Raw genomic sequence first — 125,972 nt, 5'->3', positions numbered from 1 at the left:
AATCTGTCTCCTATGAGGATCTGTCCCCCTCAACGTATCTGCGCATGTGCCAGTTTCAGGCATTAGCAGCCGATTGGCGATCTCCGGCACATGCGCAGATACGTCGAGGGGGACAGATCCTCATAGGAGACAGATTTTCATGCTACACCGGTCTTCAGGGCGGACTGTGAGAGGAGCCTAGCTCCCCTCGCGTTCGTCACGCTGCCCCGCCTACACACATCCTGACAGCCATCCTGACAGTATCACGCTCCGCGGGCCGGATTAAAAGGTCCGCCGGGCCGTATACGGCCCGCGGGCCGTAGTTTGCCCATTGCTAGATTAGAACAATGATGCAGGTGTCTTAAAATGACAATTGCACTGTGTTGGCGGCCTTTTTTAAAATGGGGACAATAACTAGCGAGTAGGATGGGCCACTCCCATTTAAATGTTTTTAGATGCTTTAGCTGTTTTGGTTTTTAACAAGATTTGAATATTTCCTTTACAGTAACTGCACAGACATTTTGCTGTTCTCTTGTTTAGTCCATTTATTTCATTGGAGAGCCAAGTGCAGCCAGTCGTCTGTCATCTGCCTGGATTCTGTAATATACCCCCATTGGACCCAGTTTATAAAAACTGTAAGCCATCTAGGCAAATATTCTTTTTTCTTTCCCAAAACATTGTAAAAAGAAGCTATTTTTGGTTGCAGTAGTTGCCTCCATATTCATTTTCTATGGTCATCTCTGCTGTAAGATTGATTCCTGAGGACCAGTGCAAATGGTAGAACCTACCTTTTTCCACTTTTTTCTTTCTGCGGTCAGTGCTAGGAAGTGAACGGAGCCAATGGAATTGGTTACTTGTACATTTCAGGGCATCGATTGTCTTTTCAAAGTAAATAGGCTGCCTTACCCCAATGCAGCACACATCTCTGAATTGGACTATACTGGGTAGTCCCAAAAAAAAAAAGAGAAAATCACTTTACTACAATTTGCAGTGAGAACGTTGTCAGGTATGCTGCAGCCTGAGTTGTATTATCAGTTAGTATGTGAAGGGACAAAAGGAAATACAAAGACACATACAGTATGGGTATATCGTATCAGGAGATGTACAGTGCATCCAGAACGTATTCACAGCGCTTAACTTTTGCCACATTGTGTTATGTTACAGCCTTATTCCAAAATGGATTAAATTCATTTTTTTTCCTCAACATTCTACAAACAATACCCCATAATGACAACGTTAAAGAAGTTTGTTTTGAAATCTTTGCAATTTATTAAAATTAAAAAACGAAAAAAAAACACATGTACAGAAGTATTCACAGCATTTGCTCAATACTTTGTTGAAGCACCTTTACCACCAATTACAGCCTCAAGTCGTTTTGAGTATGATGCTACAAGCTTGGCACACTTATTTTTTGGCAATTTCTCCCATTCTTCTTTGCAGTACCTTTCCAGCTCCATGAGGTTGGATGGGGAGCGTCGGTGCACAGCCGTTTTCAGATCTCTCCAGAGGTGTTCGATTGGGTTCAAGCTCTAGCTGGGCCACTGCGCTCTGGCTGGGCTACTCCAGGACAGTCACAGAGTTGGCCCGTAGCCACTCCTTTGTTGGCTGTGTGCTTAGGGTTGTTGTCCTGTTGAAAGATGAACCGTCGCCCCAGTCTAAGGTCCAGAGCGCTCTGGAACAGGTTTTCATCAAGAATGTCTCTGTACATTGCTGCATTCATCTTTCCTTCGATCCTGACTAGTCTCCCAGTTCCTTCTGCTGAAAAACATCCACACAGCATGATGCTGCCACCACCATGCTTCACTGTAGGGATGGTATTGTCCAGGTGGTGGGCAGTGCCTGGTTTCCTCCAGACATGACGTTTGGCATTCAGGCCAAAGAGCTCAATCTTTGTTTCAGGTGCCTTTTGGCAAACTCCAGGAGGGCTGCCATTTGCCTTATACTGAGGAGTGGCTTCCGTCTGGCCACTCTACCATATAGGCCTGATTGGTGGAGTGCTGCAGAGATGGTTGTTCTTCTGGAAGGTTCTCCTCTCTCCACAGAGAAACGCTGGAGCTCTTTCAGAGTGACCATCGAGTGCTTGGTTACCTCCCTGGCTGAGGCTCTTCTCCCTCGATCGTTCATTTTGGTCGGGCAGCCTGCTCTAGGAAGATTCCTGGTGGTTCCAATCTTCCATTTACGGATGAAAGAGGCCACTGTGCTCATTGGGACCTTCAATGCTGCAAAAATGTTTCTGTACCCTTCCCCAGATTTGTGCCTTGATACAATCCTGTCTCGGAGGTCTACGGACTTCATGGCTTGGTTTGTGCTCTGACACACACTGTTAACTGTGGAACCTTATATAGACAGGTTTATGCCTTTCCTAATCATGTCAAATCAACTTAATTTCCCACAGGTGGACTCCAATCAAGTTGTGGAAACATCTCACGGTTGATCAGTGGGAACAGGATGCACCAGAGCTCAATTTTGAGTGTCATGGCAAAGGCTGTGAATACTTATGTACGTGTTTTTTTTCCATTTTTTTATTTTTAATAAATTGCAAAGATTTCAAAATGAACTTCTTTCACGTTGCCATTATGGGGTATTGTTTGTAGAATGTTGAGGAAAAAAATGAATTTAATCCATTTTGGAATAAGGCTGTAACATAATACAATGTGGTAAAAGTTAAGGGCTGTGAATACTTTCTGGATGCACTGCACACCTTAAGATCAATATGCATATTGTTCATTCCACAGTTAGTAGTAGAGTAGGTGTTCCTTTATCTCAGGAACTCTATTTTAAGGGTCCATGCGCACTGGCTTAAAAAACACCAGTGATCTTGGCATAAAAACACTAATTTGAGCTTCTTTTTTTTTTTTGTACTAGCATTTAGTGTGTTTTTTTCTTACCAGAAAACCACTCTCAAAAATGCAAAACAGAAGTGTTTTATTTTTCTACCTCTAAACACTGGACTTCAAATATGCCTCGAAAGGACCTAATGTGCATGAACAAATATAGTTGCTTCTACAGGCAAAATGCTAAACTTCTCTAGGAGCAGCGGTTTTTTTCTTTTAAGCAAGTGTGCATGGACCCTAAATCAATACTTTTTCTTGAGTGACACTTTTTTCTTCAAACGGGTCTTCACACACGCTTCTATCAGACTGCAATATGTAGGTTACTGTGTGACACAGACAACAAGCAACAAGCATCCACTTCAGGAGAACTTGAGGTTAATTCTTTTACATCTTGAAAGCTCTGTGAAAAGCCAAATCCAATATACAAAAAGCAGCTTATGTTTATGTAAGTTGTCTGGTCCAGCTCCTCCATGGGCAGTCTCTTCCAAGTGCAAAACTCAAATGTTGAAGATTCTCCTCACTGATGTAATACATGGTTATATTTTATGTGAGAAAAATAAGCCATTCCCAAAGTTGTGTAAAAGAAAAAAAAAAGCAAAATGGTAAGATTTTTCTATGTTCATTGCTTTTGCTTTATCTTCATTTTTTCATTATTGCAGTCACTGAGTAGCATAGTTATTGCATGTTAACCACATCTGTAAAGACAAACACTGATCTGTTGATTCGGACCACACAGTCTCACATAGTATGAGGCATCAACAATGCAGACCACACCAAAAATGGCGGCTCAAGTTGCTTTTGGCGCAATCTGTCTTCCTGATTGAATTTATTATGACATTTCGGAATTTCAGATCGTTGCATGCAGCTGAGGATGTGATTGTGTTATGGCAACTGGACATGTATGGAGACAGTAACTAGCAGGTGGGGTGGTCCACAGACATTTAATATTTTTTTAAGACCTTTTATGAGTTCTATTGTCACCACATATACTTTCATTTATTACATCAGCATTGTAATATCAATACAAACAAAAGTTGATTTGACAATCCACTATAAGCTTACTTGAAAAATCACCTTTCATGTTCTGAGTGCTGCCTGTCTGCTGGTCATCTCTTTCCACATCTTCCTGGATTCTCTGCAGGCTTTGCAGGACCTCCTTCTATGCTTTTGATTTGTAAAGACTTCATATCCCCTGGTACCTTGCTGCCTGTCTGACTTCACGTCCTGAGACTCTTCTCGTAAGCACCTCTGTAGTTTGGAAGGCAGGCTCTGTGAATTCTGTGACACAGCAGAGCCTAATCACAGGGCATAGTGAATACTTGTCACAGAATTCAAGGCAGTAAATGTATAGTGGTCTTAACATAGTAAGTTTACAAACTTTAAGATCATTCAGATTATTAGGAGTAGGTTAGAAATAATTGAAATAAATGTGGGAATGAATATATGATTTTACATTTTGACCATAGATACACTTTAACTGATGTTATTGCTTTCCACAAGATTTGTTTCTTTCCTTTACAATAAGTGCACCAAAATTTTGCATTGCAGTTCTCTTGGTAAGTACCTTTATTTCACGTGAGAACCTAGAGCAGCCATTCATCTTTCATTTGCCTGGATTCTATAAAGTCACATTGAACCTAATTTTGTAAAAAACAAAAAACGAAGGCAGCTAGGCTTCTCTTTCCTAAATGGTTATATTAAAAAGAATAGCTGGAATATGATTACAGCTGTTGCCTTCATATTCCTTTTCTTTAATCGACTCTACTGTGAGATTGAATCCTGAGGACTAGGGCAAATGGCAGAGCCTATCTGTTCCATCAGTCCACTTTCATTCTGTAGTCAGCACTAGAAAATAAACAGCACCAATCTGCTTGGGTATTGTGTACAACACTAACATTCGTGCAGTGGCCTGGTAGCCATGACATCTCACTTTGTTGATTTATTTCTATAGATTTTTGCTAGTACTATGACAAGTAGTTTAGTAGTTTCCTTCAAAAGCCCCTAAAAGCTCTCTTACTAGTGCAAATAAAGTGATTAACCTGCTTGCCTTGCATCTCTAAGGATCCATTGACCCAGCTTCATTTTATGGAGTATGTTTTAGGTACATTTTACATGTGTTACTATTCATTCCTATGGAACGTGCCTTTGGCTTGAAACTGCATAAGCTTGAATGCAGCTGAAGATTCATGGTCTAAAACTCTATCTTAGATACTATCTGCGCAGGGTTTGGCCTCTTTCACATGGGCGTTCCATATGTCCATTTTTAATTTGTCCGTTTACGGATGAAAAACAAACACCCATATATTTCTATAGACTAGCGGATGTAAATGGATGATCATTCGTTTACATCCGTTAATGTCCGTATCCGTTAACAACCATTTTTTTGAATGGAAGAAAACCCAATTTTTCTTCCATTAACCTCCTTGGCGGTATTCCCGAGTGTAGCTCGGGGTAACATTTCAGTACCACAAACGGTAACCCCGAGCTACACTCGGGAATACCATGTGGCACTGCTCCGGCATTTGTTCTTCACTTACCTTACCCTGCGCTCCCACGATGTGTCCCCTGCAGCGTCCCCGGCCATCTCCTCCGGCCGATGCCGGCATCCGGCTTCTGTGTCCTGTCCCTGTGACGTCGAGACGTACGGGCGCCGCTGGCGGCGGGAAATTTAAAAATTTTAAAAAATGTCTTTTTTTTTTTACATAGTAAAACATTGCTGTCTCAACCAATTTCACATACATCTTGTCCCTAATGCTTTGTCCTGCGCCCTGCCTGCATTTTGTTCTTTCTGCCTGGAAACTGAGAAATGTCCATGGCGTCCAAAAAGTGTCCCTTTAGGTCAAAAGCGGTTTAGATCAGCTAGGAGAACAGCGATAGTAAATCAGAACCACTTGCAGAAATGAGTGATAATGATTCGTGGGGAAATTCGTCATCAGACACTGAAAACGATTTTGCGACTTTGCTCAGCAATGTACTAACTTGGCGCTATATTTCAAATTTCACTGTTTTTGGTTTGATTATATTATTGAATTAAATGTATTATTATTATATTATTTTTTATGATTATTAAATTATAATTTATGATTACGTGTTTCAAATTTTATCCTACCCGGGATGTTTACTAGACTCTTGTTCGGACAGATTTCAGTGAGTTATTCCTACAAATTACAGCCTACAATAAAAAAATACATATTTCCATGCAAAAAAATGGTACCGCTCTCAGCACTAAAAATCGGAAAGAATCATACCGCCAAGGAGGTTAAAAAATAAAACCCAGAACGCACGAAAAATGGATGTAAACGGACAAAAAAATTATGTAAACTGGTCCTTTTAGTTTCTTTGAAAAAACGTGCCTGAACTGATGAAAAAAAAAACAGAATGCCTGTGTGAAAGGACCCTTTCTGTGTTTTCTACGACACCTGAAAAATACTAATAAGTTGATTGAATCTTCAACAAACAGACCATAGGACAGGCATAGCAAACTGGTATTTTTGGCTGCATTTGGCACTTTTGTGGCCCTCAGCGGTTTATGAATTTTCATTTGATGGTATTTAGGTATAAAGGAAGTAAATAAAGATAATTTTTTTCAAATATCTTTAGCTACAGGCTGCTCCTGACATTTTTACCTTGTTAACTGTGGATGTTAAAATCTTTTAACAGGAATTTGCACTTCAAGCAGATCATATTACTTCCATTGACCAGCACCTGTGTTTATAGCCAAGTTTTATTAGCTTTGACATCCAATAGATCAAATTGGCTCTTTGCCACTATGCTCTATTCTAATTCCTTTTGTTTGGGGTCAGGATAGTGTTCCATAGCTTCAGTCTTCAATCATATTCCTCTTGCTCAGGTTGTTTTTCTACAAAACTGTACATGTTTTAGATTTGTTTTGGTCTCCAGCCTCTCCATTAACCTGGTGATCTAGTAAAAAAAAAAAAAGACAAGATGAATGTTAAAAAGGGGGGATACACGCTGTGCTTGTTGATTTGTGAGAGAGATCTCTGTTCTTAGTGTTAGTATTTCTCTCAGCATTTTCTGAAATTTTGTACCAAGTAATCAAATATATACTGTATGGCCAAAAGTTGGTGAACACATGATCATCACACCTCTACTATTTTATAAAGTTGTGGCTGTAATACCCCCTATACTGTCATGTGACTATACCGGCTTCCACACTTTTAACAAGACTTCCACATATTTTGGAGTGTGCGCAAGAGAATATTTGCCTATTCAGCCAAAAAGAGCATTTTTGAGATTGGATTTTGATGTTGAATGAAAGCATCTGGCTCACAACCGGTGGTTCATTTCATTCTAAAGATGCTCAAAGTAGGGATGAGGTTGGTGCTCTGTGCCAGCCATACTAGTTCCTCAACACCAAACCCCTCAACTATGTATTTATGGATCTGGCTTTGTGCACAGGTTCACGGTCAAGGGGCTTCCGCAAACTTACCACAAGGGTGGAAGCACAAAATAGTCTAAAATGCCTTTAGATATTATAACATTAACAGTACTCTATGCAAAGTCACATACAGTCAGGTCCATAAATATTGGGACATCGACACAATTCTAACATTTTTGGCTCTATATACCACCACAATGGATTTGAAATGAAACGAACAAGATGTGCTTTAACTGCAGACTGTCAGCTTTAATTTGAGGGTATTTACATCCAAATCAGGTGAACGGTGTAGGAATTACAACAGTTTGCATATGTGCCTCCCACTTGTTAAGGGACCAAAAGTAATGGGACAGAATAATAATCATAAATCAAACTTTCACTTTTTAATACATGGTTGCAAATCCTTTGCAGTCAATTACAGCCTGAAGTCTGGAACGCATAGACATCACCAGACGCTGGGTTTCATCCCTGGTGATGCTCTGCCAGGCTTCTACTGCAACTGTCTTCAGTTCTTGGAGCACTTTCCCTTCAGTTTTGTCTTCAGCAAGTGAAATGCATGCTCAATTGGATTCAGGTCAGGTGATTGACTTGGCCATTGCATAACATTCCACTTCTTTCCCTTAAAAAACTCTTTGGTTGCTTTTGCAGTATGCTTTGGGTCATTGTCCATCTGCACTGTGAAGCGGCGTCCAATGAGTTCTGAAGCATTTGGCTGAATATGAGCAGATAATATTGCCCAAAACACTTCAGAATTCATCCTGCTGCTTTTGTCAGCAGTCACATCATCAATAAATACAAGAGAACCAGTTCCATTGGCAGCCATACATGCCCACGCCATGACACTACCACCACCATGCTTCACTGATGAGGTGGTATGCTTAGGATCATGAGCAGTTCCTTTCCATCTCCATACTCGTCTCTTCACATCACTCTGGTACAAGTTGATCTTGGTCTCATCTGTCCATAGGATGTTGTTCCAGAACTGTGAAGGCTTTTTTAGATGTCGTTTGGCAAACTCTAATCTGGCCTTCCTGTTTTTGAGGCTCACCAATGGTTTACATCTTGTGGTGAACCCTTTGTATTCACTCTGGTGAAGTCTTCTCTTGATTGTTGACTTTGACACACATACACCTACCTCCTGGAGAGTGTTCTTGATCTGGCCAACTGTTGTGAAGGGTGTTTTCTTCACCAGGGAAAGAATTCTCTGGTCATCCACCACAGTTTTCCGTGGTCTTCCGGGTCTTTTGGTGTTGCTGAGCTCACTGGTGCGTTCCTTCTTTTTAAGAATGTTCCAAACAGTTGTTTTGGACACGCCTAATGTTTTTTGCTATCTCTCTGATGGGTTTGTTTTGTTTTTTCAGCCTAATGATGGCTTGCTTCACTGATAGTGACAGCTCTTTGGACCTCATCTTGAGAGTTGACAGCAACAGATTCCAAATGCAAATAGCACACTTGAAATGAACTCTGGACCTTTTATCTGCTCACTGTAATTGGGATAATGAGGGAATAACACACACCTGGCCATGGAACAGCTGAGAAGCCAATTGTCCCATTACTTTTGGTCCCTTAACAAGTGAGAGGCACATATGCAAACTGTTGTAATTCCTACACCATTCACCTGATTTGGATGTAAATACCCTCAAATTAAAGCTGACAGTCTGCAATTAAAGCACATCTTGTTCGTTTTATTTCAAATCCATTGTGGTGGTGTATAGAGCCAAAAACGTTAGAATTGTGTCGATGTCCCAATATTTATGGACCTGACTGTATGTGTCTAACGTGCACTAGAAAAAAAGCATCTTAAGTCCATTGTTTTAATTAATTCTTCTAAGATGGCTGGAGTTTACAAAATGCTCAAAGGTGTGCAGGCATATTAGATAATTTAGGTCCTTGTGTACCAAAGGAGAAGTCCATTATTAGTGAACTTTTGCTGTAATGTAATAGAATTATTGAAATTAGGATAGCACAAATCTCTGAAAAGGAGGATACACCGAGAGTGAGATAATTTGTCATAGCACTTGGTGTCTAAAATTAAATGAACAGCAACAAAAATATATGTGATATTATGTAGACTGGTGTTTTTCTGTTTGGTTTCCATGCACCAAAACTCCATACCTTTCCACATCTTTATATTCATTAAATGAAAAAACCCACACAACATTCTTTTCCAATCTCTCGCTTTCTGTATATTTGGTAGGTACAAAGATTTGAAAGTTCTGTCTCTGGTGGCCTGACACTTCCACTGAGGCCTTTCTGGGAGGTAATATATCTAGTTTATGGACCATAACTGCCTTTTAATTCTATAGCAATCAGTGTTTAAGTGATACCTTTTACCTTGAGCAAGTCTTTCCTTTACTCTCTTCAAAAACTAAGGTCTCTGGAAGAATCTTCATATTCGATACTTCCTGAGGCCTGTCCCCTCTGAGTACTATGTTTCTTCCCTATACTCCTACTTCTACTTGCAGTGGCATAGGGGCAGGCAGATAAAACCACAGCAAGTGGTGGGGGATGAAGGCATCTGAAACACCTGAAAGCTTCAGATACGGAAGATTCTTGGAGAAAGAAGGGAGTGGCAGATGGCAAAGACGCTCCAGAAGGCCATAGCTTTTGAAGAGAGTGATATGCTTTGTAACATTCAAAGAGTGAGCCAATAGGGCATATCACTTACAATCCAAACTTTCTACCGTAATGGCTCACAAAACTTTTCCACTGGAAATCTTTCCTGAATAGAAGTATTGCAGGAGCCAAACAATTGGGTGAAGGTGCACAAGTCTATGGATAGCCTTCTAGGCCTCAGACCGCATCTGCTACCATCCAAGACAATACCTTTGTAAATTTATACAATAAAATTTACAGAAAGCTGAGTAATTGATCTCTGTTAGTAACCCATGATACTGTGTGGCACTGTTTATCATGGTTATGCTCTGCCAGAAACTGGTATATTGAGGTTAAAGTGACCTGGTCAGCTTGACTGTGCAACAAAAAAGACAGCTGGTGTGTTAAAAGAACATTATACACCTTTCAAAATAGCTTTTGCATAGATATATAGATCTTTACTCTTAACCAGTAACCTATTATGATGACTTTATTCTATTACACAGTTGCTTTAAAGCATTTTTAATGTCAGGTTCATTGATGAGATTGGATGAGAAGAGATAGCTCACAATCGTTCCAGTTCATCCCGAATATGCTCAGTAAGGCAGAGGTCAGGACTCGCTATAGTTCCTCAATGACAAACTCTCAAACTATGTCTTCATGGATCAGGCTTCATACGTAGGGGCACAGTCATGCTGGTTCAGAAAAGGGCCTTCCATAAACTTGCCACAAGGTTGGAAGTGCAAAACCATTACCTAATATATCTGTGATCATACCTGTTCTTTACAAATTTTTCAAGCATAATTATTTACAAGGAACTAAATACACAGCAAAAACCTTGGAACAGTTTTACTTGTTGACGGATTTGTGCTTATGCTTTCTCAGTTTTCTGATTCATTAACCCCTGCCAGGGCATGATGACCTTGCTTTATTTCATTGCAGCTAGAACATTAAAGTTTATTCACAGAGTGTCCCAGCCTATGATTGGACGTTCAGGAAGTAGCTGAAGATCGATGAGGTCTCTTTCGTCCAATAAGCAAGCTTTCTGTGTTATATTGACAGCATTGTACAATACAGATGCCATTTGGTTTACAGCACCCCCCCTTTAATGTACTCAGCCTCCCCCCACATTACCCACCTCAGTGTCAGGAATGGACTCAGCACTGGTGGTGGGACTCGCCTGCCGTGTGGGTTGCAGTACCAGAGCTGACCAGCGGGTGCTCTCAGCAATGGACTCAGCACTGGTGGTGGGACTCACCTGCCGTGTGGGCTGCAGTACCAGAGCTGACCAGCGGGTGCTCTTAGCAGCCAGAAGCTCACAATCAGCCAAACCTGGGGCTGATTACAGAAAGGTGTATATAAGGCATGACCAGGCCTGTGCTCTGGGCCTTGGTGTGATGTCAGTAATCTAGGAGTGACCAGAAAGGTGTGGACTGACACAGGGAAACGCAGGTCTCAGGTACAATATAATACAGTTTATTATTAGCCACCCAGAGATATATATATATATATATATATATATATATATATATATATATATATATATATATATATATATATATATAAACGCACAGTGAACAAACTAACCTTCCACTAATCTTAGGAGGTGCAGGAACACAGGCGTAGTCAGGGCTGGAGAGGTGGAATGGTCAGGCCGGCCGTAGGGTTCTGTAACGACTGCCTGGTGGTACCTCTAGCAGTCCTCAGGGCAGGATTCCCCAGGGCGCGGAGTCTAAGTCCCAGTCTGCCTTTTCACCAGAGCCCCTGATGGTGGGGATGGACTTGGCGCAGGACTGAGACCAGGTCGCGGCCCCTGAGTACACCTGCTAGTGGTAGAGGGATCCGCCAGAGGTATGTGCAGGTACGGCTGGATCCGTGCAGGATGGATGGATGGCAGAGTAGTTAGCGTGGTCAGACAAGCTGGGTCGGTAACGGTGGAGGCAGATCAGTACAGAGCAGCAGGCAAAGAGTAAACGGGTCACAAGCCAAGGTACAGCAACAGGAGGTCAAACAGCATAGGAGTAGGCAGAAGAATAGTCAGGGATGAGCCAGTAGCCAGAACAGGAGACGGTCAACAGAGATCAGGATCAAGCCGGGTCAGCAACGAAGCAGGAACACAGGATACAGGTACAGAGGCTCATGGGAAAACATACACCAAGGCCCAGAGCACAGGCCTGGTCATGCCTTATATACACCTTTCTGTAATCAGCCCCAGGTTTGGCTGATTGTGAGCTTCTGGCTGCTAAGAGCACCCGCTGGTCAGCTCTGGTACTGCAGCCCACACGGCAGGTGAGTCCCACCACCAGTGCTGAGTCCATTGCTGAGAGCACCCGCTGGTCAGCTCCGGTACTGCAGCCCACACGGCAGGCGAGTCCCACCACCAGTGCTGAGTCCATTCCTGACACTCAGGTTCCAACAACATTCCCCCACATTCAGTCCTCAGCTCCTTTTTACATCAGCCAACCTTCACAACAGTGTCCTCAGTCCTCAGCCCCTTTAACTTTGCCCCTCCCCCCCCCACCCCCCCCACTGTCCTACCTTACACGGACAAATTGGAAGGCAGGAGGCCCAGCAGGTCTGGATAGAGGGTGGAGCTGCAAAATAGTGATTGGTTGCTAAAACTACTCTTCATCCATGGAGCGGGTTTATATTTGGCCTTGCTTTCAGATGCTTCATTGTGCATGTGTGCACAATTTTATTCCTTTTGGGCATGCTTTGCTTGGTCTGCATCAGCAGATTCTGGCTCCTTTTATAGAAAATTGGCAGGTGGACTTTATCGGTCATCTGTGTATAGATTCAGGGAAATGGGCTCTGTCTAGAGGTGTAGCAAGCCCACTTGAGATTAATTCCACCTGATCCTATGCCTTACCTCATTTCCAGCTTCTAACTTACATGGATCAAGCTGGAGAGCGTTCCGGTGATTCTTATTCCATTCCATACTCAGACTCCTGGCACACTTTTCTTCTGTATTGCCCAGACTTTCTGTCCTATGGGCCAACGCACCATCCTGTTTCTCATTCGCTGACTTTAACGACAAAGCAGTTGAAGCCTATGTCTTAAGGGACACGGGCCTTTCTGATTTGGCCATCCCTACCCTTTGGAACGATAGCAAGGCAACAACTTGCAGGCTACCATTGCACCTGGAAAGCCCATTTTGCATGATGCAAGACCAGACAATTTTATTCTAGAAAGTACTTTGTGGGACACATCTTGTTCTGCAGTCTAGATTAGCATCTGGCCTTGAGCACCATCAAACGGCAAATTTCTGCTTTAGTCATTCTCTTTCAAAGACTGATGACCTCTCATTCCTCACATAAAGCATTCGCGAAGGTTGTCACTCCCCCCCGTACATTGCTCTGTGTCTGCATGGAAACCAACCTGGTTCTTTCAGGCCTTCAGAGGCTGTCCTTTGATCCTAATAGGGATATTCCCTTATTTGACTTTACTCACAAGGTAGCCTTTTTCACTGCTATCACCCCTGCATGGAGGGTCTTTGAGTTAGTAGCCTTAGCCTGTAAAGAGCCTTTTCAGGTGTTACACAAGGAGACGACTGTCCTAAGGCCTTTCTTCTCCCTTAGGTGGTTTCCTCCATACACCTCAACCAGGATACTAACCTTCCCACTTTGTTCTGTTTTGAAACATCCTAAGGACATGTCTCTCCCCTGTCTGAATATGGATATACAGTAAATTAACAGTTATCCCAATTTGGCTTCAAAAGTGGAAATACACTTTATGTCAAACTCTGGGCAAACAGCTAATGACACATTTGAAATACATATACATTTACAGTTTTATCTGCAATAGGAATTGTACTCTGTGTGGTCAGTAATGTTATTTACACACACTGCACAGCCTGACAGATGTTACACGCATTTCTTAGTTCAGCAAATCGGTTTCCTATGTCATTTTTCTGTCTTCTCTCTGCTTCCCTGTTGAACAGTGAGCCAGCAGTATTTCTGTCCAGTGATCAGGAAGTTTACTGAAGAGTCAGTCAAACTGGCCCAGGAAGCAATCATGCTAAACCAGGGAGAATCAGAGTGAACTGACTGACTACCAGCCAAGAAACGCTGACAAAATTACCTGTCATTTGTCAGGTTAAAAAGTAAACATATGCTGTGTGCATTTAGTTGTTGGCCCCCCCACCCCCAAAACATCTAAAGCAGCTGCTGTGCTGCTTGTTTTCACTTTCTTGAAGAGCCAAGATTGCTGAAGAATCTTGAAGCCGTAGCAAACTTCAATTTTTTTTAAAGGTTCTCCTGCAGTATTATGCCATAATGAGCTAGTATGCACTGCATAACAGGTACCACATGTTGTTATAAGCTTACCTGTAGGTACAAGTTTAAAATCGGATAAGAAGGAAATGATGCACCGTTACTCCAAAGCTATAAATCACATATTATAACCTAATATATACATAATATAAATAAATGTGAAGGCAATATATAAAGTGACACAACGTGCAAGGAACATAAATGTGACCTGATCCTCCTGGGATCTTCAGATGTCTAACTGTGACCTGATCCTCAACGGATCCAGACGTGAACAAAGTGAATACTAAACCACCACAATGATGGTAATAGCAAAAATATGTGAACCATTACTGAAAAGTATGGTACAAAAGTGAATAGATCCTGAGTGGGATCTGAAGTGAAGTAAATTTGGTCATATGCGAGCTCCTCTTCTCCCTCCCAGACTGGGACATTCTTTGGCCTTTGCTCGGGAGGACCTTCCAGAGTTTTTGTTTTTTAACACAATGGGGTTGATTCTGTCTGTGCACAGACAGGGGAAGCTCTGCTGATTTCTATCATCCAATCACGGGCAAGCAAAAATGCTGTTTTTTGTTTTCTTTCTATTCATGTGATTGGGTATTCTTTGCATAGAGAAGCTTTACCTCATTTACTAAGCTCTGGAGCAACTGCACTTGCAGTGCACTGTACATTTGCCTTTAGTAAATCAACCCCAATGTGTATCAGAATATTCTCAAAAGAGGTGTTTTCTTTATATTCCTTACACCTTGCATATAATGTTTTGTATTTTTACCTTCTCTGGTGACATTGTACACATATATCATATCTTATGCTACCATTTGCTGTATACTATTTTTGAAATTGAAAAATGCAATAAATCTCTTGAGAAAACACTTATGAGAGTGTCAAATGTCTGAGTCCCCTGCCACGTGTTGTGGTTTGTTCCTCTGACCCCTACTTTACTAGAGGATCCAGCATGCAAAATTGAAGGAAAGAATCATGGTAAATGGCGAGCAACGCAAGCAATCCAACACTCCCAGAATTGTCAAATTACTAATTTCACATTTGGAAAAATGTTATGCTTATTATGTCACAAGGACTTCCCATTGACATTTACTGAATAGGGTTGCTTTAGGGATATTTTATAAAACAATCCTGTCTTGTTTAATATTTTTCTTCTCCCTCCTGTTTCTGCTCCCTAGCAGACTCATCTCCTGCTTTCCTGTATTAATACATCAGGCCAAATTTATTTTTATTTGCAATATAAAAGTCATATTTGCCAACACTACCCTGATATATTGTTGTTTTTGCTGTATGAATAGTACAAGTCTTCTACAAAATTTCATTGACTTGGATGAATAATTGTTTAAAGGTGGATCCTTCTCTGTTCAGAAGGGTCAATAAAAATGTACAGCAGTCAAATTATAGTATAATGTCACAAGAAGGCTCTTTAGGAGGAAAGCAGCAGTTTGGTTAGTTACCCAGGTTTACAGCGAATCTTTTATATTTACAAGCATAACCAAAAAGGTTGAGTATCTAGCTGCTCTTCCCTAATAGATGCATATACAGAAAGACCCCCCAATGGGACTTTATTGCAGCAACTGAGACATTACACATATGCCCAAGGAGATATGTACATGCATTATATTTACAATCATGCCTCTTGAAATGAAGGAGGAATTTATAACTAATTGACTACCTTACTCACTGGATATATATGAGAGGGAAAAATCTGTAGCACACTGTACAGAAACACAACTCCAACAATGAAACTGCTTTGTTCTTTTGCTTGACCATAGGTTTATTGTAAAATAGGTTTGCGTTTGACTTGTTTGTGCATTGCGTTTTGGCACCTGCATATTTTATGTGTTTTGCCACGTTTTGATGTGTTGTGGGTTTTTTTTTTTCTCTTATTGCTAGGCAGATTTAAAATGCAAAACGTGGCATAAACGCAGCAAAAACTCACTACATGCTTTTCTGTAGCGTCTCCATTGAAGTCTATACTGTAGAATCAAAAACGCAACTTTTTGCACGAAAAAAAGTCCCTGACCCTTCCAAAAAATGCACCAGTTCAAAACACATAGGTAAGAACATGTCCCATAGGAAATCATGTTAAATGGACTGTAGTGCATTTCTGCAAAATGCTTAGGTGTGAACAGGGACTTCCCTTTTAGGCCTGTTTATTAACCCCTTGGCGCTGGTGCCTCCCAGCCCTTGAAGGAGTTTGTGATGCCAACATGTCCCATAGGAAATCATGTTAAATGGACTGTAGTGCATTTCTGCAAAACGCTTAGGTGTGAATAGGGACTTCCCTTTTAGGCTTGTTTATTAACCCCTTGGCGCTGGTGCCTCCCAGCCCTTGAAGGGGTTTGTGATGCCGAGAAGCAGGGTGGGGTTTAGGGTCATGTGACCACCGTGATTGGCTGTCACGGCAGCCACATGATCAGAAAATTCCCGATCGAGCTTTCCATGAGGTGCTGGTAAATGTGCCGGGTGCTCTCTTGGTACATTTGTTCACATTGGGTATTCAAAGATGTGGCCTCTCGACCATCAAGGGTCCGTCACTGAGAGGCCGCATATTTGCGTACCATTGGCGCAAAGGATAGTTAATCAGCTGGTCAGAGAGGTTGGTTAATGGCTGTTTTGCTTTCAGTGGTGAAGAGACCGGAATGCTGTCTGGAAGGCTTCATAAGTGGACTTTGACCTGCTGGGTGAGCTGGCCTGTAACTGAGATTTTCTATACTGTATGTGCTGTGGCTGGAACACTGATAGGAAGATTTACCGGCCATGTGTAAACTGAATCTGAAGACAAAGACTGACATTTTGTCTGTTTGCTGCTGCATAAAGCAGACTTTATGTTTAACGATCTGTCTCCCAGAAGCCTGTTTACCCCTTGGATCCCTACAAGAGATATACAGACATCAACAGGGGAGTCTTCATGTGTTTTGACAAAGTGCTTAATCATAAAGAGGTCTTTATGCAATAGATGCAAACAGTCCCAGATTTGCTAGGACGGTCCTGCATCTTGGACCTCAGTCCCAGTGATGCTGTATCCTGGGTGATGTTCCCAGAATCACAGTGTCACCCTTATTAGAGGTATTGCGCATGTGCAGTATCTGAATAAGGAATTCATCACAGTGACTGGGGGGCAGTGAATGGGTGGTCCCCACATACTTAGAGGCAGATTTTGGGCTGGGCATTTTAGTAAGGGGGAGGGGTCTGGATGGACCCGAGGCACACTGTGGGTGGAGCTAACTGTATACCAGGGATTTCACAAATATTAAAGTCAAAGAAGGAACCGCAGCACCACGTCCTTATATTTACGTACAGAGAAAAAGGAGAGACTATCACTCCTTCAAGTTTAGGACTTTATAGGTGCAAGGTCATCCAACACTACTCAGATTTCAAGAGAAGACCACTGAAGTTTTTTATTACATATATCAAATTAAAATACAAAATGAACTTGCTTAATAACAATATTGAAAGATATATATTCAGTAGGTCTCATAGATGATAGTTCCAAACACCATATTTATACTGTGTAATGAATCCCCACATTTTGCCCATTGGGCTACCTCGGGATATCATTTATACCAGGGATCGGGACTGAAATGTTGGTAAGTATATCCAAACTCGCTTGTTGATGTCTGTATAGCTGTGGATACTTTCTCTGCAATAAACCTATAATTAAACAACAGAACTAAGCAGTTTCAATATAGGAGTTATATGGAACATATTGGGAGCGGGCAAAGTCTATAAACTGCAGTTTCTTAAACTTTGGGGTATGCAGAGCCGGTTCGCTTTCAGAGCCAGACGTTTTTATTTGTACTCTGTAATGAAAGCTAGAAAATAGTTGTTTGACCATAAAATTGTCCTCAAAGCTCCAAATCATAAGGCTTTGAAAAAAATCCATCATTTGACAAACAAGTCAATATTAAATCTTTCCTTGGATGAAGGCTTTGGGAGTATATAAGCAACATCGTGCACATGAGGCATTTCTTGGACTCTTTCAGAGGTATGGCAGTGTTTTGCCACTGTTATCTGGCATCTAATCACTGTATGAAAACAAATGTAACAGCAGCACTCTGGACTTTGATTTGCTTTGATGAGGTGACCTTAGTTTATGCTGCCAGTTACCTAACTGATCAAATCTCACTATCTCTCGTAATGATGGAGCTCAGTTTCCTTTACACATAGCAATTACACAAACATCTATCAAACATAAACCAGATTGCTTATAATGTGGATCTGTTTTAGTTAATTGGCAAACTCACTTAAAATGTATATATATACCTGTATTCAATGCCTATAATACAAAGTTAGGGTAGTGTTAAAGAGAGGGCATCATAAGCTACTCAGCATGTTCAGCAAAATAACAGATCTGATTTATTCTTTGTACTGAGAATAAGCAGCATGTCCTTACCTTTCAATTACTACCCTTTAATTTGCCCAAGCAGGCAATCAGCAGGTCTTAACTCATAACATGGGTGACTGTACACCTCCTCTGTAACAGTTTTGCTTTTCTCAGCAATGTGAAACTTTATTCAATGGAGTATAAGGAATTCTGGATCACAGAAAACCTGATGGGATTGTAGCTTCACTGAGAAAAGGGAACCTGTTATTTTTCAAACATAGGGGCAAATACATATTTTCTTTAATTCACCATGCCACCTTTCACTTTCTTTTCCCCTCAGAGTGCCAATGGAACCCCTGCACATCCAATGCAAATACCAACTTTCCTAAAGTCGATATTTGCATAGGCTTTAGTTCACCCTCTTTTTCACAGTGCCTATTAGTCGTGATTGTTTAGACGCTGCCTTCTGGGAGTTGTGAGTGCACATGTGTACTCTTCTCATACCCAAATTTTGGATTTTGAAGGTACCCCAATGGCATGCTGCAGCAGGAGTAAGTTAAAGCATATCAGTGGTTTTAAAAGTCCATTCAGGGCAAAGTAAGAGATTTAGTTTAACCCCTACTCCCATCTCATTAACTCCCATAGCACATACAGTTGTGTTCAAAATAATAGCAGTCAGACATCACTAACCTGATCAATCACTGTTTTTGGTAGAAATGATATTTCTACATGGCAAATAATTTACTAGCAGGTGTAGTAGAGTAATAGAAATCCAACAGACGCAACAGTCATGACATGCATGCTGCTGAATCTGTGTAATTGAATCACTAATTGAAAGGGGCATGTTCAAAATAATAGCAGTGTGGAGTTCTATTAGTGAGGTCATTCATTCTTTGAAAAACAAATGGCAATTATTGCCCTTATTTAAGGAAGGAAGGCAGCAAATGTTGTGCATGCTGGTTACAGTGCATTTCTCTCTGAAATTCTGAGGAAAATGGGTCGTTCCAGACATTGTTCAGAAGAACAGAGTACCTTGCTTAACCCCTTCCCGCCGACGCCTCCCGGCCCTTTAACAGATTCAGACGCCGGGAGGCGGGGCGGTTGGGGCGTGGTTTAGGAATCATGTGACCACCGTGATGACGCGTCACGGCGGTCACATGATCGGGAAAGGTCCCGTTCGAAAGAGCGGACCGGGACCTTTCCGTGAGTACCACACGTGTGCTGGGAGCGTGCAGGGCGCGCGCTCTCAGCACATATGTATTTAGTTACATGGACGCAAATGTGCGGCCGCTCGGCGTCTAGGCCCAGGCGCCGGGAGGCCGCGCATTTGTGTGCGGCCGGCGCAAAGGGGTTAAAAAGTTGATTGGAGAGGGGAAAACATATACAGAAGTGCAGAAAATTTTAGCTGCTCAGCTAAAATGATCGCAAATGCTTTAAAATGGCAACCAAAACCTGAAAGACGTGGAAGAAAGCGAAAAACTAAAAATTCGAATGGATAGAAGAATAGCCAAAATGGCAAGGACTCAGCCCACAATAAGCTCCAGGAAGATCAGAGAAGGTCTAAAGTTACCTGTGAGTACTGTTACAATTAGAAGACGTCTATGTGAAGCCAAGCTATCTGCAAGAAGCCCCCGCAAAGTCCCACTGTTGACAAAAAGACGTGCTGAAGAGGTTACAATTTGCCAAAGAGCACATTGACTGGCCTAGAGAGAAATGGCGCAACATTTTGTGGACTGATGAAAGTAAGATTGTTCTTTTTGGGTCTAGTGGCCGGAGACAGTTTGTCAGACGACCCCCAAACACTGAATTCAAGCCACAGTACACTGTGAAGACAGTGAGGCATGGTTGTGCAAGCATCATGATATGGGGATGTTTCTCATACTACGGTGTTGGGTCTATTTATCGCACACCAGGGATCATGGATCAGTTTGAATACATCAGAATACTTGAAGAGGTCATGCTGCCTTATGCTGAAGAGGAAATGCCCTTGAAATGGGTGTTCCAAAAAGACAACAACCCCAAACACCAATAAACGTGCAACATCTTGGTTCCAGACCAACAAGATTGACTATATGGAGTGGCCAGTCCAATCCCCGGATCTTAATCCAATAGAAAACTTGTGGGGTGACATAAAAAATGCAGTTTCTGAGGCAAAACCAAGAAATAGAGAAGAACTGTGGAATGTAGTCCAATCATCCTGGGCTGGAATACCTGATCACAGGTGCCAGAAGTTGGTTGACTCCATGCAACACAGATGTACAGCAGTTCCCAGAAACAGTGCTTATACAACTAAATATTAATTAAGTGATTCAAAGGAAAGCAAAATCTTCAAACATTTTTCAGTTTATATAGTGAATGTTTGAGTTTGCAAAGAAGAATACAAACACTGCTATTTTTTTGAACAGTCTAATATTCACTTTTCTTCAATTTTTTTAGAGGAACAACACAAATTTGATATATTTTTCTTCATGTTTTGATTTGGAATAGAATGTGTAGTGTTCCCAATGCATTTGTGTGTATGGAAATAAAAGCTATTAGAAAAAGCTATTAGAAGGATTTTGAGCTTTATTCACTTTTTTAAACACACTGCTATTATTTTGAACACAACTGTACTTATCTTTATAACACACCTCCACCACTTTGTTTAGCAGGAGCCAAAGAAAATACCCAGTACTTCTGGGTATGGATGAGAATGTAGTTCAATCAGCACTGTCACACAGTTGTCCTCAACCGTGTCTATGAGCTACGACTCCTGCTACTCGTAGCCCAGACACAGCTTTACTTTCATTCATGAAAGCTAAACAAAGTGGCGAAGGAGCAAAGTAAAGTTAAACATTATATATACTGTACAATGCCTTGAAAAAGTATTCATACCCCTTGAAATGTTCCACATTTTGTCATGTTACAACCAAAAGCGTAGTGTGTGTGTGTGTTTATATCCTTCGCAGACCGAATTGGGGATTTTCCTTCTCTTGGGCAAGCAATAGTGTGTGTGTGTGTGTGTGTGTGTGTGTATGTGTGTGTATATATATATATATATATATATATATATACACACACAGTGACTTAAAAAGTATTCATGCACCTTGAAATTTTCCACATTTTGTCATGTTACAAACAAAAATGTAAATGTATTTTATTGGGATTATATGTGATAGCCAGACAGAAATTGGCGCATAATTGTGAAGTGGAGAGAAAATGATACATGGATTTCAAAATTTTTTACAAATAAATATATGAAAACTGTGGCATACATTTGTACTTAGCCCCCTTTGCTCTGATACCCCTAACTATAATCTAGTGGAACCAATTGCCTTCAGAAGTCACTTAATTAGTAGAGTCCACCTGTGTGTAATTTAATCTCAGTATAAATACAGATGTTCTGTGAAGCCCTCAGAGGTTTGTTAGAGAACATTAGTGAACAAACAGTATCATGAAGGCCAAGGAACATACCAGGCAGGTCAAGGAAAAAGTTGTGCAGCAGTTTAAAGAAGGGATAGGTTATAAAAAAATATCCCAAGCAGACAGGCGATGTCTCGCAATACACCCAGCAATCCGGGCTCCCATCCATTCCTGCACCACTGTTTGAACTGGGCACACATGGGGTTTCTGCAGCTGGAGGTGGCCAGGACACAGAGCAGGCTATTCAGTGGGCACAAGAGTACTCCCCTGGGGGTGGCAAACATTGGCCAGTTCAGACTGGAGGCTGTACTTTTTTGATGTTCCATCAAAATCAACAGTTGCAGTGAGTGTTTTTGTCACACTACCTGGCATGGCTGTATTCTGGAATCTCTGTATTTCTATCTGTATTTAATTCAAATTGAGCACTGTAGGAATGGATGTCTTCCAGAAAGCAGGGTGGGGGAGGCACAGCAATAAAGGGCACATGTGCACCACTGTCAGATCTAGAAGTACCTAGTAGAAGTTCTGCTGTGTTATCCTCTCCTGGAAGGCCAGGAGCCTCTAGGCAGTCTGAACTACTACGTTTGTCTGGCATTGTGGCTACTACTAGGGCATCCACTTCAGCATATGTAGCCAAAGACGATCTTGCTTCAGCCTTAGTAGGTTTAGAAGATATAATTGCAGGAATGATTGCATCAGTTTCTCAGGTGAATAAGAAGTGGGAGAGATCCCGTTCACCGGATCCACTGGTCCTTGAACAGGAATGGATGGAACTAGAGGATGAGGGGGCATTAGAGGACCTGGAAAAAGATCAGGCAGTAGTTTCTGTATCTGAAGGGTCTCAGCCTGAGGAGAAGAAGGCAGTTTCAGCTTCTCAGGCTCAAAGGTCATTAATTCAGGACCTTACTGATATGGTCCGTTCATGATTCAGGTTACCCCCCCATTGAGTCCTCTGAGGTTACGTACTCTTCCCTGGGTTCTTTAAGGCCTCAGCAGAGTATTCAGGCATTTCCAGTGCATTCTGTCTTGGAACAAATTATATATGCTGATTGGGATCACCCGGATAGGAGTTTCATCCCGCCAAAAAGATTTTCTCTCTTATGGAAGAGAAGTGTGTTAAGAAATGGGGCATGCCTGTAGATGATGCAGCTGTTTCATCCCTGAATAGGTCATTACATGTCGTGTATATAACTTCCAGGTTTTCAAGGATCCAGCAGATAAGAAGCTGGACTCTCTACTTAAGGCCTCCTTCTCTTTGGCAGGGTTGGCCACGCAGCCAGCAGCAGCAGCTATTGGTATCTTCCAGTGTCTTTCTGGACTGTTTAATCAGCTGCTGGAAGGGCCATCAGTGCAGGGAGTATGCTCGGCTGAGGATTTGGAGGATGTTGCACGTGCTTTATTTTTTGTGGATGCTCTTAAGGCTCTTTCACACGGGCGTTTAGTATGTCCGTTTTTCATAATGGAACACCCGTGTGAAAGGACCCTTAAGGATTTGATTCAGCAGATGTTTTGCATGGCCCTCTTATCAGTTGCACAGGGTTTTGTGGCTGAAGAATTGGTTGGCGGAATTGCCATGCAAGAAATTGTCAGGTTTTCCCTTTCATGAGGAGCGACTCTTTGGGGAGGATTTGGATAAATGTATCCAAACGATTTCAGAAGCAAAGAGTTATCTGTTGCCTTTTAAAAGGAAATCCAAGTGCACTTCTTTAAGGGATCAGGGGATTTGGCGGCTGGTCCCTCATCTACCAGACAGTCATTTTGTCGCGTGCAAGCCCCAGCCTCTAGGGGTAGGACACAAGGTCAGAACCCAAGGAGACCTTGGATGCAAAAATCAGCCAAGACATGTCCTGAGTCCGCCTCCTTATGAATTAGCGCCCTCAAACGTTCGGGTGGAGGGTAGGCTGTTGAATTTTGCAACTGCCTTTAAGACTCTTATCCAGGACAGGTGGGTCATTTCTATGATTTATCTGGGGTATATGACTAGAGTTTCAGGGGTTCCCTCCTCCCTGGTTCCTATAGTCAAATGTACTACGAATACAGAAAAAAGGGCTGTTGCAAGCACTCGATTACATGTTGTCTCAGGGGGTGATCACAGAAGTTCCAATGGACAGGAAGTTTCAAGGGTTTTATTCAAACCTATTCATAAGTCTAAAGTCAAATGGGGATCTAAGGCCCATTTTGGACCTTGAGACTCTAAATTGATTTTTAAAAGTTCATTCCTTTCATATGGAATCTGTCCGGTCAGTAATGGCCTTGTTGCAGGAAGGAGATATTTTAGTGTCCATAGATATCAAGGACGCATACCTGCATGTGCCAATATTCAATTCTCACCAAAAATGTCTGTGTTTTGCAGTAGGGGTTTGGCATTTCCAATTTATAGCTCTGCTGTTTGGGCTGGCCACAGCTCCTCAAGTGTTTACAAAGGTTCTGGTATTGGAGTTGCTCAGAACTCGAGGTGTATCAGTCATACATTATCTAGATCATCTGTTGCTCAGAGGTCAGGCGGTACCAGGTCTAGAGCAGGATATGGCTCTTATGGTTCAGTAGCCCTGGAGCCAGTACAGAGCCTGAAATAGTTGGGGATGATCCTAGACATGGTTCAGGCAAAGGTATTTCTGCCTCCAGGGAAATATTGCACCCTGAGAGACCAGGTCTGCAGTTTAAGCGCCAAGAGGTATCCTTCAATTTGCCTCTGTATGAGATTGCTGGGGAAGACAGTGTCCCCATTCAAGACTGTGCCCTATGCGCAATTCCACTCCAGACTGCTGCAAAAGAACATTCTGTCTGTTTGGAACAAAAAGATTCCAGCCCTGGATTTCCATATGTCTCTGTCTCCCGAGGTACTGCAGAGCCTGAGTTGGTGGTTGGTGGCTCAGAATTTGGAAAAAGGTATATCCTTTCGACCAGTGGTGTGAAAGGTGGTTACTACCGATGCCAGCCTCTCAGGATGGGGGGCTGCCCTGGAGAAGGCCATTGTTCAGAGAACATGGCATGCAAGAGAAAGGGTTCTATCCATCAATGCCCTAGGACTTTGGGCAGTGAGACTTGCTATGAGGTTTCGGACATTCAGACTTCGGGGCTGGCTAGTAAGGATTCAGTCCGACAATGCCACAGCAGTGGCATACATCAACCACCAGGAGCCGGAGGGCTCAAGAAGAGGTGAATTACATTCTGACTTGGGCAGAAAGTTATGTGCCAAGTTTGTCAGCGGTATTCATTGTGGGCATAGAAAATTGGCAGGCGGATTATCTCAGGGGAATGGACTCTGCACCCCAAGGTTTTCTCGGCAATCTGCCAGAGATGGGGTTGGCCAGATGTAGATCTCTTGGCATCCAGGTTTAACAACAAGGTTGACCTATTTGTGTCCAGAATGAGGAACTCTCATGCGGCAAGGGTGGATGCTATAGTGATTCCTTGGAGTCAGTTTTTCCTAATCTATGCTTTTCCTCCACTTCAGCTGTTGCCACGTCTCCTACGCAGGATTCGAAAGGAGTAGGTTCCAGTAATCCAGATCGCCTCAGCCTGGCCCAGGAGAGCCTGGTATGCAAACATAGTGAGACTGGCAGTGGATGGCCTTTGTCCCTGTCATTCAGGCCAAACCTGCTGTCTCAAGGTTCTATATTGCACCCAGCTTTACGGTCGCTAAACTTGACGGCATGGCTAGGATTCTGTCATTCCATTATGTTAAGCACTAGAAAGATGGTTTCTAGGAACATTTATTACAGAACTTGGTAAGCTTACATTGCCTGGTGTGAGGTCTCGAAATGGCATCCACAGAAATATGTGATTTTTAGGATCCTGTCGTTTCTGCAATCAGGTGTGAGAGGAAATTGGCTGTTGGTGCTATGAAAGACCAGGTTTCAGCGTTTGCTATTTTCTTCCTGAGGCCCATTGAATTTCACTCTCTAGTTCAAACTTTTTGCATTTGCATTGATAAGTAATGCGTTTAGCTCCGCCTGTTATGCTACCGTTTATGTCCATGGATTTTGAACTTGGTCTTAGAGGTTTTGCAGAGACCGCCATATGAGCCTACTAGGGAGATTCTATTAGTCCTGTTAACCCGAAACGTTTTGTTCCTAGTGGCAATCACTTCTGCAAGAAGGGTGTTGGAGCTGGCAGCTCTTTCTTGTAAAGAACCTTATCTGATTTTACATCAGGATAGGTTGGTATTGCGACCTTAACCATCTTTTTTACCAAAGGTAGTTTCTGTTTTCATCTCAATCAGGACATATTTTTTCCTAGGCCACAGTCGACAAGGGAGAGATCCTTGCATACCTTGGATGTGGTACGCACTATAAGGGTCTTCCTGAAGATGATGGTGCAGGTCAGGAAGTTGGATGCTCTTTTTGCACTGTCTGACGGCCCCAGGAATGGGCAGTCAAGGCGACTGTTTCACATTTGATCCACCAGTTGATCATTCAAGCCTATGGTTTGAAGTGTAAAGTCCCACCCTTTCGGGTAAGAGCACACTCTACCTGGAATGTGGGGACATCTTGGGCAATCTGCCATCAGGTGTCAGTTGCTAAGATTTGCAAGGCCGCTACATAGGCTTCGGTTCACACGTTCACAGGGTTCTACCAGGTGAATGTTAGTGCCGTAGAGGACTCTGCCTTTGGTTACAGTGTCTTGCAAATGTCTGAGTAGGTTTTTTGTCGGATTGTTGTTGGTGACTATCATGGTGTCACCCTCCCCTCAAAATGTCTTTATTGCTTTGGGACATCTCACATAATCATGAATAGCCTGCTCTGTGTCCTGTGATGTACGATAAAGAAAATCAGATTTTTTTTTCTACTTACTTTACTGTAAAATCCATTTCTTGGAGTACATCACGGGACACAGAGGTCCCCCCTCTTTCTGTAATTTCATTGCTTGCTGCAAAACTGAGGTACTTCCTGTATAGGTGGGGTTACATAGGGGAGGACTCTTCTCTGATTGGTTGGCCAGTGTCCATTCACCTATAGGTGGCATTAAACCCACATAGTCATGAATAGCCTGCTCTGTGTCCCGTGATGTACTCCAAGAAATGGGTTTTACAGGTAAATATGTAGAAAAAAATCCAATTTTTGGAGGTGTATGGCTCTTATCGGCCATGTGAATGCGGTCTTAATGTATTTAAAAGTTTCAATCATGTCCCCATTTCCTTTTTTTCCTTAAAGTGGAGGTAAAATCCCACTGGACAGTTGTACCTACAGGTAAGCTTATATTAAAGCTTACCTGTATCTCCTAAACATACACCGTTTCGGAGATATTCAGTGTCCCTGCATCCGATGACATCACTGGTGCATGCGCTGTGAAGGAACATCATACCCGTGCCGTTCTTTCTGACCTCTGTGCTGTGGCTGTGACTCCCGCGTGCATGTGCAGGAGTGACGTTCGCTCATTTTGCAATAATTTGAAATCTTTATCCACTGTAGTTCTGGCCAACACTGTATCTCCAAAACTGTACTCAGAGGATTCCTTTTCCCTAAGTGCATTATTTTGCATTTAGAAACACTGAACTGCAGTTTCCACTGCTTTGACCAATCATATCACATTTAAATAGAATAAATAGAAAAGGGCCTTGTACAGAACCTTATGGTACACCACAAATGACCTGTCTGCATTGCGAAAGTGCTACAATTACAACCACATTTTGAGATCAATCAAACGAATCCCCCAAAGGTTAGGTTCTAGCTTGTACTACTTTATTACCACCCTGGTCCAAAACATTTGTGATATAGTACCTTTCTTTCCTCCCACGTCATTTTCTTGTTGTTTGTTCAGTTCCTCCAAAGCTTTCATCTTTTCTTCGTAAACATCAGCTTGTGACTTCCATTGAACTCTGTTATTTGTAAGTCCGTCAAACATTGGCGTAATTTCTTTATGAAACCGTGAAAATTCCTAACAATAACATCATCATCATTATATATTGTGGTCAAAGCTAACACCAATAATGAAATAATACAAGCATATACAAAAATGCAGTAGTGCAAAGGGTTGGATTTTGGAACAGAAATATTTCCCCAGCATGAACTACATAAATAGATATATTATAAATCCAAAATAAATTCTGTAAATTGTTGTCCATCAACTTCACTATATAAACTTTTTAAAGGATTTGCGAAGATTTAAGACTCAAAAGATGGATTTCACCAGAGCATGACCACCAACAAGGCGTTCTGTGTAGAAGCCAGAGTGTGGTGGATGTCCAAGGGCCCAGCTACAACCTTCCTGCTCCTATAGTAAGCCAGGGGAATTGTTCACTTGGCCAAAGCTATGCACACACCAGTCATAGCACAAGAGAAGATGTACTTAAGATTGTTAAGTTGGCCATAGCTGATTCATCCTTTATCCACACATGTGAGGTGGATGGAGGAGTCTTCCCTGCTGGGACAGTGTTTTTGACAGCAGGACTCTCCTCTGTCAGAATACGCTTATCAGTAGCTGCAGCTAGCTTATTGAGAAACATTTTCCAAAAAGCTCTTCTGTTGAATAGTCACATCCACAAATGGATAGAATTTCGATTCATGTATGGCCAGCTTTAGTATCTATTGAGGTCATGCCAGTACAGACAATGGAAATAGGTCAACTTTTCTGTGTTGCAGTCCTTATCAATGTTAATTTGAGGAGATTAGATAGACAAAGCTGCTATCTTGCCTAGAGCTCAAATATCCCTTAAACTATAGATATAATGCACAAGTTCCCCTTACCCAGGGTCGTCTTACTACACAGGCATCCCTAGGCACTTTGCAAGGGCCCCAGGTGCATAGGAGGGCCCCTGCAGCCCCCCCCCCCCCACCAGGGGGAATTGCATGTGAACAGAGCAGGTGATCAGTGCACAGGTGGGGGAAATAAATGGCAATAATCTGTGTATCTCTCACTGCAGCAGCTTAAAGCCAGCATATCCTCCTCCCTCCTGCCAGCTTTCAGCTGCTGCAGGGTGAACCACAAAAGATCAGTTCCAGTTGTTTGCTCCACCCACCACACTGATCACCTCCGCCTGTCCCTTGCTGCCTAGGGGGATCTTTACAATGGAGAGTGGGGGAAGGGGCCGGTAAAATATGTAATTTACTGGCCCCTTCCTTTTAAAAATGAACACAGTGAATGATCAGTACTGATCACTCACTGTGTTCATTCATAGCTAAAGCATAGTAAACTGTATATGTTTATGAATGAACAGGAGCCTCTGTCTCCTGTTCATTCATCTGCAGTGCAGCAGAGGCTGCAGAAAGGAACTCAGTCCCTTTTTCTGTCTCAAAGTGAGACTTCAGCGGTCTGTTTAGACCCATGATATCTCACCAAAGAGCCCCAAAAACATAAAAAAATTTAAAAAATCATAAAAAAGCTTACATTAAAAACTAAAACTTCTAATCAAACTAAAAAGATATGCCCAATATGTAGCCTAATTTAGCCACACCCACTGTTCACCATCCCACTATCACCCTGGTAAGGGCCCCAGTGCATTTCTTAGCCCATGGGCCCATGATGATATTGAGGTGGCACTGCCATTACCCATACCTATACTAAAAACCAAGGGACATGCGGTATGAAAGTTTACATTTAGATGGCCAGTCTGTTCAAAGGTGATACTTTGGAGTCTGGTGAGTTGATTCATTCTTTGTCTTATAGCTACAAGTTAATTCTAATAGCTGTTATTGGTTTTGGTTCTGTTCTGTGTTTCTTGCATACTAATTCCTCCTGCTAAGTCAAGATTCTTCTCACGTGTTCCCCCTGCTGCGCTGTTGTACTTTTCTTACTGTAAATTATTTTAACAATTCAGCGAGTATAGTTGGCGTGCATTGCAAATGCTTACAGTGCCTTGAAAAAGTATTCATATCCCTTGAAATTTTCCACATTTTGTCATGTTACAACCAAAAATGTAAATGTATTTTATTGGGATTTTATGTGATAGACCAACACAAAGTGACACATAATTGTGAAGTGGAAGGAAAATGATAAATGGTTTTCAAAATTTTTTACAAATATCTGAAAATTGTATTCAGCCCCCCTGAGTCAATACTTTGTAGAATCACCTTTCACTGCAATTACAGCTGCAAGTCTTTTTGGGTATGTCTCTAGAGAATTAAATTTTTCCCATTCTTCTTTGCGAAATAGCTCAAGCTCTGTCAGATTGAATGGAGGGTGTCAGTGAACAGCAATTTTCAAGTCTTGCCACAGATTCTCAATTGGATTTAGGTCTGAACTTTGACTGGGCCATTCTATCACATGAATATGCTTTGATCTAAACCATTCCATTGTAGCTCTGGCTGTTTGTTTAGGGTCGTTGTCCTGCTGGAAAGTGAACCTCCGACCCAGTCTCAAGTCTTTAGCAGACTCAAACAGGTTTTCTTCTTAGATTGCCGTGTATTTGGCTCCATCCATCTTCCTATCAGCTCTGACCAGATTCCCTGTCCCTGCTGAAGAAAAGCATCGCCACAACATGATGCTGCCACAACCATGTTTCACGGTGGGGATGGTATGCTTCTCTGATTAATTCTCTCCTTGCCTGGCCTGTAAGTTTAGGTGGATGGCCATGTCTTGGTAGGTTTGCAGTTGTACCATACTCTTTCCATTTTTGGAAGTTGGATTGAACAGTATTCCGTGAGATGTTCAAAGCTAGGGATATTTTTTCATAACATAACCCTGCTTTAAACTTCTCCACAACTTTATCTCTGACCTGTCTAGTGTGTTCCTTGGCCTTCATGATGCTGTTTATTCACTAATGTTCTCTAACAAACCTCTTAGGGCTCCACAGGACAGCTGTATTTATACTGAGAATAGATTACACACAGGTGGACTCTATTTACTAATTAGATGACATCTGAAGGCAATTGGTTCCACTAGATTTTAGTTAGGGGTATCAGAGTAAAGGGAGCAGAATACAAATGCACGCCACACTTATAGATATTTATTTGTAAAAATCTTTGAAAAACATTTATCATTTTTCTTTTACTTCACAATTATGTGCCACTTTGTGTTGGTCTATCACATCAAATCCCAATAAAATACATTTATGTTAAAAGGTTATTTACTAAAACTGGAGGGTGCAAAATCTGGTGCAATTCTGCATAGAAACCAATCAGCTTCCAGGTTTATTTCCAAAGCCTAATTCAATGAGCTGAAGTTAAAAGTTGATTAGCTACCATGCACAGCCACACCAGATTCTGAGTGCTCCAGTTTTAGTAAATCTACCCCACTGAGTGCATAGGATACCTTAACACAAGGGTGGGCAACTGTGGCCCTCCAGCTGTTGGTGAACTACAAGTCCCATCATGCCTCTGCCTTTGGGAGTCATGCTTGTAACTGTCAGTTTTGCAATGCCTCATGGGACTTGTAGTTCTACAACAGCTGGAGGGCCACAGTTGCCCACCCCTGCCTTAACACAACACGTATAAAAACACTAAAAAAAAGCATGTCTGTGAATGTTTTGATGCATAAGAAGTGGGGTAATGGGCCTTAAGATGATTTTTTTGGATGAACTGACTCTTTAATGAACTTACACTTTTTATCCATCATGGAAAATTATTTAAATGTGTTAAGGGGACCATCAGGTTAGGGATAAAGTACAGGCCAAAAAAGCAGCAGACTAGGCACTTTACCACTGAGGTTAGTAGATTAATAGATTTGTTCTTCATCTTCAGCACTTTCTCCTTCTCATGGGTGCTAATTTTTTTTTACTTCCAATTCTTTCTTTGATCTTCTTGACCACAAGATTTCTAAATGTATTGTGTTACTAGTAATAAGTTTGCACTAAATTGTCGCATCAAATTTTTTTAACGTATTGTATTTTAAAGAACTCACCTTATACACAAATGTACATACAAAGTCAATAAAGCCAACTTGAAGTTTAGGGAGTTCTTCTGCTTTGTTCCTGTCCATCATTGGCTGAAAGAGAAAAATAAAAATATGTAGAGAGTACACCATCCTTATAGAGTGGGCTATTGTTGAAACCCATCAGGTTTTTATTACTGTGTCCCTGCTAAGGATATTTACCCTCTTGATTTGTCTAGATGAGCATAGTCACTAAATCATAAAGTAATCGGTAATTCAAAATGCTACAGTTGCCTCAAACAGGAGTGGAGGAGAAATCTTCCAGTGGGGACACCTCTTTATCACTAACTGCTCAGCCTCTATCTAGGAGGAGAGATTTGGAGATATTCCCTGTCACTTCCTGTTGTGTCTGTGGATCAGAAAGTGAAGGGAAATCTCTCCAGTTGGACACACATCTTAAAAAGATGTGGTTAAAGTTACCCAATGCATACAAAGAAGGCAATAAAAACCTGACAAGGGTTCCAATCTTTCTTCTCTCCTAAAACTGCATTTATTGAATTCCCATTGGAGAGCCTACCCCCATCTTGGTGATACCTGGGATTAACAGCCAAATGTAAAAGAAAAAATAGTTGCAAGCATGACTTGTTAGCTCCTTAAGTTGGCTGTTGAGCTGCCTATCTGATAGACCTCATATATAGCTCAATGGCCAACTGTAGGAATGCACATGGCAGTCTGACAACACTGCTGCTAATTGTCAGGCAGTGGCTTACAGTTTTTATCCTGCAACAGAAAGTGATGTTTCTGGCAGGATCACCAGGTTAGAAACTTTGAAACAGATAAAAAAAAATGCTTAAAGCCGTCCTTTTACCATTCATTGCCTCTGCCACAGGCAGCTGAAAGTGTGCCACTCTCACCTAGGCAGGAATTGAGGAAGTGGGAGGATGAAGAGGCTATATTACCCTATTTACAGATCATAAAAAAATGTACATTTTTTAGCAATTGTGTGATAGCAAGGAGGTAGGGAATGGCAAAAAGTACAATGAATAGTGAAAGGTCTGCTTTTGAAAAGTTGTATACAGTGAGGCCTGATGTTGAACATACTAATAAATAGATTTTGGGCTTACATACACTTCAATAATAAAAAAGGTGGTTTTAATGAAAAAGAGGCCAAATACTGAAATAGGAATATAAAAGACTTTATTGGACTGAAGCTGTTTAAAAAGTGGTATATGCGTGTTCTTCCCTTATGTCAGGTGTACTAGTAAGGGTAGGGGTAAAATTGCTGACCTAACCTCCTGGGCAACTTTATCTTAAAAAGTGAAAGTGAAAAATATCATCTGAGAGATTATGAATTATTGGCTGGAACCTCTCAACTATAATTTTGCTAATCTACACTGGATCTGAAACCCAACGTATCAATTTTTTTTTTTGTTCAATTTGATTTAATTGAATTTTAAATCATAGGTACAAACAAATGGCAAGTACGGAGTTTGGTAAGTAATAAAAATCTGTTCTTCCTTTCCTTCTTCCCATGCCAACAGTTGTTCTAGGTCCCTTATAGAGTCCACCTCATAAGCCCATTCCCTAAGGGAAGGTATAGTAGTTGATTTCCAGTGGCGGGGAATGACTGCCCTCTTTTCGTGGATCTAAAAGGTCCAGGGAGCATGGACAGGAAGGCTATCCTGGGGTAAGCTTAAGTAGAGGTCACCATCAATTTACAGTATAAGTCGAATATTTATTGCCAGAATCTTTTTATGGAGGGGAAATCCTTGAAAAACAACCCCATACCATAATCCCCCCTCCATCAAACTTTACACTTGTCACAATGCAGTCAGGCAAGTACCGTTCTCCTGGCAACCGCCAAAACCAGACACGTCTATCAGATTGCCTGACAGAGAAGTGTGATTGGTCTCTCCAGAGAACATGTCTCCACTGCTCTAGAGTCCAGTGGCGGTGTGCTTTAGGCCACTGCATCCAACGCTTTGCATTGCACTTGGTGATGTAAGGCTTGGATGCAGCTGCTCAGCTATGGAAACCCATTCCATGACGTTTTCTACGCTCTGTTGTGCTAATTTGAAGGCCACAAGAAGTTTGGATGTATTTAGGTATTCACTCTGCAGACAGTTGATGACGTCTGTGCACTGTGCGTTTCAGCATGCACTAACCCCGCTCTATCATTTTACGTGGCCTACCACTTCTCGGCTGAGTTGCTGTTATTCCCAGTTGTCTTCCACTTTTGTTATAATACCACTAACAGTTGACCATGGAATATTTAGTATTAAGGAAATTTCAAGGATGGACTTATTGCATAAGTGGCAACCTATCACGGTACCACGCTTGAATTCACTGAGCTCCTGAAAGTGACTCATTCTTTCACAAGTGACCCCTTCTTTCACAAATGTTTGTAGAAGCAGTCTGCATGCCTAGGTGCTTGATTTTTATACAACTGTGGCCATGGAGATGATTGGAATGCCTGAATCGAATGATTTGAAGGGGTGTCCCAATACTTTTGGCAATATGGTGTATATATTTAGACAAGCTAAGGGTAGAGACCGTGTGGTCCCACAGATGAATTGTGTTTTGGGTGAGATCACTGAAGATAGCTTGTATCAATTTTTTATTCCTGACATGCAAAGCTCGTTCCATCCAGAACTCATATTACACATGTAGGATCCCTGCCTTAAACAGTAGTGTCCCTAGCCTAAGTTCAGTTATCCTGGGCTGTTGTCAGCCTTAGCTCTAATTGACAGTGCTGCTTTCTTCAAGTCTTCCCTAAACTTAATGTTATTGTTTGGTTCTGTGTTTTCAAAATGTATATCTTCCTGACCAACCACTGGAAGGTTTATTGCCATTGGCTCATGCTGAAGAAGCATATAAATATTTGGAGTAGCCTTGGAAAGTGCTCTAGCCCCCCATGCTTTGCCTGAGAAGGGTTAGTTCTGGACTTTTTCTTGCATCCAAGGCCTGCTGTCTGGGGAGGGGGTGCTGTGCTTCGGAGAGACCTGAGGCCTGAAGCTTCCTGTTGTCCTACTGGTAAAACTTTGTCTGCTGAAGAGTATCCAAAGGAGCTGGTTAAAGCTGTGTACTTTGCAGGACATTTTGATGGCTCAACCAAGGGATAGGTGTATTCAATAGAAGCTGCTCTACAGTAGGACAGAGTACCGTACTGGCTTAAAGGTCTTACTGAACTGTGATTAGAGAAGGTTGGTCCTTTTCCTGGCATCCTGTACTCTAATACTTCCCTCCCTGAGGTTATTGGTCATTTAATAAAATCTGTTAAACTATCTGACTGGTGACCAATTTCTTCCATCCAGGGTCAAGCATTCCACCCTGTGCTGAAATACTAGTCCATCGATCTATCTGGGGTTCCCTATCCCCGAACAGCCTTCATAGAGTGCTATACACAAAGTACATTAAAATATGATTGGCTTACAATAGGCTGCTGCTGAAGGACCGTCCTCTCCAAGTCTCCTTGCTCCCAGAATTCATTAGCAACCATAAGAGCCACCTAAACACAAAACATGGTTAGCAGTTCATCAAAATATATAAAAATAGCAAACCAGAATACTTTTTTATTTCTACCTGTATCTCTGCTAGGGCAATTTCCCTTCTATTTTTGTGTAGCCACAGGCATAGGACGCTCAATCGCTCCATCAGGCATGCAAGCAGCAGTACAATGTCACAAAACTATGTATGTATATTGTCTGAATTGTATAGTTGGGCCCCAACATCTCTCAAATTATGGAAACTATAGAACCAATCATACATGGGACCTTGAGGGTGCCTTAGTATATATACAGTATACATCACAATTAAAATTTTCGTAAATGTATTATAATGGCTCCTTCAAATCCTTACAGCAAGGAGGGTGAGTTAATTTCCTTCCTGGCAGGATCCCCTTAAGTATGATGGGAGGAGCTTACTGTAGAGGGAGAGCTCTGGCCACGGGAAGGGTTGCCATGTGAGTTAAGCACCTAAGGGACAGTGACTTTAATCTTTCTTTTCCTTGGAGGAGGTTCCCTTGATATGGACACAGTGATGCATCATCAGCTTCAAGAGAGTTGTGACGTTTACATGAAGGGAAATTAGAATGTTTTGGGGTCTGAGACCCGGAATGGCTGTATTCCCACTTTACTGTCTCAAGTAAAGAAACTGATCTATGTGCGACCTCAGTGTGCAGTTCTTCAGGTATCGCCATAGATGTGGAGATAAAGAACAAGAGTGTCGGTGATGTCACCTGACTGTCAAGCCCCGGGAATAGGTGGGCCAGGGTCTGGATACCCCTGGGGGTGAGGGTGTAAAGCCGCATAACCAGGAGGGCCAATAGAGGGTCTGTTCTCCAACCACCACCTGCACAGAGAAAGAGTGATTGCTACAGGACATGGTCTAATGTGCTTGAAAGGTTAGTCTCTGTTAGGGGTGCTCCGTCTGCCAGCTGTCGCCACACACAAGATGAAGACCGTCGGTCACTAACAAGCTTGTTCAATTAAAGTGATAGTAAAGGTTCAATTAAAAAAAATGTCATGGTTACCTGCTCTGTGCAGTGGTTTTGCATAAAACAGCCCAGATCTTCTTCTTGGGTCCCCCCGCCGGCGCTCCTGGCACTTCCTACTTGACTAGTGCCCCCAATAGCAAGCTGCTTGCTATACGGGCACTGCTGCGTGCTCACTCCCGAATCCTGCTCTATGCATCCATCTCAGCCAAAAAGGAGAGGGACTCCTAGAATTGTTGTGCTGGATCGAGAGGGGGCTCAGGTGAGTATTAGGGGGGGCTGTGCGGGAAGTAGCACAAAGAAGGCTTTTTACCTTCATGAATAGAATGCATGAAGGCAAAAAATCTTCATTCTTTGCAACCACTTTAAACTTTGACAATAAAACCTAGAAGCTCATTGGTTACTATGCACAGCTGCACCAGATTCTGTGTGTTCCAGTTTAGTAAATCCCCCATGTGTACAAAAAGTCAGCATGTGAGGCTGTACCAGGGGCGGACTGACAACTCATGGGGCCCCTGGGCAATACGAGATCATGGGGCCCCTGTGTCCTTGCCCAAACTCAAAAAAGCCTATGAAAAAGGTACCAGGGGCATCTCATGGGGCCCCCTACTGACCCCGGGCCCTCGGGCAGTGCCCGAGTTTCCAAATGGTCAGTCCGCCCCTGGTCTGTACATATGGGAAGACAGTATGCTTTCTATGCACAATATGGAGAACTTCAGTTAAAACATATTTCCAGCCCAAAATGTTTTTCTTTGTTCTGAAAAGAGTGGGTAAGGGTTAGAACCTTTGTTGGTTTATACTGCATCTGGGGCTCCGCTTGTGAGATTTCTTTTCACTTCCTGCTTTGTTGACAATGTTTTGCCAGGCAGTAAAGTTCTCTCCAACAGCATCACAGACAGAACTAAAATGCTTTTCTTTGTAAAGGGATAGAACAGTTAAGATTTTTATTTCTGTCTGCGTCCCTGTACCAGATTTCTGCCATACTTCCTGTCTGGTGAAGCCATTGTCTGCAGGACAGGAAATGAGGGTAAATTTCTGCAATGGAGCCCCAGGTAGCAGAAACAACCTGACAGAGCTTTCCTACTCCATCCATAACTAAAAAAAGGGTTTTGGCTTGACCTGTTGTTTACTTCAAGCCTGTTTTTACTCCCCCGCAATGATCTGGTAGTGGTTCAAGTTAATGCTGAATGAAACTGATCCCACAGTATGATTTCTCAGTGTAAGCATGCATAGACCTAAAAGCACAAATGTAATACTGTATATTGGAGCCTACCAGTTAGCTGTGGTGGCTGCATTTTTTCAGGCTTTTTTTTTTCATTTTCACCTGCTAATTCTGCCAGTAACACACATTGTTCTAGGGTGACAACTCTCATTCTACTGTATCTGTGGAGGAGCAGCGTTGTCACCCTAGGCTGTTCTCCTAATTTGAACTACAGTCACTGCCCTCTTTCCTCATCCCTATTAAATAAAGGGATGTTTTTTGTAGTTCACAGAAGATAGCTGTGAAGGTTGATTGTTTGACATTTTTGGTTCTCTGCACAGGAAACTACATGGACACTGGATTTGTGCAGAATCAGTAGGAAATAGGAAATGGTACTTGGCCTGAAAAAAAAAAAAAGAAAACCATCGCAGCCACTACATCTAAAGACTTGTAAGCTGCAACATATTACATTTTTGTTTTTGGGTTTAGATATACTATACTTTAAAGAAAACCTTTTCAGTAGGAAAATATTAAATTGATACTAATGGTTCATAATTTTTGTTTTAAAAATAACAAATATGTCATCCTTACCTGCTCTGTGCAATGGTATTGCACAAAGACGAGCATTTACCCCTTGCAATGCAAGGAGGATTCAACTGCGAAGACAGTTTTGAAATCTCCCCAGAGATCAGCTTTAAAGAGTAACTCCATGTTTGTTGAAAAAAACAAAATCCCCTCTGGGTGATCAATGTACATTGCAAGGATTTTAACAAAGGTTGTTGGCAGATTCCTACCTTTCTGCTCTGAAGAAACAGCAGTTTGTTATGTGCAGAGTGAATCTGAATGGGAGTGACTTTTTCGTTATTAATCAGCTGATGCACTTGCAGTGTTCTGAGGAAAGCTGCAGTGTCTGCATTTTAGAAGTAATGAACCCACTGAGGTGTATAGAACACCTCCAGGCTGCTATATTGCATTGAATGTTATAGAAAATTACAATACTGCTGATTGAAAAGGAAAGATAATTTTTAATAGCATTCAACTACAATATGGCGTGTGCAGCAATTGCATATAGTGTATTTTTTATTTTCTAATTTTCCCCCCCATAAAAGTGGAGTTACCCTTTAAATAAGTAAATTTGCTGATAACCCGCACTCAGATATGAACAAAACATACTAGTGTGTAAAAGTATTATATGTCATATACTAAGGATTGTTGCTGTTATGAAGTTTCTATAATTTTAAATACAAGGTACATCCAAATTCATAGCGCTACCCTGTGCAACCAACCTCAAAATGCTCAGAATATTTTTTTTTTTACAGAAATATCATCCAAATCATTAAAGTGCGTAGAGTCCAACAAAAGTGTCCAAACTGTACAGTTTCTGCTATAAAGTGCTGATGTTTGAATTAAAAAATTTTGTGCAGTCTTCCAAATACTTTGTGCTGATGTGCAAATCACTCCACTGCTTCACATGCATCAAACTCGGTGCTGTGCCCCCCTCAAGTGCTCTCACACTCTCCAGAACGTATGGACTTTATGCTAAAGCATTAAAAGCCATAAGCACCTTTTTTTTTTTTGCACATTTTTGTTATCTGAGATCTTTATGTCACACATTTGTTTATGTATGCACTGTGATGTTTATATACGCTTTGTATAGCCACTGTTTAGCCACTGCTTCACATGCATCAAACTCTGTGCCGTGTAACCCTCAAGTGCCCCCATACTCGCCAGAACGTATGGACTTTAAAAGCCATAAGCACTTTTTTCTTTTTTTTTTTGGCACATGGCAGAAAGGTGCGCAAATATTCAGAAGAATTGAGCAAACCTTATTAAGACGAATCTATATATTATACAAGGACTCTCTTTGTTATATGGGATCTTTATGTCACAAATTGTTACTATATGCACTGTGATGCCACTGTTTAGCCACTGTTTCACATGCATCAAACTCTGTGCTATGCCCCCCTCAAGTGCCCCCATACTCGCCAAAACGTATGGACTTTATGCTAAAGCAACATGCTTTGTAAGAAGTTATATGGGTAACTGCATAGGCACTTTATTATGAGGATTATTATTATTATACTGGATTTATATAGCGCCAACAGTTTGCTCAGATCTTTTCAATATTACGGGAGACAATACAGCAACAATACAGTTTAATACAAGAGGGTTAGGAGGGCCCTGCTCCTTGGAGCTTACAATCTAGGAGGGAGAGGCTAGTGCTACATATGGTATAAATTGTATTATTTATATTGCGTGGCACTGATTCCCAAAGTATTTACCATAAGCATTTGTTTAGCAGGCTTCACTGCCAGTTGTGGACTTCTTATTTCTTTCCATCTTCCACCACTCCTTCAGTGCAGTAATTGGGCTCAATAGCACTGCTCACCTGATGCGACTCTCACCATGCACAGGACAAACATGGGAGGCCCCCCATAGCATAACTTCACTTTATTATAAAAGCACAAAAATGGGATAACACTCACTTAAAAGAGATGTATGTAACAGATGATAAGCGCCGCCACGGTCTGCGCTCCACAGGTCACATGTGATGTCACCAGTTAACTCTTCCCAACACCCTTCACCCGATTTGAAATAAGAAGTCCACAAATGAGTGTACCTACATACCAGTGAGGCCTGCAGCACCAGCACTTATGACTCTTAATGCTTTAGCATAAAGTCCATACATTCTGGCGAGTATGGGGGCACTTGAGGGGGGCACGGCACAGAGTTTGATGCATGAGAAGCTGTGGCTAAACAGTGGCTATACAAAGCGTATATAAACATCACAGTGCATACATAAACAATTTGTGACATAAAGATCCCATATAACAAAGAGAGTCCTTGTATAATATATAGATTCTTCTTAATAAGGTTTGCTTAATTCTTGAGAATATTTGCACATCTTCTTGCCATGTGCAATAAAAAAAAAAGTGCTTATGGCTTTTAATGCTTTAGCATAAAGTCCATATATTTTGGTGAGTATGGGGGCACTTGAGGGGGGCTCAGCACAGAGTTTGATGCATGTGAAGCAGTGGCTAAACAGTGGCTATACAGAGCGTATATAAACATCACAGTGCATACATAAACAATTTGTGACATAAAGATCCCATATAACAAAGAGAGTCCTTGTATAATATATAGATTCTTCTTAATAAGGTTTGCTCAATTCTTGTGAATATTTGCGCACCTTCCTGCCATGTGCAAAAAAAAGTGCTTATGTCTTTTAATGCTTTAGCATAAAGTCCAAACGTTCTGGCGAGTATGGGGGCACTTGAGGGGGGCATGGCACAGAGTTTGATGCATGTGAAGCAGTGGAGTGATCTGCATATCAGCACAAAGTATTTGGAAGACTGCACAAGATTTGTATTTCAAGCACCAGCACTTCATAGCAGAGACTGTATCATATGGACACAGAGCACGTTTGTTGGACTATAAGCATGGTTTGGGTAATCTCTTGTAAAAAAAATGTATTTGAAGCATTTTGAGGATGGCCGCGCAGGGTGGCGCTGTGAGTATGGATGTACCTTTTAAATAAGGCAAAAATATGCATTGTACAGAAACAGAGAAAAAATGCAGTAATTAGAGTTATTTATATATAGTGTTCCAATTAGCTGGCAAGATTTTCACAAGATGCCAAAATATTTGTCTGTATTGAAGCTTTTCCTCATTTAACTTCTGCATGAAGGTGTCTTACTCAACACACCTGACTCTGCACCTCCCATGGCTTAGTGATAGCAGACAAGTCGCATCCTGTCATCATCATGGCCCTGCAGTAAAACAAATACATGAAATTCTTATACGAGCTACAGAGCTGAATGATCCTTTTTATCATGGCTGTTTGATTGTTGAACTCACATGATTATCTCTTTTTTCGTTGGGTCAGCAATAATATATTTTATCACATCTGCTTCTGATTGCATCTGCTCAGCCGTATCAACAATTTTTTGAAACATAGTCCTTTTCCTGTGAGACAAACAGACTGGAGTGTCATAACATTCAACCTAAATTGCAGAGGATAGATGAATATCTAGAAAGGCTAAAAATGACTCCTGTATATAAAGTGCAACTTCTCTATGTATTAGGGGTAATTTCCAGTTTACTCAGCGAAAGCTGATCTCCCTTTTTTGATGTAAGTATTCTGGGTATCAAATATTCAGTGTCCCTGTCTTATTTATATGTCCTTGCAGTGGTATTGTTTACTCTGGACGTATTAATAATTATAGTAATGGATTTCAATGCGTATGTTGCAAGAGAAAATCTGAAGAGAAATTTCGCAGAACTGAGCTCTGCTGGCCCACAAAGGGAGCATGGTTTAAAATGGAACTAAACCCATGGATCTAACAGTGTCCCAAAACAGATGCATTCAAGGCATACTGTAAATGATAACTGTCACAGTTGCTTGTGTTCTCAACTGAACTGTCAAGCCATCAACTTGCTGGCATCATAGCTGATCACATGTGCAGCACCTTGGAAATCAAACAGAGATTAAAGGATAAATTCACCTTTCCACAAAAAATAATAAATGCATTTTTTTGCAGATGAAAAAATGTGCATTTAATTTTTTTTTTCTAGGAATCTGTAAAACATTGCACCAGCGATCAGCAGATCGCTGGTGCCATGCAGATCTCCTGTAGACTGTCAGTGTATCTGCTTGCTCGTACATCCCGTATGGGCAAGTCGATCCTTGCTGACAGGAAGACTCAGAGAATTACCACAGTGCTCACAGTGCCATGATAGTTCACTGAGGACTACAAGCCTACAGCCCAGGGGCGGACTGACAACTCATGGGGCCCCCAGGCAATAGGGGATCATGGGGCCCCTGTGTCCTTGCCCAAACTCAAAAAAGCCTATAAAAAAGGTACCAGGGGCATCTCATGGGGCCTCCTACTGACTCCAGGCCTTCGGGCAGTGCCTGAGTTCCCAAATGGTCAGTCCATCCCTGCTACAGCCACTAAGGCTTAACCACTTCCCATCCAACCCATGTACATAAATGGGCAGATGGGAGCAGTACAGGAGCAGGCTGCTGTTTATAAACGGTGCCCGCACTCACAGCCTGCGCGTGCTCCCTTGGAGCGTGTGGCACCGCGATCCGGTGCCCACTGTGTCCGAAGGACACAGCAGAACACCGATCGGTGTATGAGACCTCTGTGTGAGGTCACAATCATGTGATCACTGATTGGCCAATCAGTGATCACATGAATAGTAGTAAGCAAGATGTCACTTGCTGACATCATTGCTTACTATTAGTGAAATCTGTGAATGATCACAGAGGTCACATGGTACAAGGCTATTCACAACAGCCTTGTACCATGTGACAAGCTGTGACCAATCACAGCTCTCACAGTATTTCTCAATGGCTGCAAAAATGCAGTTAGAGAGAAGGAGAAATTATTGCTTTTACAGCCTTTATAAGTGTAAAAGCAATCAGTGTAAAAACAAAAAAAACTATTCTTCATCACTCCCACAAATAGTACAGTGTCACTATGGTTACACTACTGCTAGGGTGACACTATGTTAAAAAAAATAATATATACAAATAAAATAAAAATGTAAAATTAAAATTTAGCAAAATTATAATTTTTTGTTATAAACTAATTTGGGTTATTTTTTTTTTACTAAAAAGATAGCTGAATAAATTTTGGCCAAGATTTATGAAGAAAGATTATTTATTTGCAAAATTTTATAAGAAAAACACTTTTTTTTTCAAAATTTTTTGACTTTTTTATTTATATAGCAAAAAAAAATAAAAATCCCAGTGGTGAATAGATACCACCAAAATAAATTTTTATCTGTCTCAAAAAAATGCTAAAAAATTCATATGGGTACAGTGTTGCATGACCGCGCAATTGTCATTCAAAGTGTGATAGCACTGAAAGCTGAAAATTGGCCTGGACAGGAAGGGGGTGAAAGTGTCCGGACTTGAAGTGGTTAATAGAACCTTGTGAATTAATGATGTGGTCGTGGGGACAAAGCTGTTTTTGAAAACTGACAGCTACGTCTGTCATGGTGGGGGGGCAGCAGATGACAGCTTCTTTGGCTGTAAAGTATATGCAGTTTTAGTTCTTTAAATCCCATTTTTCGTTCTTTAAACCCCCCTTAACCCCTCGGCGCCGGCACCTCCCGGCCCTTTAAGGGTTTCAGAAGCCAGGAGGAGGGACGGGGTTTTAGAGTCATGTGAACACCGTGATTCACTATCACGGCGGTCATATGATCGGGAAAGGTCCCAATCGAAAGAGGAGATTGGGACCTTTCCGTGAGTACCGGACATGCGCGCAGGGTGCGTGCTCTCAGTACATATGTTTTTCTTAATTGCACGCAAGGCCCAGATGTCGGGAGACCGCACATTTGCATGTGGCCGGCGCCAAGAGGTTAAAGGTTGGATTCAGACTGTTGCATTGCTTTAGTGCACTTGCTCCCTCCTTTTCCCAAACTAAAAGCTTTAAAAGCACATTTTATCAAAGGCCACTGAATAAAGCTATAGGATACCCTGAAGTCACCCCTCCTCATAGTTCATATCTTGTATAATGTAGGCCTAGCAGTAGTTTCTGTTACCCAAAGATTTTCTTCAGATGAAAACAAAGGCATACAATACGAGTTTAGGAGCTGCGAATATAGTACATTGAATCAGAATGCCTGCAGTGACAGATTAGTTGTCATGGACAGAAGCATATGATAATTGATCGTAGTATTGTAAGACACAAAGAGCTACATTTTGTTACTTGAGTAATAGTGAAAACATGCCAGTAAACATGAGAAAAAATCCACAGACATGCCACAAGGTCGCTGCCAAAAAGCCAACCTGGATCATTAACAGAAGGAGAAAAAGGGGAACTCTACCTACAGAGATACAGAAGGCAGAAGTGGTGTGCACGAAACCAAACAAAAGAACCAAAAAACAATAAAACGCTGCTAAAATAAATGTACAAAAGTTTAACTAGTGCAATTTAAAAAAACAATGAAATCCAAAAGCCTATATAAAGGCTGTGAACAATGCTATCTCCCTTTACCAGCAGCGATGCACCTACTGCATATCTCAGGCAATTAGGCATAACAACATTAAATAACCAATTAGTGCAGCACTTAGTATACATTAAAACATAAATATCAGTACCATTTGTCAGGAATGGACTGGCCAGCAATAGTGGGACTCAGCTGCCTTATGAGCTGCAGTACCAGGGCTGGCCAGCGGGTGCTCCCAGCAATCAGAGACTCAACCTTGCAGCCAGTCAAACACCTGGAACTAATTATACTGGTGTATTTAAGGGACATTCAGACCTGCAGACTCTGCCTTGGTGTTGTGTTTCTCTTGGGCCCTGTATCCTGTTCCTGCTCTCTGTTCCTGTCTGATTCTCTGCTGACCCTGCTCTGATCCCTGGCTTGTCTGACCATTCTCCTCTGCCTGACCCTCTGTACCACGCTGCCCGCTACCTGCTGAACCTGGCCTGTGACCCCGACCATTCTCCGCTTGCTCCCCCTGTACCTACCTGCCCGACTGATATTGACCCGGCCTGCCTGACGACGCTTGCATTGTATGTACTGTTATCTGTGGGTGGTTGGTTGGTTTGTTTGCACTGTGTTATGTTTTAGTATTGCACTGCGTTTATGTTTGTATGGTTAGTGTTAATAAATTACATTGTTTATAACATATCTGAAGTCTGCGTTTCCCTGCGTCAGTCACACACCTCTGGTCATACCCGGGAGCCCTGACATTACACCAAGGCCAATCCTGACCAGAAGTGGCTGCACAGGGAAGCCATCTTGGCTTGTTGATGGGAAGGATGGATCTGGATGAGGTTGCGTATTTATATCTGCTAGTGTTTGATGACAGGGAGTATGCTTATCAAACTCTGAAGGAGTATACCCGGGATGAACTGCTAGAATGTATACGGCTCGCTCATGTTCTAGTAGATCAGGGCACAGAGTTCTCTGAGGTGCAGCCTTTGATTGAGGTTTGTGCTGAGTTGGTTTCATCTGGTACCCCCGAATGCAGGGATGAATTTTTGCCACCATTTAGTGCAGACCAGGTAGAGTCCCTGGTGTGGTTATTAGAGGATGATGTGGGTTACTTTCTGGAGCGTTATTCCACATGTTCACCACAGACACTAAGAGATTGTATAAACGCAGTGCAGTCTTTGGTCAGACAGGCTTTGTGTAAGCTCAGCTTTGTTCAACCCATACTGCAGACATGGACAGACTTGTTGCACCCAGCCTCAGTCAGCCTACAAAAACCCAGTCCTGCTTCTAATCTATTTCCTCAAAACTCTATTCCTGCATTCCCAACAGCTCCTCCTGCCCTGCTATCTACCGCATGTCAGTACCCTGTTCCCACTCGATGCACCTATCCTGCCTTTAACCCTGTAAAAAAGCCCTCTGTAGCAACTGCTCCCTCTCCTGTTCCATCCTCCAGTTCTTCTCTGTCTCCAGCTGCTCCATTCGTTTGCAGACCTGCGTTTACTTGCAGTGCTCCAGTAGTTAAAACCAGAAAAAAGCGAAAATTCTTTCCAACCAATACCATCCTGCCAGTATCCAAACTGGTGAGCCTGCCTTCCGTGGTTCAGCCTGAAGCCTCTACTCAGCCTGAAGCCTCTACTCAGCCTGAATCCTCTACTCAGCCTGATGCCTGTACTCAGCCTGATGCCTGTACGCAGCCTGATGCCTCTACTCGGCCTCATGCCTGTACGCAGCCTGATGCCTCTCTTCAGCCTGAAGCCTCTACTCGGCCTGAAGCCTCTATTCGGCCTGATGCCTCTACTCGGCCTGAAGCCTCTACTCGGCCTGAAGCCTCTACTCGGCCTGAAGCCTCTACTCGGCCTGATGCCTCTACTCGGCCTGATGCCTCTACTCGGCCTGAAGCCTCTACTCGGCCTGAAGCCTCTACTCAGCCTGAAGCCTCTACTCAGCCGGACGCCGACATTCAGCCTGATGCCTCTACCCAGCATGATGAACTGATCCAGCCTGACGATCCTATTAGGCCAGTTGACTCGATGCCCGCTGTTGATCCAGATGATCCGGTACCTGATCCGGTGCCCGCTGTCGTGCCAATTGACTCAGAGCCCGCTGTCGTACCTGATGACTCGGTGCCCACTGCCTTGCCAGATGACGCGGTGCCCGCTGGCGAGCCAAATGACCTGATGCCTGGTGACCCAGTGCCCGCTGTCATACCTGGTGACCCGATGCCCACTGTCGAGCCAGACGATCCAATGCCTGGTGACCTGGTGCCCACTGCCTTGCCAGATGACGCGGTGCCCGCTGGCAAGTCGAATGACCTGATGCCTGGTGACCCAGTGCCCGCTGTCATACCTGGTGACCCGATGCCCGCTGTCGAGCCAGACGATCCAATGCCTGGTGACCCGGTGCCCACTGCCTTGCCAGATGACGCGGTGCCCGCTGGCAAGCCAAATGACCTGATGCCTGGTGACCCAGTGCCCGCTGTCATACCTGGTGACCCGATGCCCGCTGTCCAGTCAGACGATCCAATGTCTGACCCAGTGCCCGCGGTCATACCAGTTGACTCGGAGCCCACTGCCTTGCCAGATGACGCGGTGCCCGCTGTCGAGCCAAATGACCTGATGCCTGGTGACCCGATGCCCGCTGTCCAGCCAGACGATCCAATGTCTGACCCAGTGGCAGCGGTCATGCCAGTTGACTCGGAGCCCACTGTCGTGCCTGGGGGTCCGGCGCCCGCCGCTCCGCCTGAGGGCCCGAGACCTGTCGCTCCGCCTGGGGGTCCGGCGCTCGCCGCTCCGCCTGAGAGCCCGAGACCTGTCGCTCCGCCTGGGGGCCCGGCGCCCGCCGCTCCGCCTGGGGGCCCAAGACCTGTCGCTCCGCCTGGGGGCCCGAGACCTGTCGCTCCGCCTGGGGGCCCGGTGCCCGCCGCTCCGCCTGAGGGCCCAAGACCTGTCGCTCCACCTGGGGGTCCGGCGCCCGCCGCTCCGCCTGAGGGCCCGAGACCTGTCGCTCCACCTGGGGGTCCAGCGCCCGCCGCTCCGCCTGAGGGCCCGAGACCTGTCGCTCCACCTGGGGGTCCGGCGCCCGCCGCTCCGCCTGAGGGCCCGAGACCTGTCGCTCCATCGGGGGGCCCGACGCCTGTCGCCCCGCCTGGGGGCCCGATGCCTGTCTCCCCGCCTGGGGGCCCGACGCCTGTCACCCCGCCTGGGGGCCCGACGCCTGTTGCCCCTCCTGGGGGCCCGCCGCCCCGCCTGCGGACCCGATGCCGGTCGCCCCGCCCGGGGGCCCGATGCCTGTTGCCCCGCCCGGGGGCCCGGTGCCTGCTGCTCTGCCCGGGGGCCCGCTGCCTGCTGCCCCGCCTGGGGGCCCGCTGCCTGCTGCCCCGCCTGGGGGCCCGGTGCCTGCTGCCCCGCCTGGGGGCCCGCTGCCTGCTGCTTCGCCTGGTAATCCGATGTGCCTCTGCCCGGAGTCCTGCCCGATGTGCCTCTGCCAGGAGTCCAGCCCGGTGTGCCTCTGCCCGATGTGCCTCTGCCCGGAGTCCTGCCCGATGTGCCTCTGCCCGGTGTGCCGCTGCCCGGAGTCCTGCCTGGTGTGCCAGTCTTTGATATTCCGCCAGTTACCAGACCCGGGCGGTGGAACATTTTGCCCAGCTAGGACTGTTTGGAGCGTCCTGAGGCCGCTCCTTGAGGGGGGGGTACTGTCAGGAATGGATTGGCCAGCAATAGTGGGACTCGGCTGCCTTATGAGCTGCAGTACCAGGGCTGGCCAGCGGGTGCTCCCAGCAATCAGAGACTCAACCTTGCAGCCAGTCAAACACCTGGAACTAATTATACTGGTGTATTTAAGGGACATTCAGACCTGCAGACTCTGCCTTGGTGTTGTGTTTCTCTTGGGCCCTGTATCCTGTTCCTGCTCTCTGTTCCTGTCTGATTCTCTGCTGACCCTGCTCTGATCCCTGGCTTGTCTGACCATTCTCCTCTGCCTGACCCTCTGTACCACGCTGCCCGCTACCTGCTGAACCTGGCCTGTGACCCCGACCATTCTCCGCTTGCTCCCCCTGTACCTACCTGCCCGACTGATATTGACCCGGCCTGCCTGACGACGCTTGCATTGTATGTACTGTTATCTGTGGGTGGTTGGTTGGTTTGTTTGCACTGTGTTATGTTTTAGTATTGCACTGCGTTTATGTTTGTATGGTTAGTGTTAATAAATTACATTGTTTATAACATATCTGAAGTCTGCGTTTCCCTGCGTCAGTCACACACCTCTGGTCATACCCGGGAGCCCTGACACCATTAACAAAACTCCCACATCATATAAATGATATCTGTAAAAGTGCTTGGAAGAGTCTGTTAACTTCAGTGGATGAAAAACACACGCTGGGACACCATTAGTGCTTAATCCAACTTTGTGCCTAAAAACACCATCACCATTATATGTCTGCTCACCTCAAATATATAACCTCACAATTTAATATTTGGTCAATATATGCCTTTTGTCCCTCAATCGAACATGTGGATTTCCTACGCAGGCTCGGATCTCCACAGCTTCCGTTTAGTCTCCTTCCATTCACCACTCCACCTCATACACACTTGACATAGTGTTTTATCCTTAAAAAGTTTTTATATGTGTTTTAAAATATAATATTTGCACCCACTTGTATCTGGTGTAGAGATGAGCGAAGAAATGAAAAATTCGATTCGGCTGATTCGGCGAATTCCAGTGTGAAATTCGATTCGATGCGAATTTCTCCGCTACGAAGATGACTTATTTAAAGGGTTTCTAGGCTTCAGAGAGCCTTTAAATTAGTGCAGAACACTGTACCTTTAATTTAAATGCCCTTGGAGATGAGGAAGGAGAAGGAGAAGGAGAAGGATGAGAAGAAGGAGAAGGAGAAGGATGAGAAGAAGGAGAAGGAGAAGGGTGAGAAGAAGGAGAAGGATGAGAAGAAGGAGAAGGATGAGAAGAAGGAGAAGGAGAAGGATGAGAAGAAAGAGAAGGAGAAGGATGAGAAGAAGGAGAAGGAGAAGGATGAGAAGAAGGAGAAGGATGAGAAGAAGGAGAAGGATGAGAAGGAGAAGGATGAGAAGGAGAAGGATGAGAAGAAGAAGGCTGAGAATAAGGAGAAGGATGAGAAGAAGGAGAAGGAGAAGGATGAGAAGAAGGAGAAGGATGAGAAGAAGGAGAAGGAGAAGGATGAGAAGAAAGAGAAGGATGAGAAGGAGAAGGATGAGAAGAAGAAGGATGAGAAGAAGAAGGATGAGAAGAAGGAAAAGGATGAGAAGAAGAAGGATGAGAAGAAGGAGAAGGATGAGAAGAAGGAGAATGATGAGAAGAAGGAGAAGGATGATAAGAAGGACAAGGAAGAGAAGAAGGAGAAGGAGAAGGATGAGAAGAAGGAGAAGGATGAGAAGAAGGAGAAGGATGAGAAGAAGGAGAAGGATGAGAAGAAGGAGAAGGATGAGAAGAAGGAGAAGGAGAAGGATGAGAAGAAGGAGAAGGATGAGAAGAAGAAGGATGAGAAGAAGGATGAGAAGAAGGAGGAGAAGGATGAGAAGAAGAAGGATGAGAAGAAGGAGAAGGATGAGAAGAAGGAGAAGGAAGAGAAGAAGGAGAAGGAGAAGGATGAGAAGGAGAAGGATGAGAAGAAGGAGAAGGATGAGAAGAAGGAGAAGGAGAAGGATGAGAAGAAGGAGAAGGATGAGAAGGAGAAGGATGAGAAGAAGGATGAGAAGGATGAGAAGAAGGAGAAGGATGAGAAGAAGGAGAATGATGAGAAGAAGGAGAAGAAGGAGAAGGATGAGAAGAAGGAGAAGGATGAGAAGAAGGAGAAGGATGAGAAGAAGGAGAAGGAGAAGGATGAGAAGAAAAAGGATGAGGAGAAGGAGAAGGATGAGAAGAAGGAGAAGGAGAAGGATGAGAAGAAGGAGAAGGATGAGAAGAAGGAGAAGGATGAGAAGAAGGAGAAGGAGAAGGATGAGAAGAAGGAGAAGGAGAAGGATGAGAAGAAGGAGAAGGAGAAGGATGAGAAGAAGGAGAAGGATGAGAAGAAGGAGAAGGATGAGAAGGAGAAGGATGAGAAGGAGAAGGATGAGAAGAAGAAGGCTGAGAATAAGGAGAAGGATGAGAAGAAGGAGAAGGATGAGAAGAAGGAGAAGGATGAGAAGAAGGAGAAGGAGAAGGATGAGAAGAAAGAGAAGGATGAGAAGGAGAAGGATGAGAAGAAGAAGGATGAGAAGAAGAAGGATGAGAAGAAGGAAAAGGATGAGAAGAAGAAGGATGAGAAGAAGAAGAAGGATGAGAAGAAGGAGAATGATGAGAAGAAGGAGAAGGATGATAAGAAGGAGAAGGAAGAGAAGAAGGAGAAGGAGAAGGATGAGAAGAAGGAGAAGGATGAGAAGAAGGAGAAGGATGAGAAGAAGGAGAAGGATGAGAAGAAGGAGAAGGATGAGAAGAAGGAGAAGGAGAAGGATGAGAAGAAAAAGGATGAGGAGAAGGAGAAGGATGAGAAGAAGGAGAAGGAGAAGGATGAGAAGAAGGAGAAGGATGAGAAGAAGGAGAAGGATGAGAAGAAGGAGAAGGATGAGAAGAAGGAGAAGGAGAAGGATGAGAAGAAGGAGAAGGAGAAGGATGAGAAGAAGGAGAAGGATGAGAAGAAGGAGAAGGATGAGAAGGAGAAGGATGAGAAGGAGAAGGATGAGAAGAAGAAGGCTGAGAATAAGGAGAAGGATGAGAAGAAGGAGAAGGAGAAGGATGAGAAGAAGGAGAAGGATGAGAAGAAGGAGAAGGAGAAGGATGAGAAGAAAGAGAAGGATGAGAAGGAGAAGGATGAGAAGAAGAAGGATGAGAAGAAGAAGGATGAGAAGAAGGAAAAGGATGAGAAGAAGAAGGATGAGAAGAAGGAGAAGGATGAGAAGAAGGAGAATGATGAGAAGAAGGAGAAGGATGATAAGAAGGAGAAGGAAGAGAAGAAGGAGAAGGAGAAGGATGAGAAGAAGGAGAAGGATGAGAAGAAGGAGAAGGATGAGAAGAAGGAGAAGGATGAGAAGAAGGAGAAGGATGAGAAGAAGGAGAAGGAGAAGGATGAGAAGAAGGAGAAGGATGAGAAGAAGAAGGATGAGAAGAAGGATGAGAAGAAGGAGGAGAAGGATGAGAAGAAGAAGGATGAGAAGAAGGAGAAGGATGAGAAGAAGGAGAAGGAAGAGAAGAAGGAGAAGGAGAAGGATGAGAAGGAGAAGGATGAGAAGAAGGAGAAGGATGAGAAGAAGGAGAAGGATGAGAAGAAGGAGAAGGAGAAGGATGAGAAGAAGGAGAAGGATGAGAAGAAGAAGGATGAGAAGAAGGATGAGAAGGATGAGAAGAAGGAGAAGGATGAGAAGAAGGAGAATGATGAGAAGAAGGAGAAGAAGGAGAAGGATGAGAAGAAGGAGAAGGATGAGAAGAAGGAGAAGGATGAGAAGAAGGAGAAGAAGGAGAAGGATGAGAAGAAGGAGAAGGATGAGAAGAAGGAGAAGGATGAGAAGAAGGAGAAGGATGAGAAGAAGGAGAAGGAGAAGGATGAGAAGAAAAAGGATGAGGAGAAGGAGAAGGATGAGAAGAAGGAGAAGGATGAGAAGGAGAAGGAGAAGGATGAGAAGAAGGAGAAGGAGAAGGATGAGAAGAAGGAGAAGGATGAGAAGAAGGAGAAGGATGAGAAGGAGAAGGAGAAGGATGAGAAGGAGAAGGATGAGAAGAAGGAGAAGGAGAAGGATGAGAAGAAGGAGAAGGAGAAGGATGAGAAGAAGGAGAAGGATGAGAAGAAGGATGAGCAGAAGGAGAAGGATGAGAAGAAGGAGAAGGATGAGAAGAAGGAGAAGGATGAGAAGAAGGATGAGAAGAAGGATGAGAAGAAGGAGAAGGATGAGAAGAAGGACAGTTCTGTGACAGTTTCTGTCTATTTCTGACAGTTCTGGGACATTCACTCCATACAGCGGTTTCAACCGCTGTATGGAGGGAATGTCATAGAACTGTCAGAAATAGACTATTAATGACAGTTCTGGGACTGTCCTTCCATGCAGCGGTTGAAACATTGTATGTATTTGTTTCCATAAATGGATCCATTTATGGAAACAAATACATACAATGTTTCAACCGCTGCATGGAAGGACAGTCCCAGAACTGTCATTAATAGTCTATTTCTGACAGTTCCATGACATTCCCTCCATACAGCGGTTAAGACAGCTGTATGCAGTGAATGTCCCAGAACTGTCATAAATAGTCTATTTCTGATAGATCTGGGACATTCACTCCATACAGCTGTTTTAACCGCTGTATGGAGGGAATGTCATGGAACTGTCAGAAATAGACTATTAATGACAGTTCTGGGACTGACAGTCCCAGAACTGTCATTAATAGTCTATTTCTGACAGTTCCATGACATTCCCTCCATACAGCGGTTAAAACAGCTGTATGCAGTGAATGTCCCAGAACTGTCATAAATAGTCTATTTCTGATAGATCTGGGACATTCACTCCATACAGCTGTTTTAACCGCTGTATGGAGGGAATGTCATGGAACTGTCAGAAATAGACTATTAATGACAGTTCTGGGACTGTCCTTCCATGCAGCGGTTGAAACATTGTATGTATTTGTTTCAACCGCTGCATTGCAATGTTTCAACCGCTGCATTGAAGGACAGTCCCAGAACTGTCATTAATAGTCTATTTCTGACAGTTCCATGACATTCCCTCCATACAGCGGTTAAAACAGCTGTATGCAGTGAATGTCCCAGAACTGTCATAAATAGTCTATTTCTGATAGATCTGGGACATTCACTCCATACAGCTGTTTTAACCGCTGTATGGAGGGAATGTCATGGAACTGTCAGAAATAGACTATTAATGACAGTTGTGGGACTGTCCTTCCATACAGCGGTTGAAACATTGTATGTATTTGTTTCCATAAATGGATCCATTTATGGAAACAAATACATACAATGTTTCAACCGCTGCATTGAAGGACAGTCCCAGAACTGTCATTAATAGTCTATTTCTGACAGTTCCATGACATTCCCTCCATACAGCGGTTAAAACAGCTGTATGCAGTGAATGTCCCAGAACTGTCATAAATAGTCTATTTCTGATAGATCTGGGACATTCACTGCATACAGCTGTTTTAACCGCTGTATGGAGGGAATGTCATGGAACTGTCAGAAATAGACTATTAATGACAGTTCTGGGACTGTCCTTCCATGCAGCGGTTGAAACATTGTATGTATTTGTTTCCATAAATGGATCCATTTATGGAAACAAATACATACAATGTTTCAACCGCTGCATTGAAGGACAGTCCCAGAACTGTCATTAATAGTCTATTTCTGACAGTTCCATGACATTCCCTCCATACAGCGGTTAAAACAGCTGTATGCAGTGAATGTCCCAGAACTGTCATAAATAGTCTATTTCTGATAGATCTGGGACATTCACTCCATACAGCTGTTTTAACCGCTGTATGGAGGGAATGTCATGGAACTGTCAGAAATAGACTATTAATGACAGTTGTGGGACTGTCCTTCCATACAGCGGTTGAAACATTGTATGTATTTGTTTCCATAAATGGATCCATTTATGGAAACAAATACATACAATGTTTCAACCGCTGCATGGAAGGACAGTCCCAGAACTGTCATTAATAGTCTATTTCTGACAGTTCCATGACATTCCCTCCATACAGCGGTTAAAACAGCTGTATGCAGTGAATGTCCCAGAACTGTCATAAATAGTCTATTTCTGATAGATCTGGGACATTCACTCCATACAGCTGTTTTAACCGCTGTATGGAGGGAATGTCATGGAACTGTCAGAAATAGACTATTAATGACAGTTCTGGGACTGTCCTTCCATGCAGCGGTTGAAACATTGTATGTATTTGTTTCCATAAATGGATCCATTTATGGAAACAAATACATACAATGTTTCAACCGCTGCATGGAAGGACAGTCCCAGAACTGTCATTAATAGTCTATTTCTGACAGTTCCATGACATTCCCTCCATACAGCGGTTAAAACAGCTGTATGCAGTGAATGTCCCAGAACTGTCATAAATAGTCTATTTCTGATAGATCTGGGACATTCACTCCATACAGCTGTTTTAACCGCTGTATGGAGGGAATGTCATGGAACTGTCAGAAATAGACTATTAATGACAGTTCTGGGACTGTCCTTCCATGCAGCGGTTGAAACATTGTATGTATTTGTTTCCATAAATGGATCCATTTATGGAAACAAATACATACAATGTTTCAACCGCTGCATTGAAGGACAGTCCCAGAACTGTCATTAATAGTCTATTTCTGACAGTTCCATGACATTCCCTCCATACAGCGGTTAAAACAGCTGTATGCAGTGAATGTCCCAGAACTGTCATAAATAGTCTATTTCTGACAGTTCTGGGACATTCACTCCATACAGCGGTTTCCGGCAAAAAGTGTATGTGCAGAGTTCCTCTATTCTGCAGATACACTTAGAGGAGCTCTGCAGATACACTTAGAGGAGCTCTGCACATACACTTTTTTCCGGTTTGGAATTATTCTTATTTTCATCCTACTTCTTCTTCTTCTTCTTCATCCTCATCCTCATCCTCTTCTTCTTCTGAGGATGAGGATGAAGAAGAAGAAGAAGAAGAAGAAGAAGTAGGATGAAAATAAGATTAATTCCAAGCCGGCAAAAAGTGTATGTGCAGAGCTCCTCTAAGTGTATCTGCAGAGCTCCTCTAAGTGTATCTGCAGAATAGAGGAACTCTGCACATACACTTTTTGCCGGCTTGGAATTATTCTTCTTTTCATCCTACTTCTTCTTCTTCTTCTTCTTCATCCTCATCCTCAGAAGAAGAGGATGAGGATGAGGATGAGGAAGAAGAAGAAGAATGAAAAGAAGAATAATTCCAAGCCGGCAAAAAGTGTATGTGCAGAGTTCCTCTATTTCTGACAGTTCTCTCACAGCTTCTTCACATGTACAGCGGTTGAAATATCTGTATCCTAAATGGAAACTAATAGATACAAATTGTATCTATTAGTTTCCATTTAGGATACAGATGTTTCAACCGCTGTACATGTGAAGAAGCTGTGAGAGAACTGTCAGAAATAGAGGAACTCTGCACATACACTTTTTGCCGGCTTGGAATTATTCTTCTTTTCATCCTACTTCTTCTTCTTCTTCTTCTTCTTCTTCATCCTCATCCTCATCCTCTTCTTCTGAGGATGAAGAAGAAGAAGAAGTAGGATGAAAAGAAGAATAATTCCAAGCCGGCAAAAAGTGTATGTGCAGAGTTCCTCTATTTCTGACAGTTCTCTCACAACTTCTTCACATGTACAGTGGTTGAAACATCTGTATCCTAAATGTAAACTAATAGATACAATGTTTCAACCGCTAAACATGTGTTCCTTCTGTCAGAGAACTGTCAGAAATAGCGGAGCTCACTGCAGGGACACTTTTGCCGGCTGATCGGGAAATGTTCGATTCGCGCACCCGAAGTAGGCAAAATTTCGGTTTCGACACGAATCGAATATTTCCTGAAATTCGACTCGAATTCCGGTTCGCCTAGTTCGATTCGCTCATCTCTAATCTGGTGCCCAATCGCGCCAAATGTAAACGTGTCAGCTGAGAAAGATTGGCATTCCTCTGCAGTGCCGCCTCTACTGCTGATTCGGTAAACACAATCGTTTACCCAGTAGAACATTGTCACATCATCCAAGGCCCCACCCCAACATATTTCGTCACAGCCCACACAACTTCACAATCCCCCTGAGGAAGTTAGGAGACTCTTCCAAGAACTTTAACAAGTGAAAGGAACCAAATAAAATTGAGGGAAAGGAGGAGAAGGAGCTGGCCATACACTGATCACAATTCGGCCGATTCATCAGGGACTGGCTGAATTTAGATCAGTGTGAGGGCATCTCTGCTGGAGAACATTTGTTGATCAGCAGCTGCAGGTGCTGATCAGTGTATTCTGACATCAGTCAGTCCTGCTGTCAGAATACAATTTCCCAGCAGAGAGAAAGGAGGGGGGGATTCCTCCATCCACCTTGTTTATGTGGTAGGATAAATGAATTGGCTGAATGAAAAAGAAAAGTAATAGTGTATGGAAAGCAAAGAGAACAAGCAGAGAATAAAAGACCTAGCAGAACTTCTTTTAAAACAGGTATAGACTTCAGACAGAGAGAGATACCATAACTCCGGAACAAAGAACTAGTGAGACCTTATTTTAAAGATGCCATACAATTTTACAGAACTGAAGAGAATGAAGAAAGAGGCAACTAATTTACAGGCATGGAAGACCCCAGCTATTAGTAAATATTAACTTAACTGCATTTATTCTCCCTTTAGAAAAGGCATTTAAGAGAGGATATGATCAGCTTGTATACAGTATATATATGAATGGTCCATCTAACAACCTTGGTGCATAGTTATTCACAGATTAATGCAAATAACAAGGGGGCACTCTTTTGCGCTGTGTGTAATAGGGATTTAACATCAGCATAGAGAAAGGCCTCTTCACAGTGAGATCTGTGAAAATGTGGAATAGACTTCCACAAGAGCTAGTTTTAGCCAACTCTGTGGATTGTTTAAAAGAGGCTGGATGTGTTTCTAAATGCATATACAGTATATAACTGGATTTTAAAGTTTATAAGATTGTTGGGTTCTATAATGGGTTCTATTGTAAAGGGTTTTAAACATAACTCCTGAGTCTCACAAGGACAATATTCTACACTGGGCAGAAGTCTCTACTCTACAAAGCTTAAGAGCCCCCGTAGTAGATGCACATGTATTTAATGGATAGACCAAAGGCAGGTGGACCTGAGGGAGCCCACCCCTCCTTAGAGGTACAGGAGCACACTGGACACCCAGCATGTAGCACAATGGCAGCTAAGGTGTCCAGTGTACCCCCTCGACCATCAATTCAACAATGCAAAAAATGGCCACTGCCCCAGTCTATAACTGGCCTTCACAGCAAGCAAAAATGGAAAGGTGACGCATGTCAAACAACAAAAAAGAAAAATTCCCAGCTCAACTTGCCAGACAGCCTGCAAACAAACCGAATAGAATTAGAACTACAGAATACTGGGGTGCCATGATGAGGCTCTGTAGCTTACACATGTATTTGCAAATGTGTGCTAACTAAACCCGTTTTTAATGCATACTGTTAGACAGGTTAATTCGGTTTGTTTGCAGGCTGGCTGGCAAGCAGGGAATTTTTCTTTTTTGTTGTTTGACATACATCGCCTTTCCATGTGCTCCTTGCTGTGAAGGCCAGTTATAGACTGGGGCAGTGGCCATTTTTTAAATTGTTGAATTGTTGGTTGGGGGGGTGCATTGGACACCTTAGCTGCCATTGTGCTACATGCTGGGTGTCCAGTACACTCCTGTATCTTTAAGGAGGGGTGGGCTCCCTCAAGTCAACCTGCCCTTGGTCTATCCATTAAATACATGTGCCTCTACTATGGGGGTTCTTAAATTTGTAGAGTTAGGAACTACAGAATACTGGGGTGCCGTGATGAGGCTCTGTAGCTTACACATGTATTTGCAAATGAGTGCTAACTAAACCCCTGTTTTTAACGCATAGTGTTAGACAGGTTGATTCAGTTTGTTTGAAGGCTGGCTGGCAAGTTGAGCTGGGAATTTTTCTTTTTTGTTGTTTGACAGAAGTCTCTACTACCTTGTTGTGCATATTATTGCAGCGCACGTGTGTGAATGGGCCTTAAGGCCCCTTTCACATAGGCGATATGATCAGGTCCGCCTGTCAGTTTTTCAGTCTATGTATTGGTAGGTTTAAACAGACTTGTGACGGTTTACAGCTGCGTACCTCCAATCCGATCCTTTCCTCTCAAAAAAAATGGAAGGGGATCTATTCCTTTCCATCTGAGCAGATCGGATAGCAGTCGGGTGTTAACGGAGAGCATAGTCCATTTACACCTAGCCGCCCATAGAGCAGAGTGGGCTCTGTCCGTGTCTGCTCTGCATAAACTGAGTGGGTATGGACCTTTCACCTGCCCGCTCTGCTCTGATCAACAGACAGATCTCCTGCTGATCAAATCGGAGTCTGCCGTGTGTGAAAGGGGCCTAAATGTTTTTGTTGTCTAATAAGGATCTTTTAAAGAATCCCTCTAGAGCTTTCTTAAAATAGAAGGTTACAGCACAGATCCAAAAGATAAGTGGTTAACTTTTATAGTGGATGGAGTCATGCAAATCATTCCTTTATGTCCATGTATTAATTGTTTACATTTCTATTTTACTTTTCTCTTAGGTGCTCTCAGTAGAATACCATACTAGGTCAAATTAACCTACCAGCAAATCTGCCAGCCCGTGACTGGTATCTGAAATTTTACATGTGTAATGACATGTACTTACTTAAAATACAATGCCAGGTCCGTTGCTATGATCGCCACTTCAAACAAATGGATAACATTTTCAAACTGTCTCTTGTTTAGATTCTGAAAGATGTTTAAACTCTGAAAGACAAAAAAATGGTTGTTTTAGGTGCATGTTACACTGCCAATTCTACCAGTGGTGGCACCTAGGCAGCATGCAGCTGATAATTTTTCTAAAAGAATGTGCCTCTCCTTTAGCCCAAATGGTGTAGAACTTTGATTGCCAGTGAAGGAACAGGGACAAAATCATCTCTCTAGTTTAGGAAGTGAGGGAGTGACACCAATGGAGAAGGTGAGTGTCCTTTTACTAAAAGTCATCAGCTACAGGTTTTGTAGCTGATGACTTTTAATTTTTTTGTTCTAAAGTGAAGAACTACTTTAAGGGGAAAAAATGTGAGCCCTTACAGCTACTTTTAATTTATCCCTTTCTATAAAAATATGTTCTAACATCCTCTTTTTTATTTTTATTTTTAAAGTTAATAATAGTACAAAAATGAGCATTTCAGCTGTGCCTGTACATCTGGATATTGTAAATCTCTTAAATTCTTGACTGTGGACAACTCAGAGGACAACAACAGTACACACTCACCTCATCTTCTAAGAGTGACTTGCTGAACTCTAAGTGGTGTCTCTCTAGGATTGAAGACCCATGTAGCCTAGCTAGAGGAGCCTGGGATCTGGAAACAAATGTACATGTTATATACAATATGCATTGTGTAACTAATGGCCCACAAAAATATGAGAACCTGATCACTTACTTCATTTGGTACAAATTGTTGGTCCCTCGGTGGTCAATATCATGACAGAAAGCAGCAGCCACCATGGCAAAGGCTTCCAAATCTGAATAATATTTCTTGAGTTTACCTGTCTTTGGAAAATTAATGGATATTTCATTAAGCATGTTAGAGAAACAGTTTCAGGCCTATGGTCAGCTAAGCTTGCATGCATGATTTGATTACAGTTAGGCTTCAGTTGATCCTTGCATACTTGGCTTTGTAACCCATTCAAGTTTATACTATGGGGAGGAGAGGGGGACATTCTGCAAGAAACTTATAGTGCCAGCTTAGCAAGGAGGGAGCAATAGTTATCATTCCCACAGCAATAACCCCCTAAGACCTTTCAATGGGATGCCTGACAATGCCCCTATGGGATAATTGACAAATTTAGCTCTAAACTGCCAGGTTGTACAATGTCTACTCATGTCTATGCTATACATCTTCCTTTCTAGCATTTCTACATGGGTGAGGAAGTGATGCACCCAAGTACCATATCACTAGAGCCTTTTAAAACCCAGCTCCAGTCAAAACGTAATAGAACCCCTATTTCACCTCATTTGCTTTTGGGAAAGCAAGTGATAAGAAGACCAGTAGGTTGATGAAATCTCTCTAATGAGGTCACAGGCAGCAAAAAATAAACTTGAAAGAAGTATTTAATCTTTACTATCCAATAAAAAAACATTTTAACTAGTATTGGATTTTAGGCAACAGAGCAGCACAGTTTATTATTATTGTGCCTGAATTAAAACCAGAGTACCTGGCCAAGTAGGCTGTGTTTTCTGTATGCCACTGAATTTCAGATTTAAAGTGGAACTTTAGTCAGAAAATTAGGTCATGCTAGATCACTTCAGCCCCTTTTACAGGTATAGCTATGTAAAACAATAAAAATAAGGGTCTATACTGTTTAAAATCCAGTAATACACTATCTCACCCTGCTCTGCACATGCTTAGTTGCTCTCTATTCTCAGCACTGTGCCTAAAATCAGAGCCACTAGAGGCTGATCATCTGACAGCTTTAAGATATACTGTTACTGAAGGGAGAAGAAACAACAGGAGTGGCACACTGTGCTAAGGGAACAGAGATTTGGGTGGGAGAAAAGAAAAGCAGGAGAGGTGACAGGGCAAACCCTGCTGCCAGGGAGCCACAAAAGAGTTAAACTCACAAGGATAGTGTCTTATGTTATTTCCCTGATATTCTCTCCTTTCTACCTCATGGGCATCCTTGAATGTCAGCACTCAAGACTGGAAATGTACATTTTTTAACTGAAGAAAGTGACATATAGTTTTTGAGACCAAGTAGAGGGGGAGAGATTCTAATAAGGAAATGACTGCTCTGGGCTTCAACAAAATGGCAGCCACCAGCAGGAAAAAACAAGAACAATGCTGGAGGCAATTTACAGCACACACTAATTATTGTAGCATAATTATTAATGTGGAGTGTATGTTCTTTTGCTAAAAAGCATTAATTGGTATCAGACTGTTGTGGGTAAAGTTCCGCTTTAACTAAAGTGTATCTTTAGGTAGTTTATTGACCTTGAAAAGGTACAGTACCTTGTCCATTTACAGAACAATGCCAGAGTGGGCCAACAGTGAAAATGGTATATATAGTTGTCCGCACTGTAGAGGATGAGCTTGGGAACAGTAATGATACTGACAGTGGGGTATCTGTGCGTATACACCCAACTCAGCCTGTGATGAACCTTTTTCTGTATTCATTAGTAATCACACATTGTGAGCAAATCCTTGGTTATTATTTTTTTATGACCAACTATACATCTATGTTGTCATTGTTAATCACAAGCATAAATCAGAAAATGCCCTTTTTCATTTTCGGGCAAAAAAAGGTTTTATAACAGCAAATCTTCTGTAATTAAAACATTACATACCATTAGCAGTGTGAACATGGTTTGTCCAACATTAAACCCATGTCGCCAGTTGTGATAAGTAATGTCCCGATACCCTTTCCTCACTGTATACATCCATCTTGTTAAAACCTAATAATAGAAATGTACATCCAAGATGAGCTTTCTATGTAACTTTCATGGTTGGTTCCATTTGCATTTATGATCACATCTTTCTGCATCTAAATTAAGCAAACCAATAACAGCAGTTAGCATGGCAGAGTCATAGTGCTGGTATCCCAAGTGCATTGTTTTCATGGACCATGAACTCTTGCGACTCATTCTGTTCCACATTCCAAAAACATACTGCAAGATTAACTGCTTTCTGAGACCACTAACTCTAAAAGGTTTATTATTGGTGTAACACTGTGAGTAAGGGACTGATGTGAGTGCACACATGTACTCTGTGAAAAATTGCTGAATAGGTTGATGTTATATATAAGGGCAAAAAATATACCAGAACTTACATGTAAGAAATTTGTTTATTTTCTGCCCAGCAAATTATACTGTCATAAAGCCAGTTGTGTCTTAAAATAATTGCATGTTGTCTCTAAAAAAATACTTTCACTAATGCAGTTCCCTTAAATCCTATTTTCCTTACTGGTTTGTGGTTCCTATTACATATACGTATTATACATTATATTGCCAAAAGTATTGGGACGCCTGCCTTTACACGCGCATGAACTTTAATGGCATCCTAGTTTTAGTCCGTAGGGTTCAATACTGAGCTGTCCCATCCTTTGCAGTTATAACAGCTTCAACTCTTCTGGGAAAGCTGTCCACAAGGTTTACGAGTGTGTCTGTGGGAATGCTTGACGATTCTTCCAGAAGCGCATTTGTGAGGTCAGGGACTGATGTCAGACAACTAGTCTCCACTCTAATTCATACCAAAGGTGTTCTATTGGGTTGAGGTCAGGACTCTGTGCAGGCCAGTCAAGTTCCTACACCCCAAACTTGCTCATCCATGGGCCTTGCTTTGTGCACTGGTGTGCAGTCATGTTGGAACAGGAAGGGGCCATCCCCAAACTGTTCCCGCAAAGTTAGGAGCATGAAATTGTCCAAAATGGCTTGGTATGCTGAAGCCTTAAGAGTTCCCTTCACTGTAACTAAGGAGCCAAACCCAACCCCTGAAACACAACCTCACACCATAGTCCCCCTCCACCAAACTTTACACTTGGCACATGGCAGTTAGTCAAGTACCCTTCTCCTGGCAACTGCCAAACCCAGACACGTCCATCAGATTGCCAGACAGAGAAGCATGATTTGTCACTCTGGAGAACACATCTCCACTGCTCTAGAGTCTAGTGGCGGTGTGCTTTACGCCACTGCATCCAACACGTTGCATTGCACTTGGTGATGTAAGACATGGATGCAGCTGCTCGGCCATGGAAACCCATTACATGAAGATCTCTATGCACTGTTGTGTTAATCTGAAAGCCACATGAAGTTTGGAGGTCTTTAGCTATTGACTGCACACAGTTGGCGACTTCTGCGCACTGTGCTTTTAAGCATGCGCTGACCCCGCTTTGTAATTTTATGTGGCCTTTAAGGTAGCTGAGTTGCTGTTGTTCCCAGGTGCTTCCACTTTGTTATAATACCATTAATAGTTGACTGTGGAATATTTAGTAGCAAGGAAATTTCATGGATGGCAACCTATCACGGTACTACGCTTTCATTCACTAAGCTTCAAAGAGCGACCCATTTTTTCACAAATGTTTGCTAAAACAGTCTGCATGTCTAGGTGCTTGATTTTATACACCTGTGGCCATGAAGGTGATTGGAACACCTGAATCCAGTGATTCGGAAGGGTGTCCCAATACTTCTGGCAATATTGTGTATCTGTCAATGGAGAAGGACAACTGGAGACAACAAGCAAAATATAGGGAAGCACAGTAGCTAAATGGTTAGCACTTCCACCTGGCAGTACTATCCCAACTATGGCACCACCTGCCTGGAGTTTGCATGTTCTCCCTGTGCTTGTGTGGGTTTCCTCCAGGTACTCCGGTTTCCTCCCACACTCCAAAGACATGCTAGTAGGTGAATTGGCTCCTGTCTAAATTGGCCCTAGTATGTGTATGTATGAATGTAAGTTAGGGACCTTAGATTGTACACCCCTTAAGAGTTAGGGACCAATGTGAATGTATATGTAAAGCGCTGCATAAATTGATGGTTCTATATAAGTACCTGTAGTAAATAAATCATTTTAAAAAACTGTCTAGGAAACTGGTTTTAAAGAAAAGAGTTGCAACTTTTTCCTGAAAAAAATGGTGGAAAGCATCACAAATATATGTGGAACAACCTGTAAAAATCCTAAAACCATAGTAGCATTGAACATAATCATTTGAGTCAGATTACAGAGTTTTGTGTTTCCAAGGGATATTCCACTTTTCAACAATTGGGGTCTGCTTCTCTGAACCCACTGCTGTATCATTAACCTAACTTGAAAGCGGAATGGCTTCTCTTTCATTTAATTAAAGTAAGAACAGGTTGGTGCACATCAGGGTGTTTCCATTTTTACACCTATGAAGTAACTCTATTAAACCATATAAACCAACTTGGTTCACATGTTTTTTTTCCTCAAAAATCAAGAAATATTTTTTAGTTGTGTCAGATACCTGAAATCTGCCTTTATAAAGTCAGAAGGCAGAGGTACAAAGAGGTACCACAGGGAAAGAACTCAAGTCCGCAGCACAAATTTAAGAGAAAGCCAAGTGGGACAATAGCATGAAATCTACAGAACTCCAGCAAGTGCTACAGTATGATTTCACCTACTATGTGTAACGCCCTCTAGTGTAGATAGGATTTTTTGTGTATAGTTAGAGGATTGCTAGAAACCTGGGTGTGAGTCAGCCTAGGAGTGAGTCAGCAAGGTTACTTTAGGTTAGGGCTGGAGGGCTTTACAGGTCAGCCCTCTGGTACCTCCCCCTGCTCTAGAAACTTGGAGAAGTTTCTAGAAGCCAGTAGGCAGAGGTGAGCAGGGGCTGATCTGCATATTTATGGGAGTCTGATCAATCCCAGGCAGGACGCCTGGCATTGTGGGAGATCAGCCCATAAATATGAGAGAGCCTGTCCAGCAGGAGAGACGGGTGGCAGATGGAGTGAGGAAGTGCTACTGGTGAGGAGCCTGGAAGAGGGCCCTGGAGAAGCAGGATCTACCTACAGGTTGGGAGCTGGAAAGAGGGACCGCCACTGTTTTATAGTCTACAGGTAAGGACAGCCTGTCAGCAGGGAAAAAAGCAAGCCCAGCATAAGGCCTGAAAACAGCTTCACCTTTACAGCTACAGGAACAGAACAGTGTGAGTACCTCTACACCCCCTGGGCCTACAAAGGAGAGGGCTAAGAACTCATCGGCTCCTATGGGGGTAGCACTACATTTGTGTAGCTCAACAGGGTGGATAAACTACTAGAGAATATGACTTTACAATGCTTTTGATGATTACAACATTTACCATATATGAGTTTCAGTTATCTGTTTAACCTTTTTAAGCTGTTGTGTTGCCAAAAAGGTAAAAAGCAACTTGCAAAAGAAGTTATCAGCCCAGCAGCTGGTGACTCAGATCTTTGTTCTCTTGCAGAGCTACTCCGGTCAAAAGATCTTCAGAATCTAACATGGTCTGTACACTGTAGTTCCACTCACCGGCCACTATGTCACTACAGCTCTGCAGTGGTGGTGTAGCATCTCGTAAGCTTTATATCTCCTTATGTGGGTGACTTTTATTTTTTTTCTGGTGAGAGAGTTGACTTACGTTGCTTTTGAAATATATTCTTATTACTTATTATGGCTGTTAAGATCATGTTTGTATAGTTATTTTACTTATAAAAAATAAATGTAACCATTTATCCTGTACCAAAATTAAAAAACAACATTTAAAATTAAAAACGGGCAAATATCCATCACTAGCTTAGCAAAACCTACATTGATATGGAAGTACTTACATCCACAGGCACCTTGAACTTTTCAATGACTTTTAGTTCAACAAACATTTTGATACCACTCTTAATCAGCTCATGTTCTGTCACAGGGAGGTCGCTGAAACGGAATTCATAGAGTTCTAGTGCGCCTGGGTCTGGCAGTTCCTCTTTCTGTGAAAGAAAGACAGAAAGATATGTCATATTCCTAGTTCAAAACATTGTTCAATGTTCAAATATTGTGTATACAATGATATACAGTTGTGTTCAAAATAATAGCAGTGTGTTGAAAAAAGTGAATAAAGCTCAAAATCCTTCTAATAGCTTTAATTTCCATACACACAAATGCATTGGGAACACTACACATTCTATTCCAAATCAAAACATGAAGAAAAATATATCAAATTTGTGTTGTTCCTCTAAAACAATTGAAGAAAAGTGAATATTAGACTGTTGAAAAAAATAGCAGTGTTTGTATTCTTCTTTACAAACTCAAACATTCACTATATAAACTGAAAAATGTTTGAAGATTTTGCTTTCCTTTGAATCACTTAATTAATATTTATTTGTTTAAGCACTGTTTCTGAGAACTGCTCTACATCTGTGTTGCATGGAGTCAACTAACTTCTGGCACCTGTGAACAGGTATTCCAGCCCAGGATGATTGGACTACATTCCACAGTTCTTCTCTATTTCTTGGTTTTGCCTCAGAAACTGCATTTTTGAGGTTATCCCACAAGTTTTCTATTGGATTAAGATCCAGGGATTGGGCTGGCCACTCCATAACGACAATCTTGTTGGTCTGGAACCAAGATGTTGCACGTTTACTGGTGTGTTTGGGGTCGTTGTCTTGTTGGAACACCCATTTCAAGGGCATTTCCTCTTCAGCATAAGGCAGCATGACCCCTCAAGTATTCTGATGTATTCAAACTGATCCATGATCCCTGGTATGCGATAAATAGGCCCAACACCGTAGTATGAGAAACATCCCCACATCATGATGCTTGCGCAACCATGCTTCACTGTCTTCACAGTGTACTGTGGCTTGAATTCAGTGTTTGGAGGACGTCTGACAAACTGTCTCCGGCCACTAGACCCAAAAAGAACAATCTTACTTTCATCAGTTCACAAAATGTTGCGCCATTTCTCTTTAGGCCAGTCAATGTGCTCTTTGGCAAATTGTAACCTCTTCAGCACATGTCTTTTTTTCAACAGTGGGACTTTACGGGGGCTTGTTGCAGATAGCTTGGCTTCACATAGGCGTCTTCTAATTGTAACAGTACTCACAGGTAACTTTAGACCTTCTTTGATCTTCCTGGAGCTGATTGTTGGCTGAGTCCTTGCCATTTTGGCTATTCTTCTATCCATTTGAATGGTAGTTTTTAGCTTTCTTCCACATCTTTCAGATTTTGGTTGCCATTTTAAAGCATTAGCGATCATTTTAGCTAAGCAGCCTATCATTTTCTGCACTTCTTTATATGTTTTCCCCTCTCCAATCAACTTTTTAATCAAGGTACGCTGTTCTTCTGAACAATGTCTGGAACAACCCATTTTCCTCAGAATTTCAGAGAGAAATGCACTGTAAGCAGCACGTACAACATTTACTGCCTTCCTTCCTTAAATAAGGGCAATAATTGCCACCTGTTTTTCAAAGAATGAATGACCTCACTAATAGAACTCCACACTGCTATTATTTTGAACATGCCCCTTTCAATTAGTGATTCAATTACACAGAATGAGCAGCATGCATGTCATGACTGTTGGGTCTATTGGATTTCTATTACTCTACTACACCTGCTAGTAAATTATTTGCGAGATACAACTAAAACATTATTTTTCCATTTTACTCAACCATCATTTCTATGATTGCTATAAAAAATACAATTTCTCTTCCTTGCAACCATGACAATTGCAAACATATTGTAGACTGGGTTTCCCTGAATTCCTGAAATTCTTTTATCAGTTGTTTTGCTGGTTCTGTCAGAAATTTTCATAGAGCTTAAAGGATCTAAACCCCAAAACAAAAAATTTAATATGTAGCAGCTTAAACTCTTTAGATGTAATGTCTGCTTTAGTTTAATTTGGTAAAAACCCAATATACTTGTAACATCCTGTGCTCTGAAATATGTCAAATGTTGATATCAGTTTCCCCAGCTACCTTCTGTGATCTACAAAAGAGATAAGTAAAGAAGGAGAGTTGTGTAATCCAAATCAGGAGAGCATTCTAAGGTGACAACACTGTTTCTTGATAGATACAATGCAGTAAGTCATCCTAGGACAGGAAGTGAAGTGCGATGTTGGCAGGTTCATCAAGTGAAAATAATAGAAAAAATATACAAATGCAGCCATTACATTTAAAAACGGGTAGAATATTACATTTTTGTTTTTGGGTTTAGATATGCTTTTAAATCGCAGGAAGCTTTTGAAATGAAATTTAATGTGTCATCTTTAGAGTTCCCTTTAGGTTTACTGAACTGAGAGTTTCCTTTTGGTCAGGTACAAAGAGCTCTGCATGTCTAATGAGTTATTGGAAAAGGTGCAATGTAAAATATTTGAACCAATCAAATGGCCACAGGAAATGTCCCGTGGGCACTTGGGGACAAGGGAACACTCCTGGTCTGAAAAATGGTTGCTATAGTTCAAAAATATCACAGGTAAATGCAATAGTGTGTGTGTATACAGTATCAATTCTGTTTTTTAATGATATATTAAGTTATATTAAATTTATGATGTTTCTCTAGAAACCAAATTTCATCTTACCTCAGCTCATCAGACTCCAGCAACACTCAATTAAAAAATGTTACATATGTTTTCTTTAAATCCAAAAACTTATATTTCTTTTAAAGTATTATACATACCAATATTTTTACGAGATCCGATTCCTCGCAGTCATCTAAATTTTTGTTTAACTTTTCCTTGGTTTTCTAAATAAACAACATGGAGAAGAGAATTTGGTTAGCTATAGCATGGCAGTCATGTACCTGTATGAAAAATACAAAATTTACCAAGATACTCTGCAGCTCCTTCGGTGAGCATTTCATTTGGTTCATCAGCATCTCTTGGGCAATGTCCCTTCGATTCTGAAGTTTGTTCATTTTCTCATATGTGTCAGTGTTAAGAACAGACCAGCCGAGGAATTGTGTCAGGGCCTGGAACAGAGTGAAAGGTGATGCCACATATGGTCAGGTCTCAGGACCCAGTATACATATACAACCATTTTTGGAGACAAGTAGGCAGGCCCAAAGGATGTCGATGGATGTTCTATGTTGTATTTCAGTCCAACTTTGTTTTCACAACTTTGGGCTCCAAAACCTAAAGGAGCATTATTTTTGCAACAGCCCAGCTTCCTGGTATAGATGTAGTGTTGGTCATATACAGTGGGGATCGAAAGTTTGGGCACCCCAGCTAAAAATTTGTATTAATGTGCATAAAGAAACCAAGGAAAGATGGAAAAATCTCCAAAAGGCATCAAATTACAGATTAGACATTCTTATAATATGTCAACAAAAGTTAGATTTTATTTCCATCATTTACACTTTCAAAATAACAGAAAACAAAAAAATGGCGTCTGCAAAAGTTTGGGCACCCTGCAGAATTTATAGCATGCACTGCCCCCTTTGCCAAGCTGAGACCTGCCAGTGTCATGGATTGTTCTCAATCATCGTCTGGGAAGACCGGGTGATGTCAATCTCAAAGGTTTTAAATGCCCAGACTCATCTGACCTTGCCCCAACAATCAGCACCATGGGTTCTTCTAAGCAGTTGTCTAGAAAACTGAAACTGAAAATAGTTGACGCTCACAAAGCTGGAGAAGGCTAAAGGAGATAGCAAAGCGTTTTCAGATGTCAATATCCTCTGTTCGGAATGTAATTAAGAAATGGCAGTCATCAGGAACAGTGGAAGTTAAAGCAAGATCTGGAAGACCAAGAAAAATATCAGACAGAACAGCTCGCAGGATTGTGAGAAAAACAATTCAAAACCCACGTTTGACTGCACGATCCCTCCAGAAAGATCTGGCAGACACTGGAGTTGTGGTACACTATTCCACTATAAAGAGATACTTGTACAAATATGGTCTTCATGGAAGAGTCATCAGAAGAAAACCTCTTCTACGTCCTCACCACAAAAATCATCGTTTGAACTTTGCAAATGAACATATAGACAAGCCTGATGCATTTTGGAAACAAGTTCTGTGGACCGATGAGGTTAAAATTGAACTTTTTGGCCGGAATGAGCAAAGGTACGTTTGGAGAAGAAGGGGCACAGAATTTAATGAAAAGAACCTCTGTCCAACTGTTAAGCATGGGGTTGGATCAATCATGCTTTGGGGTTGTGTTGCAGCCAGTGGCACAGGGAACATCTCACGAGTAGAAGGACAAATGGATTCAATAAAATTTAAGCAAATTTTGGATGGTAACTTGATGCCATCTGTGAAAAAGTTGAAGTTAAAGAGAGGATGGCTTCTACAAATGGATAATGATCCTAAACACACCTCGAAGTCCACGGGGGATTACATCAAGAGGCGTAAACTGAAGGTTTTGCCATGGTCTTCACAATCTCCTGACCTCAACATAATTGAAAATCTATGGATAGACCTTAAAAGAGCAGTGCGTGACAGACAGCCCAGAAATCTCAAAGAACTGGAAGACTTTTGTAAGGAAGAATGGGCAAAGATACCTCAAACAAGAATTGAAAGACTCTTGGCTGGCTACAAAAAGCGTTTACAAGCTGTGATACTTGCCAAAGGAGGCAGTGCAAGATATTAACTCTGCAGGGTGCCCAAACTTTTGCTTTCTGTTATTTTGAAAGTGTAAATGATGGAAATAAAATCTAACTTTTGTTGACATATTATAAGAATGTCTAATCTGTAATTTGATGCATTTTGGAGATTTTTCCATCTTTCCTTGGTCTCTTTATGCACATTAAAACAAATTTTTAGCTGGGGTGCCCAAACTTTCGATCCCCACTGTAGCAGTTAAACGTTTTCTCCATTGAGCTGGAAAATACTTTATTTCCAGCTACATAGTTCTTGACATTGGGATTGGGCCTTGACAACCATTTCCGTGATGCCGATTATGTATTTTCTTTAGTGATAGGCTGTTTTAGCTAAAAGACAATTGAGGCAGCCAATAACAGAGTTAAAGTATACAGTTGCAAGAAAAAGTATGTGAACCCCTTGGGATTACGTGGAGTTTTGCATGAATTGGGCATAAAATGTGCTCTGAACGTCATCTAAGTCACAAAATGGAAGAACACAGTCTGCTGAACATAATACTACACAAACATTAGATGTTGCCATGGTTTAATTGTGCATAACATGTAAACATTCACAGTGCAGGAAGGAAAAAGTATGTGAGGACCTAGCTTAATGACTTCTCCCAGAGCTAATTGGAGCCAGGAGTGAGCCAACCTTGACTCCAATCAGTGTGATTATATTGGATGTGTTGCTGACAGCTGTCCTGCCCTTAAAAAACACACACCTGTTTTGGGTTTACTGCTTTCAAGAAGCACTGTCTGATGTGAACCATGCCTCGCAGAAAAGAGCTCTCAGAAGACCTACAATCAAGAATTGTTGACTTGCATGAAGCTGGAAAGGGCTACAAAAGTATCTCCAAAAGCCTTGATGTTCATGTGTCCACGGTAAGACAGACTGTCTACAAATGGAGAAAGTTTAGCACTGTTGCTACTCTCCCTAGGCGTGGTCGTCCTGTAAAAATGACTGCAAGAGCACAGCGCAGAATGCTGCATGAGGTAAAGAAGAATCCCAGAGTGTCAGCTAAAGACCTACAGAAATCTCTGGCACATGCTAACATTTTTGTTGACACATCTACAATAAGGAAAACATTAAACAAGAATGGAGTACATGGGAGGATACCACGGAGGAAGCCATTGCTGTCCAAAAAGAATATTGCAGCACGTTTGAAGTTTGCAAAAGAGCACCTGGATGTTCCACAGCACTACTGGCAAAGTATACTGTGGACAGATGAAACCAAGATTGAGTTGTTTGGGAAGAACACACAACACTATGTGTGGAGAAAACAAGGCACAACACACCAACATCAAAACGTCATCCCCACTGTAAAACATGGCGGAGGGAGCATCGTGGTTTGGGGCTGCTTTGCTGCCTCAGGGCCTGGATGGATTGTTGTCATTGATGGGAAAATGAATTCCAGAGTTTATCAAGACATTTTGCAGGAAAATGTACGACCATCTGTCCGCCAACTGAAGCTCCGCAGAGGATGGCTGATGCAACAGGACAATGACCCAAAGCATACAAGTAATTCAACAAAACAATGGCTGCAACAGCACAGAATATGCCTTCTGGTGTGACCCAGTCAGAGTCCTGACCTCAACCCGATTGAAATGCTGTGGCATGACCTTAAGAGAGTGATTCACACCAGACATCCCAAGAATATTGCTACACTGAAACAGTTTTGTGAAGAGGAGTGGTCCAAAATTACTCCAGATTGTTGTGCAGGTCTGATCTGCAACTACAGGAAACGTTTGGTTGAGGATATTGCTGCCAAAGGAGGGTCAACCAGTTATTAAGTCCAAAGGTTCACATACTTTTTCCTCCCTGCACTGTGAATGTTTACATGTTATCTGCAATTAAACCATGGCAACATCTAATGTTTGTGTAGTATTATGTTCAGCAGGCTGTGTTCTTCTATTGTTGTGACTTAGATGACGTTCAGAGCACATTTTATACCCAATTCATGCAAAACTCCACGTAATCCCAAGGGGTTCACATACTTTTTCTTGCAACTGTATATAAAATGTGAAAACACGCAGCGCCTAGGTAAAAAACGTTTAGAAAAGCAACCAGCACAAAGGATATGATACCAATTCCCAAAAAATAATGTAACTAAATGTGTGGCGGTAAAGCACTAAACACACACTAAATTCCTTAAAGAAATCTCATTAAAGTGATGGTGTATATCACTGAAATAGTCCCATACACAAAAACAATACAAAATATCCAACACCAATGTTCGTGAAATAAAGCCAAAACAAAAAATATTTTGGTGTGATGAATAGGTACAGCTGGGAAGTAGTAGACTCCATTCCAAATCTAGAAGATTATTTAAATATATAAAACAGTGCGGCGCTCAAACAGTGAATATAAATACACCATCAGATTATATACTCTTGTATTATTTCTTACACCACCATGTATTTTATAGCCCAGACATCCATAACACATATAAGGAATAAAAATATAGGCTGGTGGTGTTACACACTCAGACAAAGATCTCATGCACTATAGTGACTTAAACACAATTTAGTGAGTAGTGTCCATGTGCATAATATAAAATTTCATGCGGATGTGAACTGCAAGTGCCAATCCTCAAATAGGTGGAATGCCCCCTCACCTTCCTGCCCAGAATATGAAGTCACGTGACCAAAGTGACGTAACGCGTAGATACGCCAGTGGGAGGAGCTTAAGCGACTGACGACCTGACGTCATATCCGGCGTGGGCGCCATCTTGGTGCTCCTTTTCCTGAATGCAGTACACCCATTGAGTGGTGTGAAGGCTTGTTTTTGCTGAAGGAGCATGTGAGTAGGATTCTGTTCCTTTGTATCATTTGCCTAATAAAGCGGTTTTACACTATGTAAGTCTTTCTTGCCTTACTGGTGACTACTCTGGAGGGGCATATACCTATACCACCAACGATCCGAGATAGAGACAAGAGGAGGGGAGTCCCACCATCATTATCTGAAGGATCCATCCAACTCCAGGAGAAAGAACCACTATATAATAAAAGGCTCATTGGTCCTTAGGGGCCTGGGCAGGAAGGTGAGGGGGCACTCCACCTATTTGAGGATTGGCACTTGTAGTTCACATCCACATGAAATTTTATATTATGCGCATGGACACTACTCACTAAATTGTGTTTAAGTCACTATAGTGCATGAGATCTTTGTCTGAGTGTGTAACACCACCAGCCTATATTTTTATTCCTTATATGTATTATGGATGTCTGGGCTATATAATACATGGTGGTGTAAGAAATAATACAAAAGTATATAATCTGATGGTGTATTTATATTCACTGTTTTAGCGCCGCACTGTTTTATATATTTAAATAATCTTCTGAATACGGTTGGTGTTGAGATTGTGGCACCCTTAGTGCTGGCTGCTTAGTAGTACTAGTATATCTAGCGGTGCAGGAGACAAATTTTTTACTTATTTCCATTCCAAATCTTCCACCAATCTGAGAAGAGAAAAAGCCTCCACCAGACACCTTACCAAATAGTAAGACCTCCTGTACAAGGATGGTCACATACGCTTTTTAAGATTTTTGTGTATGGAACTATTTCTGTGATATACACCATCACTTTAATGAGATTTCTTTATGTGATATTGTGTGTGTTTATTATACTTTCTTTTTTGTTAAATGACACTTTAGTGCTGCACATTTAGTTACAGTATATTAAAGTGAATATAAAACCAAAACTTATTTTTTTTCTTAAGTTTTAGAAGTGTGGAAGGGATAGAATCTCTGTCATGTTTTTATCTCTGTCCCTACTGGTGAGATTAACTACCTCTATTTATCCCGGTAAACATTGTCACTCGTACAGAAAGTAATGGCAAATCCAAAATGTTTAGACTGTTACAGGAACAGGAGCTGAGGGAAAACCTTGCAATGAAGAAACCTAAATGCAAGAAAGGATATCTCCTCACTTGAATTCTATTTATCTTTAGATCTATCTGAGTCTCTAAGACAAGAATTAAAAGGGAATCTTAGTGGTGGGAAATAGCAAAATGAGATGTATACTGAGAGATGTGATCTATCAAAAGAGGACTTATATTAGATGTATGAAAATTTGTCAAGAAAGAAGAAATCTATATTACCATTGCTAACCTTCTTGAAGAATTTCAACACCATATAGGATTTTAATGACACAGACTGACCCTGGGGATAATGGCCAATTGTGGGCGATTTGGGTGCATATCCTTTTCGGCTTACACCATGTATTTTTTTTTTAACATGCCTGGTTAAATGCTGATGTTACCCTATGTATTAGACATACCCTACGAGTATCCTGAGGAAGTGACATATGTAGTCCATGAAAAACGTTGATAATGAATTGCTGTCTCCCCCCTCAACTGCTGACACAACAGATTTATGGATATTTGTGTTATATGCCCACCATATATGTTTGAATGGAGGAGGGAAAATGGATGTAGGGGATGCAACAAATATACAGTATATTATGTGATAACCACATCTGTACTAGCCCTAGTATTTTAAAGTATCATGTTTTATGGAAAACATATAAACTTATCAAATTTCGTATATAATATTTGTGCATAATAAGTACCTAAAAAGTCCCACTTTTGTTTATTATGGTTGTTGAAAAGCTGCTGGGCATTATAGAGCTACCTGCTCCATGTTTAGAACTACAATCATAGTGGCTACAAAATTGAAGTCTTACTGTCCTAAACTTCAGTTTTTGGCTCTGAAATTTCATATGACCACATTCTAAGAGCCACAAAGAAAGTTGATTATGGAATACTTTTCTCTCTACTATAAAAAGGCCAATTGGTTGTGGCCAAAGATTCCTAGCCCTCCTGTGATGTAGATCCATCTTATCTACAAAGAACTACAGTTTGGGAATCCAGCCAATCATGATTAATCATTATATATATATATATATATATATATATATAATTTTTTTAACCATTTGAAGCACATTCTTACTTCTGTGATTTGCTCATCATATTCATCAAACGGCCTCCCATCTTTCCTGTTGTAAAAGGTGGCCACTCCCATAATCTCTTCCTTCTTGTTGACAATAGGCAGCGAGAGGACATTTTTTAAACACCATCCTGTCTCATCCACCGCTTCTTTCTACAGTCACAATAGGAATCCAAGGTGAAATGTTGGCATGACAAGTTTTCTACTGTTAATCACTGGGTTAGCTAAAGAAAGTGCTTTAAAATCTCGATAAACATAAACATAAATGTCACCTGAAATTTGAAGTATTCATCTGCTGGGGCATTCATCATGTTGCAAATCTGAAGTGGATGTGAAGAAAATTATATAAAACACAGGGATTACATTAACCCAACAAGATTCATTAGATTAAATGGACATACTGTGTTAAAAGGGGACAAACACTATATTTTAAAGGAATGCAGGTATTCTTAACAAATAAATAAATAATGAACATACAAATCCATTCTCGGCGACGTACGTGGGCAGCCCACTCACAAGGGACCAGTGGTCTTCAGGAGGTGTGCTATGTACACAACACAAAGCAAATTAAGCTGGAGAAACCAAACAACTATTATTCATTTAACACTGTTGACACAATCACTATACATATCTTACGGGATAACTTTAATTTCTTCTTTCCCAAGCAAAATATAATCAATGATCTTGTAAAAAATAACTTCCTGAACAAAAGAAGAAGACAGTTGTTAATACTTCTTAACGCCATAACAGATAACTAAATTATTCAAAATGTATCTCTGGGCCAAACCTTTCAGGGGGTGAGGGTAAATGTTTCCATGCAGACACCTGTTCCAGGGACAACTGTCTAACATGGTAATTCACCTCACTTTGGGAGATTTCCTCTAATTTCCTGTTCCCTTTCTGGGACAGGAAGTGAAAGTAAATGTACCCAATTGTGCACAAACAGCAAAAACAAACAAAAAACAGCAGGGGTTTTAACGATTCTCTTCTATATTCAAAACGGACAAAGAAGTTGTGGCTATAAGAACACTTTACACAAATTCTCTAACAATTATCTTAAGAAAACCTATGCTTCTAAAATATTTGACATTCTAATCTAACATTTTGTTGGGATGCTGAGCTTTGGAAGTAATACTGGGGCTAAACAGATATTTTATATTTGTGCTGGCTGGATCTGTTATGTAAAAGCTTATCATAAGCTTCATGGACCAACAATCTCATGGGAAATATCTGGATCTTAGGTTAAACTGTTATGCGTGACTTTGGGCAGAGAGAAGAAGGGTAAAACTGCCATCAGGTTTTCATTGCTGGTCGTGTACTCTCTGGGTTGGAGGAATTTACCCTCAGCAATAGATGACAGAAGGATAATAAGTGATGGGAAATTGACAAAGACAACCACAAAAAACAAAAATGTAATTGCCAGTTGGAGGGATTTTCTCTCACTTCCTGTCCTATGACCACCTTGACAGGAAGTAAAGGGAAATCTCTCTGACACCACAATAAAAAACTGATAGAGGATCTAGCCCTTCAAACATCTATCCACAGTAGAAAATAACTTTTTGGCTAGATCTTTATTTAAACTTTTCTTAGAAGCTGGTGAGTGATCAGATACTCCATGATACACATGAAGCAATTTGTCAATGTTGAGTGTATGGTCTTTAAATGAATTGCTTCCTATAAACAATATATCTTTTATTTTATGTGATCAATGAACAATAACTATATTGCTAATGGGCACATCATTTTTATGAGTAGCGGGGATTGTTGGTAATGTGAATTACAGTTATCCAGGTGGTTCTGCACTGGTGAAGAGAGGTGACAAGATATGTAAGCACTAATGAGAGGACTCTCCTGTTCCTCTCTCACCAATAGACTAGGCTGTTACTTCAAGTGGTTCTAAAGGCAAAAGGTTTTTACCTTAATGCATTCTCTGCATTAAGATGAAAAAAACCTTTCAATAGCAGCTTCCCCTTTAAACACTTACCTGTCTCTTTTCTCAATCCAGCTCTGTCCTGTCTGCAACAGTGCTTCACCCTTCTTCCTGCATTTACAGGAGGTTTTGACAATCAAATCCTGTGATCAATCAAATCCTGTGATGAGGGAGAAGGGGGCGGGGCTGAGCCACACTGTGTGTGTCTATGGACACACACAGGCCTTCTTGGGAGCACACCTGCCTAAGTGCCCCTATAACAGGCAGCTTCCTATGGGGGCACATGGAAAAGAGGAAGAGTGCAGAGCGCTGGTGGGGGACCCCAGAAGAGAACGTAAGGGGCCGCAGATCAGTATACCATCTTTTTTATTTTTGGAAAAATAAATTAGGCTTTACAACCACTTTCATCTAGTTTTTAGCTTTCTCAATGGATGTACCCACTTATAATAACATTCTTTGTTGCTCATAGCAACCAATATTTGATTCATTTCCCAATCTTTATCACACAGAAATGAACAGAAATAACAAGTGGAAGCTGATTGGTTGCTAAAACCAATAAGAAATTTTCTCATTGGCACATTTTTCAGTCCCCCTATATTATTGTTACTGTAACTTATTGCCAGTGACTGAAAAAACACAACAGGGATTGGCTGTAATGGGCTTTACTAGTACATGTAGTTGATGTGTTGTGATCCTTCACATTCTTGTGTCTCAGTAAATGAACCCTAGCTTGTTTTCACTAGCTGGTGAATGCAGTCTGAGACTAGGTTGTCTGCCCCAAGAACCTGCAGAAGAAGCCATATCTTATGACTTTGTGAATGCCTCATATTAATTTGGTTAAACTGGAAAACCTCTTTAACAAAATCCAAAATGGAAAGCATTTCACACATGTATAAAAAAATATTCAAATGTCCAAGGAAGGCCTTACAAACCCTTCCATCTGGTGTCTTTGGTCCTTTGTAAGGCGGTACTTCTCCAAGCTTGATTGGCCATTCTTCATAGAACTCCTAAACAACAGGGAAGGAGGGAATAAAAGATTAAGGTCCATATTAAGAGTACCTAAAATTTCAAGTCCTGAGCTACTAGCCAGGCCTTAAGAGTTATTCGCCACCACCAAACACACATAAACAGAGACACCTGTACACAGACATGTACATACACACATACACCCACAGAAATATGTACACACACGCACAGAGACACATGTACACACACACACATACAGACACATGTATACACACACAGGCACGTACAGACGCATACACACAGATACATGTACATACACACATACACACACAGAAATATGTACACACACGCACAGAGACACATGTACACACACAGACACATGCATACACACAGATACATGTACATACACAGAAATACACACACACACATGTACATGCACACACACACAGACACATGTACACACACACATATATGAACATACACGGCGACACATGTACAGATACACACATGTACATACATACACAGACACATGTACATACATACACAGACACATGTACATGCACACACACACAGACACATGTACACACACACACAGGGGCGGACTGACAACTCATGGGGCCCCCGGGCAATAGGGGATCATGGGGCCCCTGTGTCCTTGCCCAAACTCAAAAATGCCTATGAAAAAGGTACCAGGGGCATCTCATGGGGCCCCCTACTGACCCCGGGCCCTCGGGCAGTGCCCGAGTTTCCAATTGGTCAGTCCGTCCCTGCACACACATATATGTACATACACACAGACACATGTACAGATACACACATGTACATACACACAGACACATGTACATGCATATCCACACACCCCTATAAATAGTTGCAGTACTTTGTTGTTCACTCACAAAGCCGGGTACTGCACTCTAGGGGGAGGCAGAGAGCACAGCACACACTCCTTCCTTTGCTTTCACTGCACTCAGCTGTTGAGCAGTCTGACAGCTCCCAGTGCCAATGACAGATCCGGCCTGAGCTCTGAGCCTGCTCAGCAAGACGGCCCTGGGGGACACACTCACCCCCACCATAATTTCCACTCGCCATTGGCGAGCAGGCGAGTGGAAATTTCAAGGCCTGCTATATGGTCTGTATTTACAGATAACGATCCCAGTCATACTCATGAAACTATGAGGGGAAGTATTTGTATACATCTGCAGTAATGACTACAAGCAGAAGAGTGGGATCCCACATATGTTTGAGGGAAGGACTGTTCATATTGCTTATAGAACAAACCAGATTCTCCCTTTATTGTAACATAATGAAAGTGCAGGCTTCATTCATAAATGCACTGTAATAATATTGCATTTGAATTACATTTAGGTTAGTGCTTATGTGTAAATCAAAAACTTGTCCTTTAATCTACACATAACAGTTATGGCAAACATTTTTCAAATTAGAGGTCATCACTGATTAACCCTTCATTAGTCTGTATTATTTCTTATTAGCTCCTTCCAATCCACCTTGCTTTAGTTATATTTTGTAATTTTTTTTTTAACTGTTCATATGTAAAAGTTTTTGCTTTTCACAATTTCTATTGTTCAGTTTTATAATGCCATTTAAAAACATTTGTAAGTAGTTTAAGCTACTGGCTTCAAGCTTAGTGAATTGGACAAAATTTGAGCTGTGGGTGATCCTGCCACCCATCTCAACAAACTTCCAATAAAAGAAGCCAGTCACTGAACAGGTGTTCTAACAGCCATGGTTGCCACAAAAAATTAGTTGGCAGCTGGAGATTCATCCATTTGTGCTGTTTAGCATGGCTGTAGGAATCTATAGATTAAACATGAGATGGAATAAACAAGAGACATCTGTCCATATATGGTAAAGCCCGCTGTCAGCTGATGTCACATGCCACCCTAGCCTCTGGCAGAATCCTGACCATATTGTCGGGAACCACCCAGATGCTTGATTGGCAGCTGGATCAGCCATTTAGTGTGCTGCTGACAGCTTAAGTCAGCCAATTTCGTCCCTTCTGGTGCTGGAAGTCAGCATTCTCTGCTCAGAGCTGACCACAAACTGAGCAATCAACAGTCATGTGATTGCTCAGTTCTTGGGCTCAGAAGGGGACAGCTGCAGCATCAGATCGATGCTGCAGCATGGAGGTGAATATGGATGTTTGTTTTTTTTTAATAACCCCAAACATCTCCTTTAACGAAAACCTGTTTTTTTTTTTACTATGCACATTAGCACTAAATCACACTTGTGTAGCTTTTCTGAAAAATGAATGGTCACCTCAGCTAGCCATTCCTGTATAAGCCCTATAGAGAAAGGTGCATTACAAAAAATGTTTTTTTTTTATTTTTTTTTTACAATTGTGAAAGAAGTAATCAGACAAGGTTTTCTAACCTGTCTGATCACCAGAGCCCCCCAAGAACCAGAAAAACTCTGTGGGGAGACCGTGTACATTATTACTTCCATTTGAGTGCCAGAGGGCCTTGTTCCAGCAATTCTGATCCTATATATTTTTTAGCCACAATGGAACATTCCTTTAAATTGCTTTAGGTATATAGTCAGTATATTCATTTTTGTTATACTTTTCAGTTTTCGTAGCAGGCTGGTTTTACAGATTTCCTCTTTTCTGTCTGCTGTTCTTCACACATTTGTGTTACTTGAAGTGACCGTGACACAAGACAATCACCTTTTCTTTTGTCATGTCCAACAACCCCACAGAATAGCGTTCACAATTCAAGTAAATCCTGACAGTATACAGAGCCTTGTGAAACTGACGCTCGATGTCTGTTAGTTCTTCAAAAACCTTGTTAGCGCTCCAAAGCAGTATCTGTAAAGAGGAAATTGCCATGTTATGGTGGAAAACAAGCCAAACAACAACTTTTATTTTTAGCAAACACATTTTTAAACTGTATATATTGGCTGTGCATCCACTGTGTGTCGCTTTTCACGACAACCACAAGTGTAAATGAGCCCTTAAATAAAAGTTTAGTTTTTGAAGCTGCCCATTTGTTATATATAAAAGCATCTGAAAGAAAAAGGTTGCCCACAGCAACTGACCATTCTATTTATTACAACCCAACAAGACTTTATTGGTGGCTGTATTACTTTGGCCATATTTTCCATCCTCGGATATATAGTCAGCTATATCTATGTAGTTGTAGACTTGTGAATATCCCTGAAGCAAAACATGGATAAATGCATTTGTTTACTTGTTCATGTTCCATCTAACAGCGAGCAAAGTTAAGTTACATGATCTCCATTATTATTGTTATACAGGATTTATATAGCGCCAACAGGTTGCTCAATGCTTTACAATATAAAGAGAGACAATACAGCAACGATACAGTTCAATACAAGAGGGTTAGGAGGGTCCTGCTCCTGGGAGCTTATAATCTAATAGGGAGGGGCTGGTGGCACAAAAGGTAACACTTGTGGGGATGAACTGCTGGGAGAAATAGAAGATTTAGTTTTTAGCTGAAGGTAGGATAGGCTTCCTTGAAGAGATATATTTTCAGTGATCGCTTAAAAGAGGACAGAGTAGGGGATAGTCAGACAGATTGGGGTAGAGAGTTCCAGAGGATAGAGGAGGCTCTGGAGAAGTCATGGAAGTCATGGAGACAATCATGCGAGGAGGAGACAAAGGAGCTAGAGAGCAGGAGGTCTTGAGTGGAGCGGAGACGACGGTTTGGGTGATATTTGGAGACAAGATTAGTGATGTAATTTGGGGCAGAGTTGTGAATGGCTTTATATGTTATTATAGTATCAGATTAGTGCAGCGCTAACAGCATATTATAAACATAGAAAAACCATGTATAAAATTAGTAAAGAAGGTGCAACACAACACACAAATTAAATGATAATCCGCATTGAGTCCACATAAGTCTGCAATTGTTGGTGAGAAAACCATAACCAGAAAAGAGACCTTCACCGTCCACCCAAAATCAAAGCCTCTTACCAGATAATGTGACCACCCAAAGGATTGGTCACATAACGCAGTTACCTTGCCCATACGATAAAACGCAGACTCCTAGGTAAGACTCCTCAAATGGTCCAATCAATGAAGCACTTCTCCAGATAACAGGATTTTAAATGGCAAATCTCTCACCAGGCAACAGACACCATATAAGGGAAAAATGCCAGCTCATAGAGTAGTAAATTGATAAAATGAAGTTTACCCATACAATTGCCCATCTTATCAGTATAAACCAGCATGTCAATAGTGATGTTTCCAACCAACAAGATGGCCACTGTCTGTCTAGTACATGACGCCACACGGCGTGACTCCATGTTCATGTGCGCAGTCCCAGTGTTTTGTCATGTTATTGTTAATGTTTTGAATTTTATTTGTTGGGTAATGGGAAGCCAGTGGAGGGATTGGCAGAGAGGGATGGCAGGCATGGAACAGTTGGTAAGGTAGATGAGTCTGGCAGCAGCATTCATGATAGACTGGAGAGGGGATAGCCTCCGATTAGGTAGGCTAATGAGGAGAGAGTTGCAATAGTCAAGGTGAGAGATAACTAGGGAGTGAATAAGTTGCTTAGTGGTTTCAATGGTTAAAAAGGGGCATATTTTGGAGATGTTACAAAGGCGAAGTCTAAAAGATTTGGACAGTGATTGGATTTGGGCCTGAAAGGATAGGAGTCCAGGATTACACCTAGTATCCTGACATGAGGGGAGGGACTGATAGTTGTATTTTTGATCTTGATAGGGAAGTCAGGGGAGGGGGCACGGGCTGGAGGGAATATCATGAGCTCAGTTTTAGTGAACCTACATTTGCAGAGCAAACGTCCAATTTAAAACATATCTAAGCCCAAAGCCAAAATGTAATTTTTTACCAATCCTTAGATATGGCTTCTGCATGGGATCTTTACTTTTCTTTTCACCTGCTGACCCTGTAAACAACACACGTCCTGTCCCTTCATGTCTGCACTCATATCTCCATTGTATATATGGAAGGAGTCATGGCTGTCTGCATATGTTCACATCCATTACATAATGGGTTGATAAGGCTAATAGTTTACACAGTAAAGATAAGGATGTATGTACTGCCTTTTAACTCAGAGGAAGTGACAAGGATACAACATTTCTGGCAAAATCAACAGGTATTTTCTACGCTTGTTGAAAAATTCTATCTAATGCAGCTACCACATCTTAGGACTGGTAAACTGCAATGCATTCCATTTTTGTTTTTAGGTTTAGAAAGGTATTAACTGTGGTCCCACTGCATCCTCAACAACACAGGTGAAAACAGATGCGTGTTCCACTCCAGAAACATAAACAAGATATACCTGTGCTCAAATCCCAATAGCTTGTGCATGCATTTATCTATCAGGTGCTAAACGGGCGTAACCACTTGTTAACACTAGATATCCTTGAAGAACCCTCTGCACACCGCTATATACCCTTTCCAGCAAACTTTGCAATGGAAAATAGGGATTTTTAGTTCATACATATTGCAATACATGTTTAAGCTGGCCAACTAAGGCAAAGTAATACCATTTGGCCAGTCCTACTCTGCTCTGCCTACGCAAATGCTACTGTGGACACAATGCCAATATGGGGCAAACAGTCATAAAGAATTGAGCACAGTTATATCATCTTTCTGTTGCATTGCAGGTCAGTAGCCAGACCTAAACCCCCACTTTGTGTCTGTTTGCCCCATGTTGGCATTCTGTCTACAGTAACTGTTTGCTGGAAAAGGTATTTAGCAGTGTGCAGAGGGTTCTTCTAGGATCACTCCAGAAACATGTCCCCTCGGTCATTCAGGTGCTGCTCTCAACTCATCTATTAATTGACATCTCATTAGTTGTGCATAGCAAATACCAAATACAAGAAGGAAGCCACATTCTATAGTAATAACCATATTACATGTTATTCTCAAAAAGAGCTTAGTTGTAGTGCAAAAGCAAAAAAAGAGCTCTTGTAGAGCAAAAAACCCATTTTTAGAGTGGAACATGTAAAATGTTGCTGCTCCTGCACCTCTCCTCCCAATCCCCATTCTCATTGTGACAGCAGGCCATGGATCTTCTCCCCGCACCCGCTGTCCCAACGGATACATCATTCATTTATTTACAGAATTCTGTGAAAGAATAGACTACAAGTGCCGTCAGCCTTTGCAATGATGAGCATCCTTGTAGTTCATTGATTCTTTCTGGATTGAAGTAACTGCCTGCTCATACACGGTATAGGTAGATATATACGCTATATTGACAAAAGTCTTAGGACACGCCTCCAAATCATTGGATTCAGGTGTTCCAATCACCTCCATGGCCACAGGTGTATAAAATCAAGCACCTAGGCATTAAGGCTCCGTACACATCAAATCCAATTTTGAAATCATGCGACTTACAGTGAAGTCGCACAATTTCAAAATCGGGTTAGATGCCGATTTCCTTGCGATTTGCAGGATGTGTATGCAAATCACAAAAGTAGTACATATACTACTTTTGAAATCGCATGCCAAGTTGCATCCAGTGTGAACCAGCCCTAAGACTGCTTTTATAAACATTTGTGAAAGAATGGGTCACTCTCGGGAGCTCAGTGAGTTCAGTTTGGGGATGGCCCCTTCCTGTTCTGACATGACTGTGCACCAGTGCACAAAGCAAGGTCTATAAAGACATGGAGGAGAGAGGGTGGGCCAACTCAGTATTGAATCCTATGGACTAGGGATTGCCATTAAAGTTCATGTGCTTGTAAAGGCAGGCATTCCCATACTTTGGGCAATATATTATATAAATTAAGTGGTGAACTCATTCTTTAAAACAAACATAAGGGTATTAATCTGTGCTGTGGCTTCTTTTTATGTTTGGCATTTGCTCAGCCACAAGCAGTTGATCCTGAGAAGGTTGCCTTGTGAATCTTATTGAAAGGTTGAGGAAACACTATAACTGAGCACAGTTGAAATAATTTCTCAATAGCAAATGGAAGATCATTTTACACATTCCCTGGGCTGGCTCTTTAATCTTGCAACCTGAGTTAAAGAGAGAGCCTCATTTGATGCAGGACTTGCGGACTTCCCACAGGTTCAGACACTTTCTAACACAAGGTCCTATTTTGTGAACACTTAAACCATTTTGTGTAATTATAACAGGGTGGTTCTACAAAGTCCTGCTGAATATGACTACGAGAATTATATAAAGGATAAGCCAAACACAGACTGAGGTTTCAGATCCAAACATCATAGATTGGTGGAATCACCTATGACTTTTTTCTCAGGCTTTCTGATGGAAAACCATCCTAACCATCTTCCACTCTGCCTTTGATTATGGCCAATTTAAAGCGAAAAAAGTGCATCATGTCCCATTGGTTGGTTGTGTTATTGTAAATGATTAACACTAGAGTAGTGTCAAGATTCAGAAACCTTTTTCATAGCTTCAGGAATGTAGATAAAACATTTGAAAGTGATAATTAAACCCACAGTCCCAAGAACATCTAAAAATTTGATTTCTAGCACTGATGTCCATTCAATACTATGAAGTCTATTTTGAGAAAACGTATTTTTCAATTCAGCAAAGTGCAACATACCCCTGCTATTACATTTTAATACATAGTTTGATTTTTATAATAAAGATCTTACCTGACTTTTTCTTAATTCGATGTTGTAAAGGTAGTTGATATGATTTTGTTTAAGGACCATGGATACAAAATTCAGATATTTGGTAAGTACCTGGAAAATGTACGCAAGAATTACATTTGCAGGCCATATTAACATGTTGAAATGTATGTTGTTTATACACTGTTACCTCTTCGTCCTGTTTGGTAAAGGCTGGTTCGTTCTGTTTGTTGACGGCCATTATAACCGCTAGGACCTCTTTTCCATATAAGACAGGTGTGGCCAGTAGATTGTTTGTACAGTAGCCCGTTTGCTTGTCTGCAAAGTCAGAGTAGTGTGTGTTCTGTGTAGGACAAAAAGAAAGTTGATTCCTCTTAATAATACATAGTATATTTGCTCTACACCATAACTGGATGATATTTAGTTAGCTAAGGCAAATTACATTTTTCATTTTCATAAAATAGTTTTACATTTTCTTTCATCCTTTTTTGCATCTCAGTGCTGCTGATCACCAAGTATTCCATTTATGAAAGCTGCAGATTTAAATAAAACTGTTTTTGAAATGACATTATCATATTTAAGTGTATATGAGATTTTAGTGATTGGATTAAGGTCTTCTTCAAGCAATATAACAACTACTTGCTGTATGCACTTCATATACTGTACCAGTAAATGGCCAAAATATCAGGACCGTGGACTCTAACACGCCTGGCCGGGTGGGGAAAATTTACTGTAGATGTTGCAGTTGTCAGAAAGATGTTTCCAATGTCAAAAGAGATATGAAACAACAGCAACAATACAGCAAACAGTTAAATTATGCAAGAAAAATATATTGCAAATAGGTGAACAATAGAAAGAAATACACTGTAAAAAACAAACAATGGGTTTAGAAAGCAACTCCTCCTAAACCCTATACTGGGGCAGTCTTAACTAAGCAGAGCTGTGTCACCCTGACAATCCAGCAATCTGTAATGTACTCTCCCTCTCTCTTATGCTGACCAGCTCGTTGGGGCCCAACTCTTATGTTGGAGAGCTCAGGATAATGTCCTTTTAAGCACTGATAATGGCACAAGCTCTGGTCCCTTTAAGCACTGATAAAGGCACTGGCTCTTTGATATTTGCAGCAACACTTCTCACTTCTCGCCAACTCCTGTATTAGCAGTTGATTTCCTTCTCTTTACTGTGGGCAATACAGTTGATCGGTGTCTATAGCATCCTTCCCCTTGCTCAGGCAGCGGGCTCCATTAGTATACATGTCACTTTCCAATATCCCAGAATGTCCGCCAATGTGCATCTCTCCCTCTCAGGTGCAGTGGTGAGCGGTTTGCTAATAGCCTGATGTGAGTTCATTCCCTTTGAGCAACCCCCACACTTCTCCTCTGCCAAGGAAAAGCAACAGAAAAAAACCTGTCCTTTGTGCCTCATTTCCTGGGATCTTCCATTCTCTCCTTCCAGCCCACCAAACCAGCTCAGTTTGTCCAGAACTAAACCTCACACAATTCTCTTTTGCTGCACATTCCTATTGGATGAAGGGGAGGGGAATTTAACACTTTCTGCTCAGCTCCACAATAATAGTGTACAGGTGGAAATACACTTGATGTGCTTAGCAACTTTCAAAATTATTGAAGGAAGTCATTATAACAAGAAGTTATCTTGTCAAATGTACAATTTGCTACAATTGCCTTGATCAAGTGGGTAGACCCTTCAAGTATTTGCAGCCAAATTGGACTAACACTTACTTTATACAGTTACATGTTCCCATTCACATAGCATAACATTAAACAAATATTTAAACACTGCTGCTTACCTTTTTACTTGACAAATCCTATGTATCTTCCCCTTCTATGTAATGTTAAAGTGGAACTTCAGTCTCTCAATCAACATTGACTATTTTTAATCCTTATGCTACTAGCATTAGTAAATAGATAGGCGAGTATATCATATTTACTTGTTTTAAACTTTGTTTTACATCTCTTCAGTTACTTCCTGGTTTTCATGCCTAGGCAAATTATGTCATCCGGGAGGGTTCTCAGCTCAGGCTATGCCTAAGCTAAGGGTAGATAGATTTCGGGAAGTAAATGATGCATGAATCATCTGCCCTTACTCAAGATGGACACAATCAGAAATGCTAGGGGGTGTTTTTCAAAATGATTTCTCAGCAAAATAAAGCATGGAGATATGGATGGATGGGGAGTTTGCTTTGAATATTAAAAATGAATTAAAAAGCATTTTTGGTTTGTGGTGCTCAGATACAGTGTAGTTCCAGCTGGAGAATTATGTTTAACATAATTAACACAGTCTGTACTCAGTTGGTAGATCTTAGTTATCAGTTGTAAACTAGATGTGCACATGTTCTGTCTTACCGAAGGGTTAAAGATCTCAAGGCTTGGTTGGTACCAGGGGCGGACTGACAACTCATGGGGCCCCTGGGCAATAGGGGATCATGGAGCCCTTGTGTCCTCGCCCACACCCAAAAAAGCCTATGAAAAAGCCAGTGAAAGGTACCAGGGGCATCTCATGGGGGCCCCTACTGAGCCCAGGCCCTCCAGCAGTACCCGAGCGCTTGAATGGTCAGTCCTCCCCTGGTTGGTACATTGTAAGTTAATGCACCTTTAAACAAATCTGTCCCTACATCTGTCCCCTAAGTGCATGTTGTGAGCTATTCTGAACAACTAAAGCAGCCTATGGAGCCATATGTACAAAAAAATGCTCCAAAGAAACAATTAGAAAAGGTAAGAAATATTTTTTTAATTATTTTTTTGGGGTATGCTGTATGAATGGTAACACAAACGAATGTATAAATATATATTTGACTGCAAAGGTGGAATTACATTTTTGAGAAATAATAATTTAGTCACAAAGCTGAAAACCACGCAATTTATAGAGATGGATTACCAATTACAGTGCATACAGACTGTTTGCCCTGGGTTAGAACATACACAGGCATGCTGCAGACTTTTTCTAGAAGCTGTAGTGCCACAATAACTGTGAAAAGAGATTGACAGAAGCATGGTTCAGCAGTCCATGTATATGTAGACAAATGAAGTTCCAATATGTGCAGAGGTAATCCAGTAAGCACTAAGGACAGACTGCGATGGAGCGAAGCGAACCCTGCAGTAGAAGAAACAAAAGAACACAGCTCCTCTAAGTGTAAACTGTGTGACAATATTTAATAAGAAGATAAGTTTAACAACTCACATCTTGGATAATAAAAACAGGCTCATAGGGAAGTGGTGTAAAACGTCTGTCGCCAGATGTAAATGGATAATCTGGAGAGCAATGAACCCTCCCACATGGAAGAAAAATATATTTGAAATATATTTTTAAAATATTCTTCCTAAATATATTGACATATTTGAAATACTACAATTTTGGGCGTATTCAATAAATTTAAAAATATCTTTAAACACATAAAATAAAAAACAATAAATATATATATATATATATATATATATATATATATATATATATATACTGTATGTTGAAATGCTTTTTTTATATATTACAGAATATATGAAAAATATTTTTAAAAATACATTTTCAAATATACTGTATGCCTTTAAAAATACACTTAATCTCCATTTTTGGAATTCACTTACAAATATATGTGAAAACATATGTTAATATGACTTTTGTATATGGTAAAAAAATAAATATTTTTAAAAATATTTTTCATATATTTTGTAAAATATAAAAAACGCATTTCAACATACAGTATATATATATATATATATATATATATATATACAGTCAGGTCCATAAATATTGGGACATCGACACAATTCTAACATTTTTGGCTCTATACACCACCACAATGGATTTGAAATGAAACGAACAAGATGTGATTTAACTGCAGACTGTCCGCTTTAATTTGAGGGTATTTACATCCAAATCAGGTGAACGGTGTAGGAATTACAACAGTTTGCATATGTGTCTCCCACTTGTTAAGGGACCAAAAGTAATGGGACAGAAAAATAATCATAACTCAAACTTTCACTTTTTAATACTTGGTTGCAAATCCTTTGCAGTCAATTACAGCCTGAAGTCTGGAATGCATAGACATCACCAGACGCTGGGTTTCATCCCTGGTGATGCTCTGCCAGGAACTGTCTTCAGTTCCTGCTTGTTCTTGGGGCATTTTCCCATCAGTTTTGTCTTCAGCAAGTGAAATGCATGCTCAATCGGATTCAGGTCAGGTGATTGACTTGGCCATTGCATAACATTCCACTTCTTTCCCTTAAAAAACTCTTTGGTTGCTTTTACAGTATGCTTTGGGTCATTGTCCATCTGCACTGTGAAGTGGCGTCCAATGAGTTCTGAAGCATTTGGCTGAATATGAGCAGATAATATTGCCCGAAACACTTCAAAATTCATCCTGCTGCTTTTGTCAGCAGTCACATCATCAATAAATACAGGAGAACCAGTTCCATTGGCAGCCATACATGCCCACGCCATGACACTACCACCACCATGCTTCACTGATGAGGTGGTATGCTTAGGATCATGAGCAGTTCCTTTCCTTCTCCATACTCTTCTCTTCCCATTACTCTGGTACAAGTTGATCTTGGTCTTATCTGTGCATAGGATGTTGTTCCAGAACTGTGAAGGCTTTTTTAGATGTCGTTTGGCAAACTCTAATCTGGCCTTCCTGTTTTTGAGGCTCACCAATGGTTTACATCTTGTGGTGAACACTCTGTATTCACTCTGGTGAAGTCTTCTCTTGATTGTTGACTTTGACACACATACACCTACCTCCTGGAGAGTGTTCTTGATCTGGCCAACTGTTGTGAAAGGTGTTTTCTTCACCAGGGAAAGAATTCTTCGGTCATCCACCACAGTTGTTTTCCGTGGTCTTCCGGGTCTTTTGGTGTTGCTGAGCTCACCAGTGCATTCCTTCTTTTTAAGAATGTTCCAAACAGTTGTTTTGGCCATGCCTAATCTTTTTGCTATCTCTCTGATGGGTTTGTTTTGTTTTTTCAGCCTAATGATGGCTTGCTTCACTGATAGTGACAGCTCTTTGGATCTCATCTTGAAAGTTGACAGCAACAGATTCCAAATGCAAATAGCACACTTGAAATGAAGTCTGGACCTTTTATCTGCTCATTGTAATTGGGATAATGAGGGAATAACACACACCTGGCCATGGAACAGCTGAGAAGCCAATTGTCCCATTACTTTTGGTCCCTTAACAAGTGGGAGGCACATATGCAAACTGTTGTAATTCCTACACCATTTACCTGATTTGGATGTAAATACCCTCAAATTAAAGCTGACAGTCTGCAGTTAAATCACATCTTGTTCGTTTCATTTCAAATCCATTGTGGTGGTGTATAGAGCCAAAAATGTTAGAATTGTGTCGATGTCCCAATATTTATGGACCTGACTGTATATATGTATGTATATATATTTATATATTGAATACGGCCAAAATGTACTATTTCAAATATATGTCAATATATTTGGGAAGCATATTTTTAAAATATATTTAAAATATATTTTTCTTCCATGTGAGCTGGTCGGCTAGCAGGAGGTGCTGCATCAAGTAAGGCATAGATGGTGAAGCCTGGCTGGGTCTCCAAATGTCCGGAGTTAGTCACGTTGGGCATCTGACATCATCGAGATGCGACACATTTCTGAGCATGTGCGGGATCAGCGTCGGCCGACACTCTCTTTCATCAGGCAACCAGACAGATGTTTTGCACCAGTTCCCTATGAGTCTGTTTTTATTATCCAAGATGTGAGTTATTACATTTACCTTCTTATTAAATATTGTCACACAGTTTACACTTAGAGGTGCTGTGTTCTTTTGTTTCCACAATAACTGTGAGCCTAACAACATAGGTTCCCTTGCAGCACATACAAAGCAGTAAACATAGACAGGATATGGTAATGTGGGCTGGAAGGAACAGAAGTGAGACATGTAGACACCTTTTGTTTAAGGAAGGATCTTTTGTATTTGCAATACATACTGACCAAAAGTTGAAGGTTCCCTTTGCAATTTGTGTTTAATTTAGGTACAAGCAATTGTAAACAGACGATAAATCAATTGTAAATTGAACAATGCAACAAATACTTTATTGATTCATACTTGATTCATACTTTGCGAAAATATGATCGATTATATGTGATTGGTTCTTCAACAAACACGCAGATAGTTATTCAATCTATCAGCAGCAATTGACAAAATTTGACCATGGCCGATCAACTTGTCAAAATCAGTCAAAAACTCACTAAATAGATGACCTTTAGTTTTATCCAATTTAACCAGTTTAGTTGCAATGAGGGATCAATTGAGTGATCATATCAATAAATGTGTGCTGGCCACAAGCACATCAATGCCAATACTAAGCTTTGGCTGTTGTAAAGCTGGTTGGGGGAACAGCTAAACACTTCTTCAGTTTCCCAGAGTCTTGGCTTCTTGTTGCTGTACCTTTTAAGAAGGATTGGGCTATCTCAGGTTATTATATTTTTTTTATATTCATATCCCAGGTTGGAGAAAACTTGTTAGTGGAGAGCTGGACCAGAGGCTTGAAAAAGAATAGGGCTTGAGATTAGAACTCAGAAGGCAGCTTTCTAGAAAATTGGGTGTCCTCGAGGTTCCCCAGATCACTCTGAAAACTAATATTCCAGTAGGTTGTTACTGTACATGACAACAAAGTAAATCCAGCATGTTTTAGGGCTCACAAATACTTTTTCATCAGGACTTAAAATGCCAGCAGTTAGTAAAGAAACAACTGGACAGGTATTTGTATTTTTGCTGTTTTGAGTCACCAGCCAGAAAGCCAAGACCATATTTTCTGTAGCTTGTATGTGGTAAGTCTGCATATTGTTAATATGTGATATAGCCCTATGAATCACTTTCCTTGAGGAAGGAGACTTAATTCTGTGAAACATGTCAAAATGTCCAGTATATGCCCTGAGAGACTAGAAAGAGAACATTCATCATTACTGTTAAGATATTTCATAATGGTTGATATTTATGTGATGCTGAAATGTATTTCAGTAAAAAAAAAATGAGAAATAATGGCTTAATACCAGAATGTAGATGGGTTTCTGTGCAAAGCAAACATTTTTTAAACATGCTGTTCTAAAGTTTGATGGACAAAATAGAAGCAGCAAAGTTTTTCCCTTTTTAAAATAAAAATATAGTCTAATGTGTCGGTGGTACAAAAAAGTCCCCTCAATTTTCTTTTAGAAATGTGTTCATGGTAAGGGGATGTAGGCATTGTGAAAAAGGGGAAGTGGCATGTATGAATATAAGTTGTAACACACCATATTAAGGGGGAAGGAATTCCCTTGCAAATTAACACAATTGTAATATGATTTTGGATTGTGTAGGAGGATAATGGAAAACTAAGTTAAAGTGTTACTAAACTCACAACAGTAAAATTAGTCTGTGTATGCAGTAAAGCATGCTAGTTATACTCACTGTGGACCTAAGAGGTTAATGCTCCGCATTGTGTAAAAAGGCTGTTTGATCCTGTCTTCTCTGATCCTCCCCTTCTCCTACTGTCCCCAATCCATCTACTGATAGTACAGAGCTCTAGGAGTCACTCTGCACATGCTCAATTTAGTTTGTATTGCCAGAGAGTTTTTTTTCACTGTGAGGGTGCATGTGATCAGCACAGGGCCAATCAGCACTATCTAGACAGAAGGTCAGGGGTCATGCAGCCTCAAAGGACAGTCAGAGCAGAATGAAAATTCCTCCTACAAGATTAACCAGTGCTCAGCTGGACACTGATAGAAGTCACAAGACTGCTATATAGTGCTGATGAGAAGAGGTATTTAGCAGTTTATATTTACTAAAATAATTGCATTTCCATGTTCTGTGTACTGTGGGAGACCAGATATAGTGAATGTAGGGTCCGGGTTTAGTAACACTTTAAATCGGCCATTGGCCTCGAGGGCAGCTCAGAACCAGTAACACTTGGACCTATGCAGACATCTGAATATCCATTTTAAAATAGTATAACTATGCAGGCTTGCCTATAAATTATTTGCATTCCCATGTTTAGATTTACTTACTTTGCATTAGCCTGATATCGTATCTAGAGTGCCAGGGGGTCAGGGCTACCTTGAAGTCCACAACCGTACCAACTGTCTTATCTCACACATGAGACTGCATAACAATGTTAAATAATAGAACCTGGTAGTTAAGAGAAATGTGAACTACCACATGGCTTTGTTTCTGAACACTCCTTGCGTAATCTCAGCAGTTTAAAGACAGAGCAGTATCTGTCAGACTTCAGATGACATCTGACACACTAATGTTCCAGATAAATTGTCTGGCTTAGCTAAAAGTAAGTACAGCTAAAACACCAGGTTAAGCAAATGGATACTGCATTGCTACTGGGAGCACAAGTATAGATACCTTGCACACAATTAGGGTTCAGTATCTAAAAACAAACATCAGACTGGTTAGTGGAAGATGAACCCAATATATTTTCACAGGTTGCAGTAAAAAGCAGTATGCGCATATACTGTATAAGTAATAAGGATGAGATCAGTCACAGTTCACTAGACAATATGTTCACTAGGCTATACAGGCCTGGCCAAACGTTTTGAGAATTACACAAATATTATATTTCACAAAGTCTGCTGCCTTATTTTTTATTATGGCAATTCGCACATACTCCAGAATGTTATAAAGAGTGATCAGATAAACTCCAATTAATTGTAAAATCCCTCTTTGCCATGAAATTAACTTAGTCCAAAAAAAATAATTCCACTGCATTTCAGCCCTGCCACAAAAGGACCAGCTGACATCATGTCAGTGATTCTCTTGTTAACACAGCTGTCAGTATTGACAAGGACAAGGCTGGAGATCACACTGTCATGCTGGTTGAGTTCGAATAACAGACTGGAAGCTTTAAAAGGAGGGTGATGCTTGAAATGATTGTTCTTCCTCTGTTAATCATGGTAACCTGCAAGGAAACATGTGCAGTAATCATTGCTTTGCACAAAAAGGGATTCTCAAGCAGGGATATTGCTGCACTAAGATTCCACCTAATTCAACCATTTATCGGATCATCAAGAACTTCAAGGAGAGAGGTTCAATTGTTGTGAAGAAGGCTTGAGGGTTCCCAAGAAGGTCCAGCAAGCGCAAGGACCGTCTCTGACAGTTGATTCAGCTGTAGGATCAGGGCACCACCAGTGTAGAGCTTGCTCAGGAATTGCAGAAGGCAGATGTGAGTGCATCTGCACGCACAGTGAGGTGAAAAATTTTGGAGGATGGCCTGGTGTCAAGAAAGGCAACAAAGAAGCCACTTCTTCAGGAAAAACATCATGGACGGACTGATATTCTGCAAAAGGCACAGGGATTGGACTGCTGAGGACTGGGGTAAAGTCCTATCCTCTGATAAGTCCCCTTTCTGATTGTTTGAAGCATCTGGAAAAAACCTTGTCTGGAGAAGAAAAGGTGAGTGCTACCATCAGTCCTGTGTCGTGCCAACAGTAAAGTATCCAGAGACCATTCATGTGTGGGGTTGCTTCTCAGCCAAGGGAGTGGGCTCACTCATAATTTTGCCTACGAACACAACCATGAATAAAGAGTGACACAAAAACATTCTCCGAGAGCAACTTCTCCCAACTATCCAAGAACAGTTTGCAAAAAGTGATAACTAAGTGGCTTATTATTTATTTATTTATTTATTTATCGAGTTTATATAGCGCCAAAGGGTTTGCTCAGCGCTGTACAATAGAGGGGGGACAATACATGAAACAGTACAGTAACATCAAACAGCACACAAGGGGTAAGAGGGCCCTACTCTTTCGAGCTTACAATCTAGGAGGGAGGCTTGGGGAACAAAACATCAAAATTGTAGGTCCATAGCCAGGAAACTCCCAGACTTTAGTCCCTTTGAGAACCTGTTGGTAATTCTCAAGAGGCGGGTGAACAAAAAATAAAACACAAATTTTTACAAACTCCAAGTATTGATTATGCAAGAATATGCTGCCATCAGTCAGCATGTGGCCCAGAAGTTGACTGACAGCATGCCACGGTGAATTGCAGAGGTCTTGAAAAAGAACGGTCAAAACCGCAAATATAGACTCTATACTTAATGTAATTGTCAATAAAAGCCTTTGACACTTATGAAATGCTTGTAATTATACTTCAGTATGTCATAGTAACATCTGACAAAAAACTATGAAGCAGCAGACTTTGTGAAAATTTATATTTGTGTGATTCCCAAAACGTTTGGCCATGACTGTAGTAGCATAGAATGGAGATCTATGCAGCTAAAGTAAACGTAATCCACAAAATCAACAATATGTAATTGCATTAGAAAACAGTAACAGCAATTATATGAATATTGCGATAACTCCTTTGTAAACAATAAGTTATATCCACTAAAGAGTACACTCTATATGAATGGCAGCCATGAAATGTAAAACTCCTAAAAGAGGTACCTCTTACTATGGACAACAGACACAGTTCTTGTGAAGCAGCTATTTGAGTGAGCAGTCTTTGGCCCTAGTTCTTCAGGCGGCTAGTGTTGGGGCCCAGTCTTTATGATGGTAAACATGAGTACAGCCCCTGCAATTGGACTTTGCTGCAACATTCATCTGGAGGTATTTTTATTATTAACCGTATTCACCTGGGTATATGTGCACAATTCCAACAGGTCTTCTATTGGGCAGTTTGCTGATAAAACCTGTTTATATATTGGATGTATGTACTATTATTGAACTTTTTCTATAATAGGCTTGTTTTATTTCCATACTGGAGTTTATCTATATACTTATGGTTAATGTTATATGCTGGCTGCAATAGTTCCTCTTCTCCTCTTTTCTAATTACTTTAATTGGATTATTATTATACAGGATTTATATAGCATAAGTTTGTGCAGCGCTTCACAATATACTGGTTGATTTCCCAAGAAGGGAATCCCCTCTGCTCACAGAGGCCATGTCCTGGGTGAACGCACTGCCAACTTAATCATCAAACCCACTCCTTCACTTCGCAAAGGTTCTGTTCTCTTGTTTACCTACAGATTTAGCACAATATCCTGTCTGGGGCTACAAGTACCGTATTTTTCGCTCCATAAGACGCACTTTTTTCCCCCAAAAAAATGGGGGAAAATGTCAGTGCGTCTTATGTAGCGAATATGGAGCGGCCGGTCCGGTATTTCCGCCGTCGTCACCATGTCAGAATACCGGGCCGGCCGCTCAGCTCTTCTCTGCAACAGGACCTTACCTGTTCCTCAGTCCAGCGCTGTACAGTCTTCCCGGCATCTTTAGTGTGGGCTGTGACACATGACAGGTCCCAGAAGACGCCGGGCCATTCACAAAGAGCAGTGCTTCTCGTGCATGCGCAGTGGGCACACGGCTGTCAGCCGGGTGCCCACACTAAAGGGAGGAGAACTCAGTGGAAGTGGGAGCAGGTACCTGTCAAATTCAGGTACCCATTCCCCCTCCCTCCCCAAAGGTCCACAGACTCTTGGTCATCCCCTGTACTGCCTGCAGTCTCTGGTCATCCCCTGTACTGTCTGCAGTCTCTTGGTCATCCCCTGTTCTGTCTGCAGTCTCTTGGTCATCCCCTGTACTGTCTGCAGTCTCTGGTCATCCCATGTACTGTCTGCAGTCTCTTGGTCATCCCCTGTACTGTCTACAGTCTCTGGTCATCCCCTGTGCTGTCTGCAGTCTCTGGTCATCCCCTGTACTGTCCGCAGTCTCTGGTCATATCCTGTACTATGTCCACAGTCTCTGGTCATATCCTGTACTGTGTCTTCAGTCTCTGGTCATCTCCTGTACTGTGTCCGCAGTCTCTGGTCATTTCCTGTACTGTGTCCGCAGTCTCTGGTCATCTCCTGTACTGTGTCCGCAGTCTCTGGTCATCTCCTGTACTGTGTCCGCAGTCTCTGGTCATATCCTGTACTACGTCTGCAGTCTCTGGTCATCCCTTGTACTATGTCCACCGTCTCTGGTCATCTCCTGTACTGTGTCTGCAGTGCATTGGTTCAGAATGTTTTTTTTCTTGCTTTCACCTCTAAAACCTAGACGCATGGTCAGGTGCGTCTTATGGAGCGAAAAATATGGTATATACCACAAAATCTAGAACATCACATAATAACAGCAGATTTATCACATGAACTTCAGTTGGCTCATTTGAATGCTAAAAGATTCAAGTTATATACATTGTAAAAACATCCAATAAAGAGAGTTGTTATATAATGTAAACATATATTATATTGCATCACAAAGTAAATGTGCAAAAGTACTGAAGAATCAGGCTGCTGAAATATAAGTAACTGCCTACTAGAACAAGTTTTAAAAAGTACTAAGAAACACTGACACACTGCTTTGTATGGCTGTGCTATGCAGATGCGACACTAAGCAGAGCCATACAAAGCACTGTGCAGGAGCCGACAGGGTAAAAAGCTGTATTGTTTACATACAGGTATCTTCCCCATCGGAGGTACTAGGTGATCACCAGGTGCCGGCTAGTAATCACCGGTCAGGACCAGGTAATTGACAGCCGAGGCCACGAATGGCAGCGCGGGTAGGGTGCACGCGCACCCGGAGCTACAAGATCACATATATATATGTGATTTTGCGCACCCGTGCCACCCTGTAGCAGTATTTCTGCTAGAGGGCAGTACTGTACTGGTTAAAGAAGAACAATATTTCCTAAGTATAATTATTAGATCTAACCCACCCCCCTTCCCCAACAACAGTTATCAAGGAGATTGATCCATCATAACAGCAGCTTGTCTCAGCTCAGAGCACTTTCCCTAGACCAGAGAAATGCAGAGGGAGAGGGAGTGTATCAGTCTCCTGTTCCTCTGCATTCCTCTTGCCACATCTTGTCTGGAGAAAGTGCTGTAAGCCAAGACAACCTGCCATTATGATGAATATATGGCCTTCCTAGCTGTTGTTGGGGGAAAGGTAGATGGATCGGACCTCATAACTAGACTTATGAATCACCAAGCAACATGGGAGAAAGTACATAGTACTTTTTTTCTATGGGGGGGGGGGCGCAGAACAATTTAACAAGTGTAATGACAGTTCTTCATTATGGATTATTTACTGAACGAAGTTTAAATGTAAAAAAAAGTTTTTTTTTTTTTTTTTTCTTGGAACCTCTGTTGGGTTCATATACAGTGGGAGGGTTATTTTTTGAGTGCCCTTGTCACTGCCTGGATTATGTGTAATCTTCTATTGGCTCTCTGGGGTCAGGATCCTGAAAACGGCAGCCTTATGACAATGTCATGATTGTTGTGCAGGAAAAGAATGAAGTGGTGGACAAATGGTCTCCACTCCCAGAAGAGGTGCTGATGATGGACTGTGATTAAGAAAACAGTCACATAAAAACAATGCTCAGATATATCTATCCATTCTGCACATAAACAGAAACAAGAAAAGAAAACAAAATGCAAAATACTGTTTGCTAATAAATAGGCACATACACATACATTTATAATTCCCTTAAATCACCACCCTGTTAAATGCAAAACTTTCAAAAACATTTCTACATATAACACAGTCTTTTTATAGGGATCATTGTCACACAATGCATTCACTATAGGGTACAATGTATTACAAAAACATATTTGCAGCAGGCAATGAGCTTCTCTTTAGTGCAACAATCTATGGGTTCTTCCACCACCTGAAAAACAAACTCACCAAAGAGTTGAACCTCTTAATATAAAAAGGTCAAGAGTGCTTATCAATATCCATCAAACGATATCCACCAACATGGGTTTAAAACCTCATCTGCTTCCACGTGCTCTGGCAAAAGCTGCATTTGCAAGTATAATACACAAGATAATCTCATAGCATAATTCTGTTTTCTTTAAAAAAAAAAATGCATATTAAAACCATATATGAACTCACATAAGCACTATGTATAATTGCAATTCAATATTCTCCTGGCTCACAACACTTGCCGCAGGCTTCCTAATGGCATAGAAGCCTCATGTATGATGACATATTCAAGAAGGACATCATCAAACTTTGTATACCTGGATGTATCTCAATATATATATATATTAAAAAATAATATAAATATTTTATAAAATAGATTTCTCAATATTATAATGTGGGGTGTATGAAACTCATGTTACAAACATATGATACATGCAACATATGAGTTTGAAACTTATATCAAGCAAATTGCACAGATGCAAAATAATAACATTTGAAAATATATAACAATAAACATAATGTACAAAAAACAGTCCACTTAAAAGTTACTAATGAAACAGATTATATCCAATTTTATATTCAAACTTTTGGGGCAAGCATATCCAGAACATATGTCCCCTTTGTTTTATTCTGTGAAATCCCCTTAGTTAAATTAGGTCCCTTCCAGGATTAATCTATGGTATCAATACTATGAAACTTAAGACCACTTGGTTCCTTATTATGATATTTCGAAACATGCAATGCAAATTGTTTGTCTTAAGAACCTTTTTAATATCACACAAATGTTCCCCCGTGTGTCTCAAAAGTTTGGGTTGTATGACCAATATATTGGAGCCCGCATTGACATTCTAGTACATACATGACAGGAGTAGTTTTACATGAAATAAATGTATTTATACTAAATGGTCTTCCATTAACTGTGGAAACAAATTTCAGCAGTTTTTAACTAGACAGGGTTCCTTGATGTTTACAGGCTAGACACCTGTCACATCTGTAAAACCCTTTTCCATTGAAGAAGTTATTATTTGGTGGATCCACAACAATAGGAGTCAACATTAATTTCAGCAACATTTTTATATAACCCTTATATTTTTGGGCAACAATGATCATATGACCTTGTCTTTCATTTTGTTCTAAATCTACTGCGTTGCCTGCATGGTATTTCATTAATTCACCATGCATGGCGAAAATTAAAATTGGGAAATAAATCATTTCTGTCAGACCCTTTGAAAAATTATTTTTGTACAAATTAAGAAAATAGATAAATCCCAAACATTAATGGACTCCTTACGCTTGCAAAAGTTTATTCCATATTTATTGTTTTTAATATTTATTAATATAATTATTTACTTTTTTCAGAGAATAAAGAAATCGAAGCAAAAGAGATCACATCTTCTTACCAGATGAAGAGAATGTCATCTATTATCCAAAACAGCTTCAGTGGAGTTCCTGCAGAAATTACACTGTCCTCCCAAAAAGCCATGCAAAGATTTTCTAAACTTGGTGTATATTTTCCACCCGTTACAGTCATCTCATTAAACCATAAAAAAGTGTGCTGTAAAGAGAATCTCAAGCATTCTAAAACAAATTCCTGCTGTAACTGTAGAATATAAACATCCTTTCCTAAAAAACTCATTACCACTTGTAATCCCTTTGTGTGAGAAATTATTGTATAAAATGAAGCCACATCTGTTGAGCACAGTATACAGTATAATCTTGATTATATTATAACTAATTTAGTAATTGTATGACATGTTTAGTGTCTATGTTGTAAGATTTATTATGTGTTACCAACACCTGCAGAAAAAAATTCACCTACTCACCCCCTGGGTCTTCCAGGGGGATATATCAAACTCTTATGCACTTAGGGCAGATAGCAGAGATTTTGCTAGTAGAGGATATATCTTGCCCTTCTTGTGGCGTTTATCAACAAGAACCGGCATCTCTTTGTTTTATACTTTTCTGTTGTAGGATTATATGATAATGAACTGTTCATTTTCCCTAGTCTTCTTTGTCTAAATTAACAACCCCTCCCCCCTTGTCTGCTGGACATATAAATATATCTTTTCTCCTTTATGATGTATCTTTTCCTGATTTTATAAATGGGGAATTGCTTATTTTAACAAATTTGACATCTGTTATATAATCCAATACAAACCTTTTAAACGTTTCCAAAAAATTATTACCAGTTGCAGTGCTACAAAGGGAACAATTCCTCAAACCTGATGAAATGTAATTTAGTTGGTGTGGCAAGGGATTAGCTTTAGTGTTTGATACTAAGCTTAATCAGAAATACTTTTTAATCTTCAGTTGGCTAATGTATTTGTGAACATCCATGAAGATAATACACTTTGACAGCAATTTACACCTTTAGCTATATAAAGTGATGGATTAACACCTATGAAGCCTTCTTGACACCAGGGATGGAATTATGTAAGTAGAACAGGGTGGTTCCACAGCTTTCATTTCGCCTATCCTGTTCTTAGACAATAACTTTTGCCTTTCCATAGGGAATGGATTAAAGTATCTGTGTTACTTGTGTTGATATAAATGCTGGGGTATTTTCCTGGCACTCATTAGAACTAAAGTAGTGACTTAGATAAGCTACAAAACGTCTTCTCTTTTTCAACTTCTGTAGGAGAGAATTGCTGGCTCTGCATAGAATGAGAAAAAGGAAGCAAATACAGTTTGAGGCAAAAAGTTAAATCTTAAAAGAGAAGCTGCTATCATGTCGGGGAATGGAGGAATATCATCAATGCCCTAAAGCCGGCCATAGGTGGAGTGGATGGAGTGGTTGCAGGAAGGAAATCACTCAATTACCCCATCAACACAAACAGTGTTGATGAGGGAATCCCTCGCACGGAGCCGTTGTGTACTCCCAGTGGGGAGGGCGTGGGGGAAGCCATCCCTTCCGGGAGAACACAGTAATTACTGCTAGTGGCTACAATAGTCGCTAGCAATAATCACATGTGAAGTCCAACACGCTGGTTGTATCCAAGCTGATCAATCGATCAACTTGGGTACATTTAGCCTGTCCATACATGGTTCGGACCTCGGCTGGTCCCTGCTGAATCGACCAAGATTAGAATCGTCTATGGCCGGTTTAAATTGGCGCAAGATAAGATTAGTAGAGTAGATAAAGTAGCTAGGGAAGATAATCAAAGGAAATTTCAGAGGGTTCTTAATGATTTTAAGACTAAAGTAGCCCATAGATGACCAATTTTTTTTGGTTCAACCATCGGAATGAATGAAAAACAAATTACTTCATTCTCAAATGTGTGGATGGGGAAATCCTCTCACTGTGCCTTTGTATTCTGACACCGGGGAGACTTCCTTGCCATCAGAATACATTGATGAACGTTGCGGTGGAGCTGATCGATTGGATGTTTTCAAAAGGGGTGGTTGTGCAGAAGTCGATCTATAGATCCAGGCGTCCATGGCAGATAACTTGCATGTGATTGCTGCATGAACTGTTACATATGAATGGATCTGATTAGCTGCAAGAGCCAGCAGTTTCCTATTGCATTCAATAGGGCTGCCTCATGCAGCGAACCCCCATCCGGGGTTCTTGCAATGTAATCGGAGGAGAATAAAAACATATCCCTTTGACTCACTCACAATTATTCAGAGATACAATAAGTCTGCACAGCAACATGTGCCCCAGGGGTTTCAGTCATCTAAAAATCCTAAAAAAGCGGTTTCAATCCATGAGAATAAGAATTTTTTCTAGATATCCCACTAATAGATTTCTGTCCCTTGCAGGTTACTGAGATTCTGATAATTATGAGATGGTTTATAAGACATTTTCACAAACCCTTCAAAGAGGGGTTATGCATTGCAGGGAATGTGAAATTCAAAATATGTAAGCCAAAAGGATGATGATTTCAGAAGGAGGGGCTCAAAACTGGGGGGATGTAGAGTAGAACATAAGGTACAAAGAAGGTACCACACAGGATAGGAGATATTTAAAATCTGTTTAGCATAGTATTAGTTAAAATGCATTCCGAGTATCGGATAAGTGTCTTAAATTTTCACCCAAGCTGATGTTTGTGTCAAACAGAATTATCATTCTTAGTTCAAAAGTATTCCTTTCCTGAGTAGTTCTGAAGTTCCAAGAGAAACTGACTAACAGAACTTGATTTATTTGCTTTGCAATCTAGCTCTGTATCCCTTGGAGAAGAGGGGAATTGAGGGACAGCAGAGAGAAATTGCAAGTGTTGTTGCTATCATTTCTATTTCTGCATCTAATGGATCTGCCTTGGATAAATTTGGAATATTTGCTGCAAAAACCACATCCTGATTTTACGTTTCCATAATAGCCAGATGACTTGAACATGTGCAAAAGTGATAGAGCCTATCTAGGAGAGATCCTTTTTTGTGTGTCCAGGATAAACTAAATGACAAATACAACATTTTGGCTTCATGCACATGGATATCTAGAGGCCACAGATTCCTCTAGTGTAAAATCACTGGCATGTTCACACGCCCAGGGAACTTCAGGTGCTGTGTACAGCTCCCGCTACAAGAAAAGGCTGTGCACGACTGGACTCATGTAAACACAATGGCTTGTGCATAATCATTTACCTGTGCATACATGTGTAACACCCTTCTAGTTTAGCTAGGGGAGCTAGATCCCAATGGTTAGTCAGGAGCTGGTTAGCAGCTCAGGTGTGATAGTCAGAGGGGTCAAATTGTGGTTAGGACTGAGAGACTGCAGGACAGCCCCTCTGGAATTTCCCCCTACTCTGAGGCTTTCGAAAGAGGGCCTTGGAGGCAGTGGGTAGATCTGAGGAGTGGCTGGTTGCACTCTTGAGAGGTCCTAGCCAATCCTCAACAGAAGGCTTAGCCGGGGGCTGGACACCCTTAAAGTGTAGAAGCTTGCTCAATAGCAGGAGTGTGGTGGTAGGAGAGGTGTAGTGAGTTGGTGGAGGGTGGAGGAAGAAGACTATTTGGATGGGGCCTGCCTGCGAGCCTGGAGCTGGAGAGGAGGAAAACGCGGGAATCACTGGCCCCCTGAGCAAGGACCACCTGTATGGCAGGGAAGGAGCAGCCCAGCTGATAGGCCTGGTAGCAGAGGCCAACCCTCAAGCAGTACAGGACAGGATCTGAGCGAGTACACCTGCACCCTCTGGGCAGATAGGGGACGGAGCACTCTGGTGGGAAACCAGATTAGCCCCCTACTAGTGATTGTTCACCATATAAAGGGACAGGAGCAAGATCCCCTGCTCAGGAAAAGTCTCCAGATTGCTGGGTGAAGAGGAGTTCATTTAAGGTCTGGGGTGGTACAACTAGGAGATACTGGCTAGCACTCCAACAGAGACTGTGTTACAGAATAGAAGCTTGTGAATAGTTCTAGTTCATCGGTTCCCTTCTAATCCCCTCAATAAATAACAAAACCAAAGCTCAAGGACTGCTTTTCTGACTTTGATGCAATCTTGTGTGGAAAATGCTAAATGTCTGACTGTGCAGGACTATAGGGGGCCCAATTCATCAGCAATCCCTAAGGGGGTAGTGCTACACGTGTATGGTGTACTTCCTACAACATGCCTCTTTCATGTTTGGGAAAATATGCTGTATGTGTGGTTAAATGCAGATACACAAGCCACTAGTGCTTATACAAATATGTACAGCCAATCACCTATATGGGTGGCTGTACACAACATCTGCTGTGTCATAGACATGTGAAAGCACCTGGAACTTTACACTAGAGGACTTTGCAGTCTCTATACAGCTGTATGCATAAGGCCAGAAGCCAATTCCCAGTAGATTCAGCAATTAATAGCACAGCTGTGAGTTGTAGTTTCCTAGTTGCAGACCATCAAGTTCCCCATAGATAGTCCATTCACACTTCTCCAATTACTGATACATCGATTTATTTAAGGGGGCTTCTGATTGGCTGACTGTTGGTGTCAAATCACTCAAGCTCCCACCCTGCTTCTTCTTGGATAGGACTACAACCCTCTGCTGGTAGTTCTTAACCTTACCATAGGCCTTCTCATGAAACCCCCGGCCTTTAGCTTTTATGTTCACAACGAATGTCCACACAAACTTATGGTTTCCACACTTTACTGTTGTTCCCCAAGATGACAGTGACACATTACATCACATAGACATACTAACTGGTGTCTCTTGGCATACTTCGCCAATCACATATAGTGGACGGACCATCAATTATGAATGCCGCACATTGCACATCACTAAAAAGCTATTTTCCCTTGGCATCCTGCCCTGTCAGGTAAGATTAACAAGGTGCCTTCTATAGTATACCACTAAATAATGAAATATATATATATATATATATATATATACATACACACACACACTGTCTTTCTGTGTCTCACTCCATAGTTCTACCCAGCTGGGTACGCTCCCTGAAGTTACTCTCACTCCCATGGTCATTAAAGGACTGCTGTAGGGATACCTCTGGATTCTATACACTTCTCCCAGATGTCATTAGAAGTCCTAGGCCCATTAGTGCTTACATCAGGGAACATTAGCCTGGCCTAAAAGGCCCTTTGCATCTCGATCCCAGTCCAGTTAGACCATGTTCCTAGTCCACATAAACTCTGTTTCATGAGACAGGACAACTACAGCTGGCTGTACTGAGTATTGAACTATTTCACCTGAGGCTTTCTGCACTGTCCAAGGCCTTTAAAACAGTTGAATAGATCTGCAGATCTCTGGGGTGTTTGGCTCCCATGCCCTAACTGCACTAGGTTCCTCCCAACTTGGTACATATATATAGGCATAGCTCCCAACTGTCCCTGATTTCGAGGGACTGTCCCTGATTTAAAACAAAGTCCCTCTGTCCCTCTTTCCTCCTTCTTTGTCCCTCATTTTGGTCTGATCTGTATATAAAAGGCATTATTTATCTTTCAAAAAGTGTTTCACAGTGCTAAACCTTTCATCCAAGTTCTAAATTGCTGCATTTGTAAACATCAAAAGCCAGTATAAAGGAACAGTAGTGGTAAAAAAAAAGCACTTGTGGGTTAATTAGTCATTTTTGACTTTAATTCTTTTTTAAGGGGGCGTGGCAGGGGGTGTGACCTAAGCCTAAATACTTTTGCTAATGGGTGTCCCTCGTTCACATCTTAAAAAGTTGGGAGGTATAATATAGGTATTAACACCACCCATTACATCATTACAGTAAGGCCTTGTCTATAAGGGAACCTAACACCCAATTACAAAATTTCCTATTACCTCACTATTTTGAGACAGAGCCACCGAGTTTCAGGCTAGCTAACTTGCTTACACACGCATGTTAACACACGTTGTGTCATATGTTAACATGCGCTGTATTGAGGCCAGTTAATCATCAAAATTGGTTGCCAACGCATAGGAATAGACCAATTTATGGAATTTGTTTCCAAGTGCAGTACGCCACAATGTACGGTAGTATAATATAATATATAATGTAATATAGGCATCCAAGCTGCGTTGCCTTAATGTATTGGGATCCCATTCAAAATTAATGGCATTGCAATTTTCTAACACACATAATGTGCATTTTGGTAACGCACCTGATTGCAAAGTGTATTTCAGCCCTGAGTGAATATTACTGATTGACATTATGCAGTACACAGATTATACTTGATCTTTACCCCTGTAATCAGCCTTATGCACTTAGCAGGATTATCTGCAGATCACCATAGGCTGGCAGGTCTGAATAAGACAAGGACTTCCATCCACAATGAATACAACCTTTCATTAAAAGAGTATGTGTGCATGGGCATCTTCATTAAAAGCAGGAAAAAACTAAGAGTTATACTACTGCACTTTTTGTCCTTGTCTGTTCAGATTTTCATTCATTTTTAATTCCTTATTTAGACAATTCTTGCATTTTTATGCAGTTTTCAGTCTGCTTTCAGACCATTTTTCTAGTGTCTGCCGTAAACTATAAATATTAAAGTGAAAATAAAATGTTTTTTTTAAATAATAAAGATGGTTTACTTAGATGTATACTTGGTTTTGCACAGAACAACCCTGATCCTATTCTTCTGGGGTCCCCCACCAGCGCTTCTGACTCCTCCTCTTCAGCATGTGCCCCCATAGGATGCTGCTTCCCATGAGGGCACTTGTGCAGGCTTGATCCCAAGCCCTACTGCCTGCATCTATAGACATATGTGGCTCAGCCCCACCCTGGGCTGCCTTATCACAGGATTTGATTGACAGTAGCAAGAGCCAATGGCTACTACTGCTTTCAATCTGCCCTGTGAGGAATGAGCGATCAGAGAGAGATGCTGCTAGCAGTCACAGTGCTGGTTCGAGATTGGGCTCAGGTAAGTATTAAGGGGGGCTGGGGGGATCCTCATTACAAAAGGTTTTTTACCTTAATGCAGAGAATGCATTAGGGTAAAAAACCTTAAGCCTTTAGAATAACTTTAAATCCAAAATGGATTCAAAATCTTTGCATCTTTTTATATTGAATGTCATACCATAGCTACCATATATTTTCTGTTTCTATCATTTTTATTGCTTTGAAAAAGCACAAAGTACAGACATACAAGGAAGACATAGTTATGAATAAGGCAACATACAACATGAGCCGCATGTATAAAAGTGTCACACGACCTCAGGTTATGCAAATTACAATTTCCACAGCCCCATAGCATTACATACAGTCTATTCATTCGAATGGGGCATAAACCATGTTCTTGATAACAGCACCACAAAGTAAACAAGAAAGAGTGTTATGACTTCTGTAAACCAAAGATGCCACCCGTCAAAAGAAAACTCAGAGGAAAAGATAGGGAAGATAAAAGGGGGGGGAGGAATAAAGAAGAAAGAGAGGAAGAGCAGAAGCATATAGAGCAGAAAAGGTGTGTCCCCATTGGTAGACCCTCCTTCAGGACTGGGCCCCAAGTCCCGCCACCCTTACTGTATTAGTCTGTACATTGTAGATATCGATGTCAAGGTCCCCAGATCTTCTAAAATTTTGATTGTTTATCTAAATGGATGCTGGCTAATTTCTTTCGGATCATAATCTATGAGAGTTTGTTCTTGGTGGCAGTCACTTGAACCACTGAGTTCTTCCAAGCCTTGGCAATCATCATTTTCATCGTCTGTGCGACTTTTGAGGCTACAGACAAAATTTAGTATTTGATGTAAGTGAAACACCTCTGAGTGTGGTAGATGAAATGTTTGAAAATCTGTGTTTATAACACATTTGTGGTCCAACAAATGATTGATTCAATATAATCCCTTATTGGTCCACCATGAGAAGGGTTGCGGGTAAATCCCAGTTGGAACAAAGGATTATTAAAAATGGGAATGACTGTTATATGATTAGACTTAAGTGAGGATAAATTGCATGTCATGTGCCAGATACAAAGGGAATAGGAGAGGATAGGGCACAGTATTGCTCTGCTGTGTTTGGAAGGCAGCCACATGAGGGCATCTATGGGTTGGGGGGACCCTGCTTTTGATTCTATCCTGACCCAGTCAGGATTGTAGGAAGATGCATATATTTGGAACAGTTGAGCTAATTGAGCCGCTCTGTTGCATTGTGGCGTGAGGTATGCCCAAACCCCTTGAGGATTTATTGGCATAATACCCTGGATGCCCTGCAACCCCCAGGTCCTCAAATTAATTTAAAGATTCTAGACTGGATTTTCTTCAGTTGTGAGGAGGGAAAAGAAATGGGCAGTGTGTGGAAAAAATATAATACTCTGGGCAATAGATTAATTTTAACCACTGCTATCCTACCTATCCACAAACTTCATGGATAGCCAACAACTTCATTTCCTCCTTCAGAGATGTGACTAATGGAGTGTAGTTAGCTTGATATAGGGAAGTGATCTCTGATGTGAGTTTCATACCTAAGTAGGGCAGGCCTGGGTTGCCAGATGAAAGGGTAGAAATCCTGGAGTGATACTAAAATCTGGTCTGGAAGATTGACATTAAGGGCTTCTGTTTAGATGGATAAATGCAGAAACCAGATATTGAACCTAAGTCTTATAAAAGTTGTAGAAGATCAAGGAGAGTGGTGATTGTTGAAGTCGAAAATAACAAAAGATCATCCACAAATAATGTGCATTTGTGTTCTATGCCAGCACCTCTGTACACCTAATGTGTCAGGGTTCTGTCGTATTGCAATAGCCAATATTTCAATAGCGATTTCAAATAGTAAGGGTGATAGCGGAAAACCCTGTCGAGTGCCTGTTTGTACTGTAACTGGATTGGATTTATAGCCACTAATAGTTATGATGGCCATGTGATTCTAATATAGGGTGTGTAGTAAACGAAGGAAATTTCAGTGCTGTAGTACATCAAGGAGATAGGACCAGGACTAGAGAAAGTAACATTCACTGTCTGGGTCCCACGCCATCCCACGTCTCAGCACGAATCCCACTTGGTCTGTGTGGATGTAGTGTTCCATAAACTGAGTGATTTTATTAGCATAGATTTTTGTTAATAACTTTAGATCATTATTTATCAGAGAAATTGGCTAGTAATTTGTTACGTTACTGTGGTCTTTGTTCGGTTTAGATAACATGCAAATCGTAACTTTGTTAAATTGAGCATCAAGTGGTCGTCATGCAAGGCCTTATAATATTTTTCCAAGTGGGGGATTAGGACAGATTCAAATTTCTTATAATATAATAAATAGAATCCATCAGAGCCCCGGTCTTTAAATGGCTGGGCCAGTTTGATGGCCTGCAAAAGTTCCGCTACAGTAATCTCCCTCTTGAGAAGGTCTCGATGGGAGACAGAGAGCATGGGAATCAAGATACTGCTTAAAAGAGTTGTCCTTCTGCTGTCAAGGTCAGAGTCCAGGGCGCTATACAGTTTCAAATAGTAAACATGGAACAATTGTAATATCATTTGAGGGTTTTGGGTGAAACTGGCCTCCGTAATTTGTGGATGCTCACATAACAGGGCTGAGGAGTCAGTGTCCTGGCTAGTAATGTGCCTGGGCGATCTGCCTGCATATAAAATTTCATGCGAGACCAGTGAAGGCTTTTCTCTGCCTTGGTGGTTAGACATGCATTAAGTTCTATCCTAGCAGCATCTATCTTGTCTCATAAATCTAGATGGGGGCTTTTCTTGTGTGCTTCTAGAAGGTCCTGCAGGATTTCTGTTTGATTTGTACCTCTGAGACCTTTTCCAGTCTAGATGCAAGTTTAATGATAGTGCTCCTGGCCACGGCCTGACGGTACAAATTGCAGTGACAAGAAAATGATCAGACCAGACTACATCAATAATTTTGCTTGATCAAAATACTTGGACATTAGAAGAGGTGGTGAAGAGATGTTCTATGTGGGAGTATGTTCCCTGTGCATGAGAATAGTGAATGTAGTCTTTTTTGGAAATGTTCAGTTCCCCCAATGTAATCTATAAGGCTGTGGTAATATAACATCTTGGCGAATTTAGTGCCCATTTTTGGGATGTAACTAGTATTGCGTGGAGCACGTTTTGATTTATCCAAAATCGAGTCCAATGCTACATTGGAATTGCTGGACTATGCCTTTACTTTCCAAAAAAAAGTGTGAAGTAGATTGGGTAAAAACAGAAGTTGGCCTGTATTGGGTGTGTAATAAGAAAGTATGGCGACCAGGGAATCTTCTCGCATACCCCTAACGAGAAGAAACCTACCTTCTCGGTCTCTGATTAGTTTATCCATAATGAAAGGTACTCGCTTGAAAAAACAAATAGCCACACCCCTTTTCTTTCCATGGCACTACCTGATGTTTTCTTTCATAACATAACAAAATGCACCACATAACCAGTCAATAATCATACAATTCTGGGCTCCTTAACAGGTTTTTGCTGACAAAACTGTATGCATTAAAAACAACATTGAGTGGTGAGGGGTCCAAAGCTCTATTCATTGTTTGGTGAGAGGGAAGGAAAGTGCTAAAGACAAAATGTAAAAAGCCCAGATTTGATTTCATTTTGAATCTTGCACCATAAAAAGTCAGCGCATTTTGTGGGCTCATGTGGCCACCTTGATCAGGGCTTGGTAAAGTAGAATGAGCTTACATTGGACTATTATGTTTGGAGGGATTGTGAAGGTAAGTAAATATAATGAATTCTGATGCCTGTTAAGTAGGAACTTCTTTACTTATCACATCAAGAGAAATACTCTGACGTTATATTTTATTCATAGTTTTTTGTCAAGGAGTGTGACACTGAATTGACCACATGTAACTCTTGGAAGTTGGTCTCTATAGGTAAGGGCATGTCACTTATTTTTGTGTCATGGTATCAGTTTTGAATAGAGGTCCATGAGTTTTTGATAAACATTAGAAGATGTTTCAAGATTATTCACTGAATGCAGCAACCTTACCTGTTCAGTAATAAAATAAATTATAGCAAAGCATTTATGTCAATTCTGTGAGATTGCTCTATATTAGTGTACTTACATATTGTTTATCAGTGCCATTACCAACAACTCCAGGATGCTATTATCATGTAGTATAAAATACAGCATATCAGTAACATATGGTACACAAAGCAGTCCAGAGCCAGCATCATGGGGAGGCCTTCCCAAGAAGAGCTAAGTGCCCCTGCTCTACCAATATTATTATTATTATTATTATAGAATATTTATATAGCGCCAAAGGGTTTGCTTAGCGCTGTACATTAGAATGGGGGACAAGACATGAGACAATACAGTAGCAAAACAATACACGATACACGAGGGTTAGAGGGCCCTGCCCTTTCGAGCTTACAGTCTAGGAGATATCTTTTATCTAGCAATTCCTACTATTTTTTTCATAGAAAGAGTTCCCATCCCTTAAAGATACAATGTCCCCAACTGTATTGAACTGGTGCTGGTTTTATATATAATCATTTTTTAGTTCCTTAATCTAGTAAGGGTTTTGTAATAACACTGACTTCCCCTTGCCTGACAATCAAAACAATGTACAAGACTTTCTAGTCTAGTGTTTCCTAGAGTGCAAGAACTGAGCCACCCATGTCATATGCCCAAGTGCAGATGGTGAACCTTATCAGATCAGTGCATGGCAATTAAGCAACTTCCTACAGGGATCCTCACAAGTGACGTCAATATAAAGTGGCCAAACACCTCTGCTGCATGCCTTCAGTCTAAAGGATAAGTGGATTCACTCACCATAAGCCCTAGAGCATTTGGAAAACCTGTCAGAGGGCCAATGCCAAATTAATGAACCATTTGGGTACTTTTTTAATACTAATATAATATTGGTCACACACCACCACTCCTGCTAAGTACAAAGACATTCACCATGCCAGAATTCCACAAACTTTGGATGGTCACATACGATTACAACAGTCTTTAGAAGGTGTTAAAACATCCTTTACCCTTATCACCTAGTGCCTGATCGTTGTTGGTAAGTATATAAGTTCTAGGTACTGGAGAGAGTGAATTATGCTATGGAGCAAAAGTGTCCTCATGTGTTCACTCAATTAACACTATACCCTTAACACAAATCAATGCTTTGCCCACAGAAGGCAAAGAACCAGATTTTTTTTTAATGCCCCCTCCCAGGGGTGGACTGACAACTCATGGGGCCCCCGGGCAATAGGGGATCATGGGGCCCCTCTTTCCTCACCCACACCCAAAAACGCCTATGAAAAAGCCAATGAAAGGTACCAGAGGCATCTTATGGGGCCCCCTACTGAGCCCGAGCCCTCGGGCACTACCCGAGTGCTTGAATGGTCAGTCCGTCCCTGCCCCCTCCCCAGCTACATATACTCACCTTTTTTATTCAGCCACTAGGAGCAAAGAAAAATACCCAGTACTTTCAGGTATGGAAGAGCATCAGACTTACTCCCCTTCCTCTAATGTAACATTTTGTGCTTAGTGACTGGCCCAGTTCTGACACATAGGGCATGGAGAGAGTCCTCAGCCCTGTGCAAGCTCTGACTAGAGTGTCATGGAGCTCAAACAGGCTACTATTCCTTGAAGTTTAAAGGAGCATGAGGGAAGGGAAAGCTTGGAAAGGGAACATTAAAATGAACCTTTTGCTTTGCCCTGCAATAAAAAAGGACAGGTTTACTTTCAGGTTCCTGTTCTTTGGAAAGTTAGACCTAATGTACTATTTCCACCGGGTCAAGAATTAAGGTTCCAGAATGTAGGATGACATAAAAACAAAACAAAATGGGTAATATATGATATATAGAAAAAAGCATATAGGTGGCCCTGGAGAGTATACACATTTGTCCGTTTTGAATATACAATATATATATATAACTTTCCACAGGGAACGTTCCTTGTTTTTTTGCAGTATGCATACTCTGGAGCCTTAGATGCTTGTACAAGGTGTTTGCTCCTGTTTGCAGGCTGGAAAATTAAATATTTGCCCCAAGAAGTTAGCTTGGTCAAAGAACACATGGCTGGCCAAACCATGGTGCCTTCATTTTACATTTATCAAAATAAGATTTTTGATTGAACCAAGAGAACTTATGTATCACCCCCATAATAAACCTAATTATCCCACTGGCAAGTGAGAACCACTATGTTAAAAACAAACATGATCAATTAAGAAGCAAAGAAGTTACCAACAGTGGAAGTAAGTATACCTAGATTCCCACGATAGAGCTCCCAGATCCTACTGGAGGTGTCTCATAGTACACCCTACACATTGAATGTTACACTACAAACAGGAAATGAAATAAATATAATTTTTGTTCCGCATTTGATAAATTATTTAATAGGAGATCTGTCATCTGAAACAACAGAGTGGATGTCCTTAACTGTTTTGTGGAAACCACAGTATCTGTATGTGGATAGACTATATTTGTAAGAAGAACCTTGACTGACAGCCAAGTCACTTTCTTACTGTTGACTTTAGGATTGATAAACAGAGAAAGGAACATAATACAGCCCAGTTTAGGGGCTCTGCAAATAACACATCAGCCACCTTTTTTTAAGCAATTCATGAATCTGTGAATCATATAATATAGGAGAATTCTTTTTAATAACACTAATGATTTACACTAGTTTACACTAGTATTTTTGTAAAAAAACAATATGAAAATTCTTAGTACATTCAACAGCTTGACAAATGTCATTCGAAAGTACTTCAAAATGTCCTTTGTTTTTAACTTTAAACTTTGGAATGAATGGACTCTACTGAATGAAAACCTGTATACAGTATTAGAAATTTGCTTGTTCAACCAAATTTTTCCATCCCGCTCCTTCAAATTTTCTTGTCACTGTGGTTGAAAATGAATATCAGATTGACCTCACTAATGATTTGAAGATCAAATCAACGTTCTTAAAATGAAACATTTCAATCAAAATCCTACTAGTGTACAGCCAGCTTAACCCTGAACATGCTTCTATGCAGATTATTAGCACTGACCAATTTCCCCAAACGTGTGGCCTCTCTAGAGGGTAAGAACCTAGTATCCTTTGGTATCTGGAGAAACAATTATGCCACCCTTGTAGGGCAGTGGACAATGGAGCCAACGCTCCCACATCTGCCTAACAATTATCATGTGTGTGGTGCATTGGACACAGAACACTGACTAGACTACCTAAGGACCCCTGTGGTTGTATGAAATCAGTCCAGCAAAGTGTCTCTCCCCTTCAGGCCTGTTCAATAATTATGTGGGCTGGTTGTGCCAAATGTGCTGTCAATCCATTGATTTACTTGCATATTGCTGGCATGCTGGCAACAGTGGTATATATGAATATTTATTTTCTGCTATCATTCACTGAACTACTTCTTTATATATAATTGTAAGCCTCCTAGAACAAAAACTTGTTTCAGCCTGTTGCATCATTTTTCCCCCTAGCATTCAAGGTGAACATGTTTAAAAATGTACAAGCAGCTTGTTTAAGTAAAGTCATGAAAATTAATTCATGCTGTCCTATGCCAAGACTCTTATCCACTGTATTAAATACGGTCTTAGTACAATAGCAGAGATGGTCCACCTAAAATGTCAACACATCATAGCACATTGTATAACCATGTCACTGCTCTTCAATGTAATAATTGCTGGGCCTTCAACTGGTTACTTTGATGTTAATTCCATGTCACAGCAGATGTGGCTAGTAGTGATGGTTCAACAGCTTTATCCTCTTTCAGGGTATTCTTGTCCTAGAAAATTACAGTTAGTTCTCACTAGCTGTTTATCTGGGTCAGTTAGATCCTAAGAACAGCCTTGGAAGGTGCTAAACACAGGGGACCAAGTAAGAATGCAAAGATGGTGATCAACTACTAAGCTCTAACAACACAACTGCATTTACAGACTCTGTGACCTAGATCCAATTGAGTAGGCCCTCACGCCAAACAGCAGTTGTTGATAAACCAAAGGGAGACCATGCCAATCAAATTGGAACATGAATAGGTATATTATGTATCAGTTATCAGTAAAGCCAAAACATGGGTAAATCTCTCACTAGAAATTACAGGTGGTATAGTTGACCATACATAGTAAAATCTGATTGAACAATCTAATTTAGAACTTCTTACAGCTATGTAGTAAAAAGGACCTGCCTGATTGGATACACATTGAATGAATATTTGGGTAGGCATTCTTACTTGGTAAATCTAATAGAGATTGTATAGAGATTGTTCATTTTAATTTTAATGTGCACACCCTGTATCTAAAAACAAAACATTCTTTGTCCTTTTTGCTGTGTGGTATCCATGTAGAGAGTTTCCCTTTTCTTCCTGACTTGGAGATACAGCAGGAAGTGATGGACATTTCTCTAAAGTGAGGGAACTCTCCTCTTAATTGTGTCCAGAAAGGGTGTCTGTTGGAAGATTACAAGTCATCTCCTGTTCCCATCACTTTCTCTTCCAATGACAATGGTCAGTAGGACAAACTGAGAGATTAAATCTCCTAAATGGGGCATAGATAGGAATAAAAACCTGACAGGGGTTCTAACTTGTCTTCACTCTGTCCAGAACTATATGCAAAGGTTTTGACTTTAACCACTTGCCAACCGCGCTATAGCCGAATGACGGCTACAGTGTGGTTGTTTTGTTCTGGTAGGTCGTCATATGACGTCCTGCCAGAATGCGCCCTCCCGCACGCCCCCGGCGATCTCCGTGATCGCTGTGTCCTATGGACATAGCTGATCACGTAGTAAAAGGCCGCTGTGATTGGCCTTTTACCACATCATGTGATCAGCTGTGTCCAATGACACAGCAGATCACCGGTAAATGCAGTTGCTGGTTATGGGCTGCACTTTCCTCACGCGGTCACAGCGTGAGGAAAGTACTGCCGATAATTGGCAATTGTCAGAGGACGAATCGGCACCGATCATCAGTGCCACTCACCAGTGCAGCCCACCTGTGTCCATCAGTGCCCAGCAGTGCCAACCACCTGTGCCCAGCAGTGCCACCCACCAGTGCCCCCATCAGTGCTGCCCAGCAGTGCCACCCATCAATGCCCAGCAGTGCCGCCAGTCAATGCCCAGCAGTGCCGCCAGTCAGTGCCATCAGTCAGTGCCACCAGTCAGTGCCATCCGTCAGTGCCACCCGTCAGTGCCCATCAGTTCTGCCCATCAGTGCCACCTATCAGTGCCCAGCAGTGCTGCCTATCAGTGCCCATCATAGTTGCATATCAGTGCAACCTCATCAGTGCCAACTCACCAGTGCCGCCTATCAGTGCTGCCTATCAGTGCCCATCAGTGCTGCCTATCTGTGCCACCTCATCAGTGCCGCCTATCAGTGCCCATTAGTGCTGCCTGTCCGTGCCCATCAGTGCCGCCTATCAGTGCCCATCAGTGCTGCCTATCAGTGCAGCCTCATCAATGCACATCAGTGAAGAAGAATTACCTGTTTGCAAAATGTTATACTAGAAACAAAGAAAAACTTTTTTTCCCGAAATGTTTTGCTCTTTTTTTGTTTATAGTGCAAAAAATAAAGCACCCAGCGGCGAGTAAATACCACCAAAAGAAAGCTCTATTTGTGTGAAAAAAATGTTTATATGGGTACAGTGTTGCATGACCGCGCAATTGTCATTCAAAGTGCAACAGCACTGAAAGCTGAAAATTGGCCTGGGCAGGAAGGGGGTATAAGTGGTTAAACTCACTATAGTACATTTTCTGAGCATATCCTGTAAAGGAAGAAAGAGTATACATACTTCCACTATGGCCCACAAAACTGAATGTTGCTCTGTTTTTGAGGAATGATCCCTGAAATTTGCTGGGAAACTGACATTTCTGGAACTGTGGTTCTCGGAGATCCCCCACAGTTCTCACTGCTGCTGGCCTCCATGACACTACTGTCTCCTTCAATGCCATGAAGGTAAGCAGGCAGAGCCAGTAAAAACTGTGCGAGGTGCAGGAGATCAAGTGGCGGTTTACAAGCTGACTTTGGGGGACCATTCCTCACAAACCGAGCAGCAGAAAAGATGAGTATCTACTGTCTTCCTGTACAGGGTAGGTTTTGCTTGAAAACCTCACTTTAGGAGGTGATTATGTTATTCCCTTTTTCTTTGTTGAAAACAGCATTGAGTGACCGCAGACATTTCTTTTTTTATCATATCTAAACCTCTGTAGTTGAGAACACAAGCACTTCCTCTGTTAAAATGTTCTTTATCTTTGTTACTTCCTTCATGGCCTAGCTATTGCATACATTGAAAATATATACATAAGAGTTGCTGACAACCAGACCTTATTTGTAAAAGGAATTATTCCCCTCTCCCATGAAATCCTTACTCACAAATTGTACTTCTCTGTATAACATACTAGGTCATGTATATAAAAATGAAAAAGAGACCCTCATCCCTCCTTTTTATATTTTAGAACTATCAAAGGAAGCCCTTGATTATTTGATCATGGCAACCCAGACAGTAATTTTTTCAGATGCTTTCATACTTACTCAATCATAAGCTTCCAAAGCTATCATCTCTATCCATTATTCAGTTATTTACTGATTCCAATGCAAAATTATCATTATAACTGGCTATATATGTGTATGGCATGATAATGGTGACACCTGCAAATTCTTTGCTTCTGTGCAAATCTTTGCCTGCTCTTTGGACTACCAATGACGCTCACCAAACTGGAAACTGCCCAACATGAGCCTTCCTTTAAGCCCATCTAAGCACTGTCTCCTCCTACTCCTCAATTCATAGAGCCAGCTTTCCTACTAAAAGTCTGATTTCAGGTTCCAGATACTGTGTGTCAACCTGATATAAAGGTAAATTTCCCACTAGTTGAATTGAAAGGTATGGGTTTTAAAGGAAGTGCTAAGAAGTACTTTTGATTGTTTGCTTGCTACATATACTTGTTTATATCATGTATGTTATGTTGACTTTTTTCTCATCTTAGTTATGTTTGATCTCCTCCTTCTTCCCCATTGACATTATGGGTGACGAGCACATGTTTTCTTGGCAGTGAATGCAGTACAAAGATATCTCTGTCCTCATAACACCCTTAGTACTCTGAAATGTAGATCACATCTAATCGATGTGAACATTTTGTGACAGACTGTCAACAAGAGCGTCCCAAAGGTATGACTATAAACCATAGTGCCCAAGTGCAGTGCTGAAACCAGGGCCCCTTAAAATCTCATATAAGATCCTTCAATTGCTTCATTTAGCTCTTGAGGCTTGAAGCATATTTATTAAAATTGGGTACATTTGCATTTTTTACAAGCTCCAAGAGCAGATTAAAGAACAAAAAAAAGCTGTCATGAAGGAAATACAAATTCTGTTGTAGTCTATGCAGGTTTTAACATGATTGCATAGCTGGTGAACAAGCAGTAGCAATATACTTGGGCCCTAAAACAGTTAACATCTTTGTACTTCTGGTGATGCCGCTATAATAAAAGCCCTGGGTCTTACCAAGATAGATGCCAGACAAGGTATGTGAGTGATGCCATTTCACAATCTAATCTGCTGCCAACACATTATATATTGAGAATACATGATTAATCAGAGTTACCTAATATTGTAGTGCAGTGAGACTGTTCACAGTGTAGTGACCAATAGCCAACATCCAAATCTTAAATTACAATTGTTTTAAAATAGTTGCTCTGGGCTGATGACCTTTCCAAATCATCTGAATAAACATTAAAATGAATAATACATTCATTATTAATCAATGGACCCATAATTCACATTATGACATGAACCTGCAGTTATTAAAAGGCCATATTCAGTGAAGTTAAGTTGTTAGGGCTTGTTCACACTTGACTGTTTTCCAACTCTTGTCAAACTGACAAGCGTTGGTCCGGCGTTTGCGTAGCGTTTTTTAACGCTCCGCAAACGCCGCTTGCGCGGTTTACCGGCGGTTGCTAGGTGTTTGCCAAGTGTTAAAAACGCCCCACAAACGCCTATAATGAAGTTCAAATGGTGTTAACGCTCCGCAAACGCCCCATAATCGCGTCGCAACCGAACCGCCGGGTGTTTGCGGAGCGGCACCATAGACTTGAATAGGAGGCTTCAACTCCTCCTGACTCGACCAGAGGCGTCCGTTTTGACGCGACGCAACGCGACGCTCCCGTGTGAACAGCACCATGTGCTGCAATGTGCAGAATTTTCACAGGCGTTTGGTAAACGGTAAAAACGCTTCCCAAACACCTGTCTGCTGCTTGCAAACAAGGCTAGTGTGAATGTAGCCTAAAATACCTTATGTAACTTAGTTTAAGGTTGTGTTAGCCAAGTGTCCTATTGCTCTAACTGACTTGTTAAAAAAAATTTAAGATGATAGGGAAAACATTTTAACTCTGGTGCCTGTGATCTGATACATGAATAAGATGATAAAAGCCAATAGCGTAGCAAGTAGGTAGCTGAATTGACAACTACTACTGAGTCCATAGCTCTTTTGGAGCAGTTCTGATTACTGTTTAAGAAATCTTTGTTACCTATGCTCTGCCAATGGAAGGATCATTATGGAATTAAACATTTCAAAGTCACAGCTGTTATAATTGAATGCACTACATGTATTGTATATGGTGTGGCACTGTGATTTAAATATTGCATTGGTGCTCACAGAAATGTAGCTATGTTATTATAAAGATCTGCATTTTGCCTGTCTAAATCTTAAACCCTCATTCACACTTGAGCGTTTTGCTGCTTGTTTTCCTTTACCTGACTACACCTTACTACACCTGATTACTCAGAATCCCATTCTTTCTAATTGTCCCTGTTCACACTTGTAAGCTCAGTCGCCCTGCACCCTACTCACTAAGCTCAAAAAAGTACATAAGCTTTTTTAGCATGTTCAGTCTTTTTTTGGTCCCATTGACTTCAAAAAGGTTGCCTGTTAATGCACTTTACATGAGTTTTCACACATATTTGCTCATTTTTATTTCTGAAGAATGTCTCTGTTCCTATGGCACTGTTCTCCTCCTCCAGCAAGGAAACAAACTCCTGAAGCTTGATTCAAGTGCACAAATTCCTATAATAGACATGTAATATGCTTGAAAAAAATCACCGGGAATACACTCTGCTCAGGGGTAAATGCATGCTAGGATAGTTACCCCCTTGGCTCAGTTACAAACAAAAATGTAGGAACAGTACAGAGATATGTACATTCTTGATATCTTAATATCCCCATAGAGTAGGATTTGTCCCATTTCTAGAAAAATAAATAATTATGTGAAAACACTTTCCTTACATGTTAAAATGCAATTCTTAGATCAACAAACTCATAACAAATATCAGGTCATTGAAGACCTGCCTTAGACATAACTTACTGAATCAATCCAGACCTAAAACATGGTTCTTTCATACCTTTTACAGGATATTCACTGTGAACAAGTTTTATGAACAAACACATCCCTTCATTATATAAAAATATAAAACATCTAAAAAAGCTGCTTTCTAATCAAATTCTGTGTTTGTCTTAGACTGACCACCCACCTTTTTCACATCAGGTACATTCAAGGTCTTCTTTGTGTGAGCCACCCATCCCACAATACCAATGTCTAAAGGAAAAACCATTTCACCCTCTGGAGTCACCAAATTATCTTCATATTTTGAGTTCTTAGTGACATTGAAGAGCCTAGTAGCCAACTCTGGAATCCCGTTCCGAGCTCTGTATATGAAAAAACTACAGTAGCTAGCCTGAAGGAGAAGTGCCAGCCTTTGGAGGACTTTATGAATAGCTTTCTCCACATTGCTGATATCTTCTGTCTCCCTCAACACCTCCATCAGCATGTCGGCTTCTTCCAGTTTTGCCAGCTCTTGGAATGAAACTCCATCTTTGAGGTCCTGCTGTTTGTGGTTAAACAACGATGACACAGCCTCACTTCTCAATTTCCTATCAAAATATTCCTTGGCAAACTGAGGATTATTTTCCAAGTATTTTTCAACATCTTCTTTCTTTAAATCCCCCATCTTCTTCTTGATTGATTCTCAACAAAGCATGGCTTTTATTTACAATTAAAATGTTTAACTACCGACCACAAACTTCATAGCATATTGGTCATTCTGTCCATTATCTTCTATACACTTGTGTATCTTTGAGAGCTTAAAAAAAAACTGGCCAAGCCTCTTGAAGTCTGACAGAAGGCACTGGCTTAGTGTCTTCTTAGTGCAGGATTCTGAAGATGGCTAATTGAACAGATGTCAGAACACTAAACCCCTGGTGTGCTTTTAGCTCTTAAATCCCAGAAGAATGATTTTAGACAGAGCAATCTGTATTTAGATCACAATTCTGCTACTGTGTAAGGTTATCATGTAAAACGTGCATCTTGTTTTCAGCCATTGTTTAATTCATGAGTTACAGTAGGTGGGTCCCACAGCTGACTTAGGTATTTGTGAATGGAAGACGTAATCACATATTAGAAAGCCAAATCCTTTAACAGAAGGAGGTTAATTGATCATTAAGACCTACATTTCCTTTGTACAAGGCCATTGGTTTACCCACATCTACCATATGTGTGTACCATCACTGTACTTCCAATTTGACTGTTGAAATAGTTTAGGCAGACTGTGGACAAGACACAAATGTTAGCAGTAAAGTAACTTACCTGTCCATGATGCAGCTATATGTTTTTGTCTTTCAAAGTAAACCTTTCCTGAGAGAAGTATGGAGTGATCATTGCTGCCTATACAATTTGCTAATACTTGTTGTTTGGCCATCATGCTGGTCCTATGGCTACAAGCCAAGTTTAAAGTGTTTCTAAAGTGAATTTTTTTAAGTTAAAATAAGAAACATTTTACACTTACCTGCTCTGTACATTTATGATGCACAGAGCAGCCCTGATCCTCCTTTTCTGGGGCCTCCACCAGCACTGTCCACTCCTCCTCCTCTTCTCTGTCTGCCCCCATAGCAAACTACTTGCTATGGGGCAGGCATGTACTCTCAATCCCGAGCCAAGCCGTGGGCTTCCATAAACACGCACCGTGGCTCAACCCGCCCATGCTCCTTCCTCACAGCATTTGATTTACAAGGACTCCTGCTGCTGCCTCTGTCCTCGTGAGAAGAGGGGAGAGAAGAGATGCAATAGGGGACAGTGTTGGATCGATTGAGGCAAGTGTTTAGGAAGGTAGTAGAGCACAAAAAGTTGGAAAACGTTTTTACCTTAAATGCAGGTTTTCATTAGGGTAAAGAAAAAATGTTTCACCTTTAGAACCACTTTAGGGCCCATACAGCATAGCATGTTATGGTATGTGACACATTTTTGCTTAGAAAAGTGATAAAATTGATTTTTCACTCAGTGAAAATACAGCTTCCAGTCTCACACTCCAGTGCTCTTTGCTGACAGAGCTGAGTAACAGCCACAATCCTCATCACAACTGTCCTCACACAGAATTGTATTGCCGAATAAGATAAGGAGTGTATAAGAACAGGTCTGTTACTGGGAGCACTGGGTCTAACTAGGTGCCTAGTAGTCTGCACAATTATAGTTAGAAATCATATACAATTGCTGTAAGTCTATGAAAATTATGGTGGTTTGTACATTATCTGACTTCATATCTACAACCTAAATTCCAAAAAAGTTGGGGCGCTGTGTAAAATCTACAAAAAAACAGAATAAAATGATTTGCAAATCTCATAAACCCATATTTTATTCACAATAGAAAACATATAAAATGTTTATACTAAGAAACGGTACCATTTTAAGAAAAAAATAAGGTAATTTTGAAATTGATGGCAGCAACACTTCTCAAAAAAGTTGGGACAGGTCAACAAAAAGCTGGAAAAGTACAACTCCAATTCCAAAAAAAGTTGGGATAGGGCCACCATTTACCATGGTGTAGCATCCTCCTGTCTTTCAACAACATTCTGTAAATGTCAGTAAATGAAGGAGACTAGTTGCTGGGGTTGTGGGTGATGAATGATGTTCAATACCTGCAGATTTTACACAACGTCCCAACTTTTTAGGAATTGGGGTTGTATTATGACTTCCATCTGGCTTTCACTGCTGTGAGCCACTAACCTAAAACATGCAAATAAATAGGAATGTCTAATTTTTACAATCTGCATATGTTTCAGGTCAGTGCTATGATAAGGCTCAGCATATAGCAGACAGACAACTAGAATTTTCAGAAGAGGGTCAGCAATGGCAGCATCTATGTTTTCATCTAGAAAGTTAACTTTTAGCTTTTGTTGATTTCTACAGTCAGATGCTAATTTATCCACCAGTTCATTTTTGAGTCTAAACCCAGAGAAGCACAGAGAGAAAACAAAAAGTTTCACACTTACTGTATACTGTTTCAAACCTAAGAGCCAAGATTGTAAATCAAGAGAATTTACCACTAAGCAACTGTGTCATCCACCACCACATATTACCATCCTCAGAGTGCGGTTATTAGGAACAAGCACTGAGCTGTGAGAAACTTTCAGGTCAGGCACTGCTGCAGGTCACATGCAATCAATCATATAGAAGTGTCACAGGGAAGTAAACGACAATGTATTTTTACCCTAGCTTGTACTTTAGCTTTAGTTCTCTTTTAAAATAGTGGCTTTATGTAAATTGTATTCATTGCTCTTACTTTTATGTCCTGTGATAGTCATATATAGAGATGAGCGAATCGAAGTAGGCGAAGTGGAATTCGCTTCGAATATTAGAAATTTTTCCTAAAATGGCGGCGACATGTGCGGCGACGGAGCGGGGATGTCAGGGAAGGCGCGCAGACAAGGCGCGCTGACCCATAATGCATTCATTCATGACATGTGATCTCATTAGCCAATCAGCAGCCAGCCAGCCAGCACTGTGTAATGGTCGAGCTATAAATGGCGGCCATTTTAGAATTCTCCATTTGCCTCCAGTCATTCAAAAGAGGCAGACCTGGCTGTATTCAGGGAGAGAGTTAGGGACATAGAAACGTTAGTTAGGGCCACAGAAACGTTACTTAGGGCCACAGAAACGTTACTTAGGGACACAGAAACGTTACTTAGGGCCACAGAAACTTTACTTAGGGACACAGAAACGTTACTTAGGGACACAGAAACGTTACTTAGGGCCACAGAATCGTTACTTAGGGCCACAGAAACGTTACTTAGGGCCACAGAATCGTTACTTAGGGCCACAGAATCGTTACTTAGGGCCACAGAAACGTTACTTAGGGCCACAGAAACGTTACTTAGGGCCACAGAATTGTTACTTAGGGACAGACACAGAATTGTTACTGAGGGACACAGAATTGTTACTGAGGGCCACAGAACTGTTACTTAGGGCCACAGAAACGTTACTTAGGGCCACAGAATTGTTACTTAGGGACAGACACAGAATTGTTACTGAGGGACACAGAATTGTTACTGAGGGCCACAGAACTGTTACTTAGGGCCACAGAAACGTTACTTAGGGCCACAGAATTGTTACTTAGGGACAGACACAGAATTGTTACTGAGGGCCACAGAACTGTTACTTAGGGCCACAGAAACGTTACTTAGGGACACAGAATTGTTACTCAGGGACAGACACAGAATTGTTACTGAGGGACAGACACAGAATTGTTACTGAGGGACACAGAATCGTTACTTAGGGCCACAGAAACGTTACTTAGGGCCACAGAAACGTTACTTAGGGCCACAGAATTGTTACTTAGGGACAGACACAGAATTGTTACTGAGGGACACAGAATTGTTACTGAGGGCCACAGAACTGTTACTTAGGGCCACAGAAACGTTACTTAGAGACACAGAAACGTTACTTAGGGCCACAGAATCGTTACTTAGGGCCACAGAAACGTTACTTAGGGCCACAGAATCGTTACTTAGGGCCACAGAATCATTACTTAGGGCCACAGAAACGTTACTTAGGGCCACAGAAACGTTACTTAGGGCCACAGAATTGTTACTTAGGGACAGACACAGAATTGTTACTGAGGGACACAGAATTGTTACTGAGGGCCACAGAACTGTTACTTAGGGCCACAGAAACGTTACTTAGGGCCACAGAATTGTTACTTAGGGACAGACACAGAATTGTTACTGAGGGACACAGAAGTGTTACTGAGGGCCACAGAACTGTTACTTAGGGCCACAGAAACGTTACTTAGGGCCACAGAATTGTTACTTAGGGACAGACACAGAATTGTTACTGAGGGCCACAGAACTGTTACTTAGGGCCACAGAAACGTTACTTAGGGACACAGAATTGTTACTCAGGGACAGACACAGAATTGTTACTTAGGGACAGACACAGAATTGTTACTGAGGGACACAGAATCGTTACTTAGGGCCACAGAAACGTTACTTAGGGCCACAGAAACGTTACTTAGGGCCACAGAATTGTTACTTAGGGACAGACACAGAATTGTTACTGAGGGACACAGAATTGTTACTGAGGGCCACAGAACTGTTACTTAGGGCCACAGAAACGTTACTTAGGGCCACAGAATTGTTACTTAGGGACAGACACAGAATTGTTACTGAGGGACACAGAATTGTTACTGAGGGCCACAGAACTGTTACTTAGGGCCACAGAAACGTTACTTAGGGCCACAGAATTGTTGCTTAGGGACAGACACAGAATTGTTACTGAGGGACACAGAATTGTTACTGAGGGCCACAGAACTGTTACTTAGGGCCACCGAAACATTACTTAGGGACACAGAATTGTTACTCAGGGACAGACACAGAATTGTTACTTAGGGACAGACACAGAATTGTTACTGAGGGACACAGAATCGTTAC

The 125,972-nt window shown here is 41.3% G+C and overlaps 1 protein-coding gene across 1 annotated transcript; it reads right to left on the bottom strand.

The window, feature by feature from the left end:
• Nucleotides 1–6,519: 6,519 nt before the first annotated feature.
• PDE6C (phosphodiesterase 6C) lies at nt 6,520–121,322 on the bottom strand. The gene is made up of 22 exons (XM_089690233.1): nt 120,746–121,322; nt 85,533–85,685; nt 85,367–85,456; nt 80,477–80,617; nt 77,760–77,834; nt 75,534–75,598; nt 75,375–75,441; nt 75,170–75,217; nt 74,901–75,050; nt 68,199–68,342; nt 68,052–68,117; nt 65,222–65,368; nt 61,271–61,378; nt 59,367–59,476; nt 59,198–59,285; nt 58,589–58,689; nt 41,112–41,219; nt 40,960–41,023; nt 34,994–35,068; nt 31,591–31,674; nt 27,534–27,690; nt 6,520–6,734 (listed from the first exon to the last, which is right to left on the bottom strand). The coding sequence occupies exons 1-22, from the start codon at nt 121,220–121,222 to the stop codon at nt 6,673–6,675; spliced, it is 2,580 nt and encodes an 859-aa protein (XP_089546359.1). The 5' UTR covers nt 121,223–121,322; the 3' UTR covers nt 6,520–6,672.
• Between the last annotated feature and the right edge of the window lie 4,650 nt (nt 121,323–125,972).

This window comes from Staurois parvus, unplaced genomic scaffold, assembly GCF_062004578.1.
Source record: "Staurois parvus isolate SC_StPar_1 unplaced genomic scaffold, SC_StPar_1.0 ptg000525l, whole genome shotgun sequence".
Classification (NCBI taxonomy): domain Eukaryota; kingdom Metazoa; phylum Chordata; class Amphibia; order Anura; family Ranidae; genus Staurois; species Staurois parvus.
The sequence above is the reverse complement of the archived record's forward strand: the minus strand, read 5'-3'. Positions and strand labels throughout refer to the sequence as shown.

Coding starts and splice junctions, on each gene's coding strand:
- PDE6C (XM_089690233.1), bottom strand. CDS start 121,222: ATGGGGGATTTAAAGAAAGAAGATGTTGAAAAATACTTGGAAAATAAT. Junction 75,599..77,759: donor CAAAGACACCAGATGGAAGG/GTTTGTAAGGCC, acceptor TCTTTTGTTCAG/GAAGTTATTTTTTACAAGAT. Junction 68,343..74,900: donor ATGATGAGCAAATCACAGAA/GTAAGAATGTGC, acceptor ACTCTGTTCCAG/GCCCTGACACAATTCCTCGG.